General features: G+C 30.7%; 12 protein-coding genes across 25 annotated transcripts; 4 read left to right on the top strand and 8 right to left on the bottom strand.

Moving 5' to 3' along the window:
* Positions 1-3316: 3316 nt before the first annotated feature.
* On the bottom strand, positions 3317-12913 carry LOC131851998 (angiotensin-converting enzyme-like). Of its 3 annotated transcripts, none has more exons than XM_059202563.1 (11): positions 12611-12913; positions 10545-10955; positions 10303-10464; positions 9908-10013; positions 9421-9753; positions 8848-9094; positions 8450-8583; positions 7960-8194; positions 5930-6028; positions 5251-5373; positions 3317-4438 (listed from the first exon to the last, which is right to left on the bottom strand). In XM_059202563.1, exons 2-11 carry the CDS (start codon positions 10923-10925, stop codon positions 4066-4068), a joined length of 2193 nt encoding a protein of 730 aa, XP_059058546.1. In that variant the 5' UTR covers positions 10926-10955; positions 12611-12913; the 3' UTR covers positions 3317-4065. The 3 variants fall into 3 exon arrangements, with proteins under 3 accessions (XP_059058546.1, XP_059058545.1, XP_059058547.1); XM_059202562.1 differs by having other exon boundaries at positions 12615-12913; XM_059202564.1 differs by lacking the exon at positions 12611-12913 and adding an exon at positions 11040-11084.
* Positions 12914-14265: 1352 nt separating this feature from the next.
* On the bottom strand, positions 14266-20008 carry LOC131852087 (glutathione S-transferase 1-like). Of its 4 annotated transcripts, XM_059202708.1 has the most exons (7): positions 17901-20008; positions 17425-17518; positions 16702-16882; positions 16519-16577; positions 16094-16235; positions 15157-15321; positions 14266-14630 (listed from the first exon to the last, which is right to left on the bottom strand). In XM_059202708.1, exons 2-7 carry the CDS (start codon positions 17475-17477, stop codon positions 14490-14492), a joined length of 741 nt encoding a protein of 246 aa, XP_059058691.1. In that variant the 5' UTR covers positions 17478-17518; positions 17901-20008; the 3' UTR covers positions 14266-14489. The 4 variants fall into 4 exon arrangements, with proteins under 4 accessions (XP_059058691.1, XP_059058692.1, XP_059058695.1 ...); XM_059202709.1 differs by lacking the exon at positions 17425-17518; XM_059202712.1 differs by lacking the exon at positions 17425-17518 and having other exon boundaries at positions 18068-20008.
* A 9368-nt stretch (positions 20009-29376) lies between these two features.
* LOC131851939 (uncharacterized) lies at positions 29377-30297 on the bottom strand. Its single transcript, XM_059202499.1, has 3 exons — positions 30253-30297; positions 29903-30025; positions 29377-29613 (listed from the first exon to the last, which is right to left on the bottom strand). Exons 1-3 carry the CDS (start codon positions 30295-30297, stop codon positions 29377-29379), a joined length of 405 nt encoding a protein of 134 aa, XP_059058482.1.
* A 3291-nt stretch (positions 30298-33588) lies between these two features.
* LOC131851938 (uncharacterized) lies at positions 33589-34702 on the bottom strand. The gene is made up of 3 exons (XM_059202498.1): positions 34682-34702; positions 34356-34514; positions 33589-33840 (listed from the first exon to the last, which is right to left on the bottom strand). The coding sequence occupies exons 1-3, from the start codon at positions 34700-34702 to the stop codon at positions 33589-33591; spliced, it is 432 nt and encodes a 143-aa protein (XP_059058481.1).
* Positions 33869-37811, top strand: LOC131852019 (uncharacterized). Its single transcript, XM_059202589.1, has 5 exons — positions 33869-34879; positions 36736-36777; positions 36881-37035; positions 37347-37437; positions 37528-37811. Exons 1-5 carry the CDS (start codon positions 34799-34801, stop codon positions 37771-37773), a joined length of 615 nt encoding a protein of 204 aa, XP_059058572.1. The 5' UTR covers positions 33869-34798; the 3' UTR covers positions 37774-37811.
* Positions 37812-38001: 190 nt separating this feature from the next.
* On the bottom strand, positions 38002-44691 carry LOC131852048 (uncharacterized). Of its 5 annotated transcripts, XM_059202631.1 has the most exons (7): positions 44451-44691; positions 43643-44166; positions 40034-40209; positions 39499-39816; positions 39210-39325; positions 38547-38640; positions 38002-38458 (listed from the first exon to the last, which is right to left on the bottom strand). In XM_059202631.1, exons 4-7 carry the CDS (start codon positions 39814-39816, stop codon positions 38165-38167), a joined length of 822 nt encoding a protein of 273 aa, XP_059058614.1. In that variant the 5' UTR covers positions 40034-40209; positions 43643-44166; positions 44451-44691; the 3' UTR covers positions 38002-38164. The 5 variants fall into 5 exon arrangements, with proteins under 5 accessions (XP_059058614.1, XP_059058618.1, XP_059058615.1 ...); XM_059202635.1 differs by lacking the exon at positions 40034-40209; XM_059202632.1 differs by lacking the exon at positions 43643-44166.
* A 1097-nt stretch (positions 44692-45788) lies between these two features.
* LOC131852026 (DNA mismatch repair protein Mlh3-like) lies at positions 45789-65016 on the top strand. 5 transcript variants are annotated; one of them, XM_059202601.1, is made up of 12 exons: positions 45789-45910; positions 45985-46332; positions 46814-47230; positions 47648-47981; positions 48557-49870; positions 50549-51196; positions 51304-51380; positions 51464-51634; positions 52361-52490; positions 62973-63364; positions 64109-64270; positions 64873-65016. In XM_059202601.1, exons 1-10 carry the CDS (start codon positions 45821-45823, stop codon positions 63233-63235), a joined length of 3792 nt encoding a protein of 1263 aa, XP_059058584.1. In that variant the 5' UTR covers positions 45789-45820; the 3' UTR covers positions 63236-63364; positions 64109-64270; positions 64873-65016. The 5 variants fall into 5 exon arrangements, with proteins under 5 accessions (XP_059058584.1, XP_059058580.1, XP_059058582.1 ...); XM_059202597.1 differs by having other exon boundaries at positions 48557-51196; XM_059202599.1 differs by lacking the exon at positions 51464-51634 and having other exon boundaries at positions 48557-51196.
* A 78-nt stretch (positions 65017-65094) lies between these two features.
* Positions 65095-69345, bottom strand: LOC131852050 (chymotrypsin-2-like). The gene is made up of 5 exons (XM_059202638.1): positions 69243-69345; positions 67933-68089; positions 67058-67301; positions 66531-66677; positions 65095-65777 (listed from the first exon to the last, which is right to left on the bottom strand). Exons 1-5 carry the CDS (start codon positions 69301-69303, stop codon positions 65625-65627), a joined length of 762 nt encoding a protein of 253 aa, XP_059058621.1. The 5' UTR covers positions 69304-69345; the 3' UTR covers positions 65095-65624.
* Positions 69346-70839: 1494 nt separating this feature from the next.
* On the top strand, positions 70840-74115 carry LOC131852028 (pre-mRNA-splicing factor 18). Its single transcript, XM_059202603.1, has 7 exons — positions 70840-71046; positions 71169-71304; positions 71798-71973; positions 72556-72636; positions 73168-73302; positions 73565-73777; positions 73876-74115. Exons 1-7 carry the CDS (start codon positions 70984-70986, stop codon positions 74113-74115), a joined length of 1044 nt encoding a protein of 347 aa, XP_059058586.1. The 5' UTR covers positions 70840-70983.
* A 557-nt stretch (positions 74116-74672) lies between these two features.
* LOC131852030 (DNA helicase MCM9-like) lies at positions 74673-87896 on the top strand. Its single transcript, XM_059202606.1, has 12 exons — positions 74673-74840; positions 74919-75190; positions 75469-75698; positions 75941-76047; positions 76513-76732; positions 77139-77298; positions 80716-80825; positions 84713-84859; positions 85286-85410; positions 85517-85643; positions 86347-86492; positions 86651-87896. The coding sequence occupies exons 1-12, from the start codon at positions 74746-74748 to the stop codon at positions 87828-87830; spliced, it is 2919 nt and encodes a 972-aa protein (XP_059058589.1). The 5' UTR covers positions 74673-74745; the 3' UTR covers positions 87831-87896.
* On the bottom strand, positions 87868-89555 carry LOC131852029 (mitochondrial transcription rescue factor 1). Its single transcript, XM_059202605.1, has 4 exons — positions 89313-89555; positions 88705-88847; positions 88491-88563; positions 87868-88178 (listed from the first exon to the last, which is right to left on the bottom strand). The coding sequence occupies exons 1-4, from the start codon at positions 89481-89483 to the stop codon at positions 87972-87974; spliced, it is 594 nt and encodes a 197-aa protein (XP_059058588.1). The 5' UTR covers positions 89484-89555; the 3' UTR covers positions 87868-87971.
* Positions 89556-124099: 34544 nt separating this feature from the next.
* On the bottom strand, positions 124100-126385 carry LOC131852043 (uncharacterized). The gene is made up of 2 exons (XM_059202623.1): positions 126124-126385; positions 124100-124343 (listed from the first exon to the last, which is right to left on the bottom strand). Exons 1-2 carry the CDS (start codon positions 126313-126315, stop codon positions 124194-124196), a joined length of 342 nt encoding a protein of 113 aa, XP_059058606.1. The 5' UTR covers positions 126316-126385; the 3' UTR covers positions 124100-124193.
* Between the last annotated feature and the right edge of the window lie 8793 nt (positions 126386-135178).

The following is a 135178-nucleotide window of genomic DNA, read 5'->3' as shown; positions in this document are numbered from 1 at the left end:
ACATATGAATGATAAATAATATTAATAAATACTTCTCCAAATAGCCAGTTGTATGAACCAACTAAGCATATTTCAGTTTCCAAATTCATTCTGACAGAAATGAGAACCTTTTTGTTTTGGAATGGGTTAAAAAGAACATAAAAAACTTCACAAATCAATACTGTACTTAATTGTTTACGCTAGTTTTCAGACATTCCTTGTCGCCTAATTCTGGGAGAGGTGCTGATTGAGCATTGATACAGTGTGAATTACACATGAATGTTTTTCACATTTTTTTTTATTTTTAATTTAAGTATGATCTTACTTATTTATATGTAATAAGTACCTTTGAAGTTGAGGTATTTAATATATCTATTGAATAGTGAGTATAATGTGGAAAATATAGGAAATAATTAAAGTCGAGATCGATACTAATAGCGATATATAGGAGAATGCAATAAAAACAATTTGTCAAGCAAATAAGATTTTACTATAATATAAAATGTAAGAGTCCGCTACAACGCCTACAAAATTCTCTCTACTACTATCGCAGATGGAATAGTCTTAGGCTTTGTCAACTGTCCACGCCGTTAACACAGTACTTGTTATGTCCATATTTCGGTGAGTAGTCTCCAATATGGCAGTGTTTAGACTACTGACGTCTCGGATTATTTATATTGTTGGTAGGATGAAATACATAAATAAAGTGTTTCACCTAGTTTTAATACCCACATATTCAAAAACTACTAGCTAACCGGATACGTGGAAATCATTTTTATTGTTCACATAAAATAGCGTATGATCATGCGATATCCCGTTGACAGTGACGTTCTATTACAATTGACGGATGGCAAATTATCATGCAATTTGCACCTAACTATCATGATGTGCTACGAATATAACATACATCATGGTAGCACAATGTTGTGATGTTATTTTAATATTTCATACAGTTTTCCGTATTTCATAAGTAGGTACTAAAAGATAAGATTTATTTAGGAAAATCTTCATTGTTTAATAGTCTCGTATATGACGACTATTTTCTCAATTAATTGTAGGATGATAAATTATATTACTCTAACTGCATAGCATTTACGTCATCGCCATTCTTGCTTCTTCTTCGGATTTTAAATATCTAAATTTATAGATATTTCATTAACTTTTATTCCTTCACAGATTTTCCTCTTTCTATCCATAGAGGACACACACAGATAACTGTGTTATTTTATTTATAAATGAGTATAGAAACTATTACACCGAGAATTCTAGTATGAAACCTAGAACTGTCATAATTTAGTGGAAATGCTGTTGTATAATTAGATTGAACAATTAAATAAATTGATAAAGAATTGAGACAAGTCGTTGCTGCTGTTTACATTTGTTTACATCCACAATTCCAATATCATCAGAATCAAGAATTAATAGTCTATCCTTTCAATATATCTGGTCCTTACTGGAAATGACTAACACTTTCCGTTCCTACAATGGGTATGTGTACTAATAAATGTCGTATATGCCCTTGAGAACGGCACTTTAGTGCACGCACACAGAACTAACAGATCTGTGATGCGTGTGATGTGTGACCCTATGCCTTCTGTTATTACCTTTAGCATCAATAGGCAAAAGGTACTTTAAAGCATAGGTAAACTATTGTTACCTAGTAGTAACCTTGGTTCCGTAGTCCTCTCATTAAACTCAATAGGACGGAGACTAACTCAAGTGTCTGTAATTCAATAGAGTATACTTATTATCAGACACATCCTATGACATGCAGTGCAAATAGTCTGCAGTAGTTTTTCAATTTAAAGAAAACTACACAATTTGTACGATTTTAAATATATTACATTGTGTATACCTTTAATACTTTGTGCAAAGCCGTCGGCCGTTAGCTTCTTTTCCATGCAAGTTACATAATAAATATGTTCATATATTTTAGCTAGTAACCTAATCTTGCAAACATTGTTTTAACCATATTTGTGTACCTTATAAGGTAATTGCAGTAGCAAACGGACCTACGCTTGATGATAAACGCTAACTTAACCAGTCTCAATACTCGGTCACTTATTGGTATCAAAACTATGCTATATTTTAAGTTAGACTAATTTCTCTAACTGAAATCGTATCTATTGAATGCAGTGGGGACGGAATTGTAGTAATTGACCGCTATGTAGTCCCTATGTGCTAACTGGCCTGATTTGAAGCTCATTCCATCATTCTTCACTAGTGCATCGAAAGCGCATACTGATATCATCCATAAAAAATACTGAAATTATCTAGTCCTATTTTAATTAATTTCGTTCACTTATACTTACTTGATGATTGATTTACATTGATTATTTATATCTACGAGTAAATTATGGTACTAGGCTAGTCATTTAGACCAGATTTCACAACTGAAAACCGTGACATACCTATTGATTGTTAGATAACAAGCAAGTAGTCATTAATTGTAACATATAATATTATAGCATCTATCTATAAGTACTATGATATCACATTTTATACTCATATATTTTTTTTTACATTGTCCAAGTTTTATAAATAATCTACATTATATTGGAAGGCAATATCTAGAAAATGAACGAAATTATTTCAATCGGGACTTTTTTTCTGTAATTGTCCATTTACTCATGTATATAGACAATTACAGAAAAAATAGGCATCCCTTGATAACATGATGCCCATAGTGTTCATATACTATGGGCATCATGTTCATCAAGGGATGCCCGCGATACCACTAATGAGTTGCCATTCTGGAGGGTTAAGATATCATGCCTCTTAACCTGTAATTTTACTGCCCCATCTCACCTTTTGAGCAAAATACGACTTATAAAGCTAGATGTTCGGTAAGATGTATTTCGGATGAATGGTGATGCAGACGATGGTATAAAGTAAGTAAATAACAATATGATAACAAAAAAATATATATTCATTTTTCTATTTATATTGTATCTTGTACTCACTTATATCTCGCAAATTTTAAACATTTAATTAAGTGTATGATATAAGATAGGAACTTATAATTATTTAAATAAAACATTATATTTAGGTATAATTATTTAATATTGTGTCTACAAATGTATTGTTATATGTCTTCTATATGTCTTACTAAATTGTAATTTATGTATGATATCGCAACCAAAACATATTGTATTATTTCAATAAGTAAATTTTATTACTGAGATAATATTTGATTTCGACGTCATATGAAGTTAAAATTCTTAGTTATCGAAATGTAAGCATTGACCTTAAAAAGTTTGAGCAGAGTATGTACAATTTTTTTCAAATAAAAATTGTTATTATCCACATTTTCATTAGATATTTATAAAATATTTTAAAATGTGATATAGATACTTAAATATACATCGTAATAAGATATACTCATCGCTTTTAATTCCAAAGTTCCAAAAGTTATTTATTAGAAATGTACACCAACGATACGATATACCATCTTCTACAAAAAACAAAGAAGAACCTCCATATGTATGTACATACTTATGTTTACTTGTACATCTTTGATAGCCGGATATTAAAAAATACGACTGTATATCGACTTTTGCTCTGTGGTAAATATACATAAAGATGTTTTATTAATGCATATTTTTCACCTTTGTTGTAAATAAATAGTTGTATTGATTTTGACAAAAATATCATGTTATTTGGTTTCTTATAACAACAATTCAAAACTAAGGCTAAGGCTAAGTAGTCACGAGGTAAGTGGCTTTAAATTCAAAATTATAAAGTAGGTAAGTATTGAGTTCTGAACATTCATTTTGTCACAGTGAAACCTAATCTTTCCTTAGATTTTGTTTCAACTTTATATCAAATTATTTCAAGTCATGTGTCATTGTATCTACTTATATAAATGTAGATTTAGAAAATTTAATGTTACATATTTTAGGGGTGCATATTTCTAATTAAAAATTCACGGAATACTCTTTCACTGGGGATTCAAGTAAACAACTTCGACGGATTTAAATTCAATTCGATTCAATTGTACATTTGGTAGCAAAATATTCCATAATTTGATTCATCTATAGGTAACATTTTGATAATGATTATATTATATATATTATAGTACCAAAATCAAACTTTCTCTTCGTGAATACCATCTACTTCGTTGTGTTTGCCTTGAGGTATTTCGTTCGTTACAATATCTAAGGAACCATTTTTACTTAATCCACACACGGACAATATTCCACCACCTGCTCTATATTTTTTCAAACAGTAAAGAACTACTATTAAGAGCGTTAACAACAAAACTATAAGACCAACAATAATAGGTGCACTTTGATCCATATCCTTCGGCTCTTGAGTAAACTTTGAATTCGCTTCTTTAAGAAATAGTTCAAGGGGCGAGAAATATTCCAGTATTCCTTTTGTAGATAACTCGGTTTCACCAGTCATCGTCTTTAGCACTGTCCTCCAATCTTCACTTGCTCCCAATGCCATTCCATCACTGTAATATTTTTTATCATAATTACATATATACACTGTCAATTATTCATTGGATTTATCTTTTTTTATACTACATGTTTATTTATTATTGGTATTAGCACTGCTCAAAATCTATGATAAAATACTTAAATTTGATTACAATAATACGTAAATGCTCAATACCATCACTAATAACATTTTTATATATTGAATTATAATATACAGAATATGTAATTGAATTACAGAAATCAATCATAATCATTTATTTGATTTATTACATGATAAGCTTTTGCTATTGAATAATATTTCTTGTTACGTGTTATAACTATTTTTAGACTAGGATTTCCGCATTTGCAAATTTTTATACGCGAACTTAAATATCTTACGGAAACCTTAATCAGTACTAATAAGGAGCTCTACTGAGAATTGTAACTAAGCACATTGAAAAACTACAGTGTGAATGAAACAATTTTATTTTTCAAATGTTTAAATCTATCTATATTAGCATATTAACACCGCTTTACGACCGATGGTCGCGGGTAACACAAACATTTGTATTCATGAGTATGATTGTTTGTATCGGTCTGGGTATTTTCTATGTATAATATGTATGTATTTACGAAAAAAAAAAAAATTATCTATGTATTTGTATCAGTTATCTAGTACCCATAACACAAGCTTTAGTTAGCTTAACTTGGGTCTATATAGCGCTGTGTGAATTGTCCTGAGATTATTATTATTATTATTATTATCTATATTAGCATATTAAAGCTAGAACATGTTAACATTACTGTAACCTTAGATATAAGGACAGAATGTTTATTTATAGATTACCTGAGTAATTTTCCCGCTTCCTTTACACCGCGTATGGAACATTCGTGCAATGGTCCTGTATGATTAGCTTGCTTGCAAAGTGACGACATAATTTGAAATTCCAATACATGAGAGATCAAGTAACTGTACAAAAGAATATTAAATATTATTTCGTTGATATTATAAACACATATACACCTATGTATACTGATCCTTTCCTTCTACTAATCTGTCTAATTTTAAAGTAGATACTATAATAAGCATATGCATTATACTCAATATACTCGTAATCGCTACTATAAACCACGAATAATTTATAAAAGTGAAGACAGTTTACTTGAAGGAAAGTTGAATCCTTTGGAAATTTAAATTAAAAATTAATCTTTGCATTTACAAGTTGCATTTGAAACCTTTTTTACTTTAAACGGCAGATGAAACTGCGAGGCGTCACTTAGTAAATTTATAATGTAGATTGATTTTACTTATCATAATCTTATAAAACTCAACACTAGGTAAATGTATTTTATTTTTACTTCATATTGAGTTTTTTATATTATTTAATCGATTTCACTTGAGACTTTAGATTTGTTTTGCAAAGAATGTAATATATTTTTTTTATTATAATTTTATTATTTCTGCAATTAATATATTGTAACGATTGATTGATATGTATTTAAGGAGTCACAAGAAAAATACTTACGTAATATACTGAACATGAGATACTACATGGTATTTAGCTGCTGGATCTAAATCACTTTCATTTCTAGGAACGGGAGATGATACGCCAGTTTCGTTGATTCTGAATAATAATATTTCTTATATGTTAACCTAAAGATTTTTTAATGTAACTGGAATGGTAAATAATTCAAGGACCCTACTGGTGGGAATTGGCAATTATTACGTATATACCTAAATTAACGCACCGAGTACATAAGTAAAGCTATTGGTATTCTTTGGTATTCCACTCCGAAGAACCTCTGACATCTGGCCTATGTATCCACTAATTTCACGCATTTACTATTTACCTAAAAGCAAGCCGCTTACCGTTAAAATAAGACAAGTAAAAGTGAGATAACCCCGCTAATAACTTGTATAAAACCTACCTCGGTAATAAAGAAGGTATCAAAGAATTGTAAGTTTCCTTTTGCAATCCAGAATTTTATTAGCGCAACGTGGTTATATCGGAATATTCATGGTAGGTAAGAATAATTGTCCTTGTCACACGGTCGGAAGTTTTATATTATGTACATATATGATACACAGGTGGTTTCAATCAATTTAAATATTTACTAAGTAAGAAGAAATTGAGGAATTATACGTTTAAAACTTTTCATAAAATCTTTATTGTATTTTTTCTAACACCATATATTTAATAACCTACGAATTAAACATAATTGGATTAATAAAATTGTTTGTTTATGCCATAATCGTAGACATATTAATATAATATTATAATTTTAGGGAACTGTCCAAAAAAATCAACATTAAGTATGTCGGTATGGTCGTTAGTGCTGTATAAATACGAATTATTTTGTAGATAAAGTGTTTTAATTTGTCTAAGAAATATAAAAATCTTTATCTAATTCCAAACCCCCTATAATTTAATTATTGTAGAATTTGTAATAATTTTATGCAGTAACAAATTAGAAAATAGTTTCATTTATTGTAATACTAATATTATACCGGAAGATAAGATGCAGTCAAGGTGAGTTAAGTTTACTTCTATATACTCAATTATTATCATAGCTTTAATCAATTTGCATGAAATTGTAGGTCAAGGCACAACTGTGGAAGATCAAGGAGAAACAAATGATAAGTAAAGGACAAGATGACAAGATCAACCGACAGATTATTTCAGATACATTATAAAAAATACAATGACACTACAAAAAATTAAAAAAACAGAACCGTAATGAACTTTAAAACAACAATAGGGAAAATTATAGTTACGCACAAGTATTTCATGCACAAATTTATCTGAACATGTAATAATAATAATTTCAAGTCAATTCACACAGCGCCATTTAGAACCAAGTTAAGCTAACAAAAGCATATGTATGTATATTATATAACTGCTAAATAACTTAAATTTTTTTCGTAATTACATAGACAACACTCAGACTGATACAAACAATGATACTCATGGATACAAATGTTTGTGCCGTGCGAGAAATCGAACCCGCGACCAACGGAAGTACAGCGGTGTGCTAAACCGCTCGTCACCAAAAGACCACTCGTCAAAAAAAGGTATAATTTCACTTACTTACTTTTGTTCTCATACAGTGTACTTGTTTAGAGGTTGAAGCATGATAGTAAAATAAAGATACCACGAATACGGAAATATGGAGTGGACCTCTACTAGATACGGGAAGAAGTTCAACATATACAGTATATGTTGAACTTCTTTTTTTTAATTAAATACCTATTTCTTTTGGAAGTCATATTGAAATTATAGGATACCTATAATTTGTCTGTCTGTTTCGAATATAAAAATATTGCATCAAGGTTTATTATCGAAATCTTCCGAAATGACTAGACTTAATTTTTTGGTTTGAAAATAGATCATTGGTTATTTTTTACCTTAGGTGTGATGACAACGTTCGTCGGCTAGTATTAGAAACAATTTAGAGCAATAATTTCAATAAATTTAAAATCATATTCATTTATAAGACTCAGTAGGTATATGTCTAATTAGATATTAAATTCTTATCATATAAATTTATTTACTACCTCAGGTCCCACCAATGTTGATTCCAGTTCTCCAAAGAATTATTGCCGAACACATCCCAACGCCATTTGTCCAATACATAAGCGTATGCCATCAATGGAAACTTCTCTAAAGCAAGCCAAAGTAGATGATTCACGGTAACTTCTGGTCCAGTCTCATTGACTAAACCCATTTTTTTTAGATTTTCAGGTGCACTCAATTGTACAGCGACAATATCTGATACTGCATCATGAAACGCTGTAAAAAAATTAAACTGTTGATTAAGGCTCACCTAACACATTATTAATTTTCATACCTTTATATATTAATTTTCATACAATGCAGTCAATTTCAAATTTTAGCAAAACAAACTTCTTATCTGTTAACTAATTCTCTACTTAAGTTGTTTTTATTCATCTTTTATAACATCAAAGGATCCAATCTATAGCTATAACTTCGTAACTTTTATTAAAATTTCTTCAATAATTGAATACAATAATAAAAAACTCAGACCTGGATTAGGTCCATCTCTATATAGCGGAGGTAAACGCCTATAATGCTTGAAATATTGAACATGACCTAAAAGTCTAGCTGCTCGCGATAAACCAACCACTACATCAGTAACCTTCTCTCCGCACCATTTTATCCTGAAATAATAAAATGTATGAAATGAACATTTTTGTGATATATTTCGGTCATTTTTGTAGTTCAAATTAATTATGAGCAAAAATATAGTGAGCATTAGGTAAATAAATTTATAAAATTACCCAATACAAATATTTAAAGAGATAAAGTATTAGAAAATAAATATACCTACATATACAACTAATATAATTATTATTTAATGATAATAGCAAAAGAAAATCTCTATTTTGATAATGTAAATGTGAATAAAATAAAATATGTTGTACTTATAGTTAACTCCGTCACACATATCGTGACTTGAAGGCAAACAGTTCGCAGTGGTCATTGTGTCTCTAATGTTTTTATAGGAGTCATTAGCACTTTCGAATCCCAAAGATTGATGAAACTTGTCAACTGTATCAAATAGATCTTTAGAATGCATATTCACATTTGTCAATAATTTAGGTACCATATGATTTGGATATGCAGCAACTTTCGGGTATATAGCTTGCCACTCTTGGGCCCACAAGTTACCTGAAAGTATAGTAAATTATAGACTTGACATGATTGCATAACAGTATACTCGATAGTACAGCACTATAAAATATATATCTATTATAAAAGTTTTTTTTTTAATTATACTTATTTCTTTATTATATCTCTACTTTTTACAAACAGTTAGTTTACGAATAACGGTCATTGAAATTATTCTTTATATTAATTTGAATACATCGCAGTACTCCTATTCAGGGATTAGAAAAATGTATGGAATTGTAAAAGATAAACCAAAAAACTAGGGGCATGATATTATCACTATATTTTATACACATAATTTATATTTATAACTGTGTGTAACTTACCTAATATATGAGCTGGAATAGTGCTGTCGTTTTGCATATCTTTTGTGTAATACTGTTGTAATTTAGCTCTAACATAATTGTGTAGTTGATCGTAAAAAGGTTTAATTTCATGCCATATTCTATCAACTGTCTGCACAAAATTGTCATCTTCAAAAGCATATCTCCACATGTCCCCAGCATCAGTGAAGTTTTCTAATTCAGCTACTCTGTTCATTCTTGTTACATAATCTTTGAACACTGGTCTGATTTTCTTTCCAGTTGTATCACGATATGCTTTCCAATAATACGATAGCTCTTTTGTGTCATTACTAGTTTTGAAAATTGATATAACATCTAGAAAATTGTATTATACAAATTTAAACATAAATATTCACCGTATCTTTTCAAAGATTAATAAATTATAAACTTACATTAATTATTTACTATAAACTAGTAACATTTATATTTTAATATTACCTGCGGTTTATTAAATTGTTCAATAACTCACCACTCATAGTTTTGACAGATTCATCTGTGTTACATGTTGTGGCGTTATATGCACACACTGTCACTCGACTCCAGATACGCTGCATCATATCAATTTCTTCACGTTGCTAAAATTAATAAAAAAATATAAATAACATATACATGCTAAATAGCCATTTTAACTTAAATACAACTTCAGATTCTTTTAACGCCTAGAGAGGCCTGTCAGAGGATAATAGGTACTTGTAAGTCATTCATTTCGTATTCTATTTAAAAAACTTAGAAGTAGTTACGTATCCTTAAAAATTTTATTACAGGATATTGAACACCTAATAAGTGATTAGCAAATTAGTCCACCTAACTTGTAATATTATAAATACTAGTTTATACTTTTACATCAAATATGATCTTACGTACCTTACTTTGAGGCATTTGAACATTAGTACCTCTTTCTTTTATAATTCTTAATTTTCTTTTTAATTTTGAATCATTTGTGAGTTGTATTTTATCTAAATATTTTTTCTTTATAATATTCCAGTACTGTTTCTTAATTTCATCTTCTTCTGCAGCAATACGAACCTGAAGTACAAATAGATATTAAATTACTTTCTACCAAAATTATAAAGTAATAACAATGTATGAATTGAATCCATGTTTACCATTCTATTCTTTTTAATTTCATTATTGATATCAGTAACATATGCCCATAATGATTCTTGAGATGTTTTACATACATCTAAACTTAATTTATCCATTTTTTCCATAAATGTTTCCAATGTAATATTTTCTTTATCCAATGCGTCTAGTTGTTGTTTAAAAGTATCAACAAAATCAGTATTCTTTGTTATTACTGAATTTGGATCCAAAACAGTTCTCATTGCGTCATCTAAGAACTTTTTATCTTTTTCTTCGATATCTGTCTCAATTTCATGGCCACTTTCATCAGACTGTTCTAGAGTTTTGTTTCCCTTTTGCAAGCTTCTATCATCTACAGACATATCTGAGGTAGGATTCGTTGGAAACTGAACACATGTGGCCATTGTAACTAATGGTATAATACATAATAAGTTCTGTAACAATGAACTTGATATACATATTTGAAACAACTCCTTGATTAATGCAAATTACTAGTGCTTTAAATTATAATTCAGTACCTTTGTAGTTGTTTAATGACAGGATAATGTATAATAATACACTATTATAATCCCGATAAGACGAGTGATAACTATAAGGACAATGAAGCAAACGTAACGCCTGTCGTCACGTGAAAACAATTGAAAACTATTCCGACGGTTGCTAAATAATGATCGTATCCTTTACCTTGCCCCATGCATCTAATTTTGTGTCGTGTATAGTCCAATATAACATAATATTTTTACGATTAGGTCATATCTTTTTTTTTCGATACTTACACATTAATATGTAAATAGTAATTTTAACTAGACACACTCAGTGATATACATTACTAATTGAAACTTTTTCACTGAACTATGTGATTTTTCCAGGGTACCCCATATAATACGGGTATAATTAAAAATTAAAAAAGATTATATTCGAATTTAGTACTTCTTTTTGGCAATCGACATTTGCCTTTTTATTATTAATTACGTTTTCACCGAAATCTGCAAATTGCTTTTCTTATAACTAACTAGCTGTTACTCTCAATTTCATCTGCTTTTTTTAATAATAGATAAATCTATGTCATTCCTAAATATCAGTAAAATCTACCTTCAAATCGGATTTCATATATATCTAGTATTTATATGTAAGTATATTGTATCCACGTGAATTTTGTTCACGTTTTACTGTTACAATTTACAAATCATGGTTGGTATTGATATGTACGCACAACTGAAATCTGAGTAGAACAAATTTTATTGCGATCAACAACGTTATCAGCAATTCTGTGAATTTATTTAGATTTTCGCAAAATGAATTTCCTATTAATTACACATACACATAGTCGTTTTATCATAAATATAAATATAATAAAGTTGTATCCTGATTTTAAGAGTGAAATTTAATGTCAAAGAAATTATTGGGTGTCGCCGTACCGCATCACATTTCTCAAGAAAAGAATAACAGACATGTATATGTAGGTAACAAAGTGTATGTTATGATTCCGTGCACATATATTTGACGATTGTCACTTTCTTTACGTGGTCCATCAATGTCACTGTTTGCCAATATTTGTAATCAGTTGTATAAACAAATTCATACAAAAAAGTGACTATTGTATTCAACAGCAAATAAAGGTATCAGTATGTTTATTTATGTAAAGTAACTCATTAGATATGGATTTAACTTTTAGGTTGATCATATTCTTACTTTCAATCACGACGATCTAAATGCATATTTTAAATTTATAAATTAATTAAAAGAAGTTATAGACAACATAGTAAAAATTTGAATGGTCTAATCTTAATAACAGCTGTAACATATTAGACAAGTTAAGCATACTCATGGTTCAATTCTTGTCTACCAGATAAATTGATTAAATAGGTGGTCCCAGTGAGTATTTACATATCTCTCATACATGTTTAAGTATATTTAATAGTCTAAAGTAAATCGTTAAATTTAAAATAAAATGTTAGCACCCACATCAAGAAACTAATTTCATATCAATATTTTTGTACCAATTCGTTGTATTTGTCAAGCCTTGCAAGTAATTACAATTCAAATAAACTTATTAAAATAAAATTCATTAGCTAAAAGTTTAGAATACCTACAAATGGCTTCATCGTGTTTCAAGGTAGGTAGTCCATATAAAAACAACAAACAAATGAACACAGTTCTAGCACATCACCCACTACATCTTCAATTAATCACATACAAAGTAGTATAACGATACTGTTTCACCAAAACCTGCCCACCGACAATGTTCCTTCAAGTTCCAATACTCGTTGCGTTGTTTGCGAATTCTACGTACTGTTTGATCGTTTTGTGATAGATTTTTCGAATAACAAATGAACGGTTTGTTTTCAAAACGTACAACGGTCTGCGCGACCCGCCTGCGTGCGCGGGCGCATTGTTGTGTCACAACGAAATGCCTCACTCAATTCAATAGCAGTTATGTTCTCGTGCGACCGGATATTCAACTGACACCTTATTATCATCCTGTATCAGTCTTTGATTAACCTAATTTTGGATGATGTAGTTTAAAATCATTATATGGGTAGTAGGTAACTTTTATATACTCAGGTGCTGTAATAATTCCCCATCACGAGTGGTGTCCCACATGGTAGGAAGAGAATGCAGTCAGGACAAAAAAATTAAACACGCTGCGGTCGACATGATATGGATCTATTGTAATGTATGAAACCACACATGTAATATGGGAATCTTTATTAATACTGTACCTATTTTAGAAATAAATTTCTGACGTGGGCATTTAGTAACTTTATATATTGTAATGTATATATGAACTTAGTGTAAATAGATATGTGAACTTCTTTAAAACCTACATTATAAAGTTAGTGGCATGAAACTAGTTTCATTATAAGTTTCACTGGTAAAATACTGGTTGTTGCCCAATACTGGGATAATAAAGGGTTGTTATGTTAGTAGTTATACCTACTAATAATTTGCAATATTAAGAAACAGTAACAATATCTGTACTTACCAAATTTAAAAATAGGTGAAGTATTACAATACTATACTATACATATGTATAGTCGGTATATATATACGTATACTGTCTGATCTCAGTAGGGAGTTATATCATTTTCAAAAGTATTCGAATTGATGGTTCATCCTCTTCTTCTTTAGTGCCAATGGTAAACTAAATACTATATATTTACACGGAAACGTAACGAGATTTATGAAACAGTCTTTCCTTTTGTTCAAATTTTCCTTCATCCAGTACGATGGACTCGAAGGGCACAACAAGAGATGGGACCTAGTTTGTGACGGAGCTCCGATATATCCTCTATAACAGTATTTTTATAATGTATTATTTTTTCATATTAAATGGCAATCTTAATTCACATCACGTTTCTGCTTAATTGAATAATATAATGATGAGTCGAGTCTGCTTAAGAATCCGTCTTAGTAACTTGAATACGTCATATTAGTACTAGATGACACGTTCATATTGTGATTATACGTAATTCAATATAAATATAACGCACTACGTTAGGTTATTAAATATTATAAATAGCAATCTTTATGATGACTGTTTATCAGATTTCATTTCAATTCGTCCAAATTTTATGCGTAATTAAGTAATAAGTATCTTACAAGGTATCATTGTAGGAGATGTAAATGTATAATACTAATTATTTTCTTTTAAACATTTTATTGCAATAATAATGACTATAATATATAATTACACTAATATATATTATATAAATTTTATAAGTATAAATGAATTGTGTACAGACAACCGTGTAAAAGAATTGTGGAAAAGAATTATAATTCATATAAGTTTCAACAATGTAGCTACTAAAACAAATTCATACATTAGACCATACTAAGTATGTATATGAATGATCAAAGAACAAAAATATTGTTGTGTTTAAAATATAATTATATATAATTTGCTCATATTTGTGTTTATATCCTGGACCAGTTGCTTCATATCGTTCAGTACATCTGCAAAATTCTTATTGCTTTTTCAAGAACGAACTGAGAATCTCGCCTCCTGCTCGGTCAATTTCATTATACCCATATGGCTCCAATGTCTTCTTTGTTCTGGCAAACCAGTTAACTACATTTTCGTATGCACTCAAATCATGCCCAAATGCCTGAAAAGTGTTTCATGTAAAAATTTAATCAATATCACAATTTTATTAATTGTAATATTAAGTTTGATGAAAGAATGGCAAACAAACAGGTCTTGGTCCAAATAAATGTCTACACGGGACTTTTACACATATAATAATAATAATAATAACATTAGACAATCATACTCAAAGCAAATAAATAAATAAACACTATCTAGTCCCAAAGTAAGCAGAGCTTGAGTTATGAGTCTAGACAACTGATATTAATATGGGGTTGTAGGTATATTTTTTATAAATACATATATAATATACCTAGAAAACACGTTGAAACAAACTGATGGCCCATCTGATAATACATGCATTGCCATTCTCCTATGAGTACGGAGTACTAAGATGGCGTGACCATACTCTGTAGTTTTACTACCTTATTGACGAACCCTTCATGCGAAACACATCTTACAATCATTTTACACATATTGCAAGTAATTGGCTTAAAAATACTTAATAAAACATTCAACAGTACAGATATATTTGTATAATTACTTACTTCTAAATTTGTTATGGTTACGATAATAGAGATATCCGCTATAGTAAGGTCTTCACCAGCAACATAAGCATGTCCCTCTAACATTGTATTTAGCCATCCAAGTGCCTCATTTAATTTATCAACATGTTCTGGATCCATTTCGGCTCCTCGAAACAGAATTGGTATCTGTATGTCACAGATAAGACATGGGCGTTGAAATTATAAAGAGTTAAATTTATAAAAATATATATATAAATTCCATTAAGTTAATAATAGCAGAAATAGGCTCGGCAACACGCACGTGACACCCCTGGTGTTTCAGGCGCTCATAGGCTACGGTAATCCATTTCCCATCGGATTGGCTGTATTCTTATTTGCCACTATCACAATATAAAAAAAAAAATACATTTTCTAAGTGTTGACGTCCGACCGCTACAAACTCTGATGTTTTAATTATTTTTAAATTTATATTTTTAGAACTGCTTATACCTATGTCATGTACTTTGATATTTCACTTATTGTCTTATTAATTTTACAAGTTCGTAGTTGCACTGCAGTATATATTATACTATCCAAATGTATAACTACATGTTCACCGGCCCTTTACATTTAGGTTTCCAAAAGGATTAACTATTAAGAAATATGGATTTGCAAGTTGTTTTACAATTGCAACCTAATATTTCCATTTATAATTTTAATGTATAAAGTTTAATTCAATATCAATTAGACTTAAATACCCATTAAAAAAATATCATGTTTCACTGTAATTGTTGTAGTGTCCAGTTTTATTTTTTATTTAATTGTACAAAATCATTTAATTGTCATAATCCCAAGCTAATTGCATTTTAAATAAAATAATGTACATACTGTACATATAGTTCGATTGTTATGACCGTATGAGAGATACATATATGTACATACTACATCATTTATTTACTATATAATAGGTATTACTTACATAAAGGTTTGCGTATCTTAAAAACAGTGTACCAATATCAAAGTTAAGTCTCTGATCGACAATAGCCCGTAGCCGAGGATTTTTTGGGTAGAGAGAGTCATCCCGGCCGTATGCGTTAGCCAAATATGCCATTATTGCACGACTGTAAGAAAAGTTGGAAAGAAAACTTTTGTCACTGATAAGTGATATAATATAATAAATTTAGGTAAATTTATTAGAAATCATATTGTCCTGTATAAATGTCTTGGAAAACCATAATCTAATGAGAAACTTGTATTAAGTTTATGTTCAGAAAGTACCTACCTACTGTTTTACAAACATTTTTAACAAATATTTTCTGAATTACTTTTGTTTGTATAATGTCTGTCCAGATAAACCGACAAGAGATTTGATTGAGTATAAAATATAAAAAAAAAACCACTCACCTCTCCCAAAGTATGAATCCATTATCATCCATAGTTGGTACTGTGTGTTGGGGATTCATCTGTAATAAAACAAACATAAAACACTAAAAATCCGAAATAGAGAAGAATAATATAAAAATAACACATTGAGGCGTAAAATTTTGTCTTATCTATATTGTCAAAAATTTCTGTAACAACTCCTACCTTCATATATTCCGGTGTCATATGCTGACCTTCCATAACATTGGTAAGCACCAAATCTAAATCCAAGCCGAGGACCTTCGCTGTCATCATCACAGCTCGGCATGGTGGTGACGGTGGGACATAATACAGCTTGATAGCTTGAACGGGCATTTTGTTACTTTTAGATCGGGCAGCCGCGTTGCTGGAAACAAAATAAATATTGTTATTTAATAAAAATAGTTTTAATAGAATTCATACACGTAATAAATATCATTTAACATTTACTTGGTACCAAGTAAATGTTAAACGATATTAAGTCTTATCTAAACATAATACGTATACTTCCGTTGAATTTTACAAGAGGCTGTGTACTGGTTTATTAAAGAATAAAATCAAGTAGATGCATAAATTAGTTAATATAATATATAGGTATAATATAATAAATAGGTAAACAATCTTTTGTTTAATTACTAATATATTTTATTTTAAAATAGTTCCCTGTACCAAAAAAGAGTCATGCAATAAAAAAATAATCATACAAAAAAGAACTAATACAGATGCTTTTTAATACCATGTAATAGTATCTTGAGGACTAGAAATCAGTAATTGTACTGTAGAAACAAAGAAGATATCATTTAATAATTTTATCATAAAATTGTCGCTATTAGGTAATGTATAAACCTCCACCACCATAATACTGTTGTATTCCCATCACCAATCGGCAATTAATATATTTATACTTACCCTATGCTATTTGTCACAAAAATCACGCAAATAATATGCATATAACTTGCCATTTTGAACTGTATATATTGAAATAGTTATTTATTTTCTGAAACTATAAATTAATAATGACTTAAAATAACCTGATTTAGAGAAATTGTAATATTTCCTATTCATTACTGTAACTAATTTCTAACAGTTAATGTTTAAAGTACCTATTAAATATAAACTGATATTCAGTGCTCTACTAATAATTCTCAATGTCGTATACAGATTAATCTCGATTTTATATACATTATCTAACTTATATTACATTAATATTTCACATGTACAGTACCTACATCTAATAATAAATAAATTTAGCAAAATTCATATTAATCGAACCACTCTATTTATAACCAGATTGTATTGATCTTGATAATTTTTTTTTTTTTATATATAGAAAAATTGTACTTAATATAAATAACTAAAGGACTATTTTAATATTTCAAACTCACTTTGCGGACTGAATTTTTTCTATAACAGTTTTGTCCATACATTGACCCAGTTTGAATAAAATTCTATGACCACTCAAATAAAAAAATATGAATAATTTAGAATTATAAAATATCTGAATATTTCACAAAGACATTAACAGTTTTAAATGAAATTCTGATTTATTTACATTTAAAAGTCGAAAGAAACCGCACGACCAAGGTGAAACTAGACGTAATTTACAGAAGAAATACAAGATGGCTTGCAGAGTCAACTCTATTCTCGGCGACAACTGATTTATAACAACAGAAATATGATTGCCCTCAGTTTTGTTATGTCTATAGTAGCCATAGTAACGCTGGGCGGGACCACTATGGCTAGAAGTCTAATGATAATGCAAACCTGTGTAATCATATTATATAATTTCAGTCACCTGTGCTTTATTGTGAATGCAATTATGTACGCAATACAATGACTTTGTTCTGGAAAATTTCTATGAGATGCAATGCAATGTGTACCATACGAGTACACTTTGTAAAAACTTATCTGTATAACTTTTGTATGCCTATTTCAGCTGCCAAGAAGTTTACTTCTGACCTGTATTTCAGTTAAAGGGAGAGATAATACAGTAAAATTATAGAATAAAAGGCATAAAATTGTAGTTCTCCGAAATAGCCTCACATGTTTGATATAATGTGCGTCATATGACGATGTTATGTCGTAGTGCTGTTCATCTATATGGGCCACACTTACCACATACCATCAAATGGTCCGTCAGCTTGTTTACCATTCCAATTACATAAAAAAAAAATAGTACACCAAAATGACTATTCCATTATAGACTACCTGACATGTATATTACTATACTTACATATGTATATTTAAATATTAGGTTGTCCATTGGAACTTTTATTAGCACTCAAACAACTGTACTTGAAGTTGATTTGTACTCATAGGTGCAGTTACTATATAATATTATTGAATTTGTTAATTTTAATGAACTACTACTATTATTAATACTACTAACTACTATTTTAATATCCTATAGATTAATCGTACCAAAGAGAATCTGTTGAAATTCTATTATGCATCTCATTATTACATTAGTAGCCCTAATTGGTAATTACCTCACGTTTAAAATCACATTATCTCGTGTATCATGCATTTACAAGTAGCAAGAGAAGTTAGAACTCATAGTACATTATGAGATATTAGTATAATGAGCCATAATTCAAAATGACCTCATGTTTACAATCATATGCGTACTAGATACTTTGTAATTAGAGGCTGTAGAGCATTGAGTGTCACATGCTGTATAATTTTACTCAAGTTGCAATTTAACATTGTGTTGCACTTACCCCTTCACCTAGGTACTTCATAATAAGGACATTTGACGGTTTAATTTATATCACAATTAATTTCTAAGTAAAGAGCAATTATAACTCATTTCACAAAGTTCTTTTTTGGGTATATTTACATTTCTGACTGTAGCGTGACCATCTATGAATTAATTGAATTAGAAAACCTGTATCTTCCATTCGAAATAAAATTAAAACCTCATAAACAATAAACTTTATTATTTACTACGATATTTCTTATTTTACACTTCATATCTGTGATATATTCTATAATTAAATGTACTTTAAACAATAGGAATTCATATTTTATACTGGAATTCTTGATGATCACCAAGTCAATAGTCCACGTTTAAATTAAATTAATCCAAAGCTTCCACAGTCGACGCGTTGCTTGCATAACTTGTATTATCAATCCCACTTTTTGATCCTTGATTTCCTCGATTTGCATCTTGGCCTGTTGTGTCTAAACCTTCAGTTTTAATTTTTTTAATCCGCTCAACATTTTCCCTGCTCTCCACTGTTTCACATGTGATTTTAACTTTCTTACTTTTTGTATTACCCATTTTGCAAATCAGATCTAACAGGTCTCATTCGCCACTAATCGTCCAATATATCCACTTTAATAATGTTAATCAAATAGATTAGATCTCTGTAATTAATATTCCAATATTATATGATATAGCGTGATTCGTTCAGCTTGCTCTTGATAACACTGACGGCCAGACATATAAAAGTGAAACAACTGTTGCAAGATATCGGGTGCAAACATTGTTAATGTAGTCACCTGTATGATAAGGCGACAATGACACATGCTCTTTATGAATGTACATTGACCGCATATCTATATTTATGTCCTGTCTTACATATTAAATTATAAAACTTCTACGTAGTTTAAAAATATTTCATGTAAATGCTAAACAATAGAACCTAAACAAAGAATATGAGTATTAACAATTTGTTTTTTATCAGGCATGTACTTACTATTGTTTTTGTGTAAAATGGTTTATAGACAACTTTAAACTCAGGGGCATTGTCGTAGCAGCATTTTACACTTTTAGAACCGACTATCGTCTGCATACTATCAGCCTTTTTGGGAATTCTTTTGTTGTGATTAAGCCGTCACCTCCATTTTACAGGGAAGTATAGGTATAAAAAGATACGAGGGCAGCGGGACAGCACTGAATATGATATTGGTATAAACTGGCTTGAGGAAGCCTAGGTTGCGTATCCGACTGCCCATACCTAGGACTGGACAGGTCACTAGAGTAGGACACAAGTATACGTCACATACAAGTATACGGACACATGTACCCATTATTTTACCTAAATAATAAGGTAATTTTATCTAATATTCTCTTCCTACAAAGGATTATCTATAATACATAACTACGTCATGTATTGTCTCGGAACTTTGATCCTATCGTTTTGGTTTACTTAATGACGTTTAACATTCTTGACTCATCAAGCATTATGTCTCACTTTTAGAATATTTGTTAACGAGATATAGGCTCAAACTACAAATTAAGAATTTATATGAACCTGATAATTTTAACCCTTATTAGACTGAATCAACCTATTAGTATAGATGTTATACTCGTATTATATACATTTACCTACGTGGTCGACTGATATGTGTCGACCTAATAACCTATATCAGTAAAGTGTAGTTCACGTTGGTTTAGTCTGTCGTAGTTCTATTATAGATTCTGACCGACATAAGAGAACATACATATGAAATAATTGCAAATACGGCTACCTTAAACAAATTGAGGCGACCTCTGTAGTCTAACGTTCAAATTTATATATATATACTAATATACTGCTTCGTCACACTGATGGTCAAAGTTCAGCACAAAGCATACATTTCAGTTCGTATGAACTGAAATATATGCTTTATGATATTATTTAAGTATTTAGAACAAGAACGTTCTTACGTATATATCTTATACAACTCTCAAATATGTCCTTCCTTCAGTCAGTCGGTCCTTTATTATGGTATTTGTTAAACCTAATGAGAATTACTGGCAATTTTATTTATTCTTTTATCCATATTTAAAATATGATGTTCTTTATATACATTTTGTTTTATACACTTCTGTCACTGTGCTCTGCTATAATCTCTCTTGTTTTTATTTATTGTTAGTCAACCTGGTATTTTTGTTGGATACGCTACAGAAAACAAAGTCATGTGGATCCGCTAAATTCTAGAATAATCATAATTTTTAGGGAAGTCTTTTCTTCTTTGTCGAAGATAAATTTTACTAACATCCTGACAATGATAAAGTTTCATCCTCATCTCAACAGTCAGATATGCTTGTCCCTACTTTCAATCCGGTTCAGCATATTCAGCATACAATAGAACATGAAAGTCCAGTCTGTGAACAACCTCATACATAACCTGAACTTTTTACATCTGCACAGCCTACAGTCCTTGAAGAATCTAAAACTCTAGAAAAATTAATAATTACTAAATATTTGTTCATATATGTTAAAATAAATTAAAAATAGGTACGTGGAGCACAATGGATGATGGTGCCGATAGCTACTCAGCTAAGTACCTACACACCTAATTAACATTGGTAATCAATTTAATATTATTCTGTTGAAATAATGTAATTTAATGATTAAGTTAAACAATATATAAATGTCTTTACTTAATGCTGATCGATATTAATCATTTTCTCTAATATCCAGCCATAAGTACTTTTATAGGAATTAATTTTGCGTGTCCTAATGAGTTTATGTTATAATCTTAGTATTTATAGATCTATTTTTGCTACAAAGCATCATTTAATAACTTTTATCTGTGGTGTAAGGATACTTAGTTTAAGAATACAGTTAAGGTAAGTTTTTCTACTACAGTATTATTGTGACAAAGACTTATTACTGTCTATGTAACATTACATTTGTAGTCATAATAACTGAAGTGTTTTATTTGATTAATGAATATTAGTGCTAAATTTGTTTTTTTAGTACAAATTATTGTGTTCAACCCGTGTATTAGCTTCACATAATTCAACACGATTGGAATCCGTAATACTCATATATTCGGATATCCGGATATGTAGGATTGAACTGTTAAAATGTTACAGGTGCACCTATCGTACCATACAAAGATATAAATAGATAATATTAAAATATAAAAATATCAAATTTATATCGTATGAATCGAATTTAATTATTTATTGGTTTTTAATTCACAGATGATCTCAAAATATGTAACAGTCACTTTGCTCGCTGTATTAGCCGTCGCTAATGCTGGAACGATCCATAATAATAATAAGGTAAGCTAGATAATACAAAACTGTATAACAACTAAAAATCAAACACTTATGATTCTATAGAACTACATAATTATCAATCTTATGATACAAATAAAATTAAAAGTAGATCCAGGTTTAAAAGTGTAACGTATCATTATCAAAATCTGCGTGTGTAATGTATTATTTTTTGGGTATATCTATAATTTTTTTAATTTAAATAAACAATTTTTAAAATTTGATGACCCAGATGTCTCTAAAATAAACATAATAAAGCACTGTGTAATTTTTAACTATATCAGCGAGTTACTTAATTTTTTATATATGTAGTACCGTGAAATTTTAGAGCTGTAGATTTTAAAATAGAATGTATTTTTTTAGGATTTGGAGACACCAGATAGAGAATCGAGATTATTATTGGAAATTCCGTAAGTATATTTTTACTACACTGTGATTAATTTTTGTATCTATTTCACCTACGAAACAGCTTCCTAAGCTGTGTTTCAATTTGAAGGACACCTTAGTCCTGTATTTACCAAGACCTTACATGACGAGGTATCGTCTGCGGTGCTGTTCATGTATATAGTTATAGGAAATGATGTGTCAGCTTGTTTACATTTAAAGTTACCTAAAAAATGGCAATGATAGATCATATTTTTATGTAACAGTCAGCTTTTGAAGTTAGCTAATTAGTAATAAATAATCTACCCATAATTTGATAAATGAACTCGAAGCTCGATATTTATATTCACAATAAAGTTCGAAATTCCATTTATTCCTTGATTTATTGTCTCTATTTTTCATTTTTAGGCTGCTGGGAGTTTTGATTGTTAAGATGTTAAAAGTCGTCTGGTTTCTTTTATCAACGGCTTGTACAGTTATCGGCTACAAATTAGTGAGTATTAATATTTGTGATCCTATAACGACAATATAGGTTTATAATATGTAGTTATTCTTGCTGTAGATATGTTTTAGTTTACATATTACAATTTAATGTAAAGTATTTTTCTTATATTTTAGAGGTAACAAAAATATAATTTTAGTTTTATACGCCTCCACAAACAACAATAAAATTATGAAACAATTATTAGTAGAATGATATAGAAGTAATAATGTTGAACAATAAATACTTCTTACATTTTATAATTCAGTTATTTTGTCTTCCAGATCAATAATATTTATTCTGTAATTGTTACCGCTCTTTTTAATTTTAGAGTATAATTCAGTTATTTAGCTATTGGGTAAATATGCTAAATAACTGAATTATACTCTAAAATTAAATTAACTTTACTTATTTTAGGCAATTTTGGCATTAGCGGCAAAAGCAGTACAGTGGATCTTCAACAATAGCGTTACTGTAATCATTGGCGGATTACTAACTACCTACTGGTTTTTGTAAACTGACGAGTTTCTGTAATCTCAGTTTAATAGCAAAAGAGGATACATTTGTTACAAACGAAGGATAGTCTTATGCCGCAAGACACAGACAACGGTGTTGCGAATATCTCTAGTTGAATTAGAAAGTGATTAAGATTATTTATTGTATTACTGCTAAATTAGATAAATGTAATAATTTATAATACATGTATAAATTTAGTTATCATTATGATCTCAAGGCAAGTTAATTGTATATTTTTGAGAATCCTATACCTACTATTGTGTGTAGTCCATTGTTAGCAAATATACAATTTATTAATTTAAATTTTTTATTTTTAGTTTAATATAATACCTACCCTACCTATTATACCTACCACGTTCATTGAATGAGATTTTACATAAACAATTAAAACTATTCTATAATAAATTCAAATATTATATGAGTCACATATACGAGTACTCACCCGGCTTCGCCCGGGTGTATCTGTATTGTACAAATAAACCTTCCTCTTGAATCACTCTATCTATTAAAAAAAAACCGCTTCAAAATCCGTTGCGTAGTTTAAAAGATTTAAGCATACATAGGGACCGGCAGCGACAGCGACTTTGTTTTATACTATGTACCTAATGATGATACTTTAAATACTCACTATAAAATAATTGTGTGGTATGCATGTAGAGTACAACATAATTGTATGATAAACCCATACACTACAATCAGAATTGTATTTAATACTTCTTTTGTTTGCGATCGCAAATAAGCCCTTTAATATATTTAAGAATAAAATTTTCAAATTTCAAATTTGGAACGTCAGGCACAAAACATCGATGTTATTTTATACACAATTTTGCACTCCTTCTCGAACATTCCGTGGCGTCATTATTAAAATCAACATAGGTATAATATATTCAAAATATATTTTTATTTCAATTTAAAACAAATTAACCATTGCAATATTCCTCCAGCAAACATCTTTTATGTAATTGGAATGGCTAACATAACCCACCATAACCGTTATCTATATATATACGTACATAAAAAGCACTATAATAGCACATTATTATGAAACGGCCATGATACCTCATGCTAATCCAGAGGACTAAAATGTCCTGTCTCTTATCTTATTTATTTTATCGAATTAGATGTTCTTTTGCGGAATTCCATTTCATTACTTAATGAATTTATATTATTGTGTTTAATATCTGTACAATTAGCATGTGTGAGACTACAAATGCTTACTGCGGAAACTTGACTACCGTCTTGACGACCTTCTATAATGGTGATCAAACTCCTACCGTTATTGAGTCAATACCCATATTGCGACATATGTTTCGCCTCTGAACGAGTCACCATCAAGAATTTAATAGAGTTGTGATATAGCTTGGAATGTCTACTAGTGTTAACCGTTCTTTATTCTTGTCTAAAAATTTCCTACCCTTCAACTGAAACACATCTTAAAACGCTAGCTGCTTGACGGCTGGAATAGGCGAGACTGAGTTACCAAAACAGATGACTTTTTAACACAAAACAGATGACAATTCCACAGCGTACGCGATATAAGATTTTTTTTGATTTCATATTGGTTTACATTATCGAAGGTATCATACGGATCCCTAACGTTTTGTAAATATTCTATCGCTTATGTTCATCAGATTATGACAATGTAGGATTCTAAGGATAAAATAATTTTTCAATTCGGTCCCGTAGTTCCATGAACTTTATTTAATGTAAATAAACAAAGAATAGTTTTTATTTAAATAACCATGACGGTTATTATTATTCCGTTAGTTTAGTTATTCTTACATTTTTATACATTGCTACCAGATAATCGGGATTATCTATTTGTAACAATTACCATGCATCTATGTCTTTTTTTAAGATAATAGTATTGGTTATTAGTGCACCCGTTGTGAAGGATGATATGACGAGCTTGAAGTAAGGTCAATCAGTCCATAATGATGATTCATCAGGACCTAACGATTAGGATATCCAGAGGACACTCCTTGGAGGTTGACCTAACTGGTCATATTGCTAACAATGTATTCTCATATACACTGACATAATAATAGTCAACTATATCCAAACCATTGTCGGAAGATGACCTAAATTGATAATTATGTAAAGTGTATTTGCATGTCATATATTTGACACTTTATTCATATTATATTTAAAAATAACAACTATTAGAAAATCAATAAATAGATAAATCTATATATACCTACTAATATGTGTACTTATATATACATATTACAATGACAGAGAGAGAACTTTGTTATGAGTAAAGTATTTAAAAAAATCCTTCATTGTTTCAAAGATTAGGTACATTGTATCTTTGTGAACCACAAATTATGTTAAGCTATATTCGTGTGATTCACAAATGTGTGAGAACAACATTTTATCACATAATACCACAAAAACTAAATTAATGAGTTTATTTCAATCTTTTGACTTGAGTAATGTCTTCCACGAACCCACTCGTATCACTGCCACGTCTGCTACTTGCTTGGATAACATATTTAGCAACAGTGAGTATTTAGATAAAATAATAATAAACAACCTTCCTTCTGATCACTGTGGTCAAATAGTTATTTTTCCAAATCACTTAAACAAAATTGGGAAAATTAATTTATTAAAAAGAGACTTGACTAGTTATAAGATAAATAAATTTAAAATATCAGTTCGTAGTAAATTAGATTTTTATCTTCCATCTAATGAACCTAACAAACTTTATACAGGTTTCTTCAATATTGTTTCTAACGAATATAATAAGGCTTTTAACAAAAAAACTATCAGTATTATTAACAAAACAAAATTTTCAGAATGGGCTACAAAGGGAATTCTTAAAAGTAGAAATATATTATTTGATTTATATGCTCAAAAAAAATACCGTTTCGATAGTACATTCGTAAATTATGTAAAAAGATACTCAAAAACTTTTAAAAAGGTATGTAATGTAGCAAAGTCTAATTATCTAAATAAAAAAATTAAAGAGTCCAAGGATAAGATAAGGACAGTGTGGAATATTATTAACAAAGAAACTGGCAAAGTTAAAAGTCCATATAACGATTTTACGTTAAATTATAATGATAAACTAGTAACGTCCATAAAAGAAATTGTCAATATTTTTGAAAATTTTTTCGCTAATATTCCAACTGATATTACTTCCTCTTTGGACTCTTCTCCTAGTACAGCTAAATCATTCCTTATTGACAATGTTGTTTCTTGTCCGGTTACATTTAAATTTACATTTATTGACATTGCTACAATTACTAAAACATTTAAACAATTAAATTTAAAAAATACTGAAGACCATTGGGGCATGTCTGTTAAAGTTATTAACACCGCTATAGATGTTATTGCTCCATATTTAGTAATTATTTTCAATAAATGTATTTCTGATGGTGTTTTTCCCAATTTAATGAAACATAGCAAAATAACTCCACTCTTTAAGTCAGGAGAAAAAACTGTGGTAGGTAATTATAGGCCTATATCTATCTTACCAGTATTGAGTAAAGTGTTTGAAAAAATTATGCTCAATCAAATGCTGCAACACTTTAAAGTAAATAAACTGCTTCACAGTCGACAATTTGGTTTCACGGCCGGTAAATCAACTACTGATGCCGGTGTAGCTCTCATTAAATATATATTTGATTCTTGGGAGAGGTCTCAGGATGCAGTCGGTGTATTTTGTGATCTTTCAAAAGCATTTGATTGCGTTGAACATGAAACACTTTTGCTCAAACTTGAACATTACGGTATTAGATATGAAGCACAAAGCATGATGAAATCCTATCTAAATAATAGAATGCAAGTTGTCGAAATAAATGGTGTAAAGTCTGAGGGAACTAGTATTAAAATGGGTGTTCCTCAGGGCTCTATTTTAGGTCCTTTCTTATTTTTAGTTTACATAAATGATCTTCCTTATATGGTAGAAAAGATAGCTGACATAGTTCTGTTTGCTGATGATACTTCATTAGTATTCAAAGTCAATCGACATATTGATGATTTGGACGAAGTAAACGGTGCTCTTTCTTATGTTTTAAAATGGTTTACGGCTAATAATATGTTACTAAATGCAAATAAAACTAAATGTATCAAATTTACTCTCCCCAATGTAAGGCCGGTAGATTCAAAAATCACGTTGGACAATAAACCTATTAATTTTGTGGATGATACTGTATTTCTAGGTATCACATTAGATTCCAAGTTGCAATGGGGCGCTCATATTACTAAATTAGCGAGTCGACTTAGTTCCGCCGCTTATGCGGTAAGAAGAATTAAACAATTAACAGACGTGGCAACGGCTAAACTTGTGTACTTTAGCTATTTCCATAGCATTATGTCGTATGGTATTTTGTTATGGGGCAAAGCAGCTGATATAAATACAATATTTATTTTACAAAAGAGGGCCATTCGCTCCATTTATAGCATGGGTTCCAGGGAGTCTTTGCGAGAGTGCTTTAAGGAATCAAATATCCTCACCGTTGCTTCTCAATATATTTATGAAAATATCATGTATGCCAGGAAGAATATATTTCAAAAGAGTTAGTGATTGCACTAATAAAAGCTTACGTAACAATAACAAACTGATTTTACCTAAATGTCGTTTGGCTAAAGTTAGTAATTCGTTTTATGGCAATTGCGTAAGGTTTTACAATAAAATACCAGAGTCTGTTATAAATCTGCCAGAAAAAAGATTTAAATGTCAAATAAAACACTTCCTTTGCAAAAAAGCTTACTATAAAATTGAAGAATTCGTTAACGATAATAATGTTTTTCTAGAAAAATTTTAAATACATAGCACTGACAATATTATCTGATTACACTAATAATGAGTGCGTAGCGATTTCTATGTTGATTGTCGCATGCCTCTTACTTGTTACACTGTAATTATTTATATAAAAAAAAAAAAACATCTACACACAAGTTTCTTGCTTATTCTTCTTGTGATGAATCTGCATTCCAAATGAGTGGTAGAATCAAAATATGACTATTCAAAAGTGCTTGTAATGAGTTTATTTGAATAAAGATTATTTCTTCTTCTTCTTCTTCTTCTTTGCTAAACAAATATTTTGCGTTGGTACGGGTACAGATATAATAAATAATGAAATAATAAGTGTAACACTATTTCGGCAAGTAAATGAGAAAATATCTTTTTCTTTATATAGTCGTAGTATGTATTAATATACATACTAAAACTAATGTTTTATTTTTTATGTTTCTAATTTTGTTCATGTCCTTTATAGGTTGGTGCAATAAAGTGTTATAAAAATATATATATATGATTATACTGTCGACTATTTAAATGATTTTCTTAAAGTTATCTTGCTGGTCTAATAGTATTTCATTTACTGTGACAAATAATTGGTATTTTAGTTAAAACCATAAAATCGTTTAAAATAATAATTTAATTAATACTTAAAATAATAATTTACAATATTACTTTTTAGTAAAACATTAGTATTTTTTACAATTAATTTAGATTTATCAAATTCCTTAATCTTTACTTATTGCTCTCGGCGTATTTTTCCAAAGCACTGACAAGAAAGGTTTCAGCAGTTTTCAAATGTTCGGGAGTGACATAACTGCGAAGTTGTGCAACTGGTATATATTCCTCGTAAGACAGTGAACATTTGCCTGTGAGCTTACAAAATCCGATAGCTACAATTGAACCAATCGCGATGACCACAGAATTGGAGACTATCCATCCTATTGCACCAACGGCGAGTGAGATTGCAGACTGTGGAATAAAAAAAATATTTAAAGATTATGCAATAACTAGATAATGCAAAGACTAAAACATAAAGTAAGAAGGAAATATTTTGGAAATATTGGTATGATTTATAAGTGAGGTTGACTGACGGACTGATTTTACGTAAGTATATATAATATATTATTAAATTTATGCGACTGGAATTACGATTTAGCAGTTTAATATATTTATACTTGTTCTCAAACTTATTTTCATTACACAAAACTATATATAATAAGTAGTATTTGAGTTCTTCAAATTGTTATCTGTTACTTACCACTTTATATCCAACAATTGCTTTGATCACTTTCAGTAATAGCGTGGTAGTATCAGGTATTATTCTTGCCAACTCATTTTCCGATGATTCCAAATCTATATAATTCGATGATAAAGCAAAATTCTGGAAAGGAATAGCACATTCTAAATTAACAGAAATTTTTCTATATCCACCGACGAAAAAATGAAATTTAATATTCTTCCAAAAAATGGTGGCGTGAAGTTTAATGATGTATGTATACGTACTTATAGAATTGTAACTGGCATTTGAATATATGTATTTGAATATATATTACATAGAAAGGCCACCTCAGTAGTCAAACAAAAAAATATCAATGCAATAATACTCACATCTGACTGAGATATATGACGAGGAACAGGATCAGCTAGGATCATACCACAAAGGCTAAAAATAACTAGTGCCCGTAGCATCTGCAAATAAATATAATTCCAGTAAGTTGTTGTCTTTCATTTTAATGCCGAACAGTTCAATACTATATTACATAACGTATTAAAATCTGCATGAAAATATTTTAAGTGACACTACAAATTTATAGTGTACACTAATAATTAAGTAATATCAAATAATTAAATATGTAAAAAATTCTTACCTTTATGTAAGTTATGGATATATTTTTCTGTATTTGCTTGCTTCTATTTCACAAATCTGAATGATACAATTACAAAAAGTAGTCAGTGTATTTAAACTAAAAATAAATAATTTGCTGTATTTAATTAATGGTGATAGAAATGGAGGGAGTGGATCATTTAATTAAACCTAATTAATTAATTTGTATCATTATAATTTTTGACTCATTGCATTCCAAAACGCGCTTTAAAATGACACATTATTTAATGTTGATGTATGTTATTAGCTAATTGTTATAATCAATTAAAAATATTTTATGAAAACGCATTTCGCCTGAATATCTATTTTGTCATGCAAAAAAGTATAAATTATTATTATGTCAAATATCCGTATATCCATCATATATGCTGGGTAATTTAAAGCTTAGGCATCCCATATGATGTATATTATAGGTATAATAATAATGAAAATTTATAGTTTATGGAAACCTAAAGAATTCAGAATAGCAGCATGCAATGGAAGATGGCGTACAATGCAAAGTGCATTGAAAAATACTGACCAGTTGATCTGCATTTTCTATTATCTTTTAATGATTTTGTAAAGTAGCACTACTATGGAGTGGTTTTTAGCAAATCGACATCCATTTCAGGAATAGGTACATTGAAAGATATAATTGACATCCGAATTAATGTATCGAATTAAAAGAAATTGTTTTTACATCAAATTGGCCGAAACCATAGGATTATTATAGTCACAAACGTGCTATGACCAATATCGTAACAAGGTTGGTGGTAGTAGTTTATTCATTTGTGTTGTGTCTTGGATCGGTAACAACAGCGGCAACCAGCAGAAAAATTAAGTATGAAACCTATTATTTAATCCTTCAAAAAGAAAAGAATTATGAATAAAACTACAAAAGATTTTATAAACTATACAGACAAACTAGGTAGTTTGTAGTAAAATGAGTCTTTTATCAATAATTTAGTTACTCTCAAACTACTAAGAAACATTTGGTCTGAAACTTGCCGATACTCTATCTAGTTAATGAAAATCGTTGTATAGTATGGTTTAAAATCACAATTCACGGATTGATCGCCGTACCATCATTAAAATTAGTTACATTTATATTTATAAAATATGTTCACGTACTCAAAACTTACGTAAGTTACATTTTTCATAACAAGAAATGCACATTATATTCATAATCTCTACAGATATTGCCAAGCTAAAGAAGAAACGTCATTACACTTCCTACGCGTTTGTAGCCTACTCATGCGTATCCAACAATTAATCCTTTCGAAAGTATACTCTATCCCGAGGCGATAAAAACCATTGCTCCTAAGAATATCCTTCAATTCTTGTCCCTCATAGTTCTTGTTAGCGAAAAAGGGCGAGCATAATAGATCTATGTAGGTCGCAGTGCTACAGGTATTCGTACATAACAATAGCCCGAAACCCTTAATAAATAAATAAAACTTTCATAATATTTTACAAAACACGTATATTTTTTTATTTATAGCTGATCATTATCACCTTTCTTATTGCTATGATCACCGAATAAGCGTGGGTAATGATTATATTTTTTTTTGTTTAATATTTATTTTTATTATCTTTATATATAATAAAATCGTAAGTAGTAATAAATTATATCTGAACTAAAAATTAAGATTTCTAATATATCGTCTTTTTCTCTATAGAAATGTAGAGATTATTACTGAAATTCCGTAATATTTTATAAATAATATGATCTGAGATTAATTAAAAAATATATTAAGTAGGAACTGAGAAATAAGCAGGTAAGTTAGTATAATATAATATAGTAACTATTAAAGAAAACTAGCTTCTTACTACTATGTAATGTTATCTTTGTTACTATTGACCTATTTTCTGATATATAATGTACAAAGTATTTAAGTTGATTTGATAACATCAATTTAAAAAATATGATTAATCTTCATCTATACTAATTATAAAGAGGTAAAATTTGTATCTTAGTTTGTGCAGATCCGATCCGAAACGTTAGCTTTAGCTTCTACTTTTGTTTGAAGGATGATAAACTGGTTGGGGCTGCGGAGGCAGTGCCTCCACTGCGGTGCACGCATTTACATAAAGAGAGGCTGCTTATACGAAGAGACAGATTAAATTACATGTAGCTCGTAGTAGAGGAAACGTTTGAGATATTTTTACTTCACATTCAATGATACGATCTCAAAATGACAATGAATACTAATATATGTGTAGATATTTATCTTAGAATCGAATAAATATCCTTATGTTGTATAATGTTGAGATACTCTTTTGATATTAATATATTTAAAGTTTTCTTGTATTATTTAATCAAAATTATAAAAAAAAAATCTATAATATGTCTCTCGCCATCTTACCAATAAATACATTTTTCCAGTCATAAATAGTTTTGCTACATATTTCTATAACATATAAGCTATATAACATCATGCTATGGCTAATAAGAGCGAAGCAGTAATAAAAAATGTGACAAACATATCATTTTAGTGCTTTCGCTGCTTACGTGTACCTTAACAGTTTAGGAAAATATATGTATGCCGGATATGTTTTCCTTTAAGAGTTCTAAAAAAAGTCTGGGACAACATATATCTCTCTTTTAAGATTCACTTCCTATAACCTTTTTTATGGTAATCAATTTACTTCTAAGATAATGCTTCATTTGTGAAGGTGTTTTTATAAACATGAACCTGCTATTTATATGTTACATAATATACATACAAAGTTGTTTCAATATATACCTATATACATGTACATGTCAAATGTGGTATAGAAATGACACTTTTATTTTAGTCAATATTTTTTGAGAATTTGAAACTAATTAATAGTCGCTACCCTCTATTGAGTGTAAAACTATTACGGATATAGACTCAACGATAAGTAGTTATATCTATAGGTATACAATGAGATTACATATATTTCGATATAACTAGGTAGATTGTATTATATAATTATACGCAATATCATCGTTACATTTTTATTTACAAAACACAATATAAATTAAACAATTGACTAAAACTATATATCTTAATATTTATACATATTCACTTCAATAAATAAATCTCAACTAGAGTTTAGTATGAATCTTGTAGGGATCTGTATTTTCTTATAGCGTTCTCCACAAAATCTGAAGCAATCGCCAATCTTTCAGGTGTAGCGAGGGACCTGATTTCTCTCTGCACTTCAATTAGAGAGTTCACGCCGGATAACTTGGAGCAGAGTGGTGTTAACTTGCATATGCCAAAAGTTACAAGAACACCGACTAATAAAGCTGGACTCTTAAAAATCAAGAATGATGCAACTTTCTTCACCAAGCCAAAGGCGAACTGTAACAATACAACAGATTTTGTAAAATTAAGAATACATAAAAAAAACTTAAATATAAATGTGCCCAATATATTTGGAAAATATACTGTTAAATATTCAAAGTATTTTCCTGATTAATTACTTACAAAGGGCTTATTTAATTATTATTATTTCGTCCTTCACGGGTGTAATCTTTGCGTATAACATAAACATAGGCGATATCATCATTCCATTATAGTAATGCATAAAAAACAATTTTCTACTTTTCTTACTATTGTCTTCTTTTCTTAATATATAGAATATAAAACCTTTGCATTACGAAAATCTATCAATTCTTTTATTGATATGTTTTCCTCATAAATATAGACATAGCAATATATATATATATATATACATTTACATAAATTCGATAATAATCATCAACTTGAACGTGTTTAGATGCATTTGTATGATGCGACTGAACAACGTGAATAAATTACAATCAATTTTATGCTCAGAATTTCATATGTAATTATATAAGTGTACAAATACTTACAGTTGCAACAGTAGCGACTAAGCCCAATTTAGAGACTCCCACTGCTGTTGTTGCTGCCACTTTAGGTACAATAATTTCAGAATAGGCTTTCCCGTAATAGGGTTTTACATCAAATCTTTCTTCCCTCGAACCTCTATAAGGATATGGATATGATATTCCCTGTAAATTAAATAGGTAGGTATACGTTATTTTATAGTTGTAAGTCACTAACGATGTATGTATCGATAGAAGACAGGAGTAATATTTTGAATATAATATCAAACATAATGTAGGTGATTGATGTTCTTATGATAGATGTCATATATGTAAAATGTTTATAAATATACTGCTACATTATCATTCATCATAATGTCAGTAAAGTCAATTGATATTTGTTTCCGTGAAACCATTAAATAATCGAATTGGTCTAAAATAAAAACAAATTAATACGAAACTTACCCGGTATGCACTATTTGAATCTCCGTAATCAATCAAATTTTCTAAATCATCAAAGTCTCTTGACGCTAAAGCTGCGCCCAATGCAAGTATGACTAGAAATCCAACCTTGAACATCTGTAACATAAACATTTATTATTAACCTCAGTACATATAAGTATATAAAATATCATTTTACAGTAGATAATTAAGTAGTACTAACCTTGTCGGTGGTATAAAAATTCAAATAAGCACTAGAACTGCGTCAAATGAAGTACTTTTTGGGAATGTGTAAAAACCATGTCTAACAATCAATAAATACTATTCTTAATGAACAGTTATTAACTAATTTAATTAGATATAATAATGTTGAAGCATTTTCTTCATTACGCAATTGGATGGTTTTTAAATTATAAAATAATTTTGTTGTATATTTACAATCTGTAATATTTTATTATTGAAGAACATTGAATTCTTTCACTTTTATATTTTACTATATATTTGTAATACTTTTAGTGCGTGTTTATAGAACTCATTCCTATCTTGAAATCTTAAATTTTTTTTATATAAACATTAGGTATCACTTTCCATTTTTGATTGACTAGCTGCGCCCCGTATTTATTCGTACTTATACTAAAATATATGTAGTTTTATTATAATCGTACTTATAATAAAACTGCCTAAAGAGTCTTCGTATCATAAATAAACGTATAACAACGTATTATATATATTATTTTAAATTTTTATAATCTGGGTAATCGCACTACATCGTAGGTCACGCCATAATTTTCCATGAGATGAGCTAAACCCAAGCGAAAATCCATTTAAAATAATATACAGATAGAACACCTCGAGGTATATCTTCTATGAATACAATGTGTAATTTCATTTAAAAAATTGTTGCACTAAATATATCGAAATTATTCAGTAACTAATAGGTATAGAATTATGTTCCATACAGTTAAATTAAAAAACAACAATTTCTCAAATATAGGATAAATTATTTAAGAAGTTGTTACATACAAGTTATATTATTTGGTACATGTAGACCATATTCAATCTAACATCTAAAAACTTATTCATAAAATAAAAAAATACCGTAATACTCAAATGTAGCGTATATGTTGCTTTCACACAATTTGTCGAATATAGTTCTTCAGAATTCTATCGTAAAGGCATAAATGAATTACCATTACATGGCTACAACGTATCGATAATAAGGGTAAATATTTGAATTAAATGAATATGTCATATCTTAGAAAAAAACGAGTATCAATTTTTCAGTACTAATATACAATTCCATACTTCAACATTATTAATACTTACATGGAGACTGATCGCATCAAAGTTATTTTTACAAGAAAAATTATTTAAAAAATACATTGGATTTATAAAAAAAAACCATACGTATATATGATTAACACGTTTTTATATATCAATATTTAATCATTGATATGATATTGATAGAACGGAAATAACTTTCAACTATGTTCGAATATCCAACCCTACAGCATTTTTTTTCTTTTAAAATATTATATATATTGAGACATTGAATGGAAAGAATCATTTGATTTATTCAATTTATAACCTTAAATTTAAAATTTCTTTACTTTAGCAATTCTTATTGTCATATTAGTTGATATTGATATATCAGTTATAATTGTGACTACTATATCTCAAACTTCGTCATGGTCTCTGCATAAATCTCGCAATATATAAACAGACAATAGATATATAGTGAAATCTATTCCTTTATAGATATACAGTTTTGTAAAATAATAATAAAGTATTTCTTAATAAGCTTCGGGGTGAGTGACTAACACATAGTTGAATTAACTAATTAGTGATCCAATATACGCAATTCAGAGTAAGCTAATCATTCCATTAACTAAGTATGTAAAATAAAACGTATATTAAATAGAACTTCTGTAAGTAATTCATCATTCACAGATCGTCTGTTTAATAGATACAGTCTACACTGCACATAACTTCTAAAACAATTACCAAGGTGAGTAATAACTTTAATATATAATATTTATATATATTTTACATAATTTCTCAATTTTGCTTTAACAAACGCGGTATCATTGATATCATTATTTCTCTTACAGATGACTCGTGCAATCGTAATCATTGCAGTGATCTGTTGGACTGGTATATCAGCAGCTGTTCCTTCTTATCCAGTATACATTAATCCATATCCTGAACACAGAGGAGATATAAATCCTCTAAAGGCTATTGATGACATCCCTTCGAATGCGTATGAGTAAGTTTGGACACCATATTATATTCTACTGCTAATGTTACTAATTTCCTAAAAGAAAGTTTTCTTTTCAATAATTATAGTTCAAAGGTGATCAAGATTCATGTCTTACTCGATTTCTGTGGGGTCATTTCATACAATTCGATATATAAGCAGACCTCTCTATTATAATTATTCCATGCCCAACTACTTATATAGAGAGCTGATATATATAGTTTAGTATTAAGTATAGATTGAATAGGAAGTGAAGAAACTAGTTGTGGACTTATTAATTATTGTTAAATCTTATTATTTAAATTTATATTCTATTTCAGATACCATATTATTCCCAGTGATGGATATCCTCTTGCCGAGTTCGACAGTTCCGCTCAATGGTCTATCCTTGATTACATTCCCAGTCCTATCGTAAGTTTGATTCTCAACTAATATAGATATTACAACTATATTTAATTATATAACTTTGAACATGGTTGCTAAATATAAATTTAATTTCAGACTGCAATTACTAAAGTGGCATCAAAAGCTCTTAGTGTAACCAAATGGTTCATAATCAATGGTGGATTGGTAGTCCTCGGAATGGCTCTAGTAATCGGTTTCTGTGCTTTCACTCCATATTGCACATTGATAATTGAAAAACCTTTCGCAAGAAAAATCCGATCACTTAATATTCCATACTTAGATGACGTAGAGTTATATCTGAAAGAAGCTTATACCAAATATCACGCAATGCAAGAGGACTAATTTTATTTATTGTAACTTAGGTAGATATGACTTATTTATTCTTTTAATTAATAAATATAAACATAATTTAATAAAAGTCTTTTATTACTTCATCCTAATTAAAAATATTCGAGAAACGGTAGGAATATTCATTTATTCTTAATCATTCAAATAGTCAGGTAATAAAAATTAGTAATAATAAAAATAACAAAAAATTAGGAATGGATATATTTATTTTAATTAGCGAACTTGACATATTTTTAAACAACAGCATTCCACATTCTACAGCACTCATACATTATAAAATAAAATAATGAATTTAGCACAATAGTATCTGTTAATGCATCTATCTAATCATATACATGTAAAATTGTCTAATGTCTAAATATAAAGTTGGAATGTATATTCAAAATTAGTAAAGAATAGATCGACGCCTTCTGTTGCTCGTTATATCAGCAACTGTTTGTATCTTTTGATATTTGTTAATGGCAGTCTTGACGAAATCTGCGGCGTTACTAATCTTTTCTAATCTCTCGGGAGAAATTAGAGATCTCATCTCCTCGTGAATAGGTCCAATGCCATTGAAGGTTATAGCGCAGAGATTAGTGTAGGAACAAATACCAACAGTCAGAAGAGATCCAAGGAATAGTGTGAACATACTTCCAAATATCCATGTGATAGTTCTACCCACATAACTTACAATTGTCTGAAAGTAAATAATAACAAAAATATTATTTTTCCAAAAGTACATTTTTCGATTTTTTTTTGATACAATTTGAAAATGAAGCACTTACCCTAGAGTCAGGCACTTGACTCCACAATAATCCGAATGCTGAGGTGTCAGGCTCGATGAAATAATTACTAGGGCTGTTTACATACATGTCATGTCTGCAAAAATAAATAAATCCTGAAGTAGTAAAAAGACACAAAACTATAACTATCGTTATATACGATTGATAGAAATCCATTAAGAGCATCGTCCTTAAATAGTTTCCAAACGATGTAGGTAAGTTTGATTTTTGTGAACACCGAATGAACTTTGTATATATTTGATAACACCTAAAGGACTTACTGAAGACAAAAATACCGACAACAAGACAAATCTATTTTGAAATTCGCCGGTTATTTAGAACTCAGCCCTGTTTTTTTTTCTAAATAACACTATAATGTACTATTTTTAAGTGTAATGTGACATTTGCATTCACGACGTCGTCGAAAGATGACAATGTGATTAACTATCCATCTGGGAAGTATAGATTGAGATTACATAATTTTAATAATCTTACTAATATTATAAACATGATAGTATACTATAGAATCTAATATATAGTACAATAGTATTGTAGAATATTATTATTCTATTACAGAAATCCCCTTTTAATTTCGGTCATGTATTACTAGATCTGTCTGCTACCGTCAACCTAATAGAAATATTAAAATGTAAAATAACTGTTTACCCGTGAGAACCGGAGTATGCAGCGTCATATGTATATCCGGGCGCATATGGAATATCAGGATAAGCCACTTCAACTGGATTTGCTACATATGCATAACCAGGAATAGCTAAGTTATCCTAAAAATTAAATACATTTAAAAAATCAGCAGTAAACTAAAAACACATGAATTATAAAAAAATTGTGTTTAATAAATTAATATCTACTGTAGTATTGTTTTGTCTATATTCCTAATTCATTTCATAGTCAAATTAATTATTGAGTAATTTAATATTATTTGTATTATACTTACAATTCTGCTTAATTCCGTACTACCATCAACTGGTTGGTCAGCTAACATTTTCTCATGTTTAATAACAGGTCCTATTGGTTTGACAGGTTCTATATTAGCTCGTCCACCATTTTTGTATTCATCTCCATTGTATACTGGATGTTTAACTGATTCAGATTCAATTTCTCTTTTAATAATCGGTTCCGTTTTCAAATCTGGTTTGAAACTAGTGTGTTTCTCTAGCATAGCATAAGATGAGGAAACTTCCGCCGTTGAAAGTCCAGCAAAAAAATCACTTGAAATAACTATTACCAAAAGTACTGATGATGCTCTAAACATCTAGAAAACATATATAATGTATTACTAATATTAGATAATTAGGTATATAATAGAAAAAGGATTTGTGTAACAAAAATATTAATTAATATAAAACAATTAGTTACGTTTAGACACAAATGTAACGTTATAAAAAGTTAAGGGTTTTTTTACAATACAGCTTGTTATTATATTTAACATATACAGTAAAAATGCAGTAAAAATGAAAACTGTTACTTACCTTGAAAGTTTTAGTTTACTATCCTTAACTAATACCCAAATTGAACTAACGTATTTTAGTTGTTGACTCTGGTTTTATATATATTGTCATTATTTCTTTCATAGGATGGGTCCTTGTTTTATTTTATCTTCTGACATTCTGTTGCAATAATACGAAGCGATAAAGATTCGTCAACCCTATGGAATGTGCCAAAAGAATTGCTATTTGTAAAACATTTTTTTCTTCTATTCAGTAGTTATCGCGTTGCGGTATTTACGAAGATGTTTCAAGTTAAAATTATCCATGAGTCTAATAGGGAGTACTCGTAGATATTAATGTTTCTAAACTCATTGGTTTTGTCACAAACTAGAAAGTTTAATACTAAGAAGTATAATATCGTAGCACGGGATATTAAAATCAGTATATATGTATAAGGTGTAAGTGGAAGATTGATCTAGCATGTTAATTGCTCTTTCTAATAGAAGACGGTCATGTAGGTACGGCTTCTGATTACGAAGTCTTATGGGGGTGGTTCTTATGCATGATAATGGAATGGTGCATCCGCCTGCGCTAACGGCTTACGCTGAGGAGGTACACGTGGAGGATAATAAGATGAGTATGAGGTCAGGTCAGTTAGCTCATCGTTGTAAATTTACCATGAATTTATCACGATGGTTTCCAGAGGAAATCACGTGGAGGTCAACCTGACACAGAACATTGCCGACTATGTGGTTATTAGTCCAGTTTACTAACAATCCATGTGGAAATGGTTTGAATATTGTAAAATTATATTATTGCTCAAACCTACATTCGTATTTTAAATCCATTTATGATTCATTGCGTTCACCTGTCACTAATATCGATTGGTCACAAAAGGTCACTGTAAAATAGTTTCAAAGAAACCACCACAAATACATAGGTACCACCTATTTGTTTGTGTTGGTCCTTTGTTTATTAAACAACCTACCTCAATTTTATTAAGTAAGTTTATTGTTAATTTAAATTAATGGCGCAAACAACAAATGTAGCTACTATTTTTTTATTTTAATTCCATTTATGTCTCTATTCGTCTACTATCTATTAAAATATATAAAAGCCTCCTCTAGAATCACACTATCAAAAAAAAAATCCGTTCCGTTGCGTAGTTTTAAAGATTTAAGCATACATCGGCAGCGACTATATTTTATACTATGTAATAATAATGATGATGATGATATTCAATTAAAATAGTAAATGCCACTGAAACGGCCAACCGGAACTTGTACTATGGGTAAAATAAGTAGTATTTTTAATAATAATATTTAGCTGCGAATATATAAACTTATAAACTTACTAATACATTTTTTTCACATTAATACAAATAGTTTGATTATAATTAAAGATTCAAAATAAGACTGTCTGTCTTACTAAACTATCAGTTCTAATGTCGCTAAATTGTCACTAGTTGCTCATAATTTAATCTACGTTATTCATAATTTAAGGAAATTGTACATCAGTTTATGATCAATTATTATGTAACATTTAAATTGTCAGTCCTTAATCAGAACCCGCTGCATGCAGCAGTTTAATCTAGTGAGTTACGGAATGGGTAATCGTCATTATTAGGATATATATTGAGAAAAGTTTTTTAATGTAAATTGTGTAACCATGTCATTCATTTTAGCTGTTTGATTCAATTAGGATACATACAATACATACTACAGTATTTCTGTGATATTTCTCTTGTTTCAACAGAATGAAAACTTGATAATAGTCTTCGTAATGCAAAAGAGAACAATCAATACTAATAAAAATTTAAAAGAAGTTGCTAAGCACGCAGCTGTTTTATGAATAAGTAACGCAAATAGGTCTGTAATATATCAATCGATCAAATCTATTTTTGCTAACGAAATAACAATTGAAACTAATTTAAGACGTTCAACTTTCGGAAATACTAATAGCCTATGTTTTCGTCTTTTGTGAATGCGCCGATCTCACCCTAAAGAAAACTTTCCGTTGAAGTCGAAACTATTGTCGCGAAAGACATAGTAAAGTCATTAAATTCCCTCACGTTGATATAAAAATATCGATGCAAAATTTTACGGAGGTTATAAAAATAATGAAAATGATGTTATCTTTAATATTATCATATAACAGAAATAAAATTATAGTCCTACGTAGACTAGCAGTTGCACATTACCTCAACTTTCAATGGTTGTGGGTTCTCTTCTCACACAAGGAAATTTGTACAGGATTGTTTGTATTAGTCTGAATGTGTTATATATATCAATGTAATTAGATATAACACATTCAGAGTATAAATATCTAATATGTGTAATTTTTATATATTTAATAAGTACTTTTTTATTACTCAATGATCGCGAAACTGCAGACCAGTATGTATTATATAATATTCACCCAGTAGTACCCATAATATTAAAATGTAAACTGTAAAAAATTCATAATGTCAAATAAATACTATAATATATATTATTTTATTCATCAATTGCATAATATATGCATAATGCCATTAGGGACCCATCGAAGAACGAGTAAATAAAGTAGTAATAGTAGTGATAAAATATATTTTCAGTTGCCTACGGAAATATTATAGAATAGTAAAGTAAGCATAGCCTGAGTAAACACATGTCGTATTGATCAATCGATATTGAGCGAGTCAACATCTACATGACACGTTAAATATTGTACAGCTTACCAACCTAACATAGGTACCACTAATGGGCGTACCTAGGAGGGAATAGGGGAGAGCCACTGACCTTCCATGAAAAAGGTGTGCAATACATTATGTATTCAGTTTTGAAAAAACCTTGATCTGGCCTAAAAATCTATCTTGTCTACTGTCTAGGCTAAAAAGAAACCAGACTTATAAGAGTTCGAATCTTTTAAGTTAGTTAGAAATCTAATAGGTACTAAATATATTAAACTAATAAAAGTATAAAATATTACACAGCAAAGTATGTTTATATTGTTTAAAAATACTTAATAATTCAATACTTTTACGATTAGTCACTCATTTCACTCGGACATCCTTAACGCACCAACCAAGATAAATATTCTAAGAAAGCATCAGTCTTATCAATAATATGCACGAAGTTTATCAGTAAAGGTAAGACCATCTTTATTGTCGTAAAAAGGACGGATATATTGTTATTGTCATCAGTCAAGATGATTAATGAACGAGGACCAAGGACCCACGATTATTTTAAATATATAGAGACGCTCATTTACATTTCAGACTTAGTAATAGCACAAAGGTTGTAGTTATTGCTTCACGTATTCCTAAAGTAAATTAATCTTCATTTTGTTAACATCATAGCCAATTGGTTTAATAGCATGATTTATAGTCCTTAAAGTTTAAATTTGTATCTATTTCGGACTAGCGCTCCAGTCATTGTAGCACCGATAACAAACCAAATTAAAACGAGAGACAGCTCAGTAGGTCGATCTCACTGACTGAAACGTGGGTAGTCTACTTGTTAAACCTAAGATTTCTCCATCTACCATTACAGACGTGATATTATTATTTTATTAATAATTTTGAACATAAATGTCTATTTATACATTTATATCTATATAGACATTTAGCGCTCCACAGACTCCATAAAAAATACAGGTAGTAGGGCTACTTACCGCTTTACATATTCCCAAAACAACTTTATTTCCGCGTCCATACAAGCAGTCATAATCGTTTTCTTATTATAGTATCACAATGTTTTAAACATAAATAACTATGTTCACTAATGTAATGTTTAGCGACTAAAACCGTTAATAGGTACTCTTTCATATATTCATACTTATATTAATATTTGTTATTATGATACACTTATTCAAAATATGAAGGTTCTCATCAATATTGTTAAATATACCTAAATACTGTTTTTATGATCTGTACACAAAGTTACTAAAAATAATATCGAAAGTTATTCTATAGTTCTTTGTTAGTCAGTTTAGGAACACAATATTTAATAAGTTTTTCGCCATTGATAACAAGAATTAGTCCAATCAACACGATCAAACATAGTGGGGCTTGTATAGTGACTACCCGCCGGTCGTATTCCAACCTCGTGGTAAGTATTATAACACGTGGAGGTTCAGGGTTATATCTATCGATTCTTATTCACAACCGAACACTTTGGAGAAAATCACATTTACACCTACAACCAATTTTACAACAGTAGGTAATTTTTCATAATTACACGTATCTACTAAAAATAGGTGGTGGATAAGCGAAGTACCTATTCTACCCAACTTTACTTATTTTACCATTATTTATCTAGTAAATTGAAATTATATGTAATAAATAAAAAACGGCGTCGACAGAAAAATCTAGTCGTCCAGATATAATTTTAAATTAGAAACAAGCATACGGCGTACCATATGGTATATAATAATCATGACCTATATACCTATGTACATACAACAGCAATAAATACTTTACGTTATCATATGGTGACCGTAAAACCACTTATGCAGTGCCATTTCAGAGAACATATGTAGATGCAAGAGACATGACATCGTCAGTGACATCTTTTCAAGCGGGCTTTAAATTGCATTAATGGTTATTTTCAATTCTGAAAGGCGTTACATTACTGGAATCAAACAAACAAGGAGCTACATTATTTATTGTTGTTTTCTGTGTTCAATTTGTTTTTTTTTTTTCAAAATCATAATAAAATAAATTTTTGAATAAATGAAATTGTGTAAAAATTCTTTTGGCAATTTATAACTAAATAATTTGATATTCAACAATAAAAAAATATATATCAGTGTGCTAGCAAAAAAATAAATTTTAATTTAGGAGAAATCTAATAAAGTTAAAGTTTAGTTTCTACAGTTACATTGTTTTAAATTTTTTTAATTAGTTATATGCACTCACATTTATTTAAATCCCTTTTAATTGCAAATTTACTATTTATATTAATTGAAACTAAATTAACTGAACTGAACAAAAATAATCTCTCCTGTCTTTTTCCATATTTATATTTTCGTAAATAGTGATTTAATAAACTCATTAAAATATTATTAAGCATGAAAATAGGTTTTTAATCGTGTTTATAACACTTACTATATTACTTTATATATCCTGTGATGATTGTAAGTAAAAAATAAACATAGAGTTTAATTTGATCGTTATTTTATATTTTTTACTTACAAAAGGTACCCTTTTGTAACGTAAGAGTTAATCTTCAAATAATGGCAACACTAAAGTTAAAACTTCAAATTGATTGAAGCTATATACCCATGGTACCATGGTCTTAATAAAATTAAAAACAACTTCGAATTTTAAAAAATATTGCCGAAATCAGAAGGAAGAATAATATACCGGTAAATCAAATATTTATTGATATTTTATACTTCAAAATTTCTTACAATTATTAAGAGATATTCTATCATTTTAAAATTGTATTACCTTGAACAAAATACCAAAAATAAAGAACAAGACCCAAGTCAAACAATATTCTAGCATTTAAATTAAAACAAGTTGGTAGATACTATTATATATAACATTTATTAGTAATGTAATCTCTATATTTTTAACTATTATCACAGTCTATTACTACATTATTAATTATGAGATGTCAGATTATTATGGAACATGGTTTATGGAGCCAATAACCACTAAACCTGGAATGACTTAAGTATCAACTATTATTTAACTATTAACACGAATAGCCAAACCTATATTTTTAATTCCATTTTCAAAAAAGATATTCTCAAAAACAAAAAAGTACTATAAAAATCTAATCTTGACACTATAACAAGTGAGTAATGACAGTCCATACAACAGTATCTTTTGTATGTTTCATCATGAGTATAAAGAAACTTCCAGAAACTGTTAAATCTTTATTATCATCTTCGGCATCTATCAGCACCTATAGAAGAGCCATTGAAGAATTGGTACATGATTCACTATAACATTATGAAAATTCCTACTTTTATTTCTAATGTAATATTTTTCCTTATATTTTCAGGTATATAATTCCTTAGATGCTAGTTCTACTTCTATTGCCATAAGGGTCCACATTGAAGAAAATAAAATACAGGTCATTGACAATGGCCAAGGAATTACAGAATGTGATTTTCACTTACTCGGACAAAGACATACTACAAGTAAATGTGTTGACTTGAATACTTTGAAATCAGCTGCCAATACCTATGGATACAGAGGTCAATCTTTGGCTAACATTATCAATATCTCTCAAAATGTTCAGATAACATCTAGATCTGATGGCCAGGAGGTAACATGGCTGAAGATATTTCATGAAGGTAAAACAAAAGAATTAATAGAAACTACAATGAGACCATCAAAAGGAACTACAGTAAGTGAATATTTTTCTGCACCCATTGTTTCATTTTATTTAAACATGTTATTATTTTTATACTTCCATTGTTGCATTAACTATTTATAAGAAAAGTGAATTAGCATGATCCAGTGAATCTAGTGACACAATAGGTACCTAATAATATATGTTTTGTCCCTTTAATTTTGTTAATTCTCATCCCAGAATATATCATACCTACAGATAAAAGCCCTGTTTTCAATTATACTCTACTATTCATATATGTAATACTATTGTAATAATTAAAAATAAAATGTAATATAATAAATGATTCAGAACACTCACAATTTAACAAAAGTATGTTACATATGGTGACAATGAGCTGCCTTTTCATTTTGAGGTAGAATATTCTGATTCTAATATATTTTGTACTATATAATTGATCGTAATATTTATATGAATAAAAAAGAATATTAGAAGTGTTTTTATTGTGTATTAAAATTGTAAAAATATATTACAGGTTGAGATAAAAGGATTTTTATACAATCTTCATATACAAAGGAAAGCTGTTCAGACTTTGATTGAATTGAATGAAATAAAGACATTCATACAACAATTTTCATTAATACATTGTGATGTATCATTAAGTTTAAGAGATGATGCTAAAAATGAAATAATATTTAAAGCTCAGAAAAACAGGGATGTGTGTCAAACAATAAAATTATTGTTTAGTATTGATCCTCATGATATACAGCAATTTAGTGTTGAAAAAAATGAATATAAAGTGAAAGCATATATTGTGAAGAAATATAAAGATACTGGACAAATCCATTGGATTTATTTGAATGGAAAGTTTCTTTCTAATTGTATATTACACAAGATAATAAATGAGAAAATGAAAAAATCTTGGATAAAACCACAGATGTCTAAGACAAAGGTAACATTTTGTATTCTTATTTATTATTTAAATCCATTAATTTACTATAACTAAAATAAAATATTTTGAGCATAAAGAAAGTTTATGATACCTTCAATGGCAATTTTGTAGCATCATAATCAACATCAATCAATAGATTATAATTTTTGCAACCATATAATTTTATGGTAACCCCATGTTAGGTTAACCCTTTAAAATATGTTATCTTGAAATTTAACTTCAACTGTTTATTTAACCTTAGAAGGTTAACTAAATTATTAATTGGTAACACTAATTTATTATGACTTACACTAAGTTATCATGTAATTTTGTCTCATATTGTTACTAGTTCATTAAATTACCTTACTTATTTAATACATATATAGCCATTTATTTACTGTCATGTAACCCTAATCATATTTTATTTTATTATTGTAGGGTAATATGGAAAATGAAGAAATTGATTGCATGAATAAAATTCCATTTTATCTAATATTGTTATCATGTCCATATTATGACTATGATATTAGCCATACACCAAAACAAACAATATTAGAATTTAAAAGTTGGAATGAAATTACAAAATTACTAAATAAATTGATAAAATTTTACATTGGTGATGATAATTTGATGAAACGATTAGAACCAAAAAAGAAGCTTCCCGAAGAAAAAGTTGATGATACTAGAGAGCAAGTAAGAAAAATTGTACAAAGACTGTTAAAAAAGAATATTAAAAATGTTGGAGTCTCCCAAATGCAGAATAGTGTGAAAGGTAATAAAATATAAAGACAATTATTTCAACAAAATATTTTAATGTTGTACTAAATGAATAGTATAGTGAGAACAACATATTTATTATTTATATTCATTATAATTATTATAAATATAAATAGTGAATATGTAAGTATCTAGAGTGACTTTAAAAAATGTAACAATTGATGCAATTTTAATTTGTCTTTTACATACACATATCAGCACTAGACAAAAGTGTAGCGTAAAATTAGAGTGTATCCTGTATTACTCAGGAAATTTTCTTGATGCATGTAGGAAAGTGATAGTTTGCCGATATCCTATGTATTAAAAAATAAAGTTTACTTAGTTAATAAAGTTGTAAATTATTAAAAATACACTATTTCAGTAGTATACACTGTCTCAGCATATTGCACCCAAACTATAAACCGGCCTTACCCTCTTGAATTATGTGTTTATCTAAAAAATAACCCATTAATATACCAAATTTTATTCAACTGTAGTCATTGAAAAGTAATATAAATCCCATTGTTTATATACTTCCCCATTTAGAGTATTAGTAAAAATTGCGTTTTTTTAAATTGGATATGTTATCAGGTAAATCAATGAAACGAAAGATTAAGAAAAAACAACCAAATATAAGCTTCTCAAAAGTTATACCACCTAAAATAATTTCTGTAGTAACAACAGACAAGAAATCAGATAGTATCATACAAAGAAAATCTAATGAAATTCATGATAATAAAAAAGAGGGAGTAAAGAATGTAGTAAAATTAAAAAATTTAAACATAACTAAAAAGAAACATAAAAAAAGAACAAAACTGATATTAAAAAATGAATACAAGAAAAAAATATCAGATGAAATTTGTAATAACTATAAATTTATGAGTAAATCTCCAACAATGAAGGAACATAATTCTGATCTATTTTCATCAAATATAAATTCAACTAAATCTAGGAAGGAACCAAGAAATGAAAATTTGAATGAAAGAAATGGAATTAACAAAATAAATCTAGATAAAGATATTAGCATCGTAGATGCATTAAATAGCTTTAATGTGTCTACGATGTTAGACATTACTATGCAACAGTCAGCAGAAAATTTAGAAGTAAATGAAACAGCAAAGAATAAAAATAAGCAATGTAGTTATATAATAGATAATCAAAATACATCATTGTGGAAAAAAATTGATGAAATTACTATTCACAACTTCCTACCACATCCACTGAAGTCTACTCAACTTTCTCATAATGTGCAAACCATAAAGAAAGGCAATGAAAATAAAGAATGCTATATATCTTCACATAACATTTTGAAGACCATTTTAAGTGCTCAACAGTGCAATGTATCTACCATATCCAAAGGTAGTAACCCCTCTATTTCTAGAATAACTTATCAGCCTTGTAACTTTAACTTGAAAAGTATAAATCCAAGTATTACATCCAATGGTATATTTATATCTAAATTGACATATGAAAGCCACAACTACAATAGAAATGACAATCCACAAAATATGTGTACCTCGAAAAATAAAAAATCCAAATGCCAATTTATTACAATGCAATCTAGGAACAATTTTCTCAATCGCGAAGAAACATATACTTCGATGTCTAAAAATAAAAAACCTCGAATAGTGTGTAAACAATCCAAGATAAAAGGAAACAAAATTAATAAAGCAAACAAACGATATGAAGTATGGAAAGGTATAAATAGTAAAAGTTACACCCATGAGTCAAAATACACAATCGAGTTTTCCAAAAACGCCAAAAATCTATTATGTGACCAAATTGACTCTAAAATTAATGCTAGCAAAACACCTTTAATTGTTAGTAATGTAAGAAAAAATGAAACCATAGACATGTTCAGTGATAAAGAGAATTGTATAAGTGAATCAATTAAGGCAGATATAGGTAACACTTATCCTATATTATCAATTTGTAGTACAACAGAGTATCCATTAGTATATTTTAAAAATAGTTCCCTATCAAATAATGCAAATTATGATAATAAAACTATTCATAATACTGAAATCAATAAATATTATAATAAGTATGGCAATAATCTTAATTATAACGAAACACTAAATTCTGAAATTTCCCAAAATAATGTGACTTTTTCAAGAAATATTGAATCTATCACATCTGTGGACAATATAGAACCTATTGATGTTGTTGAAACTGCCATAAATAATAAAAGCGATGATATTTTAGGAACGGAATTTGAACTAAGTTCTCAATGTAATGAATCAAACAATACATTTTGTAACAGTTTAGCACAAAAAGCCGCTATTAGTAATTTATATGAAATAAAACATTCTATTGTAGCAGAATCTTCACATTGCTATATATCACTTCCCGTTGGTGATAATATTAGCAAAAATACATATAATCCAATTATTAACAATAATTCAAATGAAGACCCGGTGTGTATAAATATAAATGATAAATGTAATGACGAGCCTTCTATCATGTGTGAACAATTTAATATGAATATGAATACTAACGGAGCACCACCAGTTGTTAGTAAATTAAGAAATATCGAAACGATGGGTAATGTCAATAATAAATGTAATTATGTATGTAAATCAGATGATGAAGATATGGATAACACTCACCTTATATTATCCAATCATATTAAGACAGGGAGTCATAGAATATTTAATGAAAATTTTGCGCTATATACTCACACCAATAATCGCAATGAAACAATTTGTGACGGTAATAAAAACAAAAATCATAAAACCTATTCCAATGAAGTTAACAATAACAAATCTGCAAATTGTGAAATTATCCAAAATGTAATTGTTCCAATCGATATTGAGTCTAATATATCTTTAGAAAATATACAACCCATAGATGTTTGCGAATCAATTATTAAAAACAAAATTGATGATATTTTGAGAAAAGAATTTGAATTAAGTTTTAAATGTAATAATCAAAACAAGACTTTTCATAGCATTTTACCAAAAAACGCTAGCATGACTGATTTATATGAAATAGAACATACTATTATGGATGAAACTTCACGCCACTTCAAATCATTTCCCAACAATGAAGATAATAGTACTAAAAAATCATATAACCCAATCATACTCAACAAGTCAAATGAAGTGCAAACAAATTGTGAAAATATACACGAAGAATATGGTAGCAGCATGCATGGAAATATTGATAATGTCATACACACTGATCTTAAAAACTTTAACATGCAAACTAGATTTAACTTTATACCTAAAGGTACGTAAGAATGAATACTTAGAAAGATCATGTAATACTTAGAAAGGTCATAATATTTAATATTACCTGTGTACTTTGTGGAATTTAATATTTTTTTTCTCTTAAAGGTCTATCGCCTATCTTTCAAAACTGTTATACAAACAATGCTTGTGAATGCAGTTTTGAAAAGGATTACTTTGAGAATGTAAGAGTTCCATTTCCATGTTAATTATTACAATTAAAATAGTTATCAGGCCTTAGTCAATCAACTCTGTTAAAATTTTCCAGAATGTATACCATAACTTCATGAATAATGTGAATATTGGTTCAGAAATATTCAAACCAATATTACACAATACTTCTAATATGAATACTAAGTGCATTGAAAGAGTTAAAACAAAGCTTCAGAAAGAAAATGCTTCTATAACTTTTGATGCAACTGCTTTGAAATGTGCTAAGGTAATAACTTGACACTTGTATCCAATAACTTAAGGCATACATAGACATAAAAAGACAGTTCCCAAAAATCTGAACTAATTACCACTCATACATAATACAGACTGTTAATAGTTAATTGGCAGAAGAAGTAATTTATATGATCTCCACTATGAGATGATAATAGAGTGAGGACCTCAATTGTACTGTTAGATAAAAAAACTAAAGATTCTGATTTTTCGTCATCACTCTGCAGTAATGTATTATAGGTTTCATACATAAAAAGGTTAGTCAGAAAACTAAACCAAGCCGTTAGCACTAACATATTACAAATAACTAATTCATCCCCCATGATATTATTTCAGAAATCAATTTGTTTAGTTTTACAAAGAAACGGCAACCCTATTATTTGATATTTAAAAAAACAGCCGATTTGATTACTGAAATGATAAGAGGGGAGCGAAACCAAAACAGCACGGTTCCGATTTTCATTAATTACTATCAATATCTAATGATAGCTGATATTAGGACTGTGTTTTTTAATATAGCAAATGAACAAATTTTTTTCTCAAAAAAATATATGGTTTCAGAGAAAGTTGGGTGGGTACTTGGGTTATTACTACATGGGTACTTTCATATCTTTGCAGCTTAGTATACCCTTTCCAAACAATAACTATTATGTTAATTTACAATTCACCAAATCAAATATTTTATTAATATATATATACAACTTTAGTTACATCTTTTCAGGTATTGGGTCAAGTGGACAATAAATTCATTGCAGCTATTGTAAAACCAAAATCTGAATTAACTAACTGTCTAGTTTTATTTGACCAGCATGCCGTACATGAACGGATACGACTGGAGACAAACTTGTCAGGTAGTGATTATTAAGTTTGAATAATGTGTCCCGAAACGAGTAACAGTTGTATCGTACAAAATAATCTTGTAACGGATTGGTGAACTGTACGGATGTCTGAACGTGCCGTAGAAACATTTGTATTCATGAGTATATTTGTTTGTATATCTGGGTGTTTTCTATGTATATTCAAATTCAAAAAAATTCAAAATTCTTTATTTAGATAACACCATTTTACAATTACATTCTACAGTTGTTGAAGACTCCTTTTAAGCATAAAGATGCCTGTGCCAGGAGGCTCCGCTCTTCCATACCTTATATCACCACTTTTGTAAAATGTTTCTTGTTTATTATACTATAAATAATTAGTTATATAATCAATTTTAACGTACATACATTATAGGAAACATTGTATTCATTATTGTGTGTGTGTGTGTGTGTGTGTGTGTGTGTGTGTGTGTGTGTGTGTGTGTGTGTGTGTGTGTGTGTGTGTGTGTGTGTGTGTGTGTGTGTGTGTGTGTGTGTGTGTGTGTGTGTGTGTGTGTGTGTGTGTGTGTGTGTGTGTGTGTGTGTGTGTGTGTGTGTGTGTGTGTGTGTGTGTGTGTGTGTGTGTGTGTGTGTGTGTGTGTGTGTGTGTGTGTGTGTGTGTGTGTGTGTGTGTGTGTGTGTGTGTGTGTGTGTGTGTGTGTGTGTGTGTGTGTGTGTGTGTGTGTGTGTGTGTGTGTGTGTGTGTGTGTGTGTGTGTGTGTGTGTGTGTGTGTGTGTGTGTGTGTGTGTGTGTGTGTGTGTGTGTGTGTGTGTGTGTGTGTGTGTGTGTGTGTGTGTGTGTGTGTGTGTGTGTGTGTGTGTGTGTGTGTGTGTGTGTGTGTGTGTGTGTGTGTGTGTGTGTGTGTGTGTGTGTGTGTGTGTGTGTGTGTGTGTGTGTGTGTGTGTGTGTGTGTGTGTGTGTGTGTGTGTGTGTGTGTGTGTGTGTGTGTGTGTGTGTGTGTGTGTGTGTGTGTGTGTGTGTGTGTGTGTGTGTGTGTGTGTGTGTGTGTGTGTGTGTGTGTGTGTGTGTGTGTGTGTGTGTGTGTGTGTGTGTGTGTGTGTGTGTGTGTGTGTGTGTGTGTGTGTGTGTGTGTGTGTGTGTGTGTGTGTGTGTGTGTGTGTGTGTGTGTGTGTGTGTGTGTGTGTGTGTGTGTGTGTGTGTGTGTGTGTGTGTGTGTGTGTGTGTGTGTGTGTGTGTGTGTGTGTGTGTGTGTGTGTGTGTGTGTGTGTGTGTGTGTGTGTGTGTGTGTGTGTGTGTGTGTGTGTGTGTGTGTGTGTGTGTGTGTGTGTGTGTGTGTGTGTGTGTGTGTGTGTGTGTGTGTGTGTGTGTGTGTGTGTGTGTGTGTGTGTGTGTGTGTGTGTGTGTGTGTGTGTGTGTGTGTGTGTGTGTGTGTGTGTGTGTGTGTGTGTGTGTGTGTGTGTGTGTGTGTGTGTGTGTGTGTGTGTGTGTGTGTGTGTGTGTGTGTGTGTGTGTGTGTGTGTGTGTGTGTGTGTGTGTGTGTGTGTGTGTGTGTGTGTGTGTGTGTGTGTGTGTGTGTGTGTGTGTGTGTGTGTGTGTGTGTGTGTGTGTGTGTGTGTGTGTGTGTGTGTGTGTGTGTGTGTGTGTGTGTGTGTGTGTGTGTGTGTGTGTGTGTGTGTGTGTGTGTGTGTGTGTGTGTGTGTGTGTGTGTGTGTGTGTGTGTGTGTGTGTGTGTGTGTGTGTGTGTGTGTGTGTGTGTGTGTGTGTGTGTGTGTGTGTGTGTGTGTGTGTGTGTGTGTGTGTGTGTGTGTGTGTGTGTGTGTGTGTGTGTGTGTGTGTGTGTGTGTGTGTGCGTGTGTGTGTGTGTGTGTGTGTGTGTGTGTGTGTGTGTGTGTGTGTGTATGTAATCTTGCACAACAGTTTTAGCATTGATAACAATGATGCAGCAGTAATTCAGTTTCATTATAATTTAATGTTTTTATCCAATCTATTAGTATATTTTTACATTCACGATAATTTTTAGGGTATATAGCTATCTTTTCATTTATTGTATTATACAAGAGTGCAGTTTGCTTTTCACATTGTATACTCGCGAATTTGGTTTTCGTTTTTGGCACTGATAGAACTTTAAGTTTCCTTCTTTTTATTTTCTAAAGCTGGGTCATATGTAATTTGTTTATGCTTTTTTAAAACTGTGTTTAATATGTACAGTTTTCTCACAGACAAAAGATCCGTGATCCGGTATAAGTCATCAGTAGGAAATCGTCGGTTTTTCAAGTACATTACCTTGAGCAGAGCTCTTTGAGCTCTTTCTATTTCTAGGAAACGTGACTTGAATGCACCGCCCCATACAGGAATACAATATACTTGTGGAGACTTGTTCGATTTGGGGATACCAAGATAAACGCTGGTCAACTATAACACCTAAGTATTTTATATTACTCACTTTGTTTATAGTAGGGCAACTACACTTTATTCGCGGCGACTTAGATGCAGTGTTGGAAATAGCAGAACCATCTAATATCATAGAGTAAGAATTACAATTATGGATTTTAATATTGAAATCTTGTTCTGGCTGCGAGTTATTATAGACTAGCTGTACCCGCGACTTCGTCCGCGTAAAATAGTGAACTTGACTAAATAATGAAAAAAATATTTAATGATCTAACCCAATAAAAGCCTAATGAAAAAGTTTCATCATTTCATCTTCAAAAATGATACTTCCATACATAACTAACATACATAACTCTTTCAACCCCTTTATAAGGGGTTGAAAGAGTTCTTTTTCTTAATATATATTTAATAAATAGGCTAAAAATTAAACTTCAAGCTTCTAGCTTTAAAAATGACAATATTTCTATATAAACATTTAACTCTTCTTTAAATTCCTTACAACCCATTTTTCTTTATTTATATTTAATCAACAGCCTAAAAATCAGTTTCAGGCTTTGAAAATGGCGATATATCTATACAACCTTGCACCTTTCGATCCCCTTACAACCCTTTTCCACATTAAAAAATACCCTATATCCATTCTCAGGGTCTTCTAGATTATATGTTCTAAATTTCATTTAAATCGGTTCAGTAGTTTTGCAATGTAAGCGAGATCGAGAGTTATAATATTAGTGAAGTATTTAATAAATAAACCCAAAAAAGCCAATGAAAACAGTTTCATCATTCTAGCTTAAAAAGTCATGAATTTACATAAAAATTTTGATCCCCTATTTTATTGAACCCCATTAAGGGTAAAATTATTACAAACTATGAATCATCATCTCATCATCTTATATTTTAGGTTGGTCAATCATCACCAACCTAAAATATAAGTTTCAAGCTCCTAGCTTTAAAAATGACGATTCTTACGTACAACCGTGTTTTTTAACGTCAGGAAAAATCTTCGTAGAGGCCCACCGGCTTAGGGGCCAAATGGGGACTGCCGGATTCATATCGGCCAAAAACCTGGCGACTATTCCTCCTCGAACATGTCGCCGTAGCTATAGGATCGCATATGCATTCTCCAAGACTACCCGCACGGTTCCCATTGAAGGGACCTTTCATCTAGGCGTGCAGGGATAGCAGAATAGCCTCTGCACGCCACTGTAATGCCTCCCTTGTGAGCTTCGGATCGCCCTAACAATCCTCCACCCTAGGGTCAAATATGGATTCGATGGCCACGCTGATAGACTCAGGTGTCCATCGAATCCTCCCCTCCCGCCGGTGACCTGCGCTGCGGCCGCGGCCCTAGCCTTGGCAAGCGACACAATTTTGTGCTACCGACTCCATGGTCCGACTTGCGGTTAGCCGCAGCGCAGTACCAGCAACGTGGCGATGGCGCGACACATCTCGCGGTCTTGTGGCCGCCCTGACCACAGCGATAGCACCTATCGCTGCAGTCTTCCCCTGCAGTGCACCGTTGGCCTACGTGCCCCGTGAGCAAGCACCTTACCTTAATCCGACCCGCCTGGATTAGGGTTTAGGCTGCTGCAACCGGGCATCGCACCCAGTTTGAGCCCACGCCGGAGGGAGTGCACCGGACCTCGCCCGCCTGTATGCTTGTATCCTCCTCCCACTCGCGGCAACGACGTTCTCAGATGTTACTGAGTCGTCCAGGTCACATAGTCTCAGCTCAGCCGATTTCTCCGGCCTGGTGACCCGGACTTTTTCTACTGGCAAGATCACTAACCTTGCGGCTAGTGAGTTCGCTTTGTCGCCGGTATCGGCGCCTGGCACTTCTAGGATGCGACAACCAGTCACACCCAGCCGGAACCGTAGGTCGGACAACCTCGTATGCATGGCATGTACCCTTTCAATCCCTTATAACCCTTCTATCGCATCAAAAAGTATCCTATGTGCTTTCTCAAGATCTAGACTAATTGTGTACCAAATTTCACTTAAATCTGTTCAGTAGTTTTGGCGTGTAAGTGAGACTGACAGACAGACAGAATTACTTTTACAGTTATAATATTAGTAAGGTATTTAATAAACTAACTAAATTCAATAAAAAGTTTCATAGATCTGGCTCCAAAAATGGCGAATTTACCTAAAATCTTTCATCCCCCATCAACAGCCTCAAAAATAGGTTTCAAGCTCCTGGCTTCCAAAAAGACGAATTTACATAAAAACTTTCATCCCCTATTTTATTTTACCCCCTTAAGGGTAACATTTTTACAAAATTTCATGGCTTATTTATTTATAGTCAATCAACAGCCTCAAAAATCAGTTTCAAGCTTCTAGCTTCAAAAATGACGAATTTACATTCAAACTTTCATCCCCTATTTTATTTTACCCCCTTAAGGGTAACATTTTTACAAAATTTCATGGCTTATTTATTTATAGTCAATCAACAGCCTCAAAAATCAGTTTCAAGCTTCTAGCTTCAAAAATGACGAATTTACATAAAAACTTTCATCCCCTATTTTATTTTACCCCCTTAAGGTTAACATGTTTACAAAATTTCCAGGCTTATTTATTTATAGTCAATCAACAGCCTCAAAAATCAGCTTCTAGCTTCAAAAATGACAAATTTACATAAAAACTTTCATCCCCTATTTTATTTTACCCCTTAAGGGTAAGATTTTTACAAACTTAGTATGTTATATTTAATCATCAGCCTCGAAAATAAGTTTCAATCATCTAGCTTCAATAATAACGAATTTACATAAAAAAAATATCCCCTAATTTATTAAACCCCTTAAGAGTAAAATTTTTAAAACTATATGTCATATTTATTTATATTTAATTAGAAGCCTCAAAAAAAATTTCAAGCTTCTAGCTTCCAAAATAACGATTTTTATACAATCTTTTATCCCCAATTTCAACCCCTTACAACCCTTTATTCGCATTAAAAAGTAGCCTATGTCCTTTCTCAGGGTCTAGACTATCTGTGTACCAAATTTCATTTAAATCGGTTCAGTAGTTTTGACGTGAAAGCGAGACAGACAGACAGACAGTTACTTTCGCATTTATAATATTAGTAAGGAGTAAGGATACCAAAACAAACGTAATTTGTTTTGCTAGTATTTAGGGTAAGAAGATTGTACTTTAACCACTTAGCAACTTTAGCCATACCAAGCTCGGTGTTCCTTTTTACAATACTCCAGGTAGGACCAGTGAAGACAATGACAGTATCATCGGCATAGGATACAATTTTGGCATTATTTAGATTCATGTTGCAGAGATCATTAATATAAATAAGAAATAAAGTAGGTCCTAAGACACTTCCTTGCGGGACTCCACATGACACGTTTACATCTCCGCTGTTATATTGCTCCAGTTTTACCCTTTGTTTTCTGTTATATAGGTAATCTTTGAATATAGAGAGTTGTAAACCTCTAACACCAATCTTTTCCAGTTTCTTCACAAGGACTGGTAGAGAGACAGTGTCAAAGGCTTTTTCAAGTCCATGAAAACAGAGAGACATTTTCTCCCTTTATCAAGGTTATCTGTTACTAATAAACATAAAGACCCCACAGCATCCTCAGTCGATATTCCCTGCCTAAAACCAAACTGGAAAGTGGATATTATATTGTACTTTTCTAAATAATTTTGAAGTCTAGAGTTTAAAAGTTTTTCTAATATTTTTGCTAACACTGATATAACCGAAATAGGCCTATAGTTACTAATTTCGTCTCTCCGTCCTCCCTTATATATAGGAGTAACTATAGATTGCTTTAATGCAGATGGGAAGATACCTGTTCTAAAACAGAGGTTTGCTAAATGAGATATGATTGGAGTGATTTCCTTATTAATAAATTTTAAATAACTAGTTGAGATATTGTCCCAGCCCGGAGCACTGTCTGACTTAAGATTAACAATGATACGATTTACTTCTTCAGGATCTGTGTCAATAATAACAAAGGATTGAGATTGGGTTGGTAGCTCGTTGAGAAATTTATCTAAATCGTTTTTTGTTATATCAGCCAGAACGTTCTCAGCCAGTTCTTTACCAATGTTAGCAAAATAATTGTTTATGTAATTAGCAGATTCGTTTTCTGTTGACTTTATCTGGATTAGTTCATGATTAATTCTGTTTGTTTTAGATGTGTAGGTTAATGATTTTATGTTTTTCCATAGCAGTTTATTATTTTTAACAGACTCCGATATTAAATTTCTTTCATATTTTCTTTTCAGTTTTTTAATGAGGTTATTACAATAATTTCTGTAACGCGTATATGTAATTTTTTAAATTAAATTATATGGGTCTTCTTTGGATTGTTTTTGTAGCCTATTACGGTTTCTAATGCATCTTAGTATGCCTGTGGTGATCCACGGCTTTATATTTCTTTTACTTTTAGGAATTTTTATAATGTTAGAATTTTCTTTAATTGATTCCATTAGTATTTTAATTAAATTGTTTGTCATATCATTAGGGTTATCTTTAAAAAGCAAGTCAGATAGATTTTTCTCTTGAATATATTTAAGAGCATTTTCAAAATTAACTTTTGTTCGGGTTTTGGATGTACATTGATGTGTTTTTACTTTGGATAGTGATAGAAAAGTTGTAAAGTGGTCAGTGGTGGTGGTTTTAAGAATAGCAATAAAAGCAGAAAACTTTTTATTTTTAATTTTTAACATAGTGTGATCTAGACAGTTCTGTCCACGTGTGGGTAAGGTATGTCCAGGTAAAATACCATAAGCAGATAACATATTTAAATAGTACGTTCTATTTTTTGTAATCGTATGTGTTTTCTGTGTCTTTATATTTGATATTAATATTTATGTCACCAGTAATTATAATATTGTTCTGTGATTTCAGGGTGTCTAGGTCAGTACATAGCGAGTTAATAAAGTTTTCCGCATTATTCGTAGATGGGGACCGATACAGGCATATAAGGGTATTATTTAGTACGTCCACCTGAATGCCCGTTGCCTCCATTAATTTAACCTCCACTACATTACATTTTAAATTTTCTTTTATATAAACAACGACACCGTCACTCTGATTTAATTGACATGAGGTGGTGTAAGAGTTGTAGTTGTTTAGTTTCGGGATAGGTTTGTTATTATTAAGGTGACATTCGGTTAAAACTATAACATCAGGTTCAAAATTAAGGGTTGATAAGTTTATCAAAAAATCATTGAAATTACAGTATATGCTTCTAATATTTTGAGAAATTATTGTAAAGTCTGTTTTGTTCGTTTCATAAAGTTTGGAGAGGTCTGTACAGTCACATGTAATGGCTTTGGCAATATCCAAACTATCTATATGGTTTTGAGATTCTAATAAATTAGACATTAATTTGTAATACTAGTATATAATACACAGTATGTCATATGATAGGTGGGGTTGTATTTATTATAATATGTATATATTTGGCCTAGTATAGCATTAATATGGCGTGTATACACTACAATATGTATATTTATGTAAAAATTCATTATAGTGAAACGTTGTAAAAATTTGTTATTTAATTGAGATTTTGTCTTGTATACAATTATTGTTGTATAATTATTTATTTTTAATACATATGTGTAAATAAGTTTATAGTTATTTTGTACAATATGAGTATTTTCGTGATTATCAATTGTTGTGATCAATTGTAGAAACTTATGAAATAGTTGTGATATTAATTTTTGGTTTTGTGTACAAATTGTTTTGTATGTTATTGTATATGTATAATGTATAATTGTAAGTGTGTATGTGTAAATAAGTTTAAATTTATTTTGTGTGCGTGTGGGACGCATAAGCGATATAAAATAATATAACAGAAGACATTCACCTACAATAATCGAATAAAAGAAATTATAAAAATGTTCTTGGTTACAAACATATTTGATATATAGTCATATGTTAGAAATTAGCTGTTCTATTTGCGATTCAGTCCTAATCGATATAACTGGCGAATTATCTTCCTTTCTTACATATACCTTTCCATAAGCCGTCCAGCAGAATTTATACGATTTCGACTTGACCAAATCACGAGCAAGGAAATATAGGCGTGCTGCCTTAGCGGTCAGATGTTCTGTTACGAAGACAGGAGTGTCCTCGGATGTTCGGAAGCCAAGGTTCTTGGCACACAGCTTCGTTTTGTGTTTGATATTATGTGCCTTACAGGACTTTAGAATTTCATTCTTCAGTAATGTAGAAGATGTTTCGACTACGATTGGAGTATTTTTGTCGGTTTCCTTCTTTGGCCGAACTCTGTATACATCTCTGATTGCGGATTTTTCTATTTGACAGCCAACCGTGTTAGACAAATAAGTAACCATACTTATCAAGTCTTCTTTTGTTTCATTTTGTTTTTTAGGTACATTTTTAATTTCAAAATTTGCTTTCCTACTATCCTGATGCATATTTTCTAACTTATCCTCCAGAATCGTTATATATTTTCTATCCTCTTTCATCTTATATTCTAATAACTCGATATTATTCCTGTATTCTTCATTCTGTGCAGATAAGAAGGTGACTGATTGTTCGATATTTGCACTTGAGAACTGTATCTATTTTAAAACAGCGGCATTTTTCTTAAATTCCTTCTCTTGTGAAGTCATTATTTTTGTTAACATTGATTGCATCTCTTCCCTAAGTTTTGAAATTTCACTTCCATAGTCATCATCTCTCTTTCTTTTAGAACGACTTGTGACAAAGTTTGGTGGCGTAAAATTAGCCTGCCCAACTCTGTGCATTTCTGTATCTGATAGTGATTTATCCAAATTACTATCCATTTGTAAAGCTACGTTAATATACGTTACAAACTTTCAACAAAGGTATAAGTCTGTTTATTATATTGTGATCTATGTAATAAATACTGTGATGGTACTTAGTATGTATGACTCATGGACACCCGTTTACGCTCTGTACTCCTGGTACTCACTTGTAGTCAAACCAAACAGCGAAGTTTATGAATCACTCAATAGTAATAATAGTAAACAGCATTAGTCCCACTTCTATTTCAAAGGGGTGGAGCTTCACAATTATAACACTTGAATTCCAACATGCATTCAATACTCGCCTAGGATGACACACTGGGTGCAAAGTTCAGTGGGCGGAGCATTTAAGTTGAAAAGAGAGTAATTATTGTTGCAATTTATGCATGCGCGTGAAGGTGATACACAAAGTTGACATACCAGTAGGAGGAGCCAACTGATTATTCGCACCAGGACTGTGTGAGTGCCACGGCAATCTTTGCTGTACTTGTCCGACACCTCTTGCTGCTTATGCGATCCTATTTTTATGTTTGATTATTTTCACTGAATTTTGTTGATATTTATTTAATTTCAACGTAATATGGTAAGTGGGCGCGTGTACACCGTTTGGTGGTCCGGGGGGAAGAGGATATTACTTATACATTTACAAAAAAGTATCTACGTATATCTATCAGTTGTCTAGTACCCATAACACAAGCTTGGTACTAGATGGCGCTGTGTGAATTATTCAGGGACATTACTATTATTATTAATATTTATTTTCGTAGGTATACTTATTATTGTGCGTATTAATTATAATTTTTAATCCTAAAATTCTTCAATAGATAATAAAAACAATGAACTACTTAATCAAAAAATAATAATTAAACGACGTCACACTACGCTACGCACAAGCGACGTTTTTATCGGACTATTCTAATATTGTTGGCAGCATCTGGCTTTTACAGCTTCTCTGGACGATATATAGGGTGCGAGTGCAAATGGCACATGACACCGCGCGACAGGACTTATGAAGCGGCTGAAGACCAACTCCCGCCTGACTGATACGTATGACTTTAGTCTGAGGACACGCTAGGCGTTCCAACCTCGGCTCATGCCGTGGTAATTTCGATCCCCGTTTAAATTGGACGGGGGATCGATCGGAGGGGATTCAAGCGACAGACGCGAGAGTATGGTGCATGTGTTAGCTGCCAAAAACTGGTTTATTCCGGTATTAGTGACTACCGTGATATTACGATATACAAACGCAAAAACATCAGAAAGCTCATTTGCCTGAACTGTCTATATAGCAGCACACCAACCATTGAGCACGCACTGACACAACGTACCGGGCATAACATACATATAAAATATTATTTATTATATTTTAGATTATTTTAATGGATATTCATGGAAAAGTGTAAATCTGGATGAACTGTCGATCAAATTACCTGAAGACGACCTGCTTTATTTACATAATTATAAAGACAAATTTACTTGTTTCGGTTTGGCGTATACCATTTTGAATAAATGTGAAATCTCTGTAAATGCAATACCAGAAGCTATACTCGGTAAAAATGCTAGAAATGTAAGGCCAACATTTTTTGTATGTATTTTTAATCTTCTTCTTTCAAATTGTAAATACGAATTTTAAATGTTTTAGGTAGACAAAGTTATTGCAGCCGTGAAGAGTCTTGTTTTAGAAGAAATAAACGTTATAAAATGTCAGAGCGGTTGCATTTCAATGTATCCAAAATCAATTATGGATTTGGTTTGCAGTGAGGTAAATTGATTACTACAAAATGCATATACTTTTTGAGTTGTATGATATTTATTTCTTATAATTAAAATAATAGTATTATCTACTATAGTCATATATTTATTTCATATTTTAGTTTGTTTCTGTGGTAAATATAATATAATCACGCTCTATTACTAAATTTCTCTGTCAGGTTTTCTAAATGTTTCCCGCGTTTTCTCTTCAACGTAATTCCTATATTAAATATTAAATTCTGTTATAGTTAATAAAACAATGGCAGTTAATTTCAAATCTTCAATACCCACTCGCAATGCTCTGCCCAATAGCATCAAAACAAAGTTTTAATATTTCCTGTAGAAAAGCCAAATGTTGCCAGTTCTTTAGAATAATTTGATTATAAATCTATACAAATATTGTAAGTTTATAAGTTATTTACTAACTTAATATGGATGAATACACGAAATAAATTAATAAAGAGGAGATATTTCTTGTTTGTATATTTGTTAACAAACAAAATACTTGATCTATTTTTAAAATGTTAAAACAGTGAAATCTATATTATCGGCAAGGAACTTTGCTCACAGAATTATCAGAATGACGCTCGAGATAAATAAAATATATTTAAATTCTATTTTAGTAACTCAATGTGAAAACCCAATTAGTCATTGCTTTTAAAACTATGGTATTACAAATACAATAAATCCTTATGAATAGGGTCGTATAATTAATGAGTAATATATTATCGTCACATTATCATTGTTCTCATAGGCCTGCAGATACGCAGTAAAATTTGGTGACAAACTTTCCAAGAATGACTGCACTGAATTATTGTTATCCTTATCTAAATGCAAAACGCCGTTCCAATGTGCACATGGTAGACCCGTTATAGCCGTGCTGACGAATTTTGAATATACTAAAAATGAATACAAGGTAAATATTGTATTTCTCAATTTATTACATATTTTTAGTTATGTACTGTATTTATTTAATTTCATTTCATTGTACTATTAAAATCTCTAATTCCAGTGCACAGCATTCATCAAAAAGCATAAAGAATATGTTATATATTATAAAGTTCCACACACAATAAAAACAAATATTTCTTGAATTTGAATTATTATCATTTTGATAATTATATATTTTTGTTCGTTTTTTTAATAAAGTTCCTGTTCAGGCAAGCTAGCATTAATTTATTCCTGTTTTCCCAGTAGTCAACCATCGTTATTAGCAGATATATACCGATTCTAATCATAGCTGCACAAAAATAGCAATTAAACACAATATGCCATAACTCGTATATTGTGTTCTAGAAAAGAACGCAATCAACCTACCATTTATCTCGTACCTAGTTGGCGGTCAACGTGTTATAGAACTACTAAACCTATCAACAATGATTTAATTCCAAATAGAAGTGGTCCTTGCCACTAAAATATCCATCCTAGTATAAATAAAAACTATAATCTATTACAACTTTTAATAAACTAATATATTCTGTATTACTGTGTAACCTACTATTATGTCTTTGATTTCAGATAAATATTACAAAACTAACAGCTTTTAAGCGTAATGTGGTAAAAGGTTTTAAGTGACTCAGCAGAATACGTATCGTTACATAAATAGTTACCTTGTTATTTCTAGAAATAGATTCTATATTATTAAATAAATATGAAATTTAATATTGTGTTATTCTACAATTTTTCTAAACTTACAATTAGATATGTACTAAAATACGAGAAAACATGTTTAGAATTTAGAACTATAGTTACTGTATTTATTGTATATTACAATGTAGACTTAATAATGCGAGATTATACAAGTTAATCAATCGAGTAACGGGAACCATTAAAATTATGTTAAAGACGAAAAATGAAATGTACAAATTTCGGTTTGCAGAGCTGTCCTGCTACTCTGCATCAAATATCAATCCAATGACATTGTACAGTTACGCACCCTACCTTAAACATTAGCAACATATTAATTTCATATTTCGTGCTGAGTAAGAAAAACTTACTGACATTGTTATTAATTTATTCAGTTTAGTCTCGATTACATTTAAAAAACAGTAGGTACAAAATACTAGAACTGATATCAATATTGAAATTATACTCCACAGTAGATATATCTACTCGTTCGTGTAATTTCTTGTTGTTAGGAACGTAATTTAGAAAACATTGTATTTATCAATTTGTTCAAGGAGATCCCCATTCCCTTCCCAGGAAGTGCCGAAGTCGATTATAAGGCATTCAGATGGTATAATTACGCCTATGTTTGCATAGCTTAGTAACTAGATGAAATCTTTAATAACTTCTTCTTTTATCCATTCTGTAAAGTGTGATATCCTGGTGTGAACGTCAGGAAATCCAACTGCACAAGGAATACCCCATGAAACTAAACCCACCAGTTTATTATCCTTGATAATAGGGCCACCGGAATCACCCTGTAAATATATAATTATACTTATATTTATAAAAATATAACACTCTAATCGTGCTTATTTGAGAAATGCTTTCACTGTTTGAAAGACACATTATTCCAGGCTAATTTGGTTAAAAACGGTCCACTAGTACTTGATATTTTGATTATGGATCGTATCCATTTTCATGTCGATTAGAAGGCGCACACAACTATAGATAAAAGAAGAGAAATAAAACTTACACCCATACGATGTGAACTCTGTACGTTATGGGATGATGTACTTAAACAGCCATATAAAACAAACATGGTACTAATTTTTGTGGATGCATTTATAGTTATCATAAATACGTTTATACTTACCTACCTGTATCCGTTAATGTCAATTATGATCATTAGATGAAGTATCGACTCTAAAAATCTTATTATACCTACATTAGTGCGTTTTTATTCATAAAGCTAAAGAAGTTTTTTGTTTATTTGGTTGAATGCGCTAATCTCCGTAACTAACTACTTGTTTGAAAAAAATATTAGGTGTATCGCTCATTTATCGAAGAAGGTCTTAGGCTATAAATATTTATATACAACATCACACTACAAAGTGAGGAAAATCCGATGCACATGTGTGATACGAAGTTGCGGGGGTTAGATAGTGCGACACTAAATTCACCAGTATAACCCGCACCTGCTACAGCACGCGGAGTATAAGCTCTAAAATTATATTAAGTAGGTACCTACCTAATGGTTCAATTTTATTTTAAATTCTGTTCCAACTTACATGACAAGTTCCTTGGCCAATTTGTGTAAAAGTGCAGAACATGCTGTCAACAACTTCCTTCGAATAGCGCATTGCGAATCGACATGTTTCTTGACTAAATACAGGTAAATTAATGGCATACATCTGACGACTTGATTCTCCATTAGGCTGAAAGTATAGACTGGTTTAATGTTTCCATATTTTTGGAGTTTCTTGCATGCACTAAAAGAGCGCCGTCACTTAGCGGTTTACTAGCCTGATATAAATAGTGTGTAATATTTCTTACTGACTCAACGATGATGGAAACACGCATAATAATCTAAATTAATTCGAGATACTCCGGCGACTCGGCCCCTGCCATGTCATATATCCATACACGGAGAAATGTGGGTAAATTACGTTGCCATTAGCATATCGATGGCTGACAGGGTTACGGACTACCCTATACAATAATACTATAGCGGTTACCGACGCTAAAAATATTTTTTATGAAATTGGTAAAGTGTAGATAATGCCAGAAAATGCAACTGATTGTTTATAATACCAACCTCTTGAGCTCCAAATCCTGTTATAATTACCGGATCTCCCTCCAATAGTTCGTTATAACCCATTTCAATTATGGTAATGTGTTGTAAATCAAAATAACCACTTATTTTTATGATAGCAATATCGTTAATTCTCGTACTAGAATTATACTGCTGATGTATGTTTAGTACCTCAGCATCGTACTGTAATCCTCCATTGTCTAAATCGTTCGTACCGACGACAATTTTTACGTATTGAGGTTCTGTACTGTAAAGAAATATAATGAAACAAGTTATTGATTTACTTTAATAAAATTACCTAAAAAATTGTAACGGAAGGTCAAATATTAAAATAAAATATGTTAGCTTTTTCCCGCGCCAAACGCAACGCGCCACAGAGTCAAAAATATTTGGTTATAAACAATCAGACTTATATTTGGTATAAAGAAGTCGCAACAATGATAACGACAATAGAGACACAGTTGATCGGTGATTTAGATAAATTAACTGTTGAAATTCTATGATAAATTAAAGTTTAAGTATCATGTACTAACTTCCGCTGTATTTCATATGAGATACAACTTGAAATGGGGGGAGGGGGTTGTTAGTAATGGGGATTAATATGTCGTCATGCGGCCTCCATGCGGTTCCTTCTTAAAGCCATTGTAATAAAGTAATTTAAGCCACCATGGGCTAATTATCCTAATCTCATGCTCATATTATTATAATGCTACATTGGTGGCACAGGCGGGTGTCCCATTCCGTTATCATCAATAAGATACAACTTGATATTTTATTAAATTATGTATTAATTTTGTAACCATTGAAATCTTGGTATTGCCTAGATTACTATAGAGATAGAGTAACAGTAAATGTAACATATGTTGATATCTACTTACCCTGCAACACAATGAGCAACTGTGACGACATGTGATTTCGTAACAACTGCACTACCACACACATGTTGACCACTCAAATTCTGAAGTGAAGCGTGGAACCTTCCGAATTCTGAAGGTGCGTCATAACCTCCTATTACTCGATTTAGATTACCTGAAACTGAATTATTAAAAAAATTAAAATGTACCACACTGTTAAATTAATTTTAATGCATGATCATATAATTAATTACCAGAGGTAAACAAGTCGACTTAATTAGTGATCTATCTTACGTAACTTTTTTTATGGATGATAATGGAATGGTGTACCCGCCTGCGCTTACGATTTACTCTGGCAGGGCACCAGTGGAGGATGATAAAATGAGCCTGACGTCAAGTCAATTAGTCCATCTTAACAAATGGCAATTAGCACTATGATTTACACGGGGACCGCGTGGATGTCAACCTGCAAGGTACATTGCTAACAAGGGGGTTATTAGTCCACATTACTTACGATCCCCTTCCCCCCCGCCTCGCCTATTTCAGCCCCCAAGCAGTTGATTTGTAAGCTCTTTGGGTTGGTGGTTGGTGGGTGAGAAATGACAATAAAATTATGGCATAGGTACATAAGCCTAACATCTTAGAATGGCAAACTTTTAACCTAAAATGGTACCCATGCCATGGACGTCACAAAATGACGAGATGGCAGTGATGCTGTTAATCCATAGACGACGGTAGCCAATTAAATTAGGTGGGCCGTTAGTTTGTTTCTGATTTAAGGTACATTCAAAATGTAGGTAACGCTGCACCTCCTTATGTTAATCAGGACAGACAATGAATTAACCACAATAACTTCCTGTGGGAGGTGATAAATGTAGCACATTGTATCAAAAGGTATCCTACATAGCTAAACCATTCTAGTAATATTTGATAATATTAATCCATTTACATATCTTCACAGAGGTAGATTAACGTTAATATACTATTAAGATCCTAATCGTATATTAATTAATCTTAATCAACATAAATGAGAGGCTGATTATAAGTCATTTTAAAGTAATCTAGGTTCTATCAACTTTAGAGACAAATGAAAAAAAAATATTCGGAGGGAAGCTTTAATATAGTTATAAATATAGTGTAAAACTATTAATATAAGTCAGTGTGTACACTTAGATGTAGTCATGATAATTCTGTTCCATAATTATGAAAAGATTGCACATTATAAAATTATTGCACATCTTATTACAGAAATACAGAATAATAAGCATTAAAAAGATGTCTTCGAAATTTAAATTAGTCTTGACAAATCAATTATGATAAACGTACCTACATACCTTTATGTTGATTTATAAGAAGTCCGATGAACATTAATGTATTAGATATTCTGCTATACATTTTAATAATTTATTTTTTTCTCTCATTTATAATTTTATTATTGTAATGATCAGTCCAACGAAGTGATTTTGAATGTAAAATGTAAATTATTTACGCGGTAAGCAAAATTATCTACCTTCTTTGTCATATCAATTAATAGTAGTGATTAATTGAGTTAATCAGGCTGTTATCGTCAGTATTGTAATTTATTACCTTTTGTCATTAAATAATTATGAAATAAGTAGATATTTTGGTAAGCATTGTCTACAAGCAAAATATTGGTGTGCAAGTGTCTTGTGTCTTTCTTTCTAAATTACGCAGAACACTGTAGCTACTTTGTTTTTTATAAAAATTACTAATTTTTATTTATAGATGTTGGATCTTTAAAAGAAAAAAGAACAGTTTTTAGCACACATTTTTGTGTGTGAGCTGTGCCCTCCTATATGATATATAGGTACCTATATGCTAGCAGGGCACCACTAGATGGTTCTAATGAACTGAAGCAATTCTTATCCACATTTTAAGTGTGATCAGTTCATATTAATTATGTGACGGCAGAAGAAGGAGATATCAGGTCAGAATGGACTATGAAAATTGAGAAACAGGGACGGGAGTTTTTATAATTAGTTTAGATTATTTGCGGGCCATGTTGCTGTCTAGGTATATTCCCTGTTCAGTCGATACCGTAGAATTTAGTCTGGAAACCATCGTAGTCTGTAAAAATATAAATATCCATCTTAATTCACAGGTGCTTGTCTGGGTATATACGCATAGTATTGGTATCATTCGTAGAAAAACTAGATCTAAAACTTGTACCGTATGCGCATTCGTATTTATGTAACTAGGTATTTAAAAAAAGCTGTGAATAGTTACATAATCATGAACATCAAAGTGCCTGCCGAAACAATAAAACAATTACGCGATAAGTGATGAAAATATTCTTAACAAGTAGGTAGGTACCTGCCTATATCCCAAGTCCACCCATCAGATACGTAGACTTTAGAAAGACTGTCTAGGACGGAGGATAGTAAAATCTAGTCATTACCCTGAGATCTACAACGCATTTAATAATAATACACATAATCATTAATTTAGTCACTGTACTGTGCCGATATCATGTGACGCTTATGAATACCACTCATACTTATTCTGTACTTACACTGCCTAATCTCACCTTAACACACCAATAGCTTGACGACTAAAATATATGAGACTAAGGTACCCACACACACCACTTTTTAGAACGCTTTTATTAGATAAAAAATCAAAGGCCAATCTTCATTATTTTGGTCATTTTTTGGTTAATAAAATGCTCATAGCTTCTAATGTTTGTGTGGAATTTATTTTAAATAATTAATAGATAATTTTGTAAAAAAAATCGGGTATATATAATATGTTTATATATATAGCAACACTGGATACAACTTTTTTTATTTCTGTTTATCCTTTAAAGCAAAGGGATTCAACTTGAAATTTTAATGACATTGATTGACTTCACTTGAAATTTTCAACTGATCTCAATCAACGTCATTCTATTAATCATTCGTAATACTTGTATTTGTCTCGTATGTGATTTTAATTAATTTGTTGTCCTGTTTTCTTACATTTATTTCATTTTTATTTATTTCTTATTACAAATTTAACGACATATTTTACTCAACGATAGAAAAATAATTAAATAACTTTATTGTCTTAATAGCAATGGATATTTTAAAGGCTGAAATAGCTAGAAAGAGAAAATTACTTGAAGAAAAAAATATTCTTGTAAGTATGTCATAACAAACATATCTATTCAATAAAACAACAATGAATTTTACACTTTTTATTACTAACTAACTATGTTATACTAATGAGATTCAATAATCATTATCGTGATTTCTGTATAGGACCCAAACAAAAGCAAAAAATATTTCAAAAGGGGTGATTTATTAGCGAAAGAACAAGAGGAATACTTTAGAAAGTATGGACCAAGTAAAACTGAGGATATGAAGAGTAATATTGTTGTGGAGCAATCTGAAACAGGTATCAAGTAATTATTCTTAATATCAACATTTATAATTGTTAACCCTAATTTCATACTTGAACATATTACAGCCAAGATTCTTAAATGTAATATAAAAAGTTAAAATACATTCACAGAATACTTAATTTTAATAGTGTTTACTTTTATTGAACAAATGATTTGACTCACTGCCTACTGACTGTAGTAAGTTGCATTACTTGATTACTCTTAATTTCACCAATAAATTACATAGAAAATATAATGTTCATAGTGTAGTAGAGTTTTCTGCCGGTTCATCTCAATGGAAACATATCCATAGCCCATCATGGTAAATTCACCATGTATTTATCACTAAGGTTTCTAGGGGGAACTGCATGAAGGTCAACCTGACATGGTACATTACAACCAATGGGGTTATTAGTCCACATTACTAACAATCCCCTTCTACTACTATCATAGTATTAAAAATATAAAAATGTCTGTTTATAAAATTAGTGACTTATTAAATTATAGGCACTAAACAAGATAAATCAGAAACAGAACAAACAGAAATTGTGTTATTACCAAGATCTGAAGTGATTAAGAGGTTGAGAGAAAGAGGACACCCTATATTGTTATATGGAGAAAATGAAGTACAGTCATTTAGGAGATTAAGGAGGATAGAAATTCAGGAGCCTGAAGCAAACAGGGTAAGTTGGTCACCATTTTTTATATAGTTCTACTACTTTAATTTAACTTATGAATAGATACCAATTAATAATATGTAATACTAATAATTGCCTCATTTCTGCTACACATATACTGATATCACTCATTATAAAATATTCCTGAATAATCTGTGTGTCTGCTGTGTCGGAAATGTCTTTACATAGTCGAAACCTAGTAAAAGGTGATGTTTTTTTTAAAATCTAACTCCAAACTTTAGAACTGAAACCACACTATGGGCCTTTTCAAAGATTTTGCTACGAGCTCTGCCATAGCTTAATGTGACACCATGTTTATGCCATAAGAAGGAGTCCTCATGCTTATTTACTTGTATATATATCATGGATTGAATACAAAATAGTGAGTTAATAAACACACTGTAGATTCCATTGCTACCAAAGTAACTAACTATGTAAGTCAACTCCAATTTCTTTTATTCATCCTGGTGAATTTCTGTTGACTTACAGACACTCAATTAGTGCTGTTGGTGGTTAGTCACTCCATCATCATGAATTAAGATATTAATACCTTTCCATCAGTATGAATTTATTGTCTTTTATTTTCAGGGCTTTAGAAATGACTTCCAGGAGGCTATGGATAAAGTAGATCAAGCCTATTTAAATGAAATATTAGCACTTGGAACACAGGTAATTTTTGTTCATTCTGCAACAATTATAATTAATTCAAATAAGTCTAGATTATTCATATATGTTGACTGAAATATGAAGCAGTTTTTGTCAGGAACACCTAAAGTAAAAATAATATATTAATGTAAGACATTTCAGTTACTTAAAATTGTAGTTGCATCAAGTTTGTTGTATTAATATTTTAGTCCCTCCTATGCAGTTCAGTCTTTTGAAACCATTGAGTAGAATTAGCAAGAAACTCAACTGAATTACTGTTTTTTTAAAGCCATTTTAGTAAAATTATTTATTGTGAATTTTTAAATAATACATTTTTGTGTGTATATAAGTACTTTAATGCTAAATAGTAGAAGTAAAAATATAAAATTTCTGGAACTGATTGAAATATATACACAAAATATACTCATGTACTTAATTTTATCTTTAAATTATTCTATATAATTATCTTCATTGTAATGAATATTGTAATGTCAATATTTAAGATATAATTTTATAAGAGTAATTAATTTAGGTATGATCAAATAAATTTTTCAGAGTGATACAGAGAAGTCTTTAAAGGAAGATGCATTAGATGACTGCATTACATATGAATTCATTCAAGAAATGGCCAAAACCATGGGACAAGGCGACAGAAATCATGATATGAATGTAATAATGACTCTTTTACAGGTACTTAATGTGTGAATATTTAGTATGGAATTGATTTTAAGTCAGTTATCTAGTTATATAAAATTATAAATTATATCATCATTCAAGACCTGAGATGTACATGACATAAGAAGTTTATTGAAATAATATTTAAAAAATCCTGCTAAACATTAATTAATAAGATTTATTTTAAAAATATAAAAAGATGTCAAGTTTGGCTATTACTTTTTTATCAGTCCATTATTAGATAAGAGAGTTACTTAATAATGGTTTATCTTTACAGTTCCTTCTCAAGTTATGGGGTCAACAACTAAATTCTGCTACTGGTGCAGAAAAAACAGCAATAAAGCATAAAATGACTAGAGCAACATTCACACAAACACAAGTATATCTCAAACCATTAATGAGAAAATTGAAGAAGAAAAATTTACCAGAGGATATTTGTGACAGTCTAATGGAAATTACGAAACATTTATTAGAAAGAAATTATATTATGGTAATTTTGAAAATATAAATTCTAATAATACTACAATTATTAACACCCATATGTATAATATTTGTACATGTTTACATATTGCATATTTTAATTTACAGGCAAGTGACGCATATTTACAGATGGCAATAGGTAATGCGCCATGGCCTATTGGTGTCACTATGGTGGGTATTCATGCCCGAACTGGACGAGAAAAGATTTTTTCCAAAAATGTGGCCCATGTTATGAATGACGAAACCCAAAGGAAATACATTCAAGCACTAAAGAGACTGATGACTAAATGCCAAGAATATTTTCCAACCGATCCATCTAGATGTGTGGAGTATAGTACGACAGGATAACAATATATTAATTCAATATCTGATTTGATTTTTATTTCACCTTGATTACCTCTTATACCGCAAGAACATTAGGGTACCGATTTTAACAAAAAATAATTCACCTACGTACAACGTCGATCGTCCGGTGAAGCTGTAAAGGCCAGCTGCGGCCAACAACATTAGAGTAGTCCAAAAATAAAAAGAAAAAAACGTACAACGTCTTTGTATATCAAAGTAAAGAAATTCATCATTTATCGTTTTGTCACCTTAACCCTTCATTGGTGACCTACATGACCTATATCATTACCGAAAACGATAGTAAGCCTCAAGATTATTCTACAAATCTTCTGATATGTTAACTAAACTGAATATTATGGTTTATTTTCTTGTAGATAATTAGTACGTACGTTGTTGATTATGCAAGAGTTTAGTAGCATTAGAAATTTCCAAACCGTCGAGTATTTTGAAAAGACATAGTGAAAATTGGATTTTAAACTGTAAACCACTAACATCAATGTCATAATTGTCAAATCGCCGATATGTCAAGTCAAGTTTATCCATTGTTTGTTTATGTTTGTTTGATACATTTTCTAACTATAACAATTATGAATATATAATTATTTAGCTTACATATTATTTAAACGAAAAGAAATGATTTTTGATTATTTGAATAAGTTTCATTTCGATGATTGCGTAAATATTTTATCAGAAAAAGATACCTTAGGTTATTATAGTATTAAGATCGAGTACGTACACTGATAACTTTAGTTTCGTATCTTTTGAATCCTGTTTTTTTATTTTTGTATATACTTATATTATTTTAGTTTTCTAAAACTCTTCGAAACTTATCCCGATGTCGGTGATAAGGTATTATGCAGTCCAATAGAGAGTTTATCAGCTTGTAGACAAGACATAATTAAGGCACAACAGAACGTACTTGACGGCGAAGAATGTAAAACGATAATCGCTAAATTAAATCACAGTTCTTTAAAAAGAAATGTACACGCTAGATTTTTTGGGTTACCTGTTTGTCCCGAGCTACACAGGACATTCTTCCCCAAAAGTGTGGACTTGGGATGTTTTCTAAAAGTGACTGGTAAGGGCCTAATATTTTTGTGTTATAATTATTCAATTGACATAATTGTGTATAAGTTGTCTCCTTAAAATTAAAGTGGCGCAAACTTCATATGATATAATTGTGTATTATTAACAACACATTAGAAGGGTTTTTTAAATTTGCATACACTTAAAATTTTTATTATGGTCTCCATTGACTACATTTAAACTATGATCTTCAAGTTTTCATTTCTTCCTGACAGAATTAATTGTTTAATATCTTTCCATGATGGTTAATGAACTTTATTGTGCTTTCAGGAACAGTGGTGAGGGTAACTCAATCTAAAATGCTCGAATATCAAAGGAAATATATTTGCATGAAGTGCAAATTTGAAAATAATGTGGCAGCTGAGTTTGAGTATAGATACATATTAAAATCTCCATTAAAATGTGGCAATTCAGACTCAGGATGCAAATGTGCTACATTTACACAAGTTCATTTAGTGTCAAGAGAGCATTGTAAGGATTATCAGGAAATTAAAATACAGGTTGGAATTTGTTGTATTTAAAGTCTTTTACCATTAATTACTTAGTTTTGAAAATACTATTGTACTTTTTTCATATAGTGGTGTTAAGTTTTTCTTGTGGAATTGGAATTAAAAACAATGGAATTTTCAATTGTCAATTGCTACAGGTTGAGTAACAGTATTTATACAATATTACAATATTTGTAATATAAACAAATTTATCAAATCTTCAATTATTTACACAGTAATTTATTTAATTTTAGGAACAAGTTAATAAGCTTAATGTAGGAACAATTCCTGGTTCTATGTGGGTTGTTTTAGAAGATGACCTTGTTGATTGTTGTAAACCAGGCGATGATGTTAATATATGGTAAGAAATTTATAATTACGAAATTTTATTCATTTTTAAAATTATAATAATAGATGTTTTAACTTTGGTATAGATATTTACAAATATTTATAAAAAATAACCCTGAGCCATCCACAGCTACACTGACTTACATTACAATTGAAAATATTTCACATCTATAGGATATTCCACAACTGAACTCTTCAGTTGTGGAATAGCTATGTATATGTAGTTTAAGTCATATAGACTACACAGACATAGCTCCATTACTTGAAGTTGTACATATTTATCACTTTGAATCTTTCTTCTTCTTCTACAAATTATTAGTTGTTTACATTATGTTATATACTGTTATAAGTTTGACACAGTCATTATTTATATGTATAATTAGTAAATCATGGACCATACCACATTTTATTTTTGTTGAGTTTTTACATTACATTATATTGATTATTGTGGCTGAAATGATGTTAGATTTATTTACAGTGGTATAGTTCGACGCCGATGGAGACCAACAGTCCAAACAAAGAAAGCTGAAGTGGAATTGGTTCTCCAAGCTAACTTTATTGAAGTATGTAACTCACGGAGATCTGAGGTGGTTGCTACTGCGCCTGATATTAAGGAGTGCTTCAATGAGTTTTGGTCTAAGTATGAAGCATGCCCTTTAAAAGGTCGCGATCAAATTTTAGCATCAGTGTGTCCACAGGTACTATTTTTTATTATTTACAAAATATAGAATATAAAAAAAAATTCATTTTTTCATCTAAGGCCGCTATTCTTATATAATATTAGGAATACTCTATATACTGCTATGCAAGATTGTGGTTTTGGGTTGTCAATAAAACAAAGATGCCTATGTCATATGTGGTATTAAGATGTACATAAGTACATATAAAAGTTAAACTGTTTTGAATTGTATTTTAGACTTTCTTTAAACACTTTAAAAGAAGAGGAAATCAGTACAGTTATAGTCTTTAAAAACATGTTTCTGCAAATGTTAACTTATTTAGATATTTTGTTCTCACTTCTATTCTGAGTTAAATCCCATACTGGTTACTACTTTGTAGTTTTATTGTATTCATAATTAAATTTTAGTATTGCCTTTATTTCAGGTGTATGGACTACATTTGGTTAAACTTGCAGTACTGCTCACAGTGATCACTGGCTCAAATCATGTTATTGAGTGTGCAGAAGAGAAGAAAATATCACAAGATGAGAAACACAGTACAAGAGTTCGGGGACAATGTCATTTGTTATTAGTTGGGGATCCAGGTAATTAAATAATAATAATAATAATCTCAGGACAATTCACACAGCACCATCTAGACCCAAGTTAAGCTAGCTAAAGCTTGTGTTATGGGTACTAGATAACTGATACAAATACATAGATATTTTTTTTCGTAAATACATACTTAATATACATAGAAAACACCCAGACCGACACAAACAATCATACTCATGAATACAAATGTTTGTGCCGTGCGAGGAATCGAACCCGCGACCATCGGACGTAAAGCGGTGTGTTAGACCGCTAGACCACCGAGGTCGTCAATAAATTAGAACTGTGCTGACAACCAATTATGCTAGGATATAATAAAACTTTCATCAATTTACAATCCTTACTAATATTATAAATGCGAAAGTAACTCTGTCTGTCTGTCTGTCTGTCTGTCTGTCTGTCTCGCTTTGACGCCAAAACTACTGAACCGATTTAAATGGAATTTAGTACGCAGATAGTCTAGACGCCGAGGAAGGACATAGGCTACTTTTTAATGCGTAAAAAGGGTTGTAAAGGGTTCAAAATGGAAATACAAGGTTATCTTTATGCGGTTGAATACTTATTCGTCATCTTTTCATTTCACTAGCTAACAACCAATCAACACTTCGTGTGGTTTTGCGCCATTCGCCATCTTTTCATTTCACTAGCTAACAACCAATCAAAACATCGCGTGCGTATGCGCCAATAAGGTATCCATCACAGAGAACAAAACCACAGATAACATAATGTAAAACGAAAGATCTTGCCGGAAACATGACGTTGACGTTTAGCGAAAATATTGTTTTTTGATACTTTTTTATGATAAAATCGTATATCGTGTGTATGTGTTATTTCTTTAAACTTGAAATTGGCCGATTGCGAGACAAATTTGGCCATTTTTTTTATTAATTTGTTTTACGGCTCTGGATAGAAGTCCTGTTTAGCCCAACTTAAAGTTTTACAATATAAATTACAAAAATTAAAGTCAATGTCCAATGTCAAATAATAATAAATGTCAAATGTTGTTTCTCTGTTCTGACGAACTTATTAAAAAAAAACTTAATGGCAATCACAATTTCTTCACATTCTATTATTTACATTTTTTAAAGAATGTTGTGGTGTGGCACTATCCTAAATTAAATTATTTACCCATTTTTGTAGGTTATACAGAAATAATGTGTGGGTGTTTATTTAAAAAGCATTAACACAAAATTAATAAAGTATAGGTATTAATAAATATATGGTTGTTGTATCAAAATAGAATTTTCTTATTTTTCACAAAAAAAAACTAACTGTCTTTTTTATAAAATAAATGACCTTTTCATTGTGCCATATATTATGGAACTATTTAAATTATTTAGCTGATTGTAAGAAACAAAATGTTGGTTTGTAGATTAATACTGTAAAATTACTATTTGTACGGAATCGATAAAAATATATTTTTGTGCTGCGACAAAAACTAATATTATAAATGCGAAAGTAACTCTGTCTGTCTGTCTCGCTTTCACGCCAAAACTACTGAACCGATTTGAATGAAATTTGGTATACAGATAGTCTAGACCCTGAGAACGGACATAGGCTACTTTTTAATGCGAAAAAAGGGTTGTAAGGGGTTAAAAGGGGGATGAAAGATTGTATGGAAGAATCGTCATTTTTGAAGCTAGAAGCTTGAAACTTATTTTTGAGGCTGTTGATTAAATATAAATAAAAATGACATTCAATGTTTGTAAAAAATTACCCTTAAGGGGGTAAAATAAAATAGGGGATGCAAATTTTTATGTAAATTCGACATTTTTGAAGCTAGAAGCTTGAAACTTATTGTTGAGACTGTTGATTAAATATAAATACATATGACATTCATTGTTTGTAAAAAAATACCCTTAAGGGGGTAAAATAAAATAGGGGATGCAAATTTTTATGTAAATTCGACATTTTTGAAGCTAGAAGCTTGAAACTTATTGTTGAGACTGTTGATTAAATATAAATACATATGACATTCATTGTTTCTAAAAAAATACTCTTAAGGGGGTAAAATAAAATAGGGGATGCAAGTTTTTATGTAAACACGTCATTTTTAAAGCTAGAAGCTTGAAACTTATTGTTGAGACTGTTGATTAAATATAAATAAAAATGACATTCAATGTTTGTAAAAAATTACCCTTAAGGGGGTAAAATAAAATAGGGGATGCAAGTTTTTATGTAAAATCGTCATTTTTGAAGCTAGAAGCTTGAAACTAATTTTTGAGGCTGTGGATTAAATATAAATAAATATGACATTCATTGTTTGTAAAAAAATTACCCTTAAGGGGGTAAAATAAAATAGGGGATGATAGTTATTATGTAAATTCGTAATTTTTGAAACTAGAACGATGAAACTATTTTCATTGGTTCTTTTGGGGTAGATTTTTAAATACCCCACTAATGTTATAACTGTGAAAGTAACTCTGTTTGTCTTTCTGTCAGTCTTACGCTCCAAAACAAAATAAAAATTTAAATGAAATTTGGTACACAGTTAGTTTACACCCGGACAAAGAATATAGGGTACTTTTGAATGTGAAAAAAGGATTGTAAGGGGGTTGCAACGGTACGCTGTATGGAAGAATCGTCATTTTTTAAAACTAGAAGTTTGAGACTCATTTTTAGACATTCAATGTTTGTAAAATTTTTACTCTTAGGGGGAGGGGGGTAGTAAAATAAAATAGGGAATGAAAGTTATTGTGGAAATTTGCTGTTTGTGTGGTTGTGGAAGCTAGAACGATTAAACTTTTTTCTTTGTCTTTTTAGAGTTAGTTTATTAAATACCCTACTGATATTATACATGTGAAAGTAACTTAGTTTGTCTGTTTGTCTCGCTTACACGCCAAAAATATTGAACCGATTTAAATTGAAATTTGAAACAGACATAGATAGACTAGATCCTGAGAAAGGACATAGGTTACTTTTTAATGTGAAAAAGGGTTGCAAGAGGATTGAAAGGGTAGATCCAAGGTCATATAGATGTATCGTCATGTTTAAAGCTAGAAGCTTGAAATTTATTTTTTAGTCTATTGATTAAATATTTATTTTTATTTTTTATCATTTTTTAAGCTAAAATGATGAAACTTATTTATTTGACTTATATTGTGTTAATTGAGTTAAATATTTTTTCATTATTTACGCGGACGAAGTCGCGGGTACAGCTAGTATTTTATATATTTACATAATAGAATATATTTAAGGTTTGGACTATGCTTATAAATGGTAATTAGCAAGAACATGAAGAGTTTTAACAGAAGTGAATAACCTACTTATCTGTCCATTTCAAAATAAACAAACTAAACTTTACAAAATAAAAAAAAAATATTTTTGCGCTTGCACTGTAACATGCTAAATATATGAGTAATTTAGTCCATAAGATTTTAGAATAAATGTGTTGCGTTAACTTTTTGTAGGTACTGGCAAGTCACAGCTGCTTCGTACGAGTGCGGAGCTGATGGCACGGTCGGTGTTCACATCCGGTGCTGGCAGCACTCGCGCAGGTCTCACCTGTGCTGCCCTCAGGGTAAATAATTGTGTTACTTATACAAAAAGTCCTGGTAGACTGTTAAAAATGGGCCTTTAATAATGGATACCTTAGTTTTACCTACATATTTCTACCACCAAGCAGCTTGTTGTTTAGGTGTTTCTTTTAAAGGGTGAGCTAGTGATAAGCCAGTGAAATTACAGTATTAGAGGCAGGACATGTCAGTACTTCAGAATGGCAACGCATGAGTGATATCATGGGTGTCATATGAAACATGATATTATCATTTACCATCATATGGAATGTCTGGAGGGTACTACATAGAATACCAAAATTAATATATAATATAACTAGCTGTACCCGCGACTTCGTCCGCGTAAATAATGAAAAAATATTTAACTCAATTAACACAATATAAGTCAAATAAATAAGTTTCATCATTTTAGCTTAAAAAATGATAAAAAATAAAAATAAATATTTAATCAATAGACTAAAAAATAAATTTCAAGCTTCTAGCTTTAAACATGACGATACATCTATATGACCTTGGATCTACCCTTTCAATCCTCTTGCAACCCTTTTTCACATTAAAAAGTAACCTATGTCCTTTCTCAGGATCTAGTCTATCTATGTCTGTTTCAAAATTCAATTTAAATCGGTTCAATATTTTTGGCGTGTAAGCGAGACAAACAGACAAACTAAGTTACTTTCACATGTATAATATCAGTAGGGTATTTAATAAACTAACTCTAAAAAGACAAAGAAAAAAGTTTAATCGTTCTAGCTTCCACAACCACACAAACAGCAAATTTCCACAATAACTTTCATTCCCTATTTTATTTTACTACCCCCCCTCCCCCTAAGAGTAAAATTTTTACAAACATTGAATGTCTAAAAATTAGTCTCAAACTTCTAGTTTTAAAAAATGACGATTCTTCCATACAGCGTACCGTTGCAACCCCCTTACAATCCTTTTTTCACATTCAAAAGTACCCTATATTCTTTGTCCGGGTGTAAACTAACTGTGTACCAAATTTCATTTAAATTTTTATTTTGTTTTGGAGCGTAAGACTGACAGAAAGACAAACAGAGTTACTTTCACAGTTATAACATTAGTGGGGTATTTAAAAATCTACCCCAAAAGAACCAATGAAAATAGTTTCATCGTTCTAGTTTCAAAAATTACGAATTTACATAATAACTATCATCCCCTATTTTATTTTACCCCCTTAAGGGTAATTTTTTTACAAACAATGAATGTCATATTTATTTATATTTAATCCACAGCCTCAAAAATTAGTTTCAAGCTTCTAGCTTCAAAAATGACGATTTTACATAAAAACTTGCATCCCCTATTTTATTTTACCCCCTTAAGGGTAATTTTTTACAAACATTGAATGTCATTTTTATTTATATTTAATCAACAGTCTCAACAATAAGTTTCAAGCTTCTAGCTTTAAAAATGACGTGTTTACATAAAAACTTGCATCCCCTATTTTATTTTACCCCCTTAAGGGTATTTTTTTAGAAACAATGAATGTCATATGTATTTATATTTAATCAACAGTCTCAACAATAAGTTTCAAGCTTCTAGCTTCAAAAATGTCGAATTTACATAAAAATTTGCATCCCCTATTTTATTTTACCCCCTTAAGGGTATTTTTTTACAAACAATGAATGTCATATGTATTTATATTTAATCAACAGTCTCAACAATAAGTTTCAAGCTTCTAGCTTCAAAAATGTCGAATTTACATAAAAATTTGCATCCCCTATTTTTTTACCCCCTTAAGGGTAATTTTTTACAAACATTGAATGTCATTTTTATTTATATTTAATCAACAGCCTCAAAAATAAGTTTCAAGCTTCTAGCTTCAAAAATGACGATTCTTCCATACAATCTTTCATCCCCCCTTTTAACCCCTTACAACCCTTTTTTCGCATTAAAAAGTAGCCTATGTCCGTTCTCAGGGTCTAGACTATCTGTATACCAAATTTCATTCAAATCGGTTCAGTAGTTTTGGCGTGAAAGCGAGACAGACAGACAGAGTTACTTTCGCATTTATAATATTAGTTTTTGTCGCAGCACAAAAATATATTTTTATCGATTCCGTACAAATAGTAATTTTACAGTATTAATCTACAAACCAACATTTTGTTTCTTACAATCAGCTAAATAATTTAAATAGTTCCATAATATATGGCACAATGAAAAGGTCATTTATTTTATAAAAAAGACAGTTAGTTTTTTTTTTGTGAAAAATAAGAAAATTCTATTTTGATACAACAACCATATATTTATTAATACCTATACTTTATTAATTTTGTGTTAATGCTTTTTAAATAAACACCCACACATTATTTCTGTATAACCTACAAAAATGGGTAAATAATTTAATTTAGGATAGTGCCACACCACAACATTCTTTAAAAAATGTAAATAATAGAATGTGAAGAAATTGTGATTGCCATTAAGTTTTTTTTTAATAAGTTCGTCAGAACAGAGAAACAACATTTGACATTTATTATTATTTGACATTGGACATTGACTTTAATTTTTGTAATTTATATTGTAAAACTTTAAGTTGGGCTAAACAGGACTTCTATCCAGAGCCGTAAAACAAATTAATAAAAAAAATGGCCAAATTTGTCTCGCAATCGGCCAATTTCAAGTTTAAAGAAATAACACATACACACGATATACGATTTTATCATAAAAAAGTATCAAAAAACAATATTTTCGCTAAACGTCAACGTCATGTTTCCGGCAAGATCTTTCGTTTTACATTATGTTATCTGTGGTTTTGTTCTCTGTGATGGATACCTTATTGGCGCATACGCACGCGATGTTTTGATTGGTTGTTAGCTAGTGAAATGAAAAGATGGCGAATGGCGCAAAACCACACGAAGTGTTGATTGGTTGTTAGCTAGTGAAATGAAAAGATGACGAATAAGTATTCAACCGCATAAAGATAACCTTGTATTTCCATTTTGAACCCTTTACAACCCTTTTTACGCATTAAAAAGTAGCCTATGTCCTTCCTCGGCGTCTAGACTATCTGCGTACTAAATTCCATTTAAATCGGTTCAGTAGTTTTGGCGTCAAAGCGAGACAGACAGACAGACAGACAGAGTTACTTTCGCATTTATAATATTAGTAAGGATAAGGATTACCTAAATTAGACCGATTGTGATTAGACCCAACACCTATTTAGTGCAAAGACCAACTGACCACTGCACTAAGGAGATAACTCTGTAGTTGACCTGGAGTAGAAGTAGTCAGGGCAACTAGCGATTTCTTAGGCGCCGGGGAAGTGTCACGGTCGATTATCTTGGACTAAAAGTAGCTGGGTAACTACAGAGCAATCTCAGCAGTTGATCCATTAACTACACTAACGAGATCACTTTATTGTTATTCTGGAGTGGGGGAAGGGATTTTTAGTAATGGAACCCCCATTATCAAAGATCTAATTGTTAGTAATGTGGGATAGTGATCCCATTGCTAGCAATGTACTATATCAGATCGACCTCGAAGTGGTTCTTCCTGGAAACCATCGTGATAAATTCCCGGTGAATTTGTCACATTGGGCTAACTGATCTGACTTCATGTTCATCCTATCATCCTCCACTGGAGCCCCGCCAGTGTAAATCGTTAGCGCAAGCGGGTGCAACATTCCATTATCATCCTTTAAAAAAAATCCTAACAATATACCATATCGGGACGAACTTCACGCGGTTCTCGCTGGAAATGTCGTGATTCGCTACGATGAATTAACTGACCTAGCTTTATTCTCATTATGACATCCTCCACTAGTGTCCTGCCAGCGTATACCGTTTACAAGGGTAGCACCACAATATCCCTACCGCCACTAATGATAGTAGGGTGACAGAATACTAGATTGACTGTTTTGTTACTCTAATATTAGGAAGATGGCGAGTGGCAGTTGGAAGCTGGTGCATTGGTGTTGTCTGACGGCGGCGTTTGCTGTATTGACGAGATATCTCAGCTTCGGGAACATGATCGTACCGCTATACACGAGGCCATGGAACAACAGACTATATCAATCGCGAAGGTAAGATAGTATAAACGGTATAATACATAATAAATAAATAGTATAACAAAATTAATCTCAATAGAAATGTTTTCAACACCCTACGTGTTGAAAACATTTCTATTGAGATTAATCCAGCGCATGTAAAAATCAGATATCAATTTGAAACTAAAATACCTACTTAGTAATTTGAACATATCAATTTTTGAATTATCATAAATAAAAAAAATTGTAAAATGTTTGATATCGATGCAGTAGCTGCAAACATAAGATAAAGTTATCCATATTTTTCCTTTTGTAACATGTTGTACATAAAAGATCTCAAGTACCTATGTATAATTTTTGTAATAAGTTTGAGTCTTAATGTCAAATGCTAACTTATAATAATATCATTACGTAGACATGTAATTCCGGAATATACATGTAGTTGCTTTGTTTCTTTTTCAGGCTGGTATAGTGTGTAAGCTGAATACGCGATGCGCTGTCATAGCTGCTTGCAATCCAAAAGGCCATTATCAAACTGACCAACCACTCAGTGCCAACGTGTCTTTAGGAACTCCTCTACTAAGTAGGTAAGGAGAATTATGTATTTTAGGTATCATTATTTTAAGGGAGTTTATTGGTTAAACCAAGACAAACGAATAATTGTAAAATGTACTAATTGTCTTTTTCTTTTAGGTTCGATTTAATATTTATATTATTGGATTCTAAAAACAAATCATGGGACAAGTTGGTGTCGTCATATATATTATTTGGTGGTTCTAGTGCGCTAGATAAAAAACGATGGAATATAGAAAAGTTGCAGGTATTAACAATTTCTTTAAAACATATTGTTTAATTTATTATGTTTATAGGTAATGTAATGCATACAAAATCGTTTACTTTATAACCTTATTTATATGGCTTTGTTTTGTTCCGATTATTTGCCGCGAATAACTTTTTCGATATGACCTGTAAACTCATTCGATCTTATTACAAATAGTTATATGTAGGTACCTACATATAATCGTGTATCAAATGACATTAATTTATATTTATTACGAGTACTAGTTATTATTATTGTTATTCCCTCAGGATAGCTATTTTAAAACCACTGCAATAAACGATTCCTCGCCGGATCTTTCGGATTAATATCGTGTTTTCTCTTAAAGATAAACTGTGTTAAACTCCCAACCCAATTTTCATTTAATTTGTGGCAATACAATAGTAACGGGTTTACTCAATTGACGCAAACGTATAAATTGAGCCAACTCGAGATTAATTTGTTTATTCGTCAGGCGGGAGTTGGCTTCCAGCCGCTCCATAAGTCCTTCCGCGGGTTTGGTGTGCCATCTGCACTCGTCCGGTGAAGCTGTAAAGGCCAGCTGCGGCCAACAGCATTAGAGTCCGAAAAAAAATAATTTGTCGGCCCTATTGGCTGAACTGGCAACCTTAGTTGTCAATTTGTATCGGTAGTAAACAATCTTAGGGACATTGTGTTAATAATATTGACGTGTTATAATTTTCAGATGTATATAAGTTTAGTGGGGCCAAAATACGCAGAAATGACAAAATCAGCTAATATTATACTTCAGTCGTATTACATGCTGCAACGAAAATCAGAATACAGGGATCCATCTCGTACAACTGTTAGAATGCTTGATAGTCTTGTCAGGTATTAATTTTTAATTAGTTTTTATTCTTAACCTCGTCAGTGCTCTAGTGTGGATATGAACCACAAATACATTTAACTCAGATAAAATCAGAATAATGATTACTTTTATGCATATTACTAATTAATGTTATCAATATTTTATATGTGATTGTTTCCAGATTATCTCAAGCTCATTGTCGTCTCATGTTTCGTTCAACTATACTGCCTATGGACGCAATCACGGCTGTATCGCTCGTCGACTTGTCTATGCAGGACTGCACTTTGAATGACACAGTAGATGCATTGCATACAACAATACCGAAGTATTCGGATTATGAATATCTGTGCATAGCAAAGAAGCTCCTTACTAGGCTTAACTTACTAGATATATGGAGAAATGAATTGTTATATTATGGAAATTTGCTACAAGTAGACCACAAAACCTTAGAACAAGATATAACAAATGGCAATTGTCAATTATTTGCTAGATATGATGATGTTACCGATGAAACAATACCTATTTCAGCATCTCTCGTTACAAGCTCATATTTTAATAAAGATAATAGAAAACAAGTTTCTGAAAATAATGATAGAGAAAATGAATGTAATAACTTTCAAAATAGGGATTGTAATGAAAAATTAGCGGCTACATTAAAAAAGCATGCAACAATGAATAAAATTGAAAAAAAGCCACCAATAGTACAAAAGAAAAAACGCAAACGAAAGGAAGTAACATTAAATGTCAGTTTAAAAAATAATAAATCAAAAAGAATAAAAAGTAGTAAACTGTTTAGTGAATCTGAAAATATTTCGGATAGTGAGAAAGAAGATACAAGTATTTTATTGAATGCAGTTCCAAGTGTGAATGATGTATTTAAAGATCTGGAAATTGATTTGAAATTTGAAGTTAATGATTGTGAAGAAACCGATGATAATATTATTTCGTGTAAAAATCAATCAAAGAAGTTAATGTATGAAAAAGACAATGGCAATATAGAAATAAACGAAAATAACGAGAATAATTCCGAGTCTGAAAGAGTTGATGATAGCATAAATAATAAATCAAGGTTAAAAGAAAACATTGATTCTGAAAACTTACCTAAACTAAATAAGTTTGATAAACAGACTTCTGCAGAGTCTAATATAAACAAAGCCTCAAGTATTTCGAACAAGTTAAAACAATTTCAGTTTACTGAGAAACATGACATTAACAAATATTATAAAGAGAACACTGAACCTAAGGTAAAGGTAGAAAAAATTGATGAAAGTATCTCAAATTTATCATCAGGACAGAAGATTTTAAATTCACAAATATCTATGTTTGAGAGTTCTGATTGTGATGTTGATTTAGACATTTAGGTGTCAATGGTTAATCATGTATTTAAAGTGATATATATTATTATTAAAATAAATAAATGAAACATTTATATTTTTTATTTAATATTGTAGGTACATAAAGCTATTTACAATTTACATTCATTACTAATTTAACTAAATATTTTAAGAGTCTGTGTCTGTAGAAGAACTAGCTTTGTATGGATCCAGTTCATAGTTTTCAATAAGTAAATTTTTGAACCTCCTGGCAGTAATAACAATACTCTCCTCTTTAGCTGCTACATTGAGTATTTCTACACGGGATACATATAAATGGTCAGGGTTGTTTGGACTAACCATTTTTATAACATCAATTTCATCACCTATTCTGACCTGTGAAGAAACATGATTTTTATCTTTAGTAAGTATATGGTTTATCAACTATAATTACAATGTAATAATGAATTATATTTAGGATATGAGGGTACTGCCTAAGGTTTAAAATTACTTTATAACCTATTAAGATAAATTCTATATATATATAAATGCGAAAGTTTGTATGTATGGATGTTTGTTACTCTTTCACGCAAAAACTTCTGAATGGATTTTGATAACCCTTTACAGATTACTGTAAATACAGCTTATACATCAGAATAACATTTAAGCTATAACTTTCACGTGTTAATACTGAATTGTTATACTTACAGAAGCACTTTTCTTGAGTATCTTCTTGCCATTTATCCTAATTTTGCTTTCATAGAATACTTGTTCTATTTTACTGAAATTTTAATATATTTACATTACCTTTGTAATTCCAGAGTAAGAAATAATTATAATTTAAGAGTAAGTTAAGTGCACAGAAATAACCAGAATTAGAATACACAGAGCTTGTAAAACATATAAATTAGTTTTGACTTACTTTCTTGCAACTCCTAAAGCACTTTTAAGTATAGCATCTGTTCGGAGAGATGTGGTAGAGAATTTTACGACTTTTGAATCTTTCTTAAGTGATGAATCATCATTATAATCATCATCTTCATCATCTGAATCGTGTTGACTTTGCTGTAATAAGATAATATTGCAAAAAATATTACCAAGGAATTAACTAGATCACTAACAAACTCATGTTTATTAAATATATCTATTCCTGGAGATAATATTATTAAACACCTGTATGTAATAGCTGAGCCTGCGTAAATTTAGACAAAAACTTATATAATTATAATAAAAATAAAGTATCCCTAAAACAAAACTTCTTATAAATTGTAACAAACCACCTTGATAACATCAGTTTCAAACGAATGAAACAGCACCATAATCGGTGTACAACTATTGTGCTTGATATTATATTGCTAATAGTTGCTTAAATATGAATTTGTTATTATAGAATGTAAATAACAAAAAATAAGTAGTAATATCTATCAGTGTGTAATATCTGGTTATTTTGTACTAGTTTTGCTTAGCTTACTAGTCAGACTTTATAGCTATTAATATATATTTTGTATTACTAAAAGCATGCATAAATACCTTTTTAGACTTATATCGAACAATTAAATTGTATACATTATTGTTTAACGGATTTGAGGTTATGTTTATATTTTTATTTAATTGGTGTAAAGATTGATTTGTTATAATTTGTAACTTTGCTCTACGGCAAACAAAAACAGGAGTTATAACGCGTCTCCATAGGTAATTCATTATTGTTTTACAATAAACATTAAATATAATAATTATAATGAATAAAAGTTAACACATAAAAATAAAATTAGGTAACAGTCTGTGCCTAATGTCATTTCCTGCAGATTTTTTGACATATCTGTCAATCCAACTGTCAATTGTGCAAATTGACCAACTAAAATTATGAATGATTAGAACGGCATTGGTATTTGTTGAATAACAGTGGAGGATGATTCGATAGATTCGATGCAATTATATATATAGGTCAGACAAATACGCTAACGATGTACCATGTCAGGTTGAACATGCGATTCCCACTAGAAACTATCGTGATAAATTCCTCCCTCGTTTTTAATTTCTCTTGATGTACCCCATCATGAGAAATTATACACTAGTCCCGTCAGCGTATACTGTCGGCACAGGCGAGGGCATGATTCCATACCGATCCAATGAAATAAAAAACCCTGCATTTGTTTTTCTTATACATACATACCTACCTATATAATACACCAAGTACGTCAAATTGGCGGGCCTTTAAATTGCTCACTTGAGTTAGCTATTTATAACTATTTTTTTAAAATACTTTAATTAACTTTTTTGATTTTATATATTTTTTATATTATATAGTGATAGTACATCACTTACAGTACTTACGCAAGTACCTATTAATCTAAGTATATTTATGCCCAAGTCTATATCTAAATACTTTGCTATGTCGAATATTGAATGCTATAGGGAATATGTAGGTAATTCAGAATATTGACACCGGGGTACACTCCGCTGTCGGGGCCGTGGGAGCTTCTCAAGTGTGCATTGCATCGATATTATCTGCTGCGGCGACGAACGGGCGCTCAAGTGTAAACACCTCGAAATCTTAACGACATCGATAACACGTAAATTCTAATATCGATAGATACATTTTCAACTGACTTCGTAAGTAAGACGGTGTCCAATTAATTAGTTTTTATTTTTTTAACCATTACTTAATAAAAAAAACAAGTGAAATTTTTAATACAATGGAAATTTACGTTTCCTTTTTTTATATGTCAACATATTACTATCTATATATTGGAATAGCAAAGAAATTGACGGCTCACTAGCGCAATAGATTAGCTTAAATTATCATTACTGTGTATTCTACAATATGTCTTATTTACGATACGATTAAGATTTAAGTTTTTACTATTCCTTAACAAAATCTGTAAATGCGTGAAACTAAAATTATTCATATCACACTGTGTAACTACTGACTTATTTTCGCATAACTACTGAAAGGCGTCTTAAGTATAGTCTCTCTTTAGTAGACTGTTATTGTTGGACCCCTGCTATAGGGGAAATGGTACTTTTAATTTATTTTATTGAGTATCAAGTGCTCTAACTGTTTTGGTTGTATAAATATAACAACTTTCGCTTTCAAGGCAATAATTAAAAGGAACGAAGTCGCCCACGGTATATCAGATTATCCACGGTTGCTCTAACCAACATGTGGACACATGTCTCCCATTCGAAATGATCCTTTTTATTTTCGTATTACGATTATGTTTACGGCGAGTTCAAAGGCTTTTTTAATTTGACACAGTTTATGGCTTTGTCTCGCCGTTTTGATGGTGCTGTGGTGGGTGGAATATACGTGTCACAAGTGGACTGAATTAATTTAATGATAAAGTGGGAAGTAAAAGGATGAATTCCAACAGGCTATCTTTGTATGTTTCTATTATGTGGTCTACACAAATGTTTTAGAAAAATATGGTTATTTGTGCAGATGTGGTATTATGGGTAGTATGGTATAAACATCTCTAATTTTTTATGATACTACTTACAGGTTCATAAAAAAATAGAGGTAGAAAAATGTTATAGGATGTAAAAGTAAATATTTTTTTATTAATCATTAGTAGATATATAGTTAATATGGTATGAGCCTATTCTATTTTCAATTTACCTCTACTCTACACGACCAGTAGAATACATATACGGGTAATATCTACTATTAAACCAATTTGCATTTTGAAGCTTTGTAGTAGGATGCAAATTGATTTTATTTTACATAGCTATATAACATTTTGCATTGAGAGATAATTATAACTTACCTACATATATTTTTTATATCAATAAAATGTTTACGTAAAATTACGTAAAATGTATACGTCCTGCTTGGAAGATATAATCTGATCACAAATAGGCATTAACATCACCGTCAATATCCAACTATAAGAATTAGAACTATTTTTGTCATATAGTAAAATTTAATCAAATTGGAAAGCACTATAAAATGTAAGTAGGTACTGAAACTGAAGAGTTTAAAACCAAAGTAAAGTCAAACAATTGTGGTTGTTCGTGCCAAATGGTATTTCGGATATGACTTTTATTGTGATATCCTAGAATACAGTGCCTAGTACAGGGTCTAATGTACCAATAAGACTTCTTTATTATAATAGCATTCCTGAACAATAGTTTACGATGCATTATAACATCGCTGCCGTCGGCGGATGTTATGAATACATCGGTACTCGGGTTTCGGTGTTATAATGTTAACATACAAATATAAACATGAGTCTTGCCCACAACCGGCTATCAATAAATCACATCTCAAGCGATATTAAATTCTATACTAAGTACCATGCAGGTATTTGTTCGAAAACAATGTTAAATTTTTCTTTAAATATGGAAAATCTATGGCTTACTTTCCAAACAAAATGACTAAACATACTCATACAAGTATTTATGCCTAGAAATATAAATTTGTAATAAAAAATAAAGCAAATCTGTTGTAAGACAAAGTCGTATTTCAGAAATCTCTACAAGAAAGAATTAAAATAAAAAACACAATTCTCAAAGAAGTTCTCTGAACGGATAAATTAAAATTTGATATAGGTAGGTAATTGGACTGTATATGTATATATATATATCTTTACCCTATTAAAAATATGTATAAAGAGGTCGCTCTATTTCATTATTTTCCATAACAAATATTATTTAACTAAAGTCGGCACGCAACACTGACAACATTGTTTACATATCAGTAGTGGTATTTGTCCGTTTATAAATCTCGATACACATAAATCTCGTAACATGTAATCCTTAGATTGAATCTCGTGTAGCCGGCAGCACGATATACCGAACTAACGGGAGCGAGAAATTAGATTTCTCATTTGACGCTCGAGGTGGTATCATTTATCATACAGTGACACTTCATCATGTTACACGTCCGAAGCCTTTGTGCAGCTACTGGACTGTGAAAGTGACATAGGAAGTCACGGGCTAACGTTTGGAAAATTATACCCGTAATTAGGTTTATGTCAAATAGGATAAACGTCTTTCAAATATTTTGGATTGTGATGCAATGTAAGCTACATTTACTTTAGTTCAGTTTTTTGTATTAGTTAATCGATCGATTGTCATGTAACTATGGATAGATATATAATAGAATTTATACTGTTTATTACATCGAACATGATGAAGCATATAAGTTTATTTTTTTAGTATTGTGGACTGACCTTGTTGGTAAAAGCTTAATAGATTAATTATTTTTTACGATAATTCCTCGTCATAATAAGCTGAGTCTGACTTTATCATCGTCTTTTATCATAGAGTAGGTAAGTGGGAATATCATCAGAAATAAAAATAATCTTTATACAAATGAACTTAATATAAGCACTTTTGAATAGTCATATAATATAATTTTTGAGTCGATTATCGTTTATAAAAAGTACAACATCAACAACCGCCTATTAGAGCACGTTCAGTAGTCAATATTAGACATAACTGCATGCTGTGTTTATTTAGAATTAATAGCTTAATTAGCAATGAACAGTTTACTTCAATTTAACTTTTATAGACAATAATCTTTTCAATTCCAGAAAAAAATAATAAAATTAATGACAATATTAAACTAACAGAGCTATTAATAATCCCAAATTAGTTTTTATTTTATAACTCTGGGACGAAGACGAGTGTCTTAATATTTTTTGTGTACAGCGTGGTTTACGAGTGGCCCACATGGGCCACAGTTATTGACTCATTCAGGGTTGTTAAAAATAGTACAGAATATATTATGTAAGATATAACCAAGTACTAAGTATATGTGTATGTATGTATAAGGAAACCAAATTCAAATTATAGTTTTCTCCAAAGAAAAAATAATTAATTACAAAATATTATGAGAAAAGTTTTTACAATACGTATATATTTTTATTTTTAGAAGAAGTGTCATGTCGGAATACCCACTTAATATTGTGTACCCGTACAAAATTTTAATAGTCATTTATTAATTTGTTTTTTTTATTCCTTATCTCCGTCTAGCAATCGGACCATCAATCATGTAATAAAAAATAGTTTTCTAGGTTCCGGGTAGGTTTTTCTTAATGGATAACAGTGGAACGGGCTAACGGCATACGCTGGTGGGGCACCAGTGGAGGATAATATGATCAGTAAGCTGGGACTTGATGAGTCAGTGGTTCGGGGCTTCTCTTATTATATATAACATTATGCTATTAAGTATATAATCATTATATATAGTGTATTTTAATTGGTTTCAAAGGATGAGATTATTATTTTCGAATGTAATTTCTTTTGGACATGTATTATAATTAAACATGACACAGCATTGTGAATAAATATTATAATATTGTAAAGTTATGTAAACCATCGGGATAGATCTCATCCCTAGCCAGTATACTAATATACTACATGAACATTTTACGAGTAATTTCACGGTTATTCATTCTCTCTTAGCAGGGGGCAGTGAGGGCGCTACCTTGGAGTTAATAGTTGTGGCGTTATTGTGTAGTTTATAACATAATTTGCAAATTGTTTTTTTTATTAACTTATATTAAAAAGTTTAGTTACTAAAGTTAGGTTTCTTAAATTAAAAATGATTGAATATTTTCAGCACAGACGTGACAATTAATTAAATAAATACATAAATATGAGCAATAAAATAAGAAGTTTTCATTGATTTAAGTTAGAATATTTAGGTACGCATTTAATTCCCATGATTCATCTTTATACGAGTATGTCACTATATATTGCTTATTAGTTATATTACTAAAAAATAACTACTATTGGCTTTTTTAAAAAGTTTTAGTAATTTAACAGTGAAATTAATAAACTGACATATAGATGAGTTTTAGTGATATATAATTCATATTAGATTTGTTATAATAATAATAATTTAATATCTGCCGTCTAGTCTCTAGTTGTTGTAATTTCAAAATAGAGCTGAATATTATAAATGAGCATCTCCATGAGCAAAAGGTAAGGTAATTTTAAACAATCCTAGCCAATAAGGTCAGTTGTATCGCAGCAAATTAGACGAAATATTACGGATGAAAATGTTCTTTATATAAAAGTACGAAAGAGCTTAAATAGAACAGAAAAGTAGGTAGGTAATACCTGTACAATATATGTGTAGACAAGTGTTAATTACAGTAAGTGGATGCCCCTCTTGAACTTAACCTAGGGTCGAATGTTCTCAAATGTTTGCCGAGTAGATTACACTGTGTTTGTTTAAATACATGTTTTACTTAAACATGAGATAATGTTTTCTATAGAATAATCTGTTGAAAATTCCTAATACCTGATTATTTGAAATATTATCTATATATCTTCTTTCCTCGACTCTGATGGGGTGGATGGAGAGAAAACCATCAATGTTTACAATTCTTGTTTGCAAAAGAAACAATATGTAAATTAGATTTACATAATGTTTCTTTTAAATCTACCATAGGTGTAGTATACGATCAATCTGATTATAATTATTAAGTCTAGTCTTCCCCGGCGCATTCTTCCCTTTTTTATATTCGCGTATTTTTTCCTTTCTTATATGTGCTAAAGTACTACGCTGTATTCAGGTATTATCTATTACTACTTAAATACTGCATATAATCATCAAAGATGTCACAAGTATTTAAAAAGTAAGTTTTTTATTTATATATGGCCTATAGTAGTAGTGGGCTGACGATGATGATGATAAGTTGTTTTTATTTTTTATATCCATAGTATTTCATAAGAAAATATATCTGTTGGTACATAAGGTACATTGGTCTCTCTAGTCTTTAGTACTCAAGAGGTACAAATTATCTACTTACACACTCAGTTCATAGTTCTATTAATAAACTAGTATGAAGTGTACAACCAGGGTCATTATAAGCTCATTTTGTCTACAACGTGGATGTGAGCTTAATTAAAATTCTGCACCATCCATCATTGGTTTATTGATTTTGTGTCATATGCATTTGGCTATGCCATCGCCGCCGTCCGTTATCAATTAGCTTTTGATCGTTTGACATCGGTGTTCTCTTTAAATAAATATTGTAAATGTCATGTAAATTAATTTGAAACAACATGTTTTAATGCTGGTAGTGAGTGCTTTCTGTTTATGTATATTAACGTTTTACAATTCATATCCCGTTTAATTCTAATGCTTATGAATGTGAGTCGATTTCTCTGTATAAGTACAAATAAAACTTAAATTAAATTTTACTTTTAACGTTTACTTCAATAAATAATTATAAAATTTAAATTTCTATTGCAAGTCCTTAATCTTTTGTGTGCATGCAAGAGGAAATACCATTACTAAGTACATAAATTGGTCGGCTTATCAAAACACCCCACTATGAGTAAGATAATGTAACTGAACTGTCTTAATACGATAAACGACTTAAGACCAATAAAACTAAACAAGTTAAACGACTTGGAGGCAATAAACAACCCGCCCAAAGGAGATAGTTGCATCAATAACGACCTTTAACTTTCGTACATCCTTGGAAAAAAAACACAAAGTGGATATTACCGGCGCATGAATATTCTTGCAATAGATGGTACTCTATGGACAATTGTACTAATAAATTCCAATCTAATTGGATTCGATTTGATAACTCATTAATTATAATAATTTTCATTCAAATGAAAATGTATGCGAAATCATATTCGGATGTCCATGCATTAAACTCTTTAGCAAAATGAATCTTGAAATTATAGATACATTAAATTAATATAGTTATTGTTTTGTTACACGCAAAACATATATTTCATTTTCAATCATTCGTTCAGACTCAGACAATGATGGAACAGAATAAAAATATCGGGACATGCGAATATAAATTTTAGTTAATATTATTCGTATAGTTGGATAGTTTACACTCGGCCGCCACTAAGCCCGAGTAATTGATATAAGCAGACGTGTATACGATAAATTGCAGTCGTGTTATCGTTTGAAATAAGTATGAAGAGTAATGACTCTAGTCACATCCGTACGATTGTGACTTCAGAAATAAATGATCGTTGCCGTTATATTTCAAAGTAATTTTAATTCAAATTTAAAAAATCCTTTAAGTAAACTGTTTTGTGACATTTCTTAACCGGTTTCTTTAGGAAATGCCCGCGTAATATTGGTAAATTACTGTTATCTAAACTCAGCATTCTTGAACGTCAGTATAATTTTCAACACAATCTAGAAACTGGAGAGAGGCCAGAACTATTCATATTTTAAAAAAGCAATTGGGTGTATATAAATTTTATGAAAAGTAAGTACATGTTTAAATGTTTGCAATACTTTAATGAAATATAATACTGCAGTCATTTCTAACTATCTATCGGTTCTCATCGTAACCGTTGTTATTTAAAGTACTTTAAATTATTATATATATAATTCACTGAGACCATTTCAAGCGTAAATGTTTCTGATATTTTCTTGCTTATCCTCCAGCGAAATAGGCAATTGTCAAGCGGGGTCAATAAAATATATCAGTATACATGACTGGAACATGGGGGGTTTTCTTTATTTGAGGGCAGAGGTCAGAATATCATGAGTATTATATCGCGTGGGCGGGCTTTTACTACGCGGTTTAGTGGGAACAGTAAAATAAACTCGGTCTCGATGTCCTGGGACATCGAGAGTCATTGTTATGCTATTCCATTGACTTCTTTATAGTCTCTTCTGCTAAACAGTTTAACGCTTCGCTCATATTAACATCTGTAGGATCGGAACAGGATATTCAGGGAATTTGCACATAATTTATTAACGTTACAATGCAAAAAGTGAATGCTCTTATGATTTACATAAGTTCTTACGTCGGTGTTCGGTGTGATATGTTGTTATTTTTCCAGTGATCTTGAATATAGTATATGTATTGATTATGTTTATATTTGTATTTCTTTATTATCATAAAAATATTATAGTCTAAATCTTGTTAACAATTTGTATAAATTAAATTAATTTACATGTGTTGCATGTTGATGTAATGCAGAATTAGTATACCAATTTTAACGTTAAATTTAATTTTTGCTCATTTAATATTGCTGCTCAGTCATTTTGTCACACTTAGGGGACGAGCGTGCGGGTAGGGGTCCGTCGCCCGAGATATTTATCACAAACTTTAATTTATCCCTTTGGGATTCACATGGTAGCTTATCTATATTATTGCAAAACGATCGCACGCACATTTATAGCTTTAGAGTTCTGAATTTCTAAACTTAAATAGCGGAACCATCATCTCAAGAGCAATTTATTGCTTGTGCGCCTGTCCTATTTGTCCTCCAAGATATGATTTATTGTTCTCAAGAATGACTTTAATTTTCATATTGAAGTATAGTTAAGGATGCCGAATAATAAATTACATAGTAAATACTTAAAATACACGTAAAAATTTTCAAAATTGTATTAAACCAATTAAGTTGTATGTGATTAGTAGTTTTTTGTGGTAGTGTAAATACTGATTGTCCTTTGTATTCTTAGATATCATAAGAAGCAAGTAATAATCATCGTAAATATCGTTGCAAGGGAAGGAACACTTAAGTCCCATCTCAAGCCGGTTGGTCAGCCTGGTGATAGTAGGTTAAATCCTCGCTTAAGAGGAAGTTATTATGCCCATGTGGGACGAAAATGGACTGTCATTATGATGATGATTAAGTAGTTTTGTTGTGTGCCATTTATAATAAATATATACGGAACATTGTATGTTAGTTTGGAACATACTTGCTAAATATAACTAGTATCAGTTTCCAGGTAGTGCAACGTTACAGCTGATAATTAATTTCGCTCGTGTCAAATGTTTTTGCTGGCAGATAATTTTTTGTTGCCGTTAGAAAAACTGCATACAGATTTACGAATAAATTTGACTGCAGTTAGTAATTTTTTTATCAAAAGGTCCGTTGGAGTTTTGTGTTTAGGCAGAGTAGAATGTTTATAAAGATTCTTTAGTAAGTAATACCTACTTACTCGTATGTCTAATGCCTTTGGTATATTAAAAATTAAATGTAAATTGACTTTGTACTGTAGAATAACAAAATATAATATTTTTGGCATAAATGCCTAATATTTCGGTAATATATATAATAATGAACGGCGTAAATATTTACCGGAATACAGAGTAGTAGTTGTCTTACGAGTATATCCCAGATGATACATTTCTGCCAAACATGATGTTTGGTTATCGATTAAGGTTTGAAAGTCTAACAAACTCATTTATAGAAATTAAAATTGGTAGGTAAAAAAATATTTATGATATTACTATTATTACCGGCGTCTTCGTTCATTTATTTTAAATAAATAATAGATTTCCTACAACCATCCTCCTGGTATATGTATCTTTAAGTTAATCATAAAAAATGTTTTGCCGTTTAATAAATTGAAAAGGTATGAAACAGATAAATAACTCTTTGGTTTTTATTATATCAGTACGAATTGCACAGGCAAAAAACGTACATCGATTATGATATGACTAAAATATTATTCTAGTATTCGCTTACAATACAACAAAAAAGTATAATTATTTTGTCTAAGCTAACCAATATCTCGAAGCGATATGTCTACAGGTTTATAAATCATAAATTTACCATAGAGTCGTAAAACATGCCCCGGCTGACTCACTATAGCCCATCTTCATTAAGCAAAAAGGCGCTAACATAATTACCATCACATGGCGATTATATTATCACGCATGATGTTATAGGAGTGAGCTGCCACAATAGAGACGTGGGCGGGCATGGCGTTAATTACAATTCACCATAGCCCGCATGCTGTGGACTATGGAAGGCGATGTTCGTAATGAAGTATGACATTTTTGCAGTATGCGAGCATTATTTACATTGATGTTGTATGTGGGTAGTTAAAAGATATTGTTTGGATGTCAGAAATTAATATTATTGTTGCTTCCTCTGCTATAATAATGTAAAATATTTAATGTAACGGTTTCGTCATTCCGTTGTATAGGGCATTTAAAGTCCAATTCATATTTAATTTTTTTTATTATTTTATTAATACATAAAGTCTGTTAGTCTGTCACTTATTATATATGTATATTGTCTCATGATATGAATAAATAAGAAAATTATATTGCTAACCTAGTTAATTCAGACAAAATAATTTATATTAGAATGAGTAATCATTTGTAATTAAATAAATAGTGCAAATTAGGAGAATTATAATAGGGATACATATAAAGTGTTTATTTTTTACGGAAATTATTTATTCTGTAAATATTGTAATATTAATGGTATTACAGTCGTCATGGTTTAAAGGTTTATTATCTCACCCAGAAGGTCGTGGGTTCAAATCTGGTCGACACCAAACTAATAAACAATGTCCCTGACTACCCCATCGGGTATATCAGCCGTGACACTATGCTATAGATATTATGATTGTTGTTTGGAATTGTGATAGCATATAAATAAACAGTCATTATGAGGGCAATTTACATTATTACTGCTGCTTACTTTAACTACCATAAATAGCTTAATAGGATTACGAAACCCTTACAGAGTTGCAAGAACATTTTTGGCACAGAGCAAAAGTGTCCCTAATAATTGATATTTTGTATTTATTCCCACAGTTGCATTTTCTCTTTACAAATTAAAAGAATTGAATGGGTATATGATTACGGATTCAGTCGTCCTTCCTTGCATAGGAAGATTATCTATTCAAATTGAAAGCATTAATGTCAATATGATTTAAAATAAGTAGGTACAACGAAACAAATATACAACAGATAGTAGGTATGTACGATTTGTATTTAGAAAATTATACCCATACAAACTTGGGTCAGGTTATGTTTGATAAGAAATCTAATCTTTTACGCCCCTCGTTTTCTAGTTTTGTGGAGTCCATTAAATGGGTCCCCTGGTTTTGCTAAATAATACACCGGTACTATTAGTGGGGGCACAAAACAAAGAGACCGGAACTAAACCGCGGCACTGCGCCTTGGGGAACAGTCGGAGAATGTAATGTGGTATGTATACGTCATTTTAGTTATTCTATTTATATTTTAATATATTCAATTAAAATAAGCGTAGTGTTCTCTGGTACTTTGAGTTAGACTAAAAGTCGGAAAAATTGATGTGTGACTGGCACAGAAAAACTATGCGTATAAATTTATGTTTTTAGTTATCTATATCTAAAGAAATGTGGTTTTGTGTTGGTCATGTTATTAACAGTTCACAATGGCTCTAACTATTTCGGGAATAAAATATCTGAATATATTTTATACTTAATTTATTTATACAAATATTTTAATCTAGTCGAACCCAAATTACTACTACTAGTATGTGTTTTTTGTTTTGAACCGATTGACAAATAAAAAACTACAAGTTTAAAGTGTAGCTTACAATATGTTAGTGAAGACCACACTAATATCGTTGAAAGTCTTGCTGAAATCATCACGTATAGTCAAATAGACAAAAATTCTAACAATTATTGTATTGAATTCTGTTTCTGTATGGATAATGCTAATAATATTTTTTTATGTATACTGTAGAGACATCGACCAAGTTACACTTTAATTATATGTATAAAATAATATTTTGAGTTTTATCTTATTATTTACCATTAATATCTCAGAGTAGAGTGCGAGTATTATCTTCTTTAGTATTTGAGATCTAGATTATGAGACAATAGACTAGAACTAGAGAAGAAAAAATAATTTACATATGTTACCTATTATTACCCATGTACGTACAACGGTAATAGTACAACAGACAGTTCGTTTTTTTCACGAACGAGATATATCTGAAAACGATTTGTTGTATCTAAGTATCTGTATGTAATCACGCTAATCTCAAAAAATATTGAATCGATTTTAATGTGGTTTAATCCATTAAAAGAGTGATTTCTGGTGAAAGTTTAGGTGAATAGTCCGTTATAAATAACTATTTGTAAATTCCATGCGAAGCCGGGATGGGTCCTTATTACCAAATAATTCCTAAATTACATTATAGTAAATTAAATTTACTTTACTATTTTAATTAGGAACATTATCACTGTAATTAGTTAATTCGATTTAAATGCTGCAACATACCATACTGCGATCTATAGTTACTCGGCAGATGTGGCTGTGACTCACGACGACTCAATTACACATTCGATAGTTTTTGTGGCGGTGTGGTGCCCATGACGATCCGAAAACTATTCGTTTTTATGGGTACGATGAACTATTTGTTGCCGCCTGTATTATACTTAGCAGTCCATACCAAAAGGATTGAAAGAATCTGATACCTTCGCGGCTCGTTAAACTATAATAAAATTAGTGGGGAATTTTGTTCCAACTTTTCTTTTATTTAGATCTTTAAAATTATATTGTTCCGTATTCTTAGAAACCCTAAACGATCCTATTTGTTTTTTTTCTTCTGTAACCATTAAATAATTGGTTTATAGAGATGTTCACAGAATTTTATGTAACTATACTTCATACATTTATAGATAAATAGCAATGTTTATAGCACATCAACTAATTTCCTTCTTGTCTAATTAAGATCATTATTATTTAGTGATTCTCAACCTAATTTAAAGAAGAGATACATATGTAGGTATCTTCATTATGATCTATGGGTGTGGCTTTTTTAATGAAAACTGTAATAAGTGAAGTTGCTTCACATTTAACTGAAATATTTAATATGAGCATTGATCAAGGTATTTTTCCAGATCTAATGAAAGTGAGTAAAATAATACCGCTATTTAAATCTGGTGACAAAGACAATATATCAAATTTTAGACCTATCTCAATTTTACCAGTATTTAGTAAGATTTTTGAAAAGATACTACTTACACAAATGTTATCATTTTAATACACATGATTTATTTCATAAACAGCAATTTGGATTTATGAGTGGACGTTTAATGCAGGCATTAACTTAATACAAAGTATTTTCGGTGCCTCAGATATTGGTGTCTTCATCTCTCTAAACGTTATTGTTGACCATAGGATATTATTACGCAAACTAGAACATTATGGAATTAGGGAAAAGTCCTCAGAACTCATTGGATCATATTTGCGCGATAGAATTCAAGTGGTAGACATTAAAGGAAGCAAGTCCAAGGGGTCATTTATAAAAATGGGTGTACCCCAGGGTTCTATACTTGGCCCATTTCTTTTTCTTGTTTATATAAATGACTTACCATACCAGTTTCAAAACATACTTGACATAGTATTGTTTGCTGATGACACATCACTTATTTTCAAAGTGAAAAGAAATACAAAGGATTTTAATAATATAAATATTGCTCTTGAGGATGTTCTAAACTGGTTTACATCAAATAATCTAGCGCTTAATTCAATGAAAACAAAATGTGTTAAATTCTCTTTACCAAATGTAAAACAAGTAACGACAACTGTTAGTATGAATCATCATGTTTTGGACTTTGTTGATGAGACTTCGTTTCTTGGTATTTTAATAGATAATAAATTGCAGTGGGGTCCACATATATTCACACTAGCCAAAAGACTAAGCTCGGCTGCTTTTGCTATCAGAAAAATTAGACAGTTGACTGATACTGCAACAGCGAAACTAGTGTATTTTAGTTACCCATAGTATAATGTCGTAATTATATTGTGGGGAAGAGCGGCTATATTACAAAAAAGAGCAATTATATAATTTACCGTGTCGCGAATGTCTTAGAGAACGCTTTAAAGAAACAGGTATCCTTACTGTTCCCTCTCAATATATATATATGAAAATATTATGTATGTACGCAAAACTTAAATTTATTTCCAAAAAATAGTCACTTACACGCTTTTAATACAAGGAATAAAAATAAATTAAATATGCCTAGTTATCGTCTCAAAAAAGTAAGTACATCTTTCATGGGACATTGTATACGTTTTTATAATAAATTGCCAGATAGTATTTTAAATTTAAGTGAAGCCAAATTTAAGATACATGTAAAAAAAACACTTTGCTCTAAAGCTTATTATAAAATAAACGACTACTTAAATGACTACAATGTGTGGATCAATTTTAACTTTTGTTATGAGATATAATTTTTCCCATTGACATGGATAATGTAATAACAATAAAGAAACTTATTATAAATTTTGTATTGACATATTGTAATTTAAATATTGTTAATTAAATTATGTAAATTTAATATTGTAATGGGTGAAAACTGTGATCGGTACAATTTAAATAATATAATTGACAAATAAACAGTCATGCTCGCTATAAAGTTCAAACTTGCGGCGTGGTGGGCCGGGTCGATGTGCTCCCTCAAATATGGTTGAGTACAATGATGGCTCATACGTTCTTGAACGGGTTGCATTTATTGTTAAAATTTTTTGTTCTTTGAATGATAAGAATTTTAATAACTGTTTGTTAATTTTTGAAAAAAATACGGTCAGAATCTATTTGACATATATTACTTAAAAAAAAACTTTAAAAAATCTCGTCGCATCTTTGATATCTGAAAAGCTGCAGCAGTTAGTTGGCAGTTATTTTAAGTGATACTAGAGTAGGCGTTATCTTTATAAATTTAATCATTTATTATTGATCAGCATTATCTTCTAGGATGAATAATAAATGTCTTTTATTTAAAAATTTTTTTGCTTCATTGATAATAACTCAATGTTCCGCCATGGTTGAATGATAAGCAATTTTAATAACGTCACTGTTTAAAAATCTCGGCTCTTTGATATCTGATGCTAGTTCGTTATTTTAAGATACTCGTCCATAATTTATTGTTGATCACTTATCTTGTGGGATGAATAATAAATGTCTTTTAAAACTCAAGTCCTGGTTTGTCACTGTTTAGGCTGGATGCTAGTTCGTTAAGACTCGTCCATAATTTATTGAAACTACATTGTGTAATTTAATGTATCCTGTTTCGTAGTACAATCCGGCTTTCCGTTTGTATCTAAAGTTATTACCATAATATAGCGACTCGTCTCAAACTGTACGACACTTATCTAAAAGTTCCTCCTTTTGTGTTACTGGTACGTCGCTAAAAGGAAATACTTGTACGAATAAATAAACACCGTTGTTAAATGCTTGTCATTGTCAATTCTCGGGTTGATCCAATGCTCTTTTTATAACTGTGTGAGCGCTACGAGCTGTCTTCTTGAAATTGACCCTTATCTTCGGTGATTTTTTTTGTCGCACATGTTTCGGATTAGCACTTCACGGAACAGGCGTTACGATTAGTCGTACGTATGCCAAACCAAGCTTCTCCAAAGGCAGAATTTTGTACGTACAATTATGAAGGTTTTGACGTTAAAATAAAGATGGAAATAGATTGTTTGCTTCCATTCGTTGTTGAAATAGCTGTGTCTCCAACTGTACGACCTACCGCAGGAATAAGCAATAACTTTGGTTAAGTCCCATGTAATTCATGAAACTCTTTATGAGATGCAGATGATCCGTATACCTACAGAAGTCAATAAGATTTAAAAATATGTTTAATCCTTATGGCGTTTCAGTGATTTAATATAATGTTTAGTTCTCAACACATTCTTAGTTATATTTAAGACTCCTTTCCGTGTATGTATATATTGAAGCTAATTTTGTTAATATGTTAAGAATTGGATACAATTAATTTATATTGTAATAAAAATAATTCAATATCAATAAGAAGCAGACATGAATGTCGTAGACGTATGTAGAATTCACTGTTATTTAAGAGACTGTTCAGAGAAGAATATTTATTAGATAGTCACGTGACAGCATCAATAACATTGTTTTCAAAATTATAACGTTTTGGTAAACAAGTACCCAGTACAAATATGTATAGCTAAGTAGAACAATTTGCAGACTATGTGAGTAAGATATAGCTTGTATAAAAAAGTACTTTGATAAATTTTCACTAAATATCAAAGATTTTAAATAGGATACTTGTTCTTGATTTTATTATCATAAAAGATAAATCATCTAAAAGGAAAAATTGTTAAATCTATAATCACATATTAAAAGTTTGTGATTGATTAATATTATTTGAGCAAAGAAATCTATATACATAATAAAAATATATGAACACTGTCTGTAACAGTGATTATCCAAATTTTGTCTGTTTGTCTGTGCGTTTGTACGCACTAGCCTCAGAAAACGGGTAACCTATTTTAGTATGATTTTCGCAAATATATTTGGTAAGCACTACGTTAAAACTAGATTAAGTTTATTCCAATCTGTAAAGAAATAAAAACATATGTTGGTACGAAGTCGCAGACATAGCTACAACAAAATATGTCCACGATTTATATTTGCCGGGCAAATGCGAATGCCAAAGGGTCAGGCCTTATGTAACTTTTGACTACACAGTGTTATTATTATATATTATTATTACTATTATATTATGGCTTCACAATTATATTTTCTTTTATTCCAATCGGTAAAGAAATAAAAAAACATGCTAGTACGAAGTCGTGGACACAGCTAGTAGAAAATATGTCTACTGTTTATATTTGCCGGGCGTATACCTTTAAAATTCTTATAATGTCGCTGGGTCAGGTCTTATCTAACTTTCTTGATTACACAGTGTTAACCACATTATGTAGGTTGACATTAGTTGTTTCGTAGCTCGTAACATTTACTCATTGTGTGTTACCAGTGTCGTAACTGTTAAATATTATTTGTTATGCCTATCTGTGTATATCCGCAGAAAATGAAGGATGTTTGCAGAAACCTTACACAATATTTCGTTGTGGAATGCATTTACGTACCTAATTACAAGTTATTTGCCACCAGTTTACTTACGTGAATTTCTTTTCATGTATTCCCGTAAAAATTCGACTTAAATGATATTTGAAACTCAATAAAAAAATATATAACGTGGTAATAATGATCAATCCAATTATGTTCAATAAAGATTATATTGTATTATTTTTAAGAATTGCTAAATTAGAGCTTAGATGATTGCTAATATTACTGGACATATATGTATTTAGAGACGTCGGAAAGTCTATCTGTTCAGTTTACATACGGTTATGTTGATAATTGGAGCTAATATTTGCTTCTTAGTATGCCGCATTAAGGGCGAATCCGACCAGGCACAACATGATTGCTTAGTTTCTGTGTATATGTTTGCATGATCCACAAAGTGAACAGCTTATTTTAGGCACAAATTTTGTTTATTGAAACGAAAATTTTCTTTTAATTTATCAAACCACTCATGTTTGTGGAGCGCAAAACAAACTCTACCAATCTAAACATCGCATACATATTTCAGAGACATTTGTTTGTTTAGTTATTGTATATTTCTCGTGGTTTAATCTGATGGGACCCAGCTGGCCGCAACAGCTGCTCGAGGCCTCTCGAGACTCACTCGAGTCTCAAGTACGTACACTGTTGAAGCGGCAATCCTCGGTTCTTATGCAAACTTCAAGGTTTCTCGTTGGTTTTTGATGTATGTATTTTCTTTATAGAAAGTTACATCGAAATGAGTATGCAATATTTTAGTTTGATTTCTCTAGTAGGAGTACTTATGGATTTGTTAATGTTTTCTATTATTAACATATTTGTTTTAATGTATTATACGATTCAGCATTTTTTCATGTACACTATTGAAATGTAGGTATATGAATTATTGACAAATGAGTTTTATTTAACGAACATTACAACTTTAATGTTTTTATTTAATTTTATTTTTTATTTAATATATTAATATGTTTGAAATCATCTTAATCTACACATATGAATAAAATGTCTGTTTGTAATTATGAAATGACCGTTTTTTACTACATGCATATGAATATAAATACGGTGCATACACCAAAATAACATTTTTTATAATTTTTGTCTGTCTGTTTGTGCCGGCTAATATCTGAATGGCTGGACCGTTTTTGACGTGACTTTTATTGGCAGGCAGCTGATGTACATAGTAAGAAATAACTTAGGATACTTTTGTTTTAGTAAAATTCTTTTATTTTAGAAAAATAAAGTTAAATTCCACGCAGAAGAAGTCGCAGCTAGTAATAAATAATAAAGGGCAAAAGTTTTAAACATTAAAAAAATAACTGAAACTAATTGATGAGGCTAATTTGAAGTTGACTGAATTTTTTTTTTGTCGAATTAATCTTATGTTTAATTACGGTATCTAATTCAGAATATTAGGACTTATTTGAAGTTATTGACTTTACATTTGATTAATCTAAAGTTAATGGTTCCCCTGATGGAAAGTTGTATCTGTCGCCTATGTACATCAACAGCAACAAGGACATCATGTTATCATGTGATGCCCGTGATACTCGAACCGTGGTTCAAGCACCGGACAATAGCCCAAACCCCCCAATAAAAAAATACCATTAGTATGTTTTCATTCCGGTGCACTAAGATGGCATAAAGTCGACCTTGTTAGCTCGTTAGCTTTTTCCAGTTGTATTTCCATACAATCTTTCATAAATTTGAAAGGAAATAAAAAGTTAAATCTGCTGTTTGTAAAACTTATTGAAATAGAAATAGAAATAATCTTTATTCAAATAAACTCATTACAAGCACTTTTGAATAGTTATATTTTGATTCTACCACTCATTCGGAATGCAGATTCATCACAAGAAGAATGAGCAAGAAACTTGTGTGTTGTTTTTAGAAAAGATGTTTTTTTATATAATAATTACAGTATAATAAGTAAGGGGCATGCGATAATCAACATAGAAATCGCTACGCACTCATTATTAGTGTAATCAGATAATATTGTCAGTGCTATGGATTTTAAGTTTTTCTATAAAAACATTATTGTCGTTAACGAATTCTTCAATTTTATAGTAAGCTTTTTTCCAAAGGAAATGTTTTATATGATATTTAAATCTTTTTTCAGGCAAATTTATAACAAACTCTGGTATTTTGTTGCAAAACCTTATGCAATTGCCATAAAACGAATTACTAGCTTTAGTTAAACGACATTTAGGTAGAATTGGTTAAAATATCACTCAAATATGTAGGCACCTACCTAGTCGAGTTGTATAGTTTCAAGTTATTCTCTATGTAGATTGTAAAACTGCACAGTACTATTTCATATTTGTTTATCTAAATTTATTTTTCCATAAGAGCATCAAATACCTACGCTATTTTATTGAATGTGCTATTCAAACAAGATTCTTGTACAACAATATTGTTTTAAATAAATATTGAAAGCAGACATGTCGTATTCATACTACAGTTTATATCCAGGATGCCACCATTTCACAGAGCAATCGTCGAATTTAATATTTCACGGTCATTGAAGTATTATGCACTAAACAAAGATACTTACCAGAGATGGGGTTGTGTATAAACATAAATTATTTGTGTGATATGTTATCTTAATACATTAAGTATTTATAACCAAATACCAGCTACCGAGGTAGAATTGGTTCAATGTCATCTTCATGTATTTCTCTGTTTCCTATTTCTACCGCATAGCTGTTTGCTTTTAACCTGTATTACATTTTAACGGTGAGATACAGCAAAAAATGCAGGATACTGAAGCATGGCACGTCTTCTAGAATTGTACCACAAGCTTTCTTTGACGACATGTACATGTCGGTGATGCTGTTTATATCTATAACTTATGATTATAGCATTCCATTAGATGGGAAAAGACTGATTTCAAATTTCATAATGTAAAGTAAATGAGTGCAAATTGCGGTATTGGTACTGCAACTGATTTTAATACTGTTTGTACATAATACCTCAATGTTGACAGCCAGCAATCCGGCTGTGTGGTTGTGAATTTGTATGGCAATCTCGCACTGGTGCATGCTTCGTGAAGTTTAACGAGCGATCCCCCTCTGTCAGCTTGATTGACGAGCTCGACAGTCTACATACGCGCTTTTATGACGTCACTAATATCCTACAGATGTAGGTGTATGTATAAGGATTATACAGACACATTGATTAATTTTACAAAACGTTTAAATATGTATTACTATTTGTACAGCGAAAATAAATAATAATAAAGCATTATAGAGAATCAGTCTACACATTTAATTCTGTGACGTTTAAATAAAATAAAATAAAAATATTAAGTAAAATTTTTTATAAATATTAAATTAAAATTATGAAGGATTAAGTACCAACAATCGTACTGAATTACATTTGAATGAAGTTTGTTGTCAATAAACAAATGACGATAAATAAAGGCCCGCGTTCAATCCCTGTGCAATAGAAACATTTATATCTATAGTATAAATGTCGTCTTGTATTGATCTAGATTTTAAACGTAGTCTGTGACTAACAATAAATTTGAAAATAAATATATCTATTTATTCTAAAGTAAGTATCCATAACACACGTCCTATTACCTTTGAACCTATATGGTTCTAATCTGTCTGTCTAATTATTATATTATTAACACAGTATCGCAAGCTTTAGTTGAGAGCATCCTCCAACCGCGGAATTTACTCTGTCTCATATCAATAACAATTGGTCTGATGCTTATTACCAACATTATTATCCATATCGCTGTTATTTTCAAGTTACCCGCGTCACGGCCCATGAAGTTTAACGAGCAATTACTGTCCCTCGCATGCGCCACTTTAATACTGCGGTGTTAGAGGTGGTTGGGCGCCACGTGTTGAGATTAAAAGCTATCGCCATTGGCTGGTACCGCAATTATTTATATTAATTATACTTTTTTTCCTCGTTTGTGAATACAAATTCATGATTAGCGTTTACTGTAGGTTACTTGGTCATAGTACAATGATCTCAAGCTGTTTTATACATAAATTATTGTCTTCAAACAGCTTTTGTATAAAATAAAAAGTCGTGTACCTACTCGTACGTGTTATGTATTTCAACTGCCAAACAGCTGGCTTACTAAATTCTGATTAGGTAGTGAAATTACAGGTTAAGATGGAAGAGACATAACTGCATAGTCCTTTAGAATTGCAAACACTAAAACTATTGAAGTAAGATCTAATTAGCCGTTTGAGACATATTAATTACGATATTTTAGTACTAGCACAGATAACATAATATTACATACTAGGTAACTGTGATACTATTCTTGAATATGTTTTTCAGAGACTATTATGTCCCCCTCATTGCTGTTTGATCGCCGCAATACACTCATTCGTTTCACGAATATGACTTGTAATGGTCTGAGTGTTTTCAATGTATATTGTATATTTAAATAAAAATATATATAGGTCTCTTTAGCCGTTATTTGGTATGCATAGTTTAAGTACTGCTTGGGTCTAATAATTTGTACGACATATTCACGGTTTTATTAATTTATTGAATTATGAGTGTGGTTCTAAATATTATGACAAGCCGTCCGCGGTCCGAATGATCCATCTAGCTGTTTTATTGTCTTATTGCGGATTAAACAACGATGGGGTATTTCACAGAAGTTTCGCTAAACAATCCCGAATGCGGAGCGAACAAGGGGGTTGCTATGACGACCGACGAATTTTGACGTCGAAGGTGTGTTTACAAATTGCAATGTAACTCGACACAATATACAGGAATGTGCACAAAAACATGTGTATATTGAAGTCAAAACAGTGTAGACAACAATAACTTATGTCAATAAATCAAGTATACTCGTAAATTAAGGTTTGTCTGTGTATTTTTACATTGAACTTTTACACAGACACACTATGGATGATTATGCAGAATTATAATTCTATTGTGGTACGAATAAAATCTTATTTTGTTTTTTATTCTAAATTTATTATATTACCAAATAAATATATATGTCTTTTTACTTAAACAAACCTTTATTTTAGGTATTATTGTTAACACTGTATACGTTTAAGGAGGGTATAACTGTATTTTCTCCAGATTTCCTATTTTTAAAAGCATTGTAATACTTTATAATAATTTATATGCATTGTATTGTTAGGTTTCATAGGAACATAAGTAATTTAGAGACTATAAATATATGTAATTTAGGTATATTTGATAATGAACAAGTTAATTATTGTGAATTAATTGGCTTGTTCATTATCAAAAATACCTTAAATTTATATTTAATGTATAATTTAAATATACCTACTGAAATAAGTGAATGATTGATGATGCTTTACATATTTTTCTATGAAAACACAATTTTCTCACAAGGGAACAAAATCATATTAATAGATAGGACACTTAAATACTATATAATTAATACATATAATTAGTTATTTTATATATATTTTCGGCAGTGTTTCAACCACCATACCATAAAACAGTATATAATTAAACCTAAAAATATTGTATATTAAATTAATCATGGTTCGGATTGTGGACATAGTCTTGTACTTTCATTTGCACTTGGCATATTTTATTTTAATAATACCAACAGAAATATTATCATGTAACGCGTGTAAGCTATTTGAACCACATCTACGTGTTACGAGTGATACGGCTTTATGAGCCCAAAGCGTATGCAACACGCGCCTGGGGTCAGAAGGGTTAAAAACATGGGAGTTTATTTTGAATTTTATTTTCCTCCCTAAATGCGATCCGCCTGAGGCCATTTGCGTTCATTTTATAAATGCTATAAATTTATCGCTTATTTTGGTTTTGAATTAGAACGCTTGAAATCACTCCCCAATCATAACGTATTTAGATTTTAAAATAATTAATTATACTTATGTTGTTATGGATTGTTTTTTATAGTTTATATTTATCAACCGACTGAGAATGCAGGGTTTATTTTAGTTCTATTGTATATGTACATGAACTTATTTTTTTATTCATAAATACACGTCCAGACACTCGATTATATTTATAAATAATTTGTTCGTAGTTGTACTACAAAGAAATTAAATGTTAAATTCATAATTTTTAAGATTCATGCTCAATATAATAATTTATAGCATTTAGTAACTGCGTATTAAAAATAGTGTAATACTTTATTCAAAATTATCGTATATTGTAGTTCCAAGAATGCATCGTCGAGTTACAAAAAGATTAACGGGACAGATTTGCAAGAGTTCTCCGCAACGGTTCTAGCCCGTTGCTAATGTGGTCGATTCTGGGACGTTTTAATTCGAGAGCTCTCGACTGAAGTGGCAGCAATCGAATAGCGAGCTCTAAACTCGATTCTAGACATTTTATTTACATACTGCAGCGGCTGTACTTAGACTGTGATGGCTTAGATAAGGAAATCTCTTATTGTAATTGGTCAGGTTCTTTGCCAAGTATAAGCTTACTGGCTTTGTTCTTCTACAGAGGATATTAGATCTTTATTTTTTATTACTTCTTATTGAACAAGTAAATGTTGTACCACAAAGAAACCGAGAATCAATCCAGACACTATTTATATATCATCAATGAATATTCATAACCATTGTACAAAGTTCAACAAATCAATATTTTTTAAGTCTCGCCTCGAATAGAAACACAAAATATTTAGTCTTATTGAGAAAATTTCATAAACAAGTACGTACCAGTATCATATTATGATATCATGTCATAATGTAGGCATTTATATTTTTATGAGTAAATTCATAAAAAATAATAATAAACACTACTTCCTTAATTAAAAAATCTATAAAGTGACATACAATAACAACTTGCTTTTTTTAATAATTATTTTTTAAGACTATATTCTACAGTAAAAAAATCTAACTTTTAAAATAAATATTTTACGGTATATTCTCATACAGCAGTCTCTACTTATTTGTGACTTTTAATACTTAAATCACTTTGTATGTTTCGAGAGCCATAATTAAATAAAAAAGACTACAATAGTGTTTTTATCACGCGACGGTCCGACAGCAATCGACTTGTAGGTACAAGTATTCGAAGAGGCCTTTTAAAATACATCGCGAAACTTTAAATAGGAAAAAGCGAGTGCAACACGAAGATAGTGAAAAAGAACCAAGCAATTTAAACTTTTACACGAAATGGGAAGGGAGGTCCACATTTTATAAGTTGGCCGCAGAATATTACAAGCAGTAACTTTTTAATTCTCCCCTAGTATTTTCACGCCGAGTAAAACAGTAGAGAAGAATTATGAACATTAACCCAATTTAAAAGTTTTCGCAACGTGTTGTTTGTGAAGTTGGTGTTAAATACTTTATTTACCATGGAATTATGGAATTATATACTGAGCCAAAAATAATTTAGTTGTATGAAAATCGACGGTTATGAAATAACTTCGAAGAAACTTTATTTACCTTTATCTTATGGAGTCGTCAAATTAGCTATGATCATAATATTGAGAATATTAAAATAAAATTAGTAAACCAGCTGTATCTGTAAGTTAGACATTTAGATATTTTATTTGCTTGTTTTTTTTTATAACACAGGGGACAAACGAGCATGCGGCTCACCTGATGGTAAGTGATTACCGCCGCCCATGAGCACCCGCAACACCAGGGGAATTGCAAGTACGTTGTCGGCCTTTTAAAAAGGAATAAGCTCTTTTCTTGAAGGTTTCAATATCGTATCGGTTCGGAAATACCTATATAATGCTGGAAGGTGATTCCACAATGTGGTTGTGCGAGGCAAAAAGTTTCTAGAAAACCGCACTGTGGCAGACCGCCATTCAGCCAGATGATCAGGATGGTATTTCAGTTTCTGGCGGGTGGTACGGTGGTGAAACTCAGCAGCTGGTATTAATCCGAACAATTCCTCAGAACACTCCCCGTGATATATGCGGTAGAAAATTCACAAAGATGCAATATCTCGCCGCAAAGCCAATGGGTCGAGTCTGTCACATAGACGTTGATTACCAATGATTCTGGCTGCTCGGTTCTGAATGCGGTCAAATGGAAGGAGCTGGTATTGTGGTGCTCCCGCCCAGAGATGAGAACAGTATTCCATATGCGGCCGGATCTGCGCCTTGTATAATTGCAAGCGATGGGCCGCCGTGAAATACCGTCTCACTCTACTGAGCACACCAAGCTTTTTTGAGGCTATTTTAGCCTTGTCCTCCAAATGACCGCAAAACTGACCGTCACTGGATATATCAACGCCAAGGACCTCGAGATTTGGCTTCATATCAAGGAGAGAATCTGGTTTTTATTGTTATATTATAACAAGCTTTTTGTGATATTTAGTGTTTGTGTCATTTTAATTGGTCCACAAAAAAGATTCAATCTAATGTTCCTTCGAACCTACGAACTATCGACAACAGTAAAGCCCCCTTTAAACTGTGTTGTATTCAAGAATACTCTCTTTTGTTGTATACACAGTTAGTACGAGTACTAAATACCTATATTTGTTGTACATATATTGTACACAAGCCGCTATTAAACTTGTTCATAAATATAACTTTGAATACATCCAATTACCTGCCTGAGTAGTTTGAAATGGCACAAGTAACTAATGTACTTTACTAGATAAAACAATGCCCTAGCGTATGCAAGCTCAGACAATGCCGCATTTTAATTTTCTACAAGCAGCTTCACAATGGATCGTAATGGGTGTACAGATGAGACGGCATCCCCGTCCCTCGCTTTGTTCACGCTGGCAACACTAAACAATACCTGGCCACGATGAACTTGCATTATCACCAACCTAATGGGTTTTGTCTGTTCGCAAAGGGGTCTAAAATGAAAAGTTGTGTTCTTAATAGAACACCATGACCGATATACATATACGTTTTTCCCACGATATGTTCATAAAATTACACGTAATGAGTATAGTTTTAATTAATTCTATAATATTTTATGTTGTAAGGGTTAAAATAGTACAGGTGTAGATTTAAAATAATAGTTTTGCTAAGTATCTTGCGACTGCAGGTATATCTAGTACTTAGTAGTAGGTGTTTATATTTATCTTTTAATAGATTTATCGAAGAACTATTACGGCTAACTTTAGGCTTATTGTTGCAATGCTTCCTGTGTTCCTACGGTTTAATATTCCACAAAAATAAAAACCAATAGATATCATTACAAATATCTTAGACGATATACAAATGCGTTCTAAGAAGTTTGCTACTCAAATACATTTGAAGTCAAATATCAGATTTTTTTATTTCAGATGAATGAAATTTAGTAGAACACATAGGTAAAATAACTTTTTATGTTAATTCACAGAAGCAAAATGTGAGTTTTAATATATCTATCTATATTATAAGTTTGTATTGGTAGGTGTGTATATTTAGTCGTAGGCAATGTTAAACATTCGAGGATCTTCGGGTTTGTCCAAGGGATTAATGATTTAAGGAAGGGTTGGAAAAGGGTTCTGAGTTAACGGCTAAAGGATCAAAATAAAGGATTAAGCTTGGATATGGGATATCGCAAAAAATGTGATATACCTATTTATAGATAAGAACACATGCACTTTTTTATGTTTTTATCAAAGATTTAATACTGAAAATAAATTTAAATTCAAACCAGCGATAATTCATCATAAATTGAAATATTTATGATAAAAATGGGCATTTATCTATGGGCAGGGACTTCGCTCACTGTTTTATATTATTAGATTTAATATTTGCAATTTCTATGTCTTGTTTTGTTGTAATATAATGTAATTCATATTGTAATATATCATATAGACGTATGAAACTTAACTGGTGTTCCTGTAGAATTTAAAGGTAATCAAATCCATATAAGTTATTTAGTCGTAAATATATTGGAAAGCGAGAAAGTAGGAAGTTCAGTATCTGCTTATTATCAGTCAATTGGCTGGTTCAACTAAATGGGTAACTTTTATCATTGCTTTTAGGTTAAGTACAACGATTATCTGTATCCATTGGTCCCACTTTCACGCCTACCGATTGCGCAAACATTTGATATTGCGTTTTTCCTGCGTTTCGTTTCTGTTTAAAGAAACATTTAGTGATTCATGAGGCACCCGCCTTCGTACGTACTTTGCTTTTTTAGATGTAACCTAAGGTTGTTTAAAGCTTTTACGTTCAGAATACGATGTGAATACTGAATAGTTGAGATTTTTGCTTCGACAACCGGCAAGGACGAATATATTATAGTCATTTTTACAATCCATTTATAACACATGGGAAAAGTATAGGATATACAGAAGTATTTTGATATACAGCATACAATTGAAAATTTTATAATAAATTTAGGTCTTTCTAAATCTAATTTTATCCCTTTACTGGTGTTGTTAATAATATTAATTTAACTTGTTTAATAACTTTCCTCCGACGTTAAACTCATTGAACTAAATGAATCCAAGTGATGGAATACGCCAAAGAAAATATTAAATTAGAATGAAAAGAATGTTATATTTATCTTAACATATTTCGTGAAACATTTCTTTAAGTTAATTTAGTTACAACAGAGTACATTGTGTGTTATCGTGGACTTGAATCCACTTATGTTTAAGAATCGAGGTCCTTGACATTCATCTCCCCACAAAGTTGTCAATGCGTCATCGAAGGCGTGTTTCTGGGAGTTTTATGGTGATAATGACGACGCGCAGTGGCGCTGCGATCTGGCGATGTTTGCGTTGCGTTTTAATTAGTGTTAATGAGAATGTGAGCAGGTATGAGGTGTACGATTGATTTATAGAGCTGCAATACTTGCCAATCTCTTTGCTTTAAGCGTTTAAATGCCAACTGTATGTTGTGTATTCTAGTGTATTTATGTGCCTACTAAAATCGTTTTTTTTATTAAATAATACTTGATATGTTGGTTAAAGATATACAAACTTTAATAATTCATGTTACAAGATAAAGTTTATTGGTATTTAGGTTATTAGGTATTGGTAGTTAGAAATAGGGTTTTTTTTAAAGTAATTGTAGAATATTTTTTTTTTAAAAGTATATAGATTTGAAATAATAAACAAGCTGACCTTCAAAATTTATATAAAATATTAAAATTTTGCTTAATTAATTCATATCAATTTATTGTTTTATATTTTTAGCTGACCGCATGTTGTATTAATTAGATAGCTACATAAATATTTTTTACAAAAGTTCTTTGATAAATATACATAGACATTCGTAGGAGTAAGTAGGTACTATGCATCAAGAATTTACTGTTGTTATACATAAATAAATATTGTATGTAGCGTTAGAAATTTAAATTTCGTATTCAATGTGAATAAAAAAAATGAAGTAGTGTATACAAGAGAGTCCACTTCCCTATTTCTTTTCATATCAATGCCATAAATAACATTAGCCCTCATCGTGCTTGAAATATTTTTAAATATAAAATATCATTTTATAAACATTCTATAATTATTAATTAGCGTTATGCTAGAACGATAACAGAGATTTATTGAAAAAATTAACGATAAATCACAAAGGGCTTCCTCTTTTACGTTTGTTATCGCGCTTAAAAATCCCGGGGGCATGGCACATGATAAAAATATAATAAATCACCATAAAACAAAATTTTACAGTTCCCTTAAAACTAAGATATCGTAACAAACATGATATATTAGTTCAGAATGAATTATTGACAGCAATATATTATATAATTCTTATCTATTTATTTAATCTAGGAACATATAAAAATGCATTTAGTGTCCATTACTATCTAAATGGACTTCATTAATTTTGTTCGAATATTTTAATAATTATTAAAATGTATCTGTGCTGGGAGGTCAGTTAATTTATGTATTACAAACTATGTTGTCAAATGCTAAGAAATTCTCATTATTTATTTGGTGAATGTAGTAATGAAGTCATTCAGATGACTTTTTCCATACCTATTAACTATTATTTATATATATGCAGATCATTTTAATGTGTTTATTAGGAAAGCTTTAGTTTTAAACGTAAAAGTTTTAGTTTTAATATAAGTATAGTGAATTCTATTTTAACTTTCCATTAACTGTCCACTTTGTAAATCTATATAAGTGACTTTTTCTTGATGATTAATCTTTAAGATAATTGTATGAATAATATTTTTGTAGTGTATTGGCAAATCATTAATATATTCAGTTAATTTGATATATAAATGCTTATACTTTAAGTTTTAAATATATTTGTAGGTTTTATTTAAAGCAGATTACAGTTTTATTTATACCTAATGTTGTACAAATAAAACTGTAGTCTGCTTTAAATAAAACCACAATAAATCAGACGAAATAAGAGCAATTACAGTGCTGCTGGAACAGGTCTGTGTAATTTACTCAGTCTAGAAGTAATTAAGGCTTAGTCTACGCAAATTTACGTTCGACACGGTTCAACCTGTCTTTAGCGAGTAGTAATTGCACGTTGTTTTACAGTTTAATGGAATTGAATTAAATACGGCCAAGTTTTACAAACATTATCATTACTAATATATGATTATACGAAGGTTTTGATTTCATGTTAGTGTTGGATAAAATAACAATATATAGCTATTTAAAAAAAACCTTCATAAAAGCTAGGTATTAGTCACTAGGTATAGTACTTTATATTATTGGAAATTAAAATCTGACTGTCTCCCTTTCTTTTCTGTGGTACCTTTTCCCAACTAAATGTGAACATGACAGCACCTAATCAAATTTGATATGATTTATTATGTCATGAAAGTGTAGGCTATTTTTTTATGTAAAATAAACAATCTGAAAGGGTATGAAATAAGAGCTGAAAATTTGTGTAGACGAAGTCGTAGGTAACAGCTAGTATATAAACAAAGTTCTTTAACACCTTTGATAACAACCGTAAAATATTTACAGTTTCCGAAACTTAACACACCATTTCAATATATTATGCATTAACTCGTACTGTAGATTAGATGGATTAAGGTTGCTTTATAGGGGTGTTATGCATAATTATAGTTTTGATAGAAACTTTGGTGTTGGTAAGGACTATTGATTCAACGGGGGGTACATTAGCATGTCGCATAATAACTTAAGCTTACTAATAAACTTTAAGCTGTCTGAAGGAAAAGTGACGACATTTCGCGTGACGACAATGTATAACATGTCAGTACAAAATTAATCTATGGTAGATAGGTATACATTGATACTAACACCTACTCTCAGTCTATGATAATAGAGCTGACATTGCAATACGGTTTACAAATAATTGAGAACTTTTACTTTACTTTAGAATTAGTGAGTATTGTAATAGAATACTTATATAAATGGCTGAAATATTACGCAGGGCAAGTGTTTACGACTTAGCATATATAGATATATAATCTGTATAAAATACCTTGACGATAGTAAATGAATAATCTGGACTAGACTTCGAAATTAACATGTCTAATGAGCACTATAAAGTGTTTTGCACACTTTAGTTATCTAGTATCTTATCATTTCTTTTGAGAAGTTTAATATAATTATCTATAATTACTCAAAGTCAATTAAAAATCAATTAGATTTCATTGTCTCATTCTTCTTTCATGTACTTGATTGACTTACCTAATGGTAAGTAGTGGTAACCCTCGCATCTATTATACATATGAACAGCAGCATAAACATACACTATCCTGTGACCCATGGTATTTTTACGGATAATTAGGAGCACTAATGTTTTACTGTCATAATTATGTACACTGTCATTTCTTACATTGCTATATAAATGACACATTATTTACACAGTTGTATAGAGTTAGTTCGTACCCATATTTTAGTCTCGCTGCAGGCTTTCTTCGTGTGAGCAATCGGGGTGGAAGTAATTGGATTTAGATTGGATCGAATTAGGAATTTTCTTGGTGCCTTTTGTTTTCATGGAAAATTACTTTTTGATGGAACGTACCTATCAAAATCAAATTTGGGCGAGGGCTGATTTTGTTTTCCGCTGCGAGTGGTTACAAAACGAGTTGGGTTTTATTTTATTTTTATTATAGGTTTTTGTTCACAACACAGGAATCCATATCTATTTCTCTATCTGTTTTTGCCTCATCGATAACACCATATTTAGTATATATACAGTATAATGTTTATGTAGATAATCATATCTTTTTATTGTAATATTCCTGTTATAAATGAGTTAAGAATATAGCTTCCAAATATGTGCAACTTGAGTCAGTTTTAAGAGATTGAGCCCTAACTGTATACAATCTTTTGTCATTGTATATACAATCTGAGGTATTTTTATTAGTTTTATTGCAGAATAAAGAATAAATTACTAACCGCTAAAGCTACTCCTACAGCTTAATGGACTTTAAATTTAATCCTAATTTATATTTACTCAAATGAATATTTTTTAATTAAAATAAATAAAATTGACAAGACTACATAACAAATGTACATAACAGATGATTGTATATATTTTGCAGACATAAAATAAATAAATAATTTATTATAAAGTTGAATCAATAAATATGTCTTACGTAAAGTGCAATACGTTGACTAGATTTTAGTTTAATATTGTTGATGCTAACATAAAAAATAGTATTAAACTTCGTAAGTAAAATACTTCTCAAACGGAATTGTTATTTGGAGATTCTCGTTGGAAACGTCATGTCTGTAGTTGTTTATGATTGCAATACGTAGACGACAAATATTATTTTATTATCAGTCTGAATTTTGAAATTCCAACATTAATTTTATAACCAGCTAATATAAACTTTGGTAGAACTTTGACAACTGAGGTTGTTTTATGTATATACCAAAGACTCTCTTTTAGATATTGGACATAAATATGGCCATACTTAAGCATTTATGTATGCTATATCAAATTTATATTCCCACAATATATTTTTGAGCATTCTTGACGACTCTTACTCTCTTACCATACTACACTTTTTTCTGTTACGTTTACACAAATCTTAGATATAAACTACAATAAAAGCCTGACTCATCAACACCTAACCTAAATGATTATTTGCCTTGACCGAGAAAGCTGATTTATTTCAGTTATTGTTTTTAAAACATTGTCAAGCAATAACGACGAATATTTCGAAATTAAATTACTAAAGTTTGTTATGGGGAAACAATATAAAATTAAACATTGTGACTTGATACTTCATAATAGCACTACTACAAACAAATATGTACTATGTATTTTATGATTTTTCGTAAAACAATCCAAAATGGGATAATTAACGAGAGTGAAGCCACGGGTAAAAGCAAGTATTATAATAAAATAAAGAAGCCAATATTCCTGAACATATCACACAGTCAATCGAACTCTCTCCAATATTTATAATGTTTGCTTATAAGAAACACCGCCTGTCTTCTTGTGTCTATGTGCTCAGAATAAATATTGTTTATAGTATGATAGAATATGTGTATTTGATTTGCGAATTTGCCGGAGAGTGGTAAGCCTCGAGGCGGGTGCATTACCGACGCTAGTTCATGTTTTATTTATTCGTCTGCGTCTACTGCGGGAAAGTGGTTGCATTAGTACCGAATATTCAGTTTTGCCGTTTGCTTGTTTTACTAGTAGGTATTATTATTATCCAGATTGTTAATTCAGAGGTACATATATTTTATTTCTAAAAGGAATTTAAGAAAATTTGAACGATAATTCGATAAAAGCAGATAAAGCGGTATTCAACACAACTATATCGTTTTATGCTGACGGCCTAAGTGGTGGTAAGAGGCAATCACTGTATATATAGGTACATATACAACATCAAGGACATCATATCATTATGTATCACCCTTGGTAGCCTTGGTACACCTAATATGAAGCCACTCAACAGGATTAAGATGTAAGTTGTAAATAAATAAGGCAATACAGACAACTTTGTATAAATTCTTATTAATATGTTTGCATTTTCAAAATTAACACCGTTAATAAATCTAATTACTCACACCATCACATCACGTTGAATTCTAATATGATTGTAGACGTGTGCATGTCATTTCACCACTATGACAAGAGTTGACAAGCCTCCATTAATTATACAATTCGCGGCAACAATTGTCTATGTTTATGTAGCATAATCATATGAATACAAAATTAAATAAAAATTTATCTGTCTGTCTTTCTGTTTATGACCTTTTAACGCTTGAAATATTGACTCAATTGAGATTTTTGTATTGAACTTTCCAGATTAACTTTTCATTATTTATTTTCAGCTACCGACAAAATGAATAACATAAACCATATAGTCTAGTCATACATAAAAAATTAGGCCGAATTATTGCTGAAAGCAATATTTTCATGACATTCATAGAGTAATCATAGATATCTAGTTTTCAGACGGTAATATGCATTTTAAATTGCATTAACATAATCAAATTCTCTTGCTCAATTGAATTCTGACCACCGAATTAATTAAGGCAGAAATAACAAAATGTTAATGCAAACCACCATCGGACATGAAATTAAATTATTTATGCATTAAGCCAATACGATAAAATTATAATGAGCGCGTGCTTTTTGATCCTCGGATAAATGAAAAGGCACAGGGCGCCCCGCTGAACTATGCAATGATATAGACTTTTCTGGAAGTTTCCTAATATTATTTGGTGATAAAAAAATGCTTATCTATTATTTAGTGGTAAGTTTAATATATGGTGTCGTTACTTAATATATTCTAATATTTCAGTTGAATATTAAAAAAATCAATGGATATTTCACAATACCTAAAGTACTACAAATGGTAATTAAATATATTTCCGTTTTTTACCCTTGTTTAAAAATTTTCCATCAGATGCTACTCGTTTGCCAAAAAAGATAGGTTATGATAAGATATTGACTAATTATAATGAGTCAATTAATCCTCAGTCAGATATTAATCGTGTACAGCTTTATATTCAATAATACTGTAATGTACTGTATTATAAATAAAATAATAAAGATAATCTATTTTATTGTCAGTTCGTATTCCTTATAAAATATGGGTATAAATAAAACATAACATAACTCTGTGATTAATCTCAATTTATTGGGTCAACTTAGCGTCTTTATATCTACGTTGCGTCTGTCTCCGGGACGTCCCGGCCACAGGCTTAAACTAATTAGGGCCCCCACACAGTGTCAATGTTGACACGGGGTTCAGTTTAATGCGTGTGTCTCCATTAGTTCGCCGGGCTCGTCCACCCTTAGTTTAAACACCTCGTGTGCTGTGACAACTCGCCAAAATTGATTTGTGTCCGTTTGATCATTGTGAGTTAAGGCTAAGGCAATCTACTTTGTTAGGGGGGCGAGTTTTATCTTGTTATTTCCTGGTGTTTCTTTTCAAGGGGATATAATGTTTGTTTCTTTAGTTTACTCAATCGAAGGGGCTTAACGAATTGTTACGTACGACTGACATTTCGCTGTTTGTTCTCGTTTATAAAGAAAAAACATAAATAACAAAAGTAATGAGATGAATATGATAACAACAGGAGTGTATTTACGAATTACTAGTATATTAATATGTAACATTGTTATGATGGTTTATATTGACTAAATAATTTATATTATATCTTCTGTTTATTATATTTATTGTGATGAATTTCAGGCTCCATTGTGAGATGCAGTGAACTAATTACTTAAACAACCAAGATTTATAACAGAACCTAAATAAATCACACATTCGTCTTCACCCTCTGACTTCATTATCAGACTAATATAACGTTATTATAAAATTAAATATAAATTTACGTTGGTACGCCAGGTGTCAACTCTATCTATTGTTATCTCTATAAATAAATATAATTATTATTACATGACTTAAGGAAACACATACGATACGAGGCAATTAAACTATGATTTAGTGAAAATATTTTATTACTCAACGGTGTTTATACATTTTATATATTAATTAGGTGTAAAAGAGATATATTACAGTAAATTTCATAATAAAAGTTTATGGCTGTTTTCTTCTGTATTTAGCTGTTTTGACTAAATATCAGTACGAGGTAGTTAAGACCTTCTCCGCGTTCGCTTTGGAAATGTAGAGTGACAGAGGTCGTGCCCACTCCTCCTTCCTTCACGGTAACCTCTGCCTGCGTCCGAGAGAGATCACGTGCGATGATACCCTGAAAAAAAGTGATTGTTTTAATCTAACTTTATGATATGGTAGGTGGAAGTAATAGTGTAACAACGATATCCATGTTAATATAACACTAACTGCGTCTACGTTAATTTTTCACTCCATTCTAGCCGAGAGATCGAAATTACGACAGCCTGAGCCGTAGCTTTTTTAATGGTTAAAATGTAATAGTGTACATAGTGCAGTGCATGGTTTACGCTGGCTGGGAATGAGTGGAGGATTATACGAACCCTTAGAGTTGCTCTCAGGCTAAAGTTGCATATGTCAGGAAGTATTTAACCACTTCATAAGTTCTTCCGTGAGTTTGTAATGCCCTCTGCACTAGCCTTTCCTCTGCCTGCCTCTCTCCCTAGCCCTCATTTTTTCCGGTGAAGCTGTAAAGGCAAGCGACGGCCAACAGCATTACAAATCTACTATCATAATTCGCCTCATTTCTTACTCACGTATTCTTCAACATCACCTCAACATTTAATATGTTTAGGCCACCGCCTAAACATATAAGTGTATATACTGTCTATTTGAATGATTTCTATACCAGAATGTAAATTTGTTTCATCATTTCATTCATCCGCTATTTATTATAGGCACATACTTACCTATGGATAAAACAATTGAAAATCGATAACGTCAATCACTATGTTCCAACTTTCCGAAAGTTGCGTTATACCCATCCCACGCAAAAACATAACATCGGTTCGAGTCGATTTATGTTAATACTAAAACGCTATATTGAAATTAGGTACTTCTAATCTCGAGACGTCTTGCGTAGTTGCATATTGACGTAGGTAGATGTCTAATTATTTAACTATGTTAGTACCTACGCGTGTCGATGACTCGCGAAATATGGTATCTATCCATCCATTTACTTAATCTTAATTCCGAGATGTCTATTTTATACAGTAACAAATAACAAGTAATTTACAAGTTCTTCTTCTTTTCACAGGTTTACTTTTTTCTTTGTTACATTTAGGCATATTTTCACACAATTACGTATGTTTCCTGTTTTTGTATCAACATACAAAATAATACATGTATTATAACTGCTTTTATTCCCAGTATGTTGTACTGGCAGTAGTTAGAGTAAAGCACTAAACATAAGTACAAGAGAAGGACATCTCAAAATAAAACCCTGTATAAAATCGGCAGGTCACCGTCATAATAGAACGCTAAAATCTTCTCGTATGAGGCACAGTTGGACCATATCCCTTATGGTCCAACTTGTCATAATGATTTTAGATCTGTACGAGTATGTACATAGTATAGTCTGTACATTACCCTATTCGTGACATAAATTTTGTTTGTTTTTATGGTACAATTAATTTAATTAGTTGTCCCATAGTGATCGAAATTTGACTATAATTCATTTAAATTATAAGTTTCCATTGTCAAAGACTATATATACTTCTACAATGACAGGCACTGATAGTTGTATATGCAATAAAATAACAAAAGAGGTTATATACGTGTGTGTCAAATAGGTGGTAGTGTGTGTAAGGATTTTTTTATTCATTTAATGTATATTTCATGCGTAATTGAAAATAAATTATAAGCGTTCTGCTCTCTTTCTATGTACAAACTATAAGTGTGCGTAATTTTATACTCCGTCTGCATAATTTTCGTAAAGAGGTTTGAAGTTTAGCTTCACATATGATGTAATGATTACTTAATCAATTATTTTCTACAACGTTTTGGAATACTTAGTTTGTAATTATTAGTTCACCCGTAAGTATTAGCTGTATGTATATTGTTAACATTTTCCTGCTCACCTTAATAATTCTTTGCTTCGGATCAACATAAGTGTAGTCTTTATCTCGTTTGAACAAAGGTATCCCTCGATAAACAACTTTCTCAGTCGATATCAGCAAATTATTAACTCTCGTGCCGTCAACGAAGTCTTTTGTCCTACATAATGTCACACACAATATTAAGAAACACAATACAAATATTAATTGCTTCATTTCAACACTTTTTGTCACAAAACATTTTAACGTGGTGAAGCTAGTGCAGATATTTATTTACTGACTTCATACTGAGTCATACAACTAACATAGTTCATAAGGCCGTGAATTTATCAACGCTAAACACGTTTTAACCTTCTGTATAGGGAATATAAATATACATGTACGTATGAGTTAATTTATTATAAAATGTTTTTATTAGTATTAATACATGTCATATGTTTTTATACTAATAAAAACATTTTATATTTTATATAATGAAGTTTTAGAGATAAGTAAGACAATGTAGATTATATTTCCTAAAATATTTACTTACAATTATTTATAAATATTGTATAAATAATGCACTAAAACTTTAACAGTCTAGGTAACTGATTGCTACACTACTGCATCTACACCAGACGTTTCAGTTTTACGAGTGTAATGCAAAATTATCTGACTGTTTATTCAATCAAAAACGAACATTTTGTAAATAGACAACAAAGATATCATATGCCATGCTCAGAATGACAAATATACCATGCTTTATAACTTTTTAACTACTTTCTATATGCGCTGTCACTGTTACCAATGTAACTCCACGAGTCTACGACATTCTTTGTTGAAAGTGTGTCTGAAGTATGCAAAAGCTCATTCATGCAAATAGGCTCATAAACGATTCTTCTAAAATTACGAAGCACAATGCGTTGGCACAGTTAGGTTTAATTTACTACCGACGTTACAACAACGCAATGCACTTTGAAATGACAGCGTAATAGAACTTGTCTTTCATGACATTTTCGCGCATTGGTGATGTATTTAGATATGTTAGTTAGTGAGGGTTACCACTATTTTTTAATACTAATATGAGTTCCTATTTTATTGTGTATATTCGTACGTATGTCGGTTTGCGGCTCTTAAAAGAATAAATCTATTTTGATGCGGTTTCTTTTGTTTAAAACAATACAATTTAGAAAGATCTGGGTATGCGTTTCAAGGGCATAAGTTTTTTATGTCTTAAAGTTTATCATTTGAAATTTTATACTTTATTGCCTATATTTGTTGTTGTTGTTAGCTTAATGTTACAGTATCAGGTAATCAAATTATTAAAGATTAATTGACTTATTTATAAGTGGCATATATTATTACCTGTATAGTGTAATTCAGAATTTAAAAGGATAATTCTGTTATCTGATGACAACCCTGCTTCTGGGTGTTATTTCAGACTCATCGAGCCACGTCACTTGCTTTGATCTTCCCTCGACTTTTTGCCGAGAACTTGTTTAATGTGACGACAAATAACTCAAACAGGAACGCGGGATTCTTTTTGATTTTATCAAAAGTGTGTACAAGATGTTTTAGCGTTTTAAATGCGTATACTTCATTAGTGAGATCACCCGACGCTTTCTGTTTGCAAACAGTTTGAAGTGCGCCTTTCAATGTTTGCTTTAAATGAGTGCTTTTTGAAGGTGTATATTTTTTTCGCAATCTTTGTTTTTGTGTACGCCAGCTCATGTATGGTATTGTATTGTAATGAGTTGCTCGTTTTGTGGTTGTAAATAATGCAATTCGTACACGTAATACTTGTTTTACACATGTAGTATGACTCACTGCCAGTGAAGCCTAAGGGTATGTGATCGTGAATCCGTAATTGGAAGTTAAACTATAATTTCGCCATATGGTAAACTTTATGGTAATATAAAGTGTTAGCCATATAAAGCGAAATTGCACTCTGACGAAATAAGAATATATATGCAGATCTACTTATAATATCATCCGTACTTAATATTATAAATGCGATCGTGTGTGTATCTGTCAGTATATTTGTTACCTTTGCTTGACTGAATGTCTGAACGAATCTTAATTTTTAGCGTTACGATGTCACGAGATCGATGATAGCAGTAATGCCTACATAATTTGAATAAGTGCAGATGTGTATGATACATTAATTGAATTAATGACTGAGTATGATTCCTAAACTAAATTCACAATAAATAAAAATATACAGCACTGTCTAGACATCCATTTCGTCTGATTGAGCTTGCGTACAACGGAGCGATGCTGCGATTCCCATTCACAGAGCAGATATCGGATAAATTGGCAGAATATCCGTATTCAAAAACGTTGGATACGCTAAGCTTAGGATTTTGTACGCATAAACTGAGCTAAAGCGAAATACGGCAAGGTTTAACATAAATAGACAAGATTTAAGACACAATAGGATTGCAATCAAGGATTTAATTTTATTATAATACTATTACTTAAAATTATATAAATTAACTTCAATTTACAATTTTGCTAACATATCATAAAAATAATCATAATAAATGAATATTTAAATTATGGAAACAATATATTCATGCTTGGATATTTTTGGATTACTTTTATACCTATTATTGTTGTGGGTTGAGTATTATAGATGGTTTTTTTTCATAGTCCTTTGAACAAAACTGTACAATAAATACCTATACAGTTATAGTTTTAGCTATAGTTTTAAATATAAGTTTAGCGTTGAGCTTCTTGCAGTAAATATTAATACTTAGGTCATTGATTCCATATTGCTAATTAAAAATTAAATAAATATAGATATTTTGTATGTATATTTTGTTAAGGCATGTGACATAAATATAATCTTATATAATTTGCTGAGTCGTGTACTCAGCAAATTTTATTATTAAATTTCTATTTTAGATCGGTGTTCATATAATATGATCATAATTGAGTCGACTGCGGTCAGTCAAATCAGTCAACCAATCCCCTCTATGAAAGCGAATTGATATTTCCTCTTCCCGCCATATTCATAGTTAATTGCGTTTCCGGACGTCACTCATTGTTTAAGAGGCGATCGATGAATTGTAATGCATTCTAACTGGCCACATTATAGGAAAAAATTGAAACTGTTTTATTATTAAAAGTGATACACAATTAGATTTAAGTTTTATAGTGGGTATTGTTATACGGCCATAAAAAGCACAAAAAATGTTAATGATTTTTATCCCTTCGTTCATAGAATAAACTGAATAGATATGATATTATGTTTACGAATATGTAGGAATAAGAAGAAGTAATAAAATATTATTACACTTCACCCGTGTGATAAAAAATCAAGAATACGGTGTGTTGTTTCCAGTTGTTCAATTCCAAATTATTGTAAGATTTCACTGGATTAATAAAACATAAATGAATCAACACATGGGAAGTAAAAAATAAAAACAACGCCATATACCTATTACAGATAAAAATATTATAAACTTACTTATACAAAACTGTCTAAGTTGTTTGGTGTTAGTAGGTTTAATTCTCATTTTGTCGAAATATGATGATGGTAAAGTTGTAATTAAATAATGTTATACTTTGAGTGTAATTTTTAACTATTTGCTAAAAATGGAATATATTTCTCCCAAGTAAATGTAATTGGACATTTTTTGGATCTCAGTTTATATTGCTCGTTAATATAGTCATACATGTATATGTATATAATATAGAACAAGGGGATTTTAAAATCTATGGAAAAGAATTATCGTCTATCCATTACATAAATATTCATAATGTACAACAAATATTTTCACTTTATATTTAGCATGGTTTGTAACAAAAATAAGTAAATTATTTATATAAAGTGAGTTTTGCAGGAAAGCGTTATCGTATAAAACTTTACTAGATACATTATGATGTTACACTTAAACATTAGGCTGTAACCATTGTAACTTTAATGTAACATCATATAACTAGTAACAATAAAGATTTCGATTATTACGTTGCGTGGTAGGAATTAATGTGGTGATTTTTTCAGTAAGCAGCGTGTTCGCGATATGGCGGCCGCTGTAAATTATACCATAATTATATACCACTGGTGTTTTAGTTAACGAACGCGATAAACTGCGTTATAAATGTTAATCAATAGGCTTATACTAACCGACCCCTATAATTTTGTATGACGGTAATTTTGTCCGGTTTTATCGTCCGGTATTAGACTTTACGCGGGTTGTTATAAGAGCGAGTACCTACTAATGAAATATTTATGTGCTCGTGTTTGTCAATATACAATATTATACTTTATATGCACGGCACATGTGCTGTGTCATATTCTTGATGTACACTGATAATATACCTGATGTTTTAGAACTTTTATACCCTGACTTTGTAAGAGGTTAATAAAATCGCTTAAAAAATAGACCTCCAATATTTAAAGAGAAATTATATTCAATACTCATCTTGCCAATATATAGTAATACCTATGTATAATAGACTGACGGTATGTATAGGTATGTGCGTTTACGGCTCATCGAAATATACTGACCTGAAACTGCATAGTTTTTATAGTATGTTAGTGTTGTAATAAATAAATAATGATATTTAATATTTCCCTTCATTCTATATATACATATGGAATGAATGGAAATATTATTATTATTATATCTAACTCAAAGAAAATTGACAATCAGGTACATTTCACTAGACTTTCTGAATATAGGTATGTACATAAATTTCGATATTGAATTGTTCATCATTTAGCTGCGTTCAATCCAACCTTATTAGAAAAGAATTAAATACGATTAACACATTGTCATTTTCGTTGGCAGAATAGAATGTAAAATAGAAACACATTTTACTGTTTCTATTTTCTATCATTATCCTTTTTGAACCAATGAAGTAAATACCCATAAAATACTATTATAACATGACAGGCATTAAATTTTAAATAGTCCACGTTTACATTTGGGTTTGATTTAAGCCTTCCATTGTGAAAGTATTATGAGTTCGTAATAAAATCATATTACAATGGAACGACACGCAAAGTATCGGCATAATAGCTAAAACACGACGTTACCTCGCGTGGTAGTCCTCCTGACACGCGATCACACAAAATTGTATTTTTAGTTAAAAACCTTAATTATTTTCTGTCCCCGAAAAAGTTTGATAGATTAAATACAATTATAATCGCTTTTCTATACAGTACTGAGAATGGTGGAGAACTAACAAATTAACGACTCTCCAACGACCACACACTACGCGGCTGCTCGCACCACGTAGAGTGGTGATCTAGACATGTCTAATAGATATTATAGTATTATTATATCGTGTAGATACTATATGCATATTTCATTATTTTAGAGTTAAAGTTAGTACTAGTAAACTTAATTTAGTAGTAGCACAGATAATATAATATAACAGTAGTAGGAAATAATTTTTCTTCATACTTACTAATTCATTTTTCGTAAGTTTATGGGTAGGCCAACAATATTATTTTTAAAATATATATTTCAAGCTGGTCACACTAGCAGGTAATGTACTGCAGATTGCATGATTGAAATGCTGCTTTCCTCTAAAACAAGAATAGTTAGTTGCTCTATGGTAATTTAGTAGATGCATATTCTGGTGGTTCCTACATAGATATTTGTTAAAATTATTGTAAAAAACTCTACCGTCATCTCAAACTTTTCTTCTTAAGCACTTTGTAACTGGAAATATAATTACAAAGTACTTAAAAACTGTTTTCGTTGAAACAATCGAGGACCACGTAGGTAAAAATAAAGTTACAAGAACTAGTACATTATAATACATTAATACCGTTTTGTTCTGCATAATCGTAAATACAGGGTCTGTTTCTTGAAGCCACGCCTCAGTGTGAGCTCACCCGGGGCGGGGGCGAATTAGCGACTCATTGTTTTGTTTACATTTACACGTCAGCATTTATGCTGTCCGGTTTCACAGATTTTAGGTTCAACCTATGACTTGCATTTTGAACAATCACCTGAATGTGACAGTGCGACCTAGTTATTCATTCTCTTCCTTGTTTTCTATTAAGGTATACATTATTTAACCCTTTTCTGAATAGCTTAGATACATGGATTTAGTAGGTACAATATATTCCTCATTTAATATTTAGTAGTACCTAGTAATTGCTTGTCCAACACACACGTGACATCCCTGCTATCTCCGGCTACGGTAACCGTTTACCGTATTCTTGTCTGCCACCGTCATAGAATAAAACACACCTTTAAATATTTTTTAACACATTATTCTATAGATCATAAATATTAATTCGTCTTTAATAATGAGCTCTTAACCTTATACTAACTAACTAATTGTAATAAACTTTTATTTTCATTCTTTACCCGTAATAACAACTGAAACTGTCATTTGTTATTACTTGAAACTGTTTGGAACATAGTCCTTACTAATATTATAAATGCGAAAGTAACTCTGTCTGTCTGTCTGTCTGTCTGTCTGTCTCGCTTTCACGCCAAAACTACTGAACTGATTTAAATGAAATTTGGTACCCATATAGTCTAGACGCCGAGGAAGGACATAGGCTACTTTTTAATGCGAAAAAAGGGTTGTAAGGGGTTGAAAATGGTAATGCAAGGTTATCTTTATGCGGTTGAATACACACTTATTATAATAATGGCTTAACTAAAAAATTTGATATTTTGGAAAGTCTACTTTATAATTGTGTTATTAAGTCTATTTTCAAAAATTTTTAATTTCTGAATTACACCAGTATTGTACTAGATATGCGACTTATTAACGCTCATATGTCATAAATAAACATATATGTCATTTGTATAAGTTGCGCGCGCAACTGATTATTGTCAATCCGTTGTCTCCTTATGAATTTAAATGAATAAACGTTTGCTCTGCAATTTTATTTTATAAATACATAAATATAATCCTGGTATAGCCTATAACTGATGACCCTGCTCTTGGACAAGAGCGTAAGAACATATTATTAATATTTTTGAAGAATAAAACATCATATAATATTAAAAATGTTGTCAATACATATGAACAACATTTCCTTGGAAGAAACAACATCTACCGTTCCATCCGAGCTATTCAGGTTCGGAATACGCGTTTCTCCATTATGGCCAGTAGAGTCAGAGATATGGTTCGCGCAAGTAGAGGGATAGTTTGCAATTTAGAATATCACATCTATTATTTTGATTTAACAAAATTTTATTATGTTATTGGCCAACTGGACCACCAATTTTCAAAAGAATTTAAAGAAATGTTTAAACTGTTTATTAAATATAAATAAATATGACATTTAAATTTGTAAATATCACATTGTCACCATTCAAGGGGTATAATAAAATAGCAGATAAAAGTTTTTATGGAAATTCGTCATATTTGAAGCTAGAACGATGAAGCTTTTTTCTTACGCTTTTTTGGGTCAGTTTATTTAATAAATACCTTACTAATATTATGAAAGTGAAAGTGACTCTGTCTGTCTGTCTTAAAATCCAAAACTTCTGAACTGATTTAAATGAAATTTAAAGTCTAGATCTTGAGATAGGACATAGGTTACTTTTTAATGCTAAAAAGGGTTATAAGAGACTGAAAGAGGAATTTTTTAAAAGTTTAAGCTTCATTCTTATTTTTTTGCGTATTGATTAAATATAATTAACGAAAATGGGTCAAAAGGGGAGTTAAAATGTTGTATGCATGTATTGTCATTTTTTAAAGCTAGAAACTTGAAACCCATTTTTTAGGCTGTTGAGAAAATATCAGTACCTACCGCCACAGGACTCAGCCATAAATGGTTACAGTATAGCGACATCTTATCATTGGTACATGATGACACTAATATAAGTAGCATTAAACAAAACAAGAAAAAGGGTTATAAGGGGTTGAAAGGGGAGATGTAATGTATGTATGGTATGTATGGAAGTATCTTCATTTTAAAGATAGTAGTTTGAAACTTAGTTTTTGGCTGTTGATTGAATTGTATGGAATTATGTATGGAAATTTCATTTTTGAAGCTAGAACGATGAAACTTTTTTATTGGGTTAGATTATTAATATATATTTTTTATTATTTGCTCAAGGTCACTATTTTACGCGGACGAAGTCGCGGGTTTTCTAAATAATTTCACAATTTAAAATTATCTTTTATAATTCGACAACCAAATATTCGATCGTGAGTGGCCCCCATCTAAACCGTCCATTCCGTCTTATTCTTCCGCCTGCTGCGTTAAGTTCCTTTATCCCTTAAGAAGTACGAAATATTACCGGGTGTCTGTCGGAAGTGCCAATATGATATAGTGGGATCCTTTTATCGCTTGGGCCTAGTAAAGAGCTGATCGAGACGAGGGTAGATAAGAGGCATCCACATGCACATATTATTAGAAAGGGCGCGTGAAATTTTGCAGATACGTGCACCCGATGGACAAGGGATCATTTGGTATCCAATAAGAAAAGTTTATAACCCTTATGAAATATGAGAGACATACTGAAATGCATATATTGAATCCTTTTGAATTTTAATATCAAAAGTTGATGTATTTACATGTGATATAAAATGACGGCCTCGGTGGTCTAGCGGTTTAGCACACCGCCTTACTTCCGATGGTCGCGGGTTCGATTCCTCGCACGGCATAAACATTTGTATTCATGAGTACGATTGTTTGGATCGGTCTGGGTATTTTCTATGTATAATATGTATGTATTTACGGAAAAAAACATATCTATGTATTTGTATCAGTTGTCTAGTACCCATAACACAAGCCTTAGGTTGCTTAATTTGGGTCTAGATGGCACTGTGTGAATTGTCCAGAGATTATAAAAAAAAAATATAGCTCAACTCTTTAAGAAATGAAATACCTCCACTTTAAATATATTCTTTTGTATTTTTCTAGCAACTGGTCAGATATTGTATAATTTCATCTTAAAGGAAAAATACCTAAAAGCTATTCAAATTCCATCTTAATGAAGTATCTAATCTAACACAGATTTATGAGGTTGAATTCATTTCGACTAAATAAAATGGCATTGAAAAACAGGCGCTTGCATTGTATTTTCCCTGGAGACCGACTGGGGTTTCGCTCTTACCCCCGAAATGCACCAATTAGTGGCAAAGTAAAAATGTGCAGCGGCGGAAC

This window comes from Achroia grisella, unplaced genomic scaffold (genome assembly GCF_030625045.1).
Source record: "Achroia grisella isolate CSIRO2021 unplaced genomic scaffold, CSIRO_AGI_Agris_v1 utg821, whole genome shotgun sequence".
NCBI lineage: Eukaryota > Metazoa > Arthropoda > Insecta > Lepidoptera > Pyralidae > Achroia > Achroia grisella.
Note: the sequence above shows the minus strand (reverse complement) of the source record. Positions and strands in the feature narration are given on the sequence as shown.

Excerpts from the sequence above, each read along its gene's own strand:
- LOC131851998 (XM_059202562.1), bottom strand. Across the intron at positions 10,014-10,302 it reads TTCAAATGCCTCAAAGTAAG|CAACGTGAAGAAATTGATAT; the intron begins GTACGTAAGATC and ends TATTAATTTTAG. Across the intron at positions 9,095-9,420 it reads TATTCCAGCTCATATATTAG|GTAACTTGTGGGCCCAAGAG; the intron begins GTAAGTTACACA and ends CTATACTTTCAG.
- LOC131852087 (XM_059202708.1), bottom strand. The coding sequence starts at position 17,477 with ATGGCAAGTTATATGCATATTATTTGCGTGATTTTTGTGACAAATAGC. Across the intron at positions 16,236-16,518 it reads GGATTCATACTTTGGGAGAG|TCGTGCAATAATGGCATATT; the intron begins GTGAGTGGTTTT and ends CTTTTCTTACAG. Across the intron at positions 14,631-15,156 it reads TAACCATAACAAATTTAGAA|GCATTTGGGCATGATTTGAG; the intron begins GTAAGTAATTAT and ends AACACTTTTCAG.
- LOC131851939 (XM_059202499.1), bottom strand. The coding sequence starts at position 30,297 with ATGATCCTAGCTGATCCTGTTCCTCGTCATATATCTCAGTCAGAT. Across the intron at positions 30,026-30,252 it reads GTCATATATCTCAGTCAGAT|AATTTTGCTTTATCATCGAA; the intron begins GTGAGTATTATT and ends ATTCCTTTCCAG. Across the intron at positions 29,614-29,902 it reads CAATTGTTGGATATAAAGTG|TCTGCAATCTCACTCGCCGT; the intron begins GTAAGTAACAGA and ends TTTATTCCACAG.
- LOC131851938 (XM_059202498.1), bottom strand. The coding sequence starts at position 34,702 with ATGATGAATGATAATGTAGCA. Across the intron at positions 34,515-34,681 it reads TGATGAATGATAATGTAGCA|GGAATATCATATCCATATCC; the intron begins GTATATTTATAA and ends TTTAATTTACAG. Across the intron at positions 33,841-34,355 it reads TAGTCGCTACTGTTGCAACT|TTCGCCTTTGGCTTGGTGAA; the intron begins GTAAGTATTTGT and ends GTATTGTTACAG.
- LOC131852019 (XM_059202589.1), top strand. The coding sequence starts at position 34,799 with ATGCACTATTTGAATCTCCGTAATCAATCAAATTTTCTAAATCATCAA. Across the intron at positions 36,778-36,880 it reads CTTCTAAAACAATTACCAAG|ATGACTCGTGCAATCGTAAT; the intron begins GTGAGTAATAAC and ends TTTCTCTTACAG. Across the intron at positions 37,036-37,346 it reads ATCCCTTCGAATGCGTATGA|ATACCATATTATTCCCAGTG; the intron begins GTAAGTTTGGAC and ends ATTCTATTTCAG.
- LOC131852048 (XM_059202631.1), bottom strand. The coding sequence starts at position 39,816 with ATGTTTAGAGCATCATCAGTACTTTTGGTAATAGTTATTTCAAGTGAT. Across the intron at positions 39,326-39,498 it reads GTACGGAATTAAGCAGAATT|GATAACTTAGCTATTCCTGG; the intron begins GTAAGTATAATA and ends TTTAATTTTTAG. Across the intron at positions 38,641-39,209 it reads GCATACTCCGGTTCTCACGG|ACATGACATGTATGTAAACA; the intron begins GTAAACAGTTAT and ends TTATTTTTGCAG.
- LOC131852026 (XM_059202598.1), top strand. The coding sequence starts at position 45,821 with ATGAGTATAAAGAAACTTCCAGAAACTGTTAAATCTTTATTATCATCT. Across the intron at positions 46,333-46,813 it reads GACCATCAAAAGGAACTACA|GTTGAGATAAAAGGATTTTT; the intron begins GTAAGTGAATAT and ends AATATATTACAG. Across the intron at positions 52,491-62,972 it reads ACTGGAGACAAACTTGTCAG|ATTATTTTAATGGATATTCA; the intron begins GTAGTGATTATT and ends ATTATATTTTAG.
- LOC131852050 (XM_059202638.1), bottom strand. The coding sequence starts at position 69,303 with ATGTATAGCAGAATATCTAATACATTAATGTTCATCGGACTTCTTATA. Across the intron at positions 68,090-69,242 it reads TCTTATAAATCAACATAAAG|TTTCAGGTAATCTAAATCGA; the intron begins GTATGTAGGTAC and ends TTAATAATTCAG. Across the intron at positions 66,678-67,057 it reads CAGGATTTGGAGCTCAAGAG|CCTAATGGAGAATCAAGTCG; the intron begins GTTGGTATTATA and ends CTATACTTTCAG.
- LOC131852028 (XM_059202603.1), top strand. The coding sequence starts at position 70,984 with ATGGATATTTTAAAGGCTGAAATAGCTAGAAAGAGAAAATTACTTGAA. Across the intron at positions 71,047-71,168 it reads TTGAAGAAAAAAATATTCTT|GACCCAAACAAAAGCAAAAA; the intron begins GTAAGTATGTCA and ends ATTTCTGTATAG. Across the intron at positions 71,305-71,797 it reads TGTGGAGCAATCTGAAACAG|GCACTAAACAAGATAAATCA; the intron begins GTATCAAGTAAT and ends ATTAAATTATAG.
- LOC131852030 (XM_059202606.1), top strand. The coding sequence starts at position 74,746 with ATGATTTTTGATTATTTGAATAAGTTTCATTTCGATGATTGCGTAAAT. Across the intron at positions 75,699-75,940 it reads ATCAGGAAATTAAAATACAG|GAACAAGTTAATAAGCTTAA; the intron begins GTTGGAATTTGT and ends ATTTAATTTTAG. Across the intron at positions 76,048-76,512 it reads GGCGATGATGTTAATATATG|TGGTATAGTTCGACGCCGAT; the intron begins GTAAGAAATTTA and ends ATTTATTTACAG.
- LOC131852029 (XM_059202605.1), bottom strand. The coding sequence starts at position 89,483 with ATGAATTACCTATGGAGACGCGTTATAACTCCTGTTTTTGTTTGCCGT. Across the intron at positions 88,564-88,704 it reads GCTTTAGGAGTTGCAAGAAA|TAAAATAGAACAAGTATTCT; the intron begins GTAAGTCAAAAC and ends TTAAAATTTCAG. Across the intron at positions 88,179-88,490 it reads TACTCAAGAAAAGTGCTTCT|GTCAGAATAGGTGATGAAAT; the intron begins GTAAGTATAACA and ends GTTTCTTCACAG.
- LOC131852043 (XM_059202623.1), bottom strand. The coding sequence starts at position 126,315 with ATGAAGCAATTAATATTTGTATTGTGTTTCTTAATATTGTGTGTGACA. Across the intron at positions 124,344-126,123 it reads CGAAGCAAAGAATTATTAAG|GGTATCATCGCACGTGATCT; the intron begins GTGAGCAGGAAA and ends ACTTTTTTTCAG.